Source organism: Crocuta crocuta, unplaced genomic scaffold (assembly GCF_008692635.1).
Source record: "Crocuta crocuta isolate KB4526 unplaced genomic scaffold, BGI_CrCroc_1.0 scaffold384, whole genome shotgun sequence".
NCBI lineage: Eukaryota > Metazoa > Chordata > Mammalia > Carnivora > Hyaenidae > Crocuta > Crocuta crocuta.
In genome coordinates, this window is record NW_027532182.1 from 1,445,943 (window position 1) to 1,562,102 (window position 116,160).

Sequence of the window (116,160 nt, forward strand, 5' to 3'; positions counted from 1 at the left end):
TGAGATGTAAAAGATATGCAAATCTCTTTAAAGTCTGGCACCCCGTAAAACCTCAAAAATTGCTCAGTTAAATCTAAGGGTCCCCGGAGGATAGTTTCTTGGGCTCAATATCCAAGGATGAATAGACAGGTGAGGGAAATAGCACGAAAAAGAGAAAAGAACCAAATAGAAGTTTTAAAAAAAAAAAAAAACAGTCTCTGCTCAGCTCCTCCCTTCAACCCCCCCCCCACGGTTCCCCAAATCTGAGCCCAAACATCTTCCTCCGTCCATACCTTGTTCCATCTCACTTTCCCTCTCCCCTCCTCTCTTCCCCTCTGCCTGATTACATCAACCAGATCTCTATGCTAATCAACCCAGCACCTTTTACTTAACAGCCCTTCTGATTTTGCATTTTCAAATTCTAGCTATTAACGTATTAATCTGTATTTAAATTAATGCAATCTGGCACACGCATTTAAAAATAATTTGTAGGTGAAAAACTACCTTCTTGCACCTTGGTGTTATATTTGACACTGCCTTCTCTTTAGCCCTACCAAGGGTCGATGTGTGGTTTTGTATTGGAAGTGATCAGGTTTAGAACCTTTACAGTCTCCTTTTCTCTTTACAGTTTAGGGATTTCACTTCCCTGCTGCGGTGGCAGCTGGGGAGCAAAGCCATGGGACTCTAGCCGGGGCCTACACATTAACCATCCCAGACGCACTGCAACACCCCTTGGAAGATGAGTGTGAATGAACTCCGCCATTATAAGCCCTCCGTGTCTGCACACAGGCGTGGAGGGCTGAGTGGCACCATTCATTAACACCCACTGCCCAGAGCAAGGCACCTGGTGGTACACAAACACAGAGTAAATAAAAGCAAGGAGAAAGAGGGATGGGATTGTTTTTGCTTGTTAAACCATCCAATTAAAAGCTACTCTTGAGGCATGATGCAAAGTGAGACAAGTCAGACATAGACAAATACCGTATGCTGTAATTTATATGTGGAATCTAAAAGAGCAGAACGCATAAAAACAGAGTCTAATGGTGGTTTCCAGGGCTAGTGGGTAAGGGAATCAGGAAGATGTTATTTAAGGGGACAAACCTGGAGATCTAACGCACAGCCAAGTTATTATAGACAGCAATACTGTATTATGAATTCAAAATTGCCAAGAGACTAAGTACAAATTGTTTCCACCACGAAAAAAGAAATGATAATTATGTGACATGATAGAGGTGTTAGCTAGCCTACAGTGGTAATCATTTTGCAATATAAATGTATCAGATCAACACATTGTACATCTAAACTTACAGAGTGTTATATGCCAATTATATTTCAATTAAAAAATAAATTTTGGGGGTGTCTTGGTGGCTCCGGCAGTTGGGCGTTTGACTCTTGATTTTGGCTCAGGTCATAATCTTGGAGTTTGTGGGATGGAGCCCCTCATCGGGCTCTGTGCTGACAGCATGGAGCCTGCTTGGGATTCTCTCTCTCTGCCTCTCTCTCTCTCTCTCTCTCTCTCCCTCAATAAATAAAGCATTTAAAAACCATCATAATAAAATAAACTTTAATAAATCCACTCCAGTATGTTTTCAGTGCTAAGGACCTGAGAGAATGCAGGTAAATAATCAACATGGCCAGATTAGACGGGAGGAGTTCCACCTTCCCCATAAGTGACCATGTTTGGGAACCTCACACCCCATCCTACACTTGAGAGACAAGGGTCTGAATTTGCGTTCAGCCGCTCTTGGAGACAAGGCCTATCCAATCATTGGAATAGGCCACAGATAATTCTGGATAATTCTCTTTCTCACACTGGCAAGCCCATACCAACATTCCCACCAGATTTTCATTTTATAAGCACATTGGAGCCATGCTTTTCAACACTGGCTGCCCATTAGAATACACTGAGAGAGCTCTATAGAAAACAACAACACTTGGGGCAGCTGGGTGGCTCAGTTGGTTAAGCATCTGACTTCAGCTCAGGTCGTGATCTCATGGGTTGTGGGTTCGAGCCCCACATCGGGCTCTGTGCTGACAGCTCAGAGCCTGGAGCCTGCTTCGAATTCTGTGTCTCCTTCTCTCTCTGCCCAACCGCTGTCTGCTGGTGCTCTGTCTCCCTTTCTCTCGAAAATAAACATTAAATAAATTTTTAAAAAAACCCTCAGGCTACCTGCCAGGAATTTTGGACCTCTCACCCTACCGTGGGGGCCTTAACTGATAGCACTTTTTTAAAACTTGCCCTCAGTGATCAATGCTACTGTAGGCAGCATCAGGAGATGGGCTAGAGATGGTTCAACAAAATGGCGCCCAGAAGTAGACAGAATTAATTGGTGTGTTTAGCCTTTGGAAAGACAAAAGCTAAAGAGGACATGATGCAAGGCTGACCCTCCTCTCTTCAAATACAGGGAATCAAAGAATCTATCCTGACAGGGGTGCCTGGGACCCTCAGTCGGTTAAGCATCTGACTCTTGGTTTCCACTGAGGTCATGATCTCACAGTTTATGAGTTCGAGTCCCGCATGTCTCTCTCTCTCTCTCTCTCTCTCAAAATATAAATAAATAATTTTTTTAAAAAAATCTATCCTGGCAAACATAGAGCTCTCCCTTTAGGCTGTGCACACAGGGAATATTGGGAGTGAGTCACTCTACCTACTGCCTCAATGCTAGCTGGGAACTCAGCTGTGGGTCAGGCAGACCTGCATTAAATACTGCCCTGAACCTGTATTAGACTCTCGTGTTACCTCAGGCTGGGCACTTTAGGTTCTCAGCTTTCCCATCTAGAAACTGGATAACATAATGATACCCACCTCAGGATGGTTGTGAGATAAAATGGGATAATATGTGGGAAATGCTTAGCTCTACACCTGGCACATCTTGAGTGCTCAACAAAGTGTCATCCTAGACACGTGTGGGAGCAGCGGTGTGCACCCCATTTACCACTGAGCTCGCCCGCAAGCCTAACCTCTGCTACAGTCACCGCAAGTATAGTCCATGGACCCCTCTGTCCTCACAGCAAACCGCAAGTCTCCTAGCTGCAGCATGAAGCTGACAGACTTGATAGAACAGAACACGGTCAACCCTACAAGCAGGGGCACTTCTGGATTTTCTGGCATCTGTCTCTTCCAGGGATTCCACGGTGAAGGCCAAGGTGAAGGGATGGGATGCTCTGAGCTTTGCACATAGATTTTTCGTTCTCAGATCTTGCTCAAGGGTTCCTAAACTTAGTGTGAAGAACTACTCTGCAGCACTGAATGCCAAAATTTTTCTGTACCATACTCTGATAGGTAATTTAAAAGACTGGCAGAGTTAATTTTTACCACAAGGGATCTTTTTTCTTTTCCCTTACCGATTGTTTACTTAAGGTCTAACCCGGGCTCTGAAAAGTGACTTACCGCAGTGGAATTAAGGTAGTGTCCAGGGACTGCACGGTGTTTGTGGTATCACCTAACACTACTGAGCCCTACTGTGTGTTCAAAGTATCGCGATATGTATAACCTCGTTTGATCCAGCCTTTAGATGGCCTTCTACAGAAGCTAGTATTATTATTAACTCCATTTTACAGAGGAGAAAACTGGGGCCAAGAGAGACTAAGGAATTTGCTCAACGTTACACAGATAGTGAGTGGCCGTATAAGTCAAGGTGCTAGCTAGAAAAAGATGGCATGTTCAAATTAAGTAAATTGGGCACAGTTTAGTAAAGGGACTATATGAGAAGGATGTAGGAAAATCCCAACGGATAGTGCAGACACCCCTCCCCCCCACGGGGCTGGTAATGGTAGGACACCATTACCTACCCCAGTTTTGAAGGGAGGCTGCTAGAACCTAGAGGGGAGTGCCCTAGGCAGAAAGGGACCAGAGACCTTTGTTGCCACAGCGACCTGTGGGTTGGGGGTGGGGCTGGGACTAAATAACTTGATCCTACTTCCCTCCGGTTCTTCTCTCCCCGCGGGGGCCCCCTACTGGCCAAATTTGGAGCTGGAAAGCACATTGATGCAACTCCTGTGCTGTCCTCGCAGCCCAGCCTCCCTGGGGAGCACAGCTGGAGGATGAAAGGTGGAGGATGGAGCTCTTGGGCCAAAGGATAAAGCAGGGGTGGAGCTGGGTGTGGGCAATCTTCCTGTAGAACTTTGCCTTCAACCCTTCCGCTGCGCAAACTATGGTAATAATAATGCCATCATTACTGGAACAGGCTGTCCACCTGACATGCAGGGACCTCTCTACCTGGAGAATCTTCCAGCAGAGAAGACTCAACTAGACCCTTTGCTAGCAAAAATCATCAGATGGTCCCAAAGGCTCCAGTCCCAACTTCCACAAGGTTTAACATTCCTCTCCAACCATTAGCTCATTACTGGAGCTTAGTTGGACCAAAGGAGACATAAAGACTCTCCCTTCTCCTATTATGTTCTTGTAAGGGATGCATTTCCTGTCTTGGTTCTCTTTCAGATTGCTTGAGATTGGCTACTGCATCTCAATGTAGGGTGAGGGGTGGGGGAGGCTCCTAATATAGAAAAGAAAAAAAAAGTCCTATGCCATTTTTTCCCATAAAAGGCTGTGAAATAAGCCCTTTCCCTCCCATGATGGCAACAGAGGAGAAATGTTTCCATGTTCAAAGTTTATCAGAAGAAAGTGACCTAGAGAGAGAAATAGTAGCCAAGTGACCCAAGGGGTTCTCTCTCCAAAAGGGATTGTCATTTAGTAATGTCTGAGAAATCTCAACTCGACTTTTCCCCCCTGAATATAATAACCATTTCGTCACACTTGCTCTTAAAGATTATTGATGTTGTCCAGAATTTAGGAATGGGAAAAACATCCACCATTGGCTCATTTGGTGGGACATTCATTCTTAGGATTCCTTGCAAAGTCAGAACCACCAGTGAACAAATATGTCTTTTCAGGTTCCATGCAGTTGTTCTGGTAAAGACTGTATGGGTGTTGGCGTCCAGCAGGCCTGTGTTCAAAGCCGAGCTCCTTCCCCCATGGCATCGAGTAGGCCACCTAATCCCTCGGAGACTAAACTCCCCCCTCTATTAAATGGAAGCCATTCCTGTAGCTACAAAAGTGACACGTGTAAAGCAGACATCACACACTAGATGTCTGCCCCATACCGTCCTAAGCAGCCCAGGAATCAGAAGCTGCAAGTCTGATCTGTCTTTTAAAAGTTTGGCCTCATAAAGACTATAAGACTAGATGTCGTTATGTTTTTTTTTTAATCAATGAAACAGAGGAGGATATTGAAGCCCTTTCACCCTGACAATGTGAGTATACTGTTTTCAAACATGTGAGCTACTTTTAGGATGAGTGAAAATTACTGTATAATGTTTCTATTTTAAGGGAAAGATAGTATTCTCAACAGCATTGTCCCTGAAATTAAGAGCATCAGTGAGAGAAAACAGAGAAGGCTGAAATGAAATTGAAAATGAAAAGATTTTAAGGTGCCCGGGTGGCTAGGTCAGTTAAACATCCAGCTTTGGCTTGGGTCATGATCTCAAGGTTCTTCAGGTTGAGCCCCACATCAGGCTCTGTGCCAACAGTTCGGAGCCTGGAGCCTGTTTCAGATTCTGTCTCTCTCTCTCTCTCTCTGCTCCTCCCCCACTCATGTGCTCTTGCTCTTTCTTTCTCAAAAAAAAAAAATTAAAATTAAAAAAAAGAAAAGAAAATGAAAAGGTTTTGGAAAGAGAAGGGGGCTTAGAGAGGTAACAGATAGGGGGAGAATTTTCACAGCGGCAGCCCCAGATCAGTGGATTAAGAATGCTAAGGTGGGCGGCGCCTGGGTGGCTCAGTCGGTTAAACGTCTGACTTGGCTCAGGTCATGATCTCATGGTTCACGAGTTCGAGCCCCACGTCGGGCTCCGTGCTGGCAGCTCAGAGCCTGGAGCCTGATTTGGATTCTGTATCTCCATCTCTCTCTGCCCCTCCCCTGCTCATGCTCTGTCTCTGTCTCTCAAAAATAAATAAATGTTAAAAAAAAAAAAAAAAAGAATGCTAAGGTGGGGCGCTTGGGTATCTCAGTCAGTTAAGTGTCCAAATTCAGCCTGGGTCATGATCTCAGTCTGTGAGTTCGAGCCCTGCATCAGGCTCTGTGCTGACAGCTCAGAGCCTGAAGCTTGCTTCAGATTCTGTGTCTCCTTCTCTCTCTGCCCCTCTCCTACTCACTCTCTATCTCTCTCAGAAATAAATAAACATTAAAAATTTAAAAAAAAAAAGAATACTGAGGTGGTCACAGCGGGAGCTAGAACATGGGCTTCTGAATAAGACTGACCTGGGAACCACCTCGTCTGGATTTGGACCAGCGAGTTTCCAGCTGAGTTCATCGTTTCTCTTGCCATTTTGAATGACCTTGAGTAAGTCACTTAACTCTCTGGACATCAGTGGGGTGGTAATGACCCCATCTAGTGGGCTTGGATGAGAACCCAGTGAGGCAATGTCACATAAAGCACTTAGCTCACTTCCTGGCACACGGTGATCCCTGTCATCATCTGTATTATGTCCGTCTCCTGGGTGCAGCTGCTCTCATCACTCAGAAGTGGTAATAGTGGTGACACTTGCGAGCCGGCAACACAGTACAGCTATCGACGCCCCTGCCTGTGATTCTGCTTGTCCCGGTGTGGTCACTGGATAGAGAATAAAGGACATCATCCATCTCCCTGTGTTTGGAGCCATAAGATACATGTTGCGTTCATTCACTCTTTCCTTGTTAACACACATTAGCAGGAGAGAAGGGAGTTCTATTTTTACTCACTCTCTACGCTGATGAGAAAGAGATGTTACTTCATAGAAATCTCAATTCAGACTGAGAATTTGATCTAAATATAACCCATTCTTGAGACAGAAAGCATCTCATTAAGTAGAGAGCCCAGAGAGACTAAAACGTTTGCTAGCTACACTTATTTCCTGATGAATTCTAATGGAAAGAGTGTGACTTCATTCCATTTACTCAGCAGAGATGAAAGAGGAAAGGAGACAATGGGAAGAAATGAACTGTGAGTTCTTGGTATATCATTTCCATATGTCAGCATCTTCTACTACGAGATGGCTTGAGGCTAAATGTCAGGGCTGGCACAAATTCTTTATGCCCACCGTAAAAACCATAGAAATCTGAATTAGAGTGGCTGTCTCTTTTCTAGTAGCTTGATCCTGTATAAAGTGGAAATCTTTTTTTGAGAGCGATTGCTGGTGTTTTAATTTCTACCTGCATTTTTTTTCTAATCATGGCAAAGAATGCCAGTTATGGGTCTTTCCCTTTGTTCTGCTGGGACATTACAATGTTCCCTAGTGACATCTTTCTGAAGGGCGAAGGGTGAACACTGTGTATATTTGAGATGATTTCTTTGCTTGACACCAGCTTCTGGTGGTTAAATGCTAAATGATTTGGCTAAAGGAGTGAATCGGGAACCCAAATCAGGCTCTCGTGACCTCAGAAAATCCAGTGATGTGATTTGTCCTATTTTCTCTATTCATCTCTTTCTGAAATTACATGATTATTCTGAGGGAGAGGCTTTGTATCAAATCCCAAAAGTGTTTTTTCTTATAAAGTTATTTTCCTTATTAAGAGAACGAAAGATAGCAACCAGGTAATTTGGTTCTAAATGAAGATTATAGATTCAGAGATCTTCTTCAAATCAAAGGCTGAACTATACGTTTGCATAACAATTAAAGGAGAAACATTCCAGTTCACTTGAAGGTTTCATTTATTAGCACGCGGCCGATATTTTATTTGTAACACCCTGCTCTCCTTTGCAATCAGGGATTAATAACGTCCTTTCTTTCTCTTTGGTCTGGAATTACCTTTTCCTAGAAACCATAAATTCAGGAACAGAACACTATTGTTTTTCTTCTCTGAGAATTCAATCTCTAATACCATTCTTCACTTGAGAAAGCCATTCACTAATTTTATCTACTGACTTTTTTTTCTTTGTTGACAAAACTCTCCATCAAACCTAGACCCCAAGCCTCTGGAGAAACACTCAGTGAATTGAAATACAAACGTGACGTGAGCCCTAAAAAACTCAGCCATTGAGATGCTCTTCTTAAAATGCTGGGCCTCAACAGCACATCCGGGCAGAGCCCTGCTAGGGAAAGCGGCTTCTGCTGCCAGGAAAAGCAAAGAGAAACCACAAATTGCTACCAAACCACTCCCAAATGTTCTCATCTTTCCAGCAGCCCTGAAAAGATAAATTTCCCCAAGCCCTGGGGATCCGCACCATTTCACTCAAAATTTTCACAGGATCCTGAAGAAGGAGAAAAATATATGGCAGTCCGGAGCGGAGATCTAAGTGTCTCATTCTTTGCATCTTGCATTGGCTGTCGGCCTTCTTTTAGCTCCTTTTCATTTACGACCAGGCTCCATCCAAACAATATGTGATTGTGTCAGAGCAATGATACTCAGGGTCTTCCTGCCCAGGTTAGAAGTGCAATGGAAAAACCCCGCGTCAAAGCCAAAGGTTACACGTGATTGGGTTGATCTCACTACTAATTCCTAGGGAACATGTAGGAATTCACAGGGTTTGATACATGCAGGGTAGTCCCGGCCGTGCCCACTCGCCTCATCTTACCACCTCCCTAGGTGACACGGACCATGGGACTCCATCCCCAGCTACACGCCGCACCACCGTTCTCCTCATGCTTCCCACCGTGGCCTTGCCGGTTTCTAGAAGCGCCTCACACATGCCAGAAGCCCCGCTTCTCAACACCTTGGCACATGCTCTACTCCCTATCGGGAATGTTCTTCTCCACATCCCATTCTCCACCTGCTAGCCAACTGTGGGAGGCAAGCTTTCACCGCACCCTCCAGATGAAGCCAGCCACCCTTGCTAGCGGGTCTCACAGCACCCTGTGTTTTCCTTCCTAGTACTTCTCATGATTTCTCATTTCTGGGATTATGTGACCTAGAACAAGCACCAAGTCTATAGTGTTTCGGTCCTTTGCACACAGTAAGCACTCTACTCATTTTTGTTGATGAATGAATGACAGGCAGGTAAAAAATCGATAGACACAATTCTTGATTGAATTCGGGATCGAAGAGATTTTATTGACTAATATCCTGATATAGGATGTGAATGTGGAAGGCCCATTAAGTTTTGAGTAGGTGATGAGTTTGACAGCAGAAAATTCTAAAATCCCAAAGAACTGTAAAGATTCATATTCAAACCCCATACCCATAACTTCAGAGAATGTGTATTATGCTGGAAAGGAGGGGGTAAAATAGCTGTATATTTCCTACCTGTCCAGCTGAGCCTGGTCCCTTTTAATAAATCTAGCCCCCCACTCCATCTCAGCACACACACACACACACACACACACACACACGGGAAATGTATTTAAAAATCACTGCAAGCCAAGCCTAGCACTTTGTCTCAGAAATTTATTCAGACACCTCCCACTTACACAATCCCATTGCTCCTTGCTCTCAGACTTTTTGGTTTTTCTAACCCGTGGCCCCTATGTATTTCTGCCCACCCTTTCTTGTTATCAACCCCATTGTGCAGGTTTTTGGACTTATTTCTGATGCTGGATGTCAGCAGCATTGAAAGACTTCTCTTCTCCTCTCCACTCCTTGTAAGGTTTCTCATAATTGGTTCCCAGATCTCCAAGCTCCTCCTCCTGAAGAACAACTAAACAACGGTCATAACAGCGAACATTATTGACCATGTGCAATGGGTCAGACACCGTCTTCCATGCTGAACTCACATATGTATTACCACCCCCCATTTACAGAGAAGGCAACTGCAGAATAGAGATCGCATGTCACACTCAGGTCACAGTGTGCAAATTGAAAGAGATGGAATTTGAGCTCGGGCTGGGTCTTCTAACCACTACCTCTGTCTGCACAGTCAGCTTGATAGGCCTTTCTAAAATTCCACTTTTACCCTTTCACTCCTGGAAACATCAACATGAGTTTGATATTCACCAATGGGCAATAAGAAGCCAAATTATTAACCTCAGCATTTGAAATCCACCACCAACTGGCTTCACCTTGACTGGCCTTGTCTTGGCTGGCCTTGTCTTGGCTGGCCAACCTGACCTGTCATTGCAATAAAGGACTCATGTCGGGCAACAATTGGTCCTTCTCCAGGCCCTCCCTCTCCATGCTTAATCTTACGCACTTGCCAAGTTCTTGTAATATCCTACTTCCTTCCCATCCACCACCTCAAAGACTCTAAGTACCCTGTGAATGACAAGTTAACTGGAAATGCTAGCCTGCTTAGATTGCCCCTTGATCTCAATTCCTGTTGGAGTTGATGTGAGAGAAGAGAATGTGAGTCCACTACTCAATTACTCTTGAAAAAGTCCTCTTGATATGTAAGCCTGACCACTCCGAAGGAAGGTAAGAGTCTTACCTAAATGATATAGACTTTACTTACATTTTATGTATCATATGAAATACAAAATCTAAGTAAGATCTATATGATTTAGGCAAAACTCTTACTATACACATAGAAGTTTATGTGTGCATATACATTTTTTTCAGTGACCTCTGGCCAAAGACCACCAGGAACACAACAATACTTAAGCAAGTTGGACTTAATTGCTCTTTGAAATAAAAGAGAGTGTATAACATGGGGGAACTGTGGGGTATCTCACCTAGATAGTATTAGAAAGAACTTAGAGGATTGGGGCTTCTATTAGGTGATCTAGGGGAGGTTGCAAGAGGTGGGACTTTGTTCTGGATCATTTGTGCTGGATCAGGTAGTATCAGTAAGTGGAGGTAATTCTAGAACAGCTATCTTAACAAATTTTATCTAAAAGGAAGGAAGACTAGGTAAGGCTAAAACAGCACTTGGTAGAAGCAGCCAGTCACACATATTAACTGGAGAGGGAATAGTTGGTGTTTTTGTGGTTTGTATGGTGACCTTGCTTTTGTCTGTTCATTGACAGGATAATGTGGTCTTGTTGGTGTCTTGCTCTGTCACAGTCACAGAATGATCTTGACTGCTATTGACATCCTGTGAAATTACTGACCTTCAACAAGAGAGCACCACAGCCTAGCTGCGGGTGCTAGGCCGGCTCCTCAAGGCCTCGCCAATAGAATGTTCCATGTTGGCAGCTGCACGTGCATAAAAGACAAAAAAACTACTACAAAAGGAATCAGAACCAAACTGTTCTGGATGAAGCAGGAGTCTTCCCAGGCTCTCCTCAAATGCATTCCGAATGGACAAACATTTGTTCAGCATTCATATTCCATAGTTTGCAATGGCTTTCATTCTAGGTCAACCTAGGGGAAGCTGGAACTACGCAAAATTCCCTTCCTTATATGATTGCAGATGAGAGTGGGCACAAGAGGAACTTACATGAGGTCTGAAGAAGGAAGCGGAGCAGTACCTCCATGCTCAGAAAGCTGGTAGCGCACCAGTCACGGTGATAATTCACACACAATGTCACTCATCGACCAGCTCACCTTGCTGGGGGCTGAGGGGGACGGCACCCAGGCCCACCTGCTGGAAATCTTCTTCAAGCTTCTCTGAGTGTCCTGGATCAGATGTGTGTACAGCTACATGCAAAGGGTGCCAGCTTCTCCTGCAGGTCACTCACATCACTGAGGCGGGGGACGGCAAGGGACAACATGGGCTTCCCTTCGTCCTTGGAGGTCTCAGCTTGTCCTTGCTTGGCCAGCTTCCCAGCTGGCTTTCCTTCCCAACTGCTGGCCCTGTTGATTCCAGGTTCAACACCATATGCAAAAGGCAAGAGCCTCCCACAGTCTTCCCTGCCAGTGCCCACAACTCTATGTTTTCGTTACTATCCCTTATTCTATAAAACTCTTAGAAGCTCTGATTCTTTGGGGAAAAACAAAACAAAACAAAACAAAACAAAAACAAAAAAAGCCCCCTGACTGATGGGCCACTCCAGATTCCCAGCTGAGAAAGAGATCTCTCATCCTTAGAGCCCCATCTTAGGATATGAGGGTCATGTTATAAAGATATGGATGACATTCCTATGGTGCCAGATATGGCCAAGGGACAGGATGGTGTCTGACTCTCTTGTCCAGAACTAGAGATTTAGGTCAGTGTGGCAGAGTGCTTGCAGCCCATCAGGCCATGGTTGGGATGGGAAGATCTTGGGGGTGGTGGGGGTAGTTTAGAAATGACCATGGGGCTATTAACCAAGTACCCCGAGGCAGGGTTGTCAAGATTTCAGGCCAGGTTCACCTTCTGAGGGGATCAGAGTCATAGCTGAGATGACATAAATATGAACCAAATCTGAATGGCAGGGCAAAGGTGGAAAATTACACTAAGTAGTACAGAGGATGTCAGGAAAATAGGGAACTGATGGTCCAGGTGTGGGGGGAGGGTCAGGACAGAGAGAACGAGGTATGCACATGGGCAGCCACGTGGGATGTGCCCACAGAGGCACAGATACAGGCTCTATGGAGCTGTGTTCAGCTGGACAGCCAAGTCCCCACCAGGCATTACAGGCACCGAGCCATAAGCCATGTACTATGCTCAGCACTTCACATGGTACCTGACTTAATCATCACGGTCCCCACAAAAGATGGATTTTATCAAGTCAGACTAACAGTTGGTGAAACTGAGGTCACTAGGTTAGATGACTTGCCCAAGGTCACTTAGGAATGAAGTTGAAAAGCAGGAATTTGAATTTAGATTTCTTTGCTCAGACTCCCATTATACCTCTGAAAATCCAAGTTTTCTAGGCTTAGAAAAATAAAAGAAGACATAGACAAAATCTTTGAGCAACTTGGTAGAACTATCTGTTGAACCCAATGCCACAGCCCCAGTTAAGGTTTCAGATGGCTATGACCTCATGCCAAGCTCAGCTCCCCAGTTCCTGACCCACTGAGGCTAGGAGAGAATAACTAGCTTATTTTAACCACTAAGCATTAGATGCTTGTTACTCGGAAGTTGATAACTAATACATTGCTCTTAGATTAAGCCACGAGGAAGGAGGTGGGTGTGGATTACAGAAAGCCCTAAGAAAGCCCAACAAAATGATAAAAGTACTAGAAACGGTCTCCTGGCTCAGGAAATTACGTAAAGACACAGAGACAGTGAGGCAGGTTGGGAGACAAGGGTATCCTAACCTCTTGTGTTGGAGCTAAAGAGCTGAAGGTCGAGCTTTCTCTCCAGCAGATTGAGAAACAGTAATGTTCCTGTTTGGGTCTATAGGAAATGAATACCTTCTAGAGTTCTCTGCATCAACCCTGGGGTCTCAGCCCTCATGAAGTACAGAAAAGATCGAGATGTTCTTGCAAAGGCCCCAAGGGAAGAAGGGGAGGTCACTGAGAGCCTGGCAGGGTGTCTCCCAGAGAAGGCTGTCACTGTGGCAATGAGGCCGAGTGACCCAAACCAGGGCCAAAAGGGAGTCACCCCCACATCTCAGGAGTACCACGTCAGCAGGGAGGGCTGCTGGGCCCCAGGGAAGCAGAGAAAACAGCACAAGTTTCCGTGGTTACAGCTGTAGCACCTGAGATCAATGTCAGCAGATCGGCCAGGAGTGGGAAGGATCCACCACCCCCACCCAGAATCAGCAGGCACTCTGGAGTCCTATTGTGCCCCAGTGCTTAAAGTCATGTAGCCTCCCCGGCACCATCTTGGAGGGGAGGAGACTGGCCAGGAGAGCATGGAAGAAAGGAGAAAAGAGTGAATGTTACAGAAAAGATCCCTTCAGGGACTGAATTCGTTTTTTCCCCTCCAGTATCCAGTGGGGGCCAGGGAGGGTTTGAAAGGAAAATCACATCGGTTCTAGAAAAACAGTGGAGCTTCGCTGTCTTGGCACATCATAATCTAGTGTGATAAATAGGTGATTCCAGTTCAGATGCTATGAAAATATGTCATCAAGATTTATAGAAGTTCAAAGCAGAGCTTTGAGTTAGATCTAGAACATGAGAGCCAGAAGACACACTAGAAATCATCTAATCCCTGGTATTTTCCTCTGAGCCTTTTCTGATGGCCTCCATGTTGCTCCTCCTCCAGGCCATAACCCAGCAAATTCAGGGACTCGCATCAACTTTGCCATACGCATTGTTTTGAAATTATAAGTTGAGGATCTATTTTAAAGGGCTGTCATCAAGCCATCAGCCCTGACACATGTAGCTCAGACAAGCAGCATGCAGGAATGAGAGCCATAGCACCTTCGTTCTGTAGGTCAGAAGCCAACCGTCGTTTTATTAAAATATGGACAGGGGATTGAGAAGGAAAGAGCCACACTTTACAGTGACAATGTACACAAAAGCCAGAGCCACACCCAAGTTCCACTGTCCTGGGCTATCCCACAGGCGGGCCTTTGGAACTTGGTCTGGCTAGAGTCCTGGAAGAGACCTCATGAAACCCAGACTTCTTGGCCAACGCTCTCTCCACCAGAGCTGGCCATGACATTCACACCACCGTAGGGCAGGTGGGCAAAGCCACCGGGCTGGTGGAAGGCAGACCACTCCTTCGCTATTCGCATAGTCTTTTCAGAGGCAACTCTGTTCTTGCAAAGCAGCCACAGTGTCTTCCAAATGGTCTCAGGGGCCAGGAGGGCAGCGGTCTACCAAAAAGTGAGCTCTACTCACTCTCCACTGAGTTTCGATCCTGAAGTCAGAAGCCCTGGCCCAGCCAAATTCTCAGGCGGAATCAAACCTCAGGTCCACACTGTCTCAGGCAACACACGTAGAGATGGACTCACGAAAAGCATCTCAGTGGCGCTGAGGCTCATTTCATGTTCCTCTCGATCCAGTCTTTAAAAGGCAGCACCTTGCTGAAGGCCGTGTAGAGGCTGTGGCTGCATGTTTTGTCATAGCTCCAGCTGACCAGCCCCACCAGATGCCAGCGTGGCTCAGGGGACGCCCGGCCTGGAAAGGACACAGCGGCGATGCCTCCCGTCTCCGCCGTGCAGATATCAGAAGGGGCGGCGGGGTCGCGGCTGGCACAGAACATGTTGTCCGTGATGCTCACGGGGATGCCGTGGTTTTCGTGCTGCTCCTCACACAGCAGTGAGTCCACCACCCTGACCACCCCTGAGCGCAGCGTGTCGTTCTTGAAGCCCGGGCTTCGCGCATCTGCCAGGACGTTCCAGCCGGCCACGGTGATGCGGGACTCCTGGAAAGAGGTGCCGAGGTCCCGCGGGGCGGCGAGGCAGACCGGCTGGACGCGGGTGCTGACGCGGGCTTTGTCCAGGAGCTTCAGGACGGCGATGTCCGTGTCCAGCAGGATGGGGTCGTAGTTGGGATGCAGAATGACTGCAGAAATCTGCAAATGCAGGAAACGGACAGCAGTGGTGAGCCACGAGCTGCACCGTGAACAGGAGCAGGCAAGCCCTGGGGCTAAATTATCCCGAGAAAATGTCTCAGAGACACATGCAGTTCTTTGGAGATACTTTGCTTAAGGGGTCCTGGCCAACAACAGCTCTCTTTCGGGGCTTGCAAAGTGAAAAGCCCACTGCCGCCTGGCAGGTGGTGTTCACTAATAGGGTGGAAGAGGGGGCTGCAGACGACAATGTTGCACCCCCCATCTAAAATGGGTAGAGGCCACTTTGTTCCAGCTGACCACTGCCCAGCCAAAAGGGGGCAGCAGTCTCCCCTTGCCAGAGAACAGACTCCAGATCTTCATCTGAACCTCCTGATTTTTAAATGTTGGCACATAACTGGTTTTAAAAAAAAAATGTATGTTAGCACCACCTAAACACAAACCCCTAAGGGCTACTAGTGGGCAACCTCTGGCTCACCATATACATTTATCTGTAAGCTAGTAAAACAGAGCTACACCCAGAATGTTCCACAAGCCTTTTCCACAGTCTTCGCTGATTGTCCCAACCCTTGCTGGTCATTCTCTTTGATGGGAGCTTCTAGGAGCTTATATCTTACGCTCTAACATTTTGATGTTCACGTTCTATTACTTCAACTACATGTGGGCACATTTCCTCAGGGCTTCTCTTGTGTCAAACTAATCATAATATTCTGGTCTGTCACTTCCACTAGCCTGTGGACTCTTCGGGGCAAAACATGCCTTATGTATCTATTCTTATGTATCAGCTCTGTACCTGTTCCCTGTGACTGGCGTACTGTGGGAGATCAATAATGAATGGATAGATGGATAAGATGGGTGATAGATAGATAGATAGATAGATAGATGATAGATAGATAGATAGACGGACAGAGAGGGAGGTGGGTAGGTAGACAAAACAGAGGGAGGGAGGGAAAGAGGCAGATAAAGACAGATGAATATTATAAATTGATTAGGAGTATCTTGGATAAAATCCTTCTATGTCCTCAAAGCCTACCTAGTACAATGCCCTAAACACAATAGGTGATTAACTTTTGATGACCTCCATGATAGATGATATTTGTTACACTTTTATTTTGAAAACAAAAGGAAAAAAGACTCCCTAGTCTTTCTAGATGCCCCTTTCTGGTATCTGTCTATGTGAAATATTGGGTACCTGCTACATGCCAGGCTCTGGGCTGGCTGCTACAGTGCCAAGGCGTTGGCACGGACACAGCTACTGCTCTCCCAGTGTGGAGTTTACCGAGCCCAGTTCCCAGGTGACAGCCCGCTCTCACCCGCAGGCTCTGGATGGTCTTCTCATCCCGGTCATCGTCCCGGTAGAACTTCCCCAGGACGACTCTGAGGTCTGCTGTCTTGATCATGGTGACCTTCCCCAGGTCAGTCACACAGTGGGCAGCCACCACCACGGTGCGCTCGTTCACCAGGGCGCCGCTGCAGACCAGGAACCACGCGTCCTTGTGCAGGCTGCCGCCACCGTGCACCCCGCTGGCCCTCCTGTAGATGGCCGCCTGCCACGGCCAGCGCACCCCCTGGGTCTTTGGAGCAGTGATGTTCTCAGCTTTCCCACAGACTATGGAGAAAGCACTGGCTCAGTAAGATAAACTCCGACTTTCCCATCCAAAGGGGAATGTGTAGCTCAACCAAGGAAACACAAACCCGAAAGGTAAGCACTGTGTGCGTGATGAAGCATCTAAGCTGTTTTTCTTTTCCCACTAAACAGTAATCACCCACCTTGACATGGTTGGCTATAAGGTCTAGGGTTAAGATTGAAGGCTTTTGATCCCAGGCACTTACTATCAATAGGACTTGGGGGAAATTGCTTAATCTCTTAAAGCCTCAGTCTTCTTGCCTGCAAAATGGATACAGTAACCACACTTGTCTCATCCAATTCTTGAGGAGACTGGATGATCATGTATGTAAACAGTGAGACTCAAAATATCATGACTATCATTATAAACTTGACCACAAAGAATTAAGCCATCCCCAAAGAGGATGGGGAAGGCAGTTTACTATGTGCAAGACCCTGTTCCAGATACTTCCACATATTACTTCAGTAGTCATCATCATAACCTATGGGTAATTAATAGCTCATCACCTAATTAATAACAGTTACATACTCAGTACCAATGGATGAGCATGAAAATGGGCTCAGACAGGCTATCCAAGATGACATGCTTAGAAGCCTTCTAGGATTGTTAACCCTTTCCCCACTTGGGTGTTTAATGATGGTTCTCTCCCTTTTATCCAAGTAAACATAATAGAATTATCCACAAGGAAGTATGCTCCCTCCAAAAAAATTCATCTAAGATCGTTGGGCAAGAAGTCTTTTCCAAAAAGTCTGCAAGAGGGTTAATGGCTTTTCACAGGTAGCCATGGAAGCTGTAAGGGGCTCCAGCCCAAGGACAAGCCTTGACTCACTAGGGATGCAGGACGGGGCACGTCCGCTCCACTTCCCAGTCCTCAGGCACGTGCGGCGGCTGCTGCCCAGGCGGCGGTAGAAAGGCGACACACACTCGTACTGGAGCTGGGTGTGCAGGTGTTGGAACCCGGGAGGCAGGTCGCCAAAGGGAAGGGCTGGCTTCTTGGTGGGGGCACCCTGCAGTTTTTGCTTGCTGAAGGATGCTGAGTAGAGCTGATGTAATGGCGTCTCCCTGCATTGGGACCCATGGGCCCAGAGATATCAGGGCGAGAGACGGTCACGGTGGCCCCCGTAGTATCCACGCCAGGCCCCACATAGATATTTGGTTACAGCAGGAAAGAAAAGCTGTCTCATTCTTTCTCTCCGTCCTGCTTACCTCCCCCACCCTCTCACTTACACACACACACACACACACACACACACACACACTCCCCCTCTGCCACTGAGCAAATTCTCTTGCACATCTCAACCTTCATTCTGTTCATCCATCTCCATTTCTGGCATGTCTCCAGCTGCTAGGATTTTAACCAGAGGATAATATCTGGCATAATAGCTGCGATCCAAGGGTACGCTAGACATGCACACAGAGAAAAATTAACTGTGAAATTAAACAGGAAGGGAAGTTCAATTGAATGAGAGAAATCGAGGCGTCTTTTTTCCTCCAAACATTATCATAATGGGGCAACATTAGGAATTGACTTGAACTAAACTGTGTTGATACAGTAGTTTGATTTAGCAATCAGCATATATAATTAGGACACCTCAGAGAATAGAGCTTTCTCAGGGTACAGTGATTGGCAGAAACACAGAGCACTGGGTGTAAATGCGAAAAGGCCTTTCAAATGAGCACTTGAAGCGAAAGCCCCCAGAGAGCACTCAGGGGTTCTCTGGGGAGAGGCACACACATCGGAGAGCTTGCTTTCATCGGGTATCAGTGCTAACGATCGCTAAGTTAGAATTCCATTAGGAAACAATGTTTTTGTCTCTGTTTAATGAATGGGGAAAGGAAGCGCAGAGAGGGAAATAAGGGTACAGAAGGGCACACAGGAAGCTAAGATGGTACCCAAGGCAGCACTTAGCAGTTATGGTTCCCAACCTGGTGTCTATGCTGGGCTATTTGATATCATCTGAAGAAATCTATTTCAGGTGTCTATAGGGCACTTTGCTCAGAGAAAATATTCCACCCACACTGACTTCATTCAACAAATCTTTAGCCCAAGTTTTGTACAAGGTCTGCAGGTCAAGGAGCTTCTGAATTGGCAAACAAGCTCATCTTTTGGTCCATCTGTTGAAAGACTACGCTGCCTTTGGGGGTTCATGGGTGACTGGCTGCTGGAGACACGTAGGTCCATGTTCCAACAGCCTATCTTCCAGAAAGATCCTTAAAACCAAGATTTAGGCTTGCTTTTTCATCTACATGAGCTACCTGGCACCTTGTCACCTAACCTCCCATTATAATCACTTTAAAAATGCAAAGCCCAGCGGTCTTTTTTAATAGCTCAGGGGCTGCTCTGCAAGATGTCTCCTTGGAAAGAACAGGTCTATCCCTGTTAGTGGAGAATCTTGCTCCAGGTAGGTCATAGAGATCAGGAAAGGGGATGGAATTTGTATTCCACTGCCACTGTTCCCAAGGAAATGCCTTGCCTGCAAAGGGAAAGACAGAAATAGAAGGAAATATCCAGAGGAAGGGTGAGGGATTGAGGAGTATCCTGCCTTATGAATATTTCAGGTCACTTGGCTCTGGCCAGTTCTAGTCACTGGGATGCATTGTCACCATTCCTAAAAGCACTAGCTACCAGTGACAGGGGTTCATTTGGGCAAGCATTCTGCTAAAGTCTTTCTGTAGGGCTTAGTTAGAGCTTAGTGCCTAAGGGAGTAAACCCTGAAGACCCCAAAGACTATGAAGACCCTGGATTTGCATCCTGGGTCCACATTTTGCAATGTGACTTTGAGCAAGTTTACTGATTTCTCTGAGCCTCCGTTTACCTGTCCACAATAAAATTGGTAATAAAATCTACAATAAAATGGTAATAATAAGAATACCTACCTCAGAGGCTGTAATAAGGATTAAATGAACTAATACATGGAAGGCACTCAGAAGGGTAATTGGCACCTAGCACTCAATAATTGCTGGCTATCGAGGTTGCATTGAACCCATACAGTAATACCCAGAGACATATGTTATTGTGATTGTCCTCATTTTTCAAAAGAGGCAACTAAAGTCTTGTTAGCAAGTTTAGGAGCTTGCCCAAGAATACTAAATGCAGCCCTAAAGAAAGAACGAGGTCTTGAGCCATTGTTTGTCAATCGCATTCATTCAGTCAGTGTCCAGGGTGGTTATGTTTTCTTGGGTGCCTCCTGTGGAGCAAGTATTGTTCTTGGCAGGAGAACTCGGACATAAACAAAACACAAAATGCTCCAGTACTTGTAACTTTGACTTACTTCTTTTTGTGGGCTAGGTGGAGATAGAATTTGAACAAATGAAAAAATGGATGTGAGACAACAGGTAGGGACGAAACCAAGCCGAGGATGGAGTCATAGCAAATGCCAGAGAGTAGAGAAGTCGGCTCTGCAGTCTGGATGCCGGTGGCATCACTACCTTCATTGATTGGCTGATCGATCGATCGATTAGGTTGACGAAGGCTTAATTTTATATAAAGTGTAAGAAGAGAAAAGTTAAATAGTTGTTATTTTGGGGCGGTACTATTTTCAAAAGGACAGCCAAGGAAGGTCTCTCTGCCAGGTAAAAAGCTGAGGAAGGAGCTGAAGGAAGGGAGGCATGAAGCCTCCCTGAAATCCGGTGGAAGCAGGATCCAGACGGAGGTGGAAGGCTCAGAAGCGGCATCGTGCATAGAGGGTAGAGGAAAAGCCGGGCAGCCTGTGTGGCCGGAGTGGAGAGTGAGGAGAAGAATGGTAGGAGATGAGATGAAACAGTATTTCCTACAAAATGAGGCAGGAAATAATAATGGGCCTATTCCTTCCCCACTGGTGGCCTCCACTCTGGTCCTCCCTGGAGGAAGGCCGGGCAGGCAGATCTGAAAGCCTGCATCCCTCATCGGGGCTGATCATTTATCTTCAGTTCCTGGGTGCCACTGGAGGGCCTCATCTGGTTGATTTCTACAGAGAACATCTTCCTGAGTCCGGCAGGAAGGCCATCCCCATAGACGTTACTCTAGTAAACACACAGCAATTTCAGGAAGACTCAAGTACTAAAATCCACTTCCTCACACATCATCTTCAAGCCTCACTTCCCACCAACCACCCACTTTCCCACGACCCAGTGAACTGTATACCTGTTCCAGCAGTTGCTACCTCTTGGCCAAGGGCAGCTGGCTTATTAGCCTCCCTCTAATAGGCCCTGTTCTTTCCTGAGCAGTCAGCACTGAGTGTCCCTAAGGAACCCCAGAATGTCTTTGGCCAGACACAAGGCGAGAAAAGGAGCGGAAGGGGAAACATGCATTTGCCTTTAAAGCAGAGCCCAGGTGTTTCAACCTCACCTTGACTGAACCTGCATCGGAAGAACTTTGCGTCTCACCAGGTCTGAGGTCTTTGGTTCTCGGCAGGCTAGAACGAAGGAGACAACATTGCACATTCTTTGCCCATAGTAACTGCTCATATCATTCCATTCAGATTCATCCCTGTCTGTCTGCCCTTTCTGGACACCCCCAGAGCTCTCGGAGGGGAGGCACGCCGGCCAAGCTCAGACAGCTCCTTAGCAAAAGAGCATTCTGCCCTTCATCTAAATTGACGAGCCCCTCCGAAGAACCCACATGGAGCACGCACCTCTGAAAAGCCGCCCTACCTGGGTGCTGTGGAAGTCTGGAGGTCAACACACTGGCACTATCTGTTCACACAAATAGCATTAGTGACTTTGGCGGAAAATGGAGTCAAGGTCAAAATGAAGGTTCTAATATATAGCCCAACAGAAGGAACTACAAGGCTCTCCTTTAGGACCAGACGCCAGTGTCCACCATGGGTAGGTCTTGGGTAGCTGATTCAACCATGTCCTTTCTCTGAAATTGAGGCTCCTGGCGACCAGTTAAGGACACCTCAAAGCCCCACGTAATTTTGCTGAAGTGTCTCTTTCTTCACAAGTGAAAAGCAATCCCTCGTGGTCCACTTTCCCAATCAGGCAGCCAACATTCGTCTAATTAGCAAACTAGAGGACTTTGGTTGTTATTAATTCGTAAGAGAAGAGTTGACAAAAATCTCCAAGGACATATGTAACACCGTTTCCATACTTAATGAAATCAAGAATCAGAGTCTGTGCTGGCGGGGAGGAAGGTCGCTTCTGGCTAAAGTCTAAAGTGATTTATTCCTTTCACAAACCAATTCTCTTTTATTTCTTTTCCCAGGAGTTGGGTTGTTGACAAACACCCAGAAGGGAAAGTGGAGGATTAAGGCAATTATCTGGATAATCTAGGCCAAGGACATGCTTTTCTTCCTAGGAAACAGCCAGATGATTGTGACCTGCCCCTAAAACACAGGGGCTGTTGACCTGGTTCAGTAAGAAACTACCCATCGCCACTGCCAAGGGGAAGTTTCAAGCTTCTCTATACAAGGTTCCATTTTTTTCTGATCCCAAACCAACCTTTCCCATCTTCCTCTCAGATTCCTAGTTGGCCCCACTTTGAGTTTAGCATGATCCTTTCACTCCTGCGTATACTTCCTTGCTTTCCTTTATCTTATGACGGCAATACCGTCTCGACTTCTCTTCACCTCCGCCAACCCTTCCCAAACCCCCAGATCGGCTCTGCTCTGACTTGCGGTGTGCAACGGTCTCCACTTCCAGCAATATTGTGCGTTCCCTTCTCTGAACGTACACCGCTCATCTGCTTCCTCTAACTCTGCCTTGAATGCTCAAGGACTCGACATCTTGTTACAGATGTTTTTTGCTATGTTAACATCTTTTTTTTAAATGTTTGTTTACTTAAAGACAGACGGAGACAGTGCGAGCGGTGGAGGGGCAGAAAGAGGGAGGAAGAGACAGAATCCCAAGCAGGATCTGCGCTGCCAGTGTGGAGCCCAGTGAGGGGCTCGAACTCACAAACCATGAGATCATGACCTGAGCGGAAATCAAGAGCTGGATGCTTAAGCCTCAGAGCCACCCAGGCGCCCCCACTATGTTAACATTTTAAACCTCCTGCCACATAGGCTGCAAGAGATGGTGTGTCGTCTATTTTGTGCTTTTGTTTCCTGTGCTAACTTTGTATCTCATAGAGAGTAGGATAAACATGGCTGTATCGAAGCACATCGACTGCCTCAATTTTGTTCTTGGGTCTGCATCTCTAAAACAGTCCTGTCATCTTTCCTAAAACCACTCTGGTAACTATCTTAATCACAGCGGGAAGCTGTGATTAGGATAAGCAGGTCCTCTGGAGGTCCAGAAAAGGGGCAAAAGTTTTCAGAGATGGATTTCCACCTGGGAGTTATAGATGGCTCCAGGGAGAACCTAAGAGGGAAAGGCATTTTTCCCCCAGCGGCTCACAAACACGTATCGGAACCACTAAAAGGCCCGCAACTCCATCTATTCCTGTGACTTTCGCAAATACTTGGAAGTTACCTTTTATGCAGATTGGCTGTTTCCCCGACCACTCTCCACTCTCCTGGCAAGTTCTCTTCTCATTGCCACTAAGGACGTAGGAGTTGTTACAAAAGAAGGAAGCGACAGTGCCGATTTTTGCATAGCGCCCGTTGATCAGCCCGGGGCCTCCTGTTATCTTCTTGTACCCATTGACTGGCCCCCCAGGGTCTGAGCAGTTTCTTTCTTCAAGGACTAAAAGAGGAAATAAAAGGGGTTGGGGGAAAAGTTATCAAAAGTGTGAAGGATTCCATTTTAGAACCAAATCTTTTCACGTTTCGCTGAATTAAAAATGCACTGAGTGAAGCCTGCTAACGACGGTGCCCAGAGAAATCACCCAGAGAAAACCCGTAATAGAAAAGGCATGTGTTAGACATGTCGTCCCTTGTTTTAATGATTTATTCCTAAATTGAGAAGTATTTCATTCCATATATAAATAAATTTGACACCGCCACTGGCTCTCCTGTGATCTTGTTCATTTCTTTCTCAAACTGTGGGAGCCGGGCAGGCCCGGACAAAATAAACATTGCACCTAGATTTTATGACCAGTATACAGGGGTTATTGTTTTTCAATGTTGTTGTGCTGTCTCCTTCATTCCCTAAAGCTTGGCCAATTAAGCAAGACCATTCAGTTTCCTATTTGCGTTATACGCAGAAGGTAGAACTTATTGGAGACAAAGTTGCATACGTGAAATGAATTTAGATGTTATCTTCCAGCTTCAGGAACCCAAGTGTGCTGAAAGCTGTAGTTAAAAAATACTAGAAACTATATAAATTCGGAGATACGACAAAGTTCCTCTGATCTCCAACTATATGCTTTCTATCTAGACACATAACAATACCCATTCCAAGGGCATTTCTATTCTCTAACTCCTGTTGGACAGCCGTGGGGGCCAGAAATGGCAACTCCGGCTATTGCGAGCACTGAACAGGATATTAGATGACTCCCAGAAAGACTCTATCCAGTAACATATTTTTCTCAAATGGATTACGGCACAATGGTGAATATTGCTTGCCTAGGGGCGCAGAGGGAGTCCCCTGAGGAATTCGACCTTTAATTATGGCACTTGGGTACCAATCACTCCGTCAGCCTCCCTGGTCTCTTTTTAATCATTTCTTCTAAGACACAGTCTCATCCCTATGAAACAGTCCCCGAGCGATGTGATCATGCATCTGACACGCTTTTCTTCCCATAACTGTCCCAATTACCTTTCAAGCAACCTGCTTGCCTGCCTCCAGGCAAGAAAAGAACCTCCATTCCATTCATATAACACTTCCAAAGTACTTGAGAACTAAAAATTGGTAAATTTCCCTTTGTGCAAATTTGGCGAGAATGCTAATATTAACCAAATTTCTGGTGGGTCTGCTCTAAGACTACCCATTGGCCATGTGGCAGATGATTTCAATGATGTTCTGTATGCTTTGGGGCTACATACTATGAGCAGTTTCCACAGTGGGTAACTCCAAAGCCCCACCTTAACTTAGAAAATGAACCTGGGAGAGCTCTCAAAATACCAACAAGGCATAGGGAGAGCAATGCACTTTTTGAGACTTCAAGTGGCCTTAGAAAGCCCCAGTGTTTATATCTCCAGGAATGCCTCTAGGATGGAGGAGGGAGAGGCAGAGAAAGAATTCCATATTGTCCAGTGACGGGAATCTCTTCTAATAGCAGAGATTGCTTACTGCCGAATGTGTAGCCCAGAAACAACCAGGGCCCATAATCTGCAATCATCTCAAAAACATGGTACGTCACACCCGCAAGTTTTAGAAGATGGAATTCACTGCCAACATAAAAATCAGGAGATTGCTCACAGACCTCTGTATTACCGGTTTCTGAGCAAAATTCAGATCCAGAAGCCCTGGGTCCGTGTTCCCATATGGCCACAATCAACTGGCATTGAGGGTGGCTCTCTGCTTAATGGCGGCTGCATTCTTCACTTGGTCATGGCCCCCAACTGCCTGGCCCTGGAAGGGGCTCCACTCTGTGGTTAGTTAGCCCATCAAAGGGCCATGCTTTGTACAAAGGGCCATGCTTTGTGCAATGGGCTATGCTTTGTACACAGGACCATGCTTTGTGCAAAGGGCTATGATTTGTGCAACACTAGGGCAGTTTCTCTTCCATTTTGAGTTTTGCTTCTTAGAGCTCACATCCAAGAAAAGTTCTGGTGATACTTAAGACCAGTCCTGGAATACTGAAAGAAAATGAACTGTACTTGAGCCACATCAGCTTCAGCAGAAGATAAGAAACCCCTTCTACTGCAAGCCTGAGAGTTGGGTTTTTCCCCTTTTGGGGATAAGGACTTCCGTGGTCCACCAGGCTCCTGTCGCATTCTTGTGGATCATATTTCTAAGTACGTTTAAGGTGGGTTTAATCAGCAGGAATGCACTGGAAAGTTCTCAAGCTTTTGGAGGTAACAAAGCCTTGGGACAATTCAGGTTACCTGTCTTTCTCCCTAAGGAGGATTTAAAGGGAGACTTAAAGAGAAACTGAGTCAGGATATACAAACAGGTCTGCCCAAGGCTGAGGAATTCTGCCATATTTCTAGAAATCTTAGATGCCTACTCTTTTATAATGTGACATGTCTGAAATCAGGTCACATGTGTACATTTCATGTAGTATGTCTTTACTTCCAATTCTCAGAGAAGCTATAATTAAATCAACAATGGACCTTAAACTTGATAAGATCTTATAACAGAGAACTATTATTTGATTTTAAGTTATGACAGACCTTCTTAATGCTGAATGATGCTTCAGTTAGGGTCCAATGGAACATAAGAATATATGGCTTGGGACACCAGGCTGGCTCAGTTGATGGAGCTTGTGACTCTTGATCCCAGGGTTATAAGTTTGAGTCCCAGGTTAGGTGTAGAGATTACTTAAAAATCAAATCTTAAGAAAAAAAAAAACCTCTATGGCTAAATTCAAGAGAAATACAGGCAATAGAAACAGATTTAGGAAGGATTCAGATGCTGTAGTTGTAGGATGCTACTTGAAAATAAATATGCTCAACGTGCTCAAGGAAATAAAGCAGAAAATTGAGAACTTCAGTAGAAGACTGGAAACCTGAGAAACTAACCAAAGGAGAAATGTAGAATGGAAAAGTTACAATGACAGAAATTTAAAGCTCAGCGGGTGAGTTTAATAGCAGGTCACATACAGCTTACACGTATTAATAAACTGAAAGACAACTCCCAAGAAAAAATTGAGAATGAAGCTCAGGAGACAAAAAAAAAAGGTGAAAAATGGAAAGAAAAAGGTAAGAATACAGTGAGAAGGTTAGTAAATATATGCAGCTGGCATTCTAGGAGAAAAGGAATGGGGTAAAACCAGTATATAGAGATAACAGCTGAAAAAGACTGATAAAACATATCAACCTACAAATTCACAAAGTCCCCTGACAGAGAAATATGAAGAAGACCACACACAGATCTATTACACAAAACTGTTAAAAAGCAAAATCAAAGAAAAAATTTTAAGCAGCCAAAGGGGTTAAAAAAGAAATGGACAGGAAAAACATACTTTAAAATAATTATAGTCATTATCTCTGGCTTGTAACATCAAAAATGATTTTTGCCTCTTTATACTTTCTTTTCCCATGTTTGATAATCAGAACCTGTAACTATAAAAGTCTGGTGTTTATTATTTTTCTGGTGATTCATTATTTTTATTTTTTTTAAAGTAGCAGGCAAAATGGTTTGGGTCCTCCCTGCTTAGCCTATAAACCTAGCGTGAAGTTGGCCACACATTGTTTTATACTCTCTCCCCTCCCTGTAAATCTCATTACCATCTTGCATAATCATAGAGTCATCCAACCTACTGTGAGCTCAGATTTAAATGAGCTTTGCCACTAGACTCTGGGGAAAAAAGAAGGGCCTCCAGAATCACACAGATATAGGTTCAAATAATTATTTGGTTCCCTGGTGTCCAGAATAAGTACACCATGGGTCCTCAACTAATATTTGTTAGTAGGTAGAAGGGATAAAGGGTAAAATTTATTCATTCTTCCACTTAATAAACTAGGGTGTGGGAAAATCACATCAGTCTCCAAACCTTGCTTTTTTGGTCTGGAAAAACGGGATAATAACACTTATCTGGCTGGGCTTATTTTGAGGAACAATTTATATAACACATAGTTTCCTCTTCCCCTGTTTGCCTTTATTTACAAAGTATTCAACTTTTAAAAATCAATTCCCCAAAATCATACACCTTAAAGAAAAACGCACAAGGAAATCTAAAGGCCTACTGTTGGGTCTATTTGAATATAAAACAATATTCCACTCATTGTCTAGGCTCTTGGTAATGCCTATGCGTGATGAGCTGGAGACCTGGGTCCAGGATGTTGACTCAGACTTCTGGGTATTAGCCATGGTCTCTGTCTCATCTCTTTTAATCCTGCAACATGAAGCCTTAAAATTGTATTCTTGTTTCAAACCTCTACTGGGCATCATTTCCTTTTCCCTCTCATTTATTTCCTATAGTCTCCAAAGCTGTACACTCTCCTAGGATGCTTTTGAAGAGAATTCTAAGACTTCCTCTACCCATCCTTTTCTCTCCCAGTGTAGACATCTACCTGTTGGGTCTATAGACCATCTGCATCTCATCAGAGCACCTCCCCAGGGTTACATTTCAAAAACCATCTCTTTATTTCTCGTGGGTTCTCTTTTTAGATTCCTTTGTATCTCCCCCATTGAATAGATCCATGATTCTTTTCTATTTGATTTTTCAAGGGCTTTGTGCTTCCTTCCTCCTCAGTGGGATGGATGTTTTCACACAAAGCCAAATGAGAATGTAAAACATCTGAATCCCTGGCCTGAAGGAGCGTCAAGCTCCTGCTTTGTTAAGTAATATGTTTCATGATTAATAATAAATAGCATATCTCCCTATTACGTTTGGGACTCGGCCTGGGGATATAAACACATTAAGTCTAGTACCTTAATGACTTTACCTGCCATTTCATGAGCAAAAATAGTACTTGGCTGTGCATTTCTGTTTCAGACAAACATTTAAAGAAAGACTCTCTAAACTTCTTTTCTTTTTTTCTCAGGGCGACAGTAGGAGGTGGCTCACTATGATGTCATTTTATGAAGGACAGATGATGGTTTTGCGATGGCGCTTGTAGTGAAGCCTACTGGTGTCCCTCCCACATCCCCTCATATCCTTTTACCAGCTCAACTTCCACATGTGCGCTTTACTGCTGAGAGCTGGCACCCACCACCTTCAGAGGACTGCCCTGGGCATAGGCGCCATCTTGCCCATATGAAAAGCTGAAAAATGCCTAGATTTTTATCCCCTCGTGCCCACCCCAGGGTTACCTATAGACAACGACCGCTAGGTGTATAAACACAAAAGCTCAACTCTATTCCTCAAGGCATCATTTATGCTCCCCAGCACCCCCACAGGATTGGACTGAGTCTGGGAGTTCAGATGAAAATGCTCTTGCTTGGTTTCCTCCTCTTTTCCATCTTTCCCATCTTGCTTCCCCAACTCCCTTACTGGCTGATCTGGGATCAACCAGTTGATCCCTTACCTCTTTTAATAAATCATTTGGATGCAAATGCTTAGCTCAGTGACTGGCTTGGGAAAAAACTTACCAAGGACAGGTCTGCTATTTTCTTAGCCCTGGGTCTTAGGGTCCCTCATGTCTCCTCATGGTGGCACTCCTGGGAGGTGACAAGACCCCAGAGAGGTGGTCATCTCAGCCCTGGGCGTGAAGCTCTGCAGGCCTTTCAGTTCTCCTGGGAGATCCTGGGGAGGATGACTGGCATCCAGAGAGGCCAGATCTCATCAGAGGGGCCTCCAGCCTCCACAGATCCTCTAGCGGCTGGCCAGCCACATGTCTGCAGAGGTGTTTTACCTGAAGTGATCAGGTACTCTGAGACAACAGACTTCCTCAGGCTAAACAGTGTAGACCCAGAATCCTCCATGTGAAGATTCTCCCTGATGATCTGGTGCTGTCTTTGTAAAGCCAGCAACGTTTTTACAACCCAAAGGTACAGACAAGGCCCCAACAATGCCAGAAGGAATTTCTCACAAGTCTGAATGATGAGTCTTAGACTTGGATTTAGGTTGACCTAAAGCAAATAAAGTTACATCCTTCTCTCCCTTGACTGGTACCCTAAGATTCATACTCGAAAGAAGGTAGCTGAGGTGATCAGGTCCAGGAGCTCTACAGGAAATGGACATGATGATGGAGACATCAGAGAGTATGTCAAGATAACGTGGAGACATTTTTAGGAAAAGTGGCTCTTCAGTCCACACAAATAACACCAATTTTTTGTGTGTGTCCTCTGCTCGGTCAATTATATTATACATGACAAAATTCACACTCTTCATCCCTAATGTAGGAAGTGGAACCACCTCCCCATCCCCCTAATTATCACAAAACTCTGGAGGGGGGACAGATCCCAGCTCGGGCAAACAAACAAACAAACTAAAACAACAACAACAACAACAATAAACCCAGACCTCTTCTTCCATTACATCACTATTTACCAGTATATCCTTGCTCATAAAAAATATTTTTTCATGAATAAAGCCAGAATTCCTATATGATATGCCAAACACCCATGAATATCTATCTTTTCCTTTTGCTTTGTTCTTGAAGCTACAAGTTCAAATTTGAAGACAAGATCTATCAAAAAACAAAACAAAACAAAACAAAAAACAAACAAACAAAAAAAACCCCTAGGAACCAGAGAATCCAATCACTGCTTTGCCTTCGAGAAGGCCAGCATGCCTCTCTGTAGAGAAAGACTGGGGGAGTGCTGTGCACTAATAATTTCAAGGACTAATTTTCTTGCACCATATACTGAATGGTATATTCAGTGTATATTCAATGAGTGCTTCCTCTGTGCCCAGCAGAATAAGGCACTGGAAGATGTCTTGCTACATCTTTAATATGGAAATGTTTTTATTTAAACCCAGAAATAGAAGTGATGTCAGTTAAGGCTTATTGTACTAAAGTACTTAAAGTACCTAAAGATTCTCCCTGGCCTCACTGAGTACTTGTTAGAAATGGCCTGGGGACTTCCTTCCAATCACCTATTACCCAGGTCAGATTTTTACCGAACAAGATATTCAGAGGAGCATATTACATATAGCGTTGTCATATTTTTTTTATTAGCACCAATTCATCCTAAGTGACACTGCGCTTCCTAACTTTGCTTCTAAAATTACAACAGAACACAGGAACTTGACCAAGGAATAAAGGAGGGGTAATTATGGGGGCCTTAAATGAATCTGAATGGGTTATGGGGTCTCAGCAAACACTAGCCATCCCCAGCAGCTGACTACAGCCTGAGTTGCAGCAAAGATTTCATCAGGACCAGTTGACTGAACTGGGTTGATACCACCTAGCCTGCTGTGTTATCTGAAAGAACACTTGTAAATCTAGACGGGGAATCTGGGTGAGATGGAACCAGGTTCTAATTTAGATGCTTCTGCTAAGAATAACTACTGGGGAATTGTTGGAATGTCTTATCACATTTGTGCTCTCCCTGTGGTACTAGGCAGAGCTGCTGACATAGAGATCACCATTTAACCAGGGCACATGTTGACATTAATGCAGTATGACCAGTCAATCAAGGGCACAAGAACCAAAGACCAGACAACAGTGAAGGCCCAATGATGTTTCCTGAGGGTGGCACCACTCACTTTCTAGCCCCTGTCTGAAAAATGCTAGGTGGCAAAGTGCTCACACCCTTCAGAAAATTCCAAGTCCTTTGGGAAGTACTATAGGCTACCACCACCCAATAAAGGACTGGGCTGGCTCTTATGCACAGAGAATGTGCGTGCATGCACACACACATACATGAGAGAAAGAGACAGAGAGACAGAGAGAGAGAGAGAGAGAGAGAGAGAGAGAAAGAGAGATCAATTCTTAGGTCTTACATTGGACCTTTTAAAATCAACCATACAATCATATTTTGAGCATCCTTCAGAGAGTGCGATCCTGAAATACATGTTATTCAGCACTAATCGAAGGCTTACCTAGAATTTTAAAGAAACAATCAAATGCTAATCTAGCTGACCTGGCTCCAGCCCTCTATTAAGTCAGCCTCTCAAGTAAATATTTTCAAGAGGTACCTTCAGTTGGGTTCCCCCAGAAGCAGGCTGTGAGGAAGGGATCTGAGTGCAGGTAGTTTATTTAGGTGGCAATCCTGGGAAGGACCAATAGCAGTGTGGGGGAAGTGAGACGGGGAAGTTCACACTATCAAGAAAGCTACTACTGGGGGGAATTGAGGCTCAATGCCATTGGCAAACTCTGAGAGACAGTGTGGAACTTGCCTCAGAATTGTTCTACAGAAGGAGCAAGAGGTATGAGTTATTACCTACCAGATGCAATCAATCATTTGTTGAAGGATGATGAGATAAACATTAATTCCTCAACACCTCCAGTCTGCCCATATATATGAGTCAGTGGACTTTGGAAGCCCAAGAAAACCCTTAGGCAGAGTTGCAGGTGCCCGGGATTGGAGGCCAGTGGCTCAGCGTACACAGTGATGGTGTAAACATAATAGAGCCCAGTTACCTCTTTTTTCAGGGAGGTGGATGGATCTAGCTTTTAGAAATATTTTGTATATAAAAAAGATTAGATTTCTGTTATTTACAAAACTGAAGTGGGAAACACTTCCCCAGCAGCCATCTTTAGATAAAGAGAAAAAAGGAGTAGGGGTTGTAATCCGATGGGTGATATTTGCGTCTCCAAACGAGCTTGTGTTCACTTTTACTTAATATACAGTCCGAGCCATACCATCTAAGGCATTTCCCTTTTTGCCTTTGCCACCAGAAAACTCAGAATCAGAGACACCTGAGGCTGATCCTTTTACCTGACGCAAACGTGGAAGCCGCCTTTAACTCCCTCGTCTGATCTAATGTTAATGTTCTCTTTCACTTGTTCTTGCCCTGCTTCTAAATCATAGTGATTCCTTCTAATTACTATTATTTATACCCTCCTTGCTTTCAGAAATGGTTGGATGTCATCCACAAAACTGCACATCAAAAAGCATACATTTCTTTTCTCAAATTGTATATAAATGAACTATTTATGGTAGCCAGATAGCCGTGTGAGGAAAAAAAACTAAATCAGGGTACTATTTTGTCTCTTTACATAGGAGCTGAGTTTCAGAGCTGTACGATTATCTGAGAATTTCAGCAAAGAAAACAGATACAGAGTCAGCACAATTTATGACTCTATCACCTGGCTGGTGTTGGGGGCTGGGTGGTGGAGTGGGGGCTGGGTGGTCTCAATTCTTAGCATACGCTTGGTACCCACCCATTCTCCTTTGTCACCAAAGTCAAGGAAACAGTTTGTGACAGAATTTACATTCTGTTTGGAAAAGGCATTAACTTTCCCACTGGGGCTTTGTTCATTCTGGAAACCTAAATGAACATGAGACCAACACTCAGCGATAACCACTGGATGGGCTCCGATCTCTTCTCCTCTTTTTCTGTTCAGCTTATATTTGAGTTTAGTGCCTTTGGACCAAACCAATTATCTTTTACCTCCACAAAAGTCTTCCCCAACCAGGCATAATGACACCCACCAGTGATGTAATTCCCACTACAAACCCTTTTTTATCTCTTTCCAGCCAATGGGATTCTGTCCCCCTGATGTTTTCCAGCCCTCCGCGGGTGTGAATGAGACAGTATCCATGTGAAATTATGCTTGGATTGCACACACTGCTATTTATTCATCCGGCAGCAATTTGGAGGCTGAGGCTTACAATTAGCTATTTGATCTTAATCAGTATTGTCCTTGGCCCCCGGGACACTGTGTCTTTCCGATACCACTTTTCCGGTGTTTGGATGGCCTATTTACTTAGCTGACACTGCCTGTGTCTAAGAGACAGGTCATCTTTGAAAAATGTTCAGAAAGTACTAATCATTTTACTTGTGTTTAAAATCAACCCGACACATCCTCATTTGGTAGAGCAAATGAGTAACCTACGTACCGGGTAGAAACGTAGCTGCCCTCTACCTAGTGGACCTGTTTGGTGCTAGTCTTCTCGAGGCTTCCCCAAATCTCAGGTTTCTGAGTCAGCTGCCAGGTTGTGGTGGGAGGCGGGTCATAATGTCAAACTACCAGTGAAAATGTCCCCCAGCAGTATTTATAGTCAACTTTTCAACACAGAAGAAATACCCTGAAAATGGCCCGGAGTAGGCAATTCTGTTCTGTCTAGTCGTGGGGATGGGGAGAATGAGCTTGCAGACGAATCCTAAGAGACTCTGCCCACTTAGTAATTCTCATTGCCATCATCGCCATCACCAAAGGCCTTACTAGAGGCAGCTGTGGCCAGGAACTGTGTGGCATGGGATGTTCTCTGCACGTGGGAAAGGCTAAGACTGGGGCTGTTTTATGGTTCTGCCAAATAGAAGAAAAAAAATATACTGTATAGTCCTGCCTTATCTCCCCCGTGCCTAGTACATAACAGACACTCAAAAAGGTTGGACTAGATGAATATATAAAGTGGCATGGATAATAGTACCCGCCCCATGGGGATATGGAGACAATGAAATGAGACAATGTCACATAAAGCACAGAGTCTGGCCTGAGCTGAGAAAACAGATAAGAGCAATTACTGTTGTTGTTTTTAATACTTGGAGGCCAGTGGCAAGGCCTTATGTTTTGCAGAGAGGACACTTTCATCTTCTGAAGCAGGGTGAGGGACAAGTAGTGAATGTCCCACAAGGCAGGAGCCTGTAGAGAAAACTGGGGCCCCTCCAGCCTCTGTTAAGGGGCTGGTGTCAGTCTCAGGGTCCATAAGGGCAGGGATGTTTGTTTCCACCAGAACTTCTTTCTGCTTTGTTCTCATGTTCTTCTACTCTTTGCCTCCTCCAGCCTCTTCCCTCAGTGGATACAGCCCATCCCTGATCTAATGGATTGCCTCTTCAACTCTCCAGACCCAAAATTAAACCTGCCTCCCACATTAAGTCCTGCCTCAGTGACCTCATCTGCCAAAGCAAAAGCCAAGAGGGTCCTGTCAGGAGCAGGCAAGTGGAAGCAAATTCTCAGTAAACCAGTGGTGGGTCTGGCCCCCTCCACACCGATGGGTGCTCCATCCCGAGCTCTTGGAGACAGTCAGGCTGGGAAGCTGACCATGTGGCCTCACTTACCCACTTGTTATTTGCTAGAATGCTGTCCATAATGAGAGGGATTCCTGCCTTGCAAAACACACCCCTTGTGTGCCAACCACAAAGCATCTTACCCTGAATGGGATGTAGCAACGCTTTGGTTAAGAGGCTAGGGGCCTGCAAAGCCCATCAGAGTTCATGCCAAAACGTCCTGTTGTCTATGCAGACTCAGGTTCACCCAACAAGGAATGATCCAAACAAAAAGGAAACGTTCTCCTGAATTATAAAACAAATACCTCGATAACTACATAAAGGCAGTTTCTCCTGTGTACAGTGATAGCTTTTGCTTTTCAGATCTTACTCTAAATGGGATGGCATCCCTCTAAATACACCAAGAAGGATGTCAGAGATTCATCTCCGTGTTAGGGAGGGAAGTGGATGGGAGGCACAGGTGTAAGGAGGTGTATGAGAAGTTAGCGGTCCACTAGCTGATGGTCTTCTTGGGGCTCCTGCAATCTCTGAAGGCTCTGGGTCACCAATGCTTGCTGGTAACAACTATGGATTCTCCATGGCTCTTCATGGAATTATCCTTCTACTTCTCATACCATCTCAAGCCAGACTGCTCATTCTCTTGATTGCTACGTCCCTCTAGTGAAACATATAAGGGATGCTCTGGAGTGGCAGTCTCCTACACGACCACCAGGGGACTGACACAGAGCCTGCCACGTGTGAAATGAGTGACTTCTGAAAAAGCCCATAAGAAAAAGCTTGGGCAACTTGCCCTGGAATTTCCAAATCCAGTTACTCCCTCGGCATTACTCCATTCGTCATTTCTCAGAGCCCCCTCTCTGAGCAGCCCTGGTCACAAAGGCTCCCCATCCATCAGGCCCAGTGCGGGTGTCTTCTCCTGGGATCTAGGATTCCTCTAGGATAATGATGTTGGAAGTGTCTCCTTGCCCTTATAACACCAGATCCTTCCTGCCTGTATGCAAGTGCAGCAGTAACAGTTCTTAGTATCTGGCAATGATTTACAAACAGCAGTTCACAGAGGAAACTTAGAAAGTCAAAGGGAGAATCTTCCTAAACTCTGGAGCCCTGAGAAAGGTGTGTCATAATCATCTAGTTTGTAGAAACTGGTGCTGTCCCCCCTTACCCGGAGAATTCCTTGCTTTCTGCCAAACTTTCCAATGGCCATAACAAATGAATAAACACATGGAAAGTAGAAACAGGCCTATAAATACAGAGAACAAGCTGGTGGTTGCTAGAAGGAAGGAGGTAGGGGACAGGCAAAATGGTTGAAGGGGAGTGGGAGATATAGGCTTCCAGTTATGGAAGAATTAAGTCACAGGGATTAAAGGCACAGCGTAGGGAAGATAGTCAATGATACCATAATAGCAGTGTAGGGTGGCAGATGGTAGCTAAGTTGTGGTGAGCATAGCATGACATCTGGAGAAACTGAATCACTATGTCATACACCTGAAACTAACATAACATCATGTGTCAGCTATGTGCTCAAATTTAAAAAAATTTTTAAAAATAATAATGGGTCCTATTACTGAACTCAGCACCTTCTATGGATTATTTCAGTGCATCCTCACAAACACTGAGAAATAGTTGGTATTATTTTTCTGAACTTTGTAAACAGGGAAAATGAGGCTGGAGTTAAACGACCTGCTCAAGGCCATCTGGCTGGTAAATTGCAGGCTAAGAGTCAAGCCAAGGTCCTTCTGACCACAGAGCCCAAGCTCTTCACTTTGGGATGTACCATCTCACTACGGACAAAGGTGCACCTGTCTTTCATAAATTAAGACAAGACAGGCCCTTGGAACTGTGAAAAATCCAGGGAACGATTCCATTGTAACAATGCCGCGCCTGAGTAATCTCAGGACAATCTGCACGGATTCCACCAAAGCTCCGCATCTCACGTCCTGGTCGTGACCCACTGTTGGCCTCAACACATTCTCACTGCATCGGCGTTACCGTTTCCATGAAAACCCCCAAGTTCCCAATCACTTATTCTGATGAGAAATGCGGTTGCCCCTTTGAAGCTAAAGTATAAAGTGTGCCTCTCATCTGGGGCTCTTTCTTCCCAGTCCTTGGGACAGGCTAGCGGGAAACTTTCTGACGCCCCAAACCCCAAACGAATCCAGATTCCCCTGTTTTTTTTAATTGGTGGAAGCCGATTTGTTTTGTTCAAAGCGCGTCAGAGCCCGCAGTGTGAGCATTGTGCCCCAACATTTAGCCCGTTTCATCGTCCTTCATTAGGATGCAGGGGAGAGCCCGGGCATCGGCAACTGGGCCAGAGGAACAAAGGCAACATGGAAACTGGAACGGGGCAATGAAGGCCTCACTCTCCACTTTAACAGAACAAGATTCCCACCATTTACTCAAGAACTTATTTTGTCCTTGTGTTCCATACAAAGGAACAGGAAACTTCAGAGGGAAAAATGGGGGGCGGGGACCAGTTTCTTACGCAGTAGCCCAGGGAGGTTGGGGTCACTGAGGGTACTGGCAGGAGGCTAGCTTGGCCCCAACACCGAAGAGGGGGTCACCTCGTTTTCTGCTCTCAGAGGAGGCCACCTAGGAGCAGAGGAAAGTTGCTCCTTCTTGCGGAACAGCCAGAGGAGACATGAGGGTCAAGTGCAGCATCTACAGACCGACCGCACTGGGGGCTCTCATAGCCTGTCCACAGCTGAAGGAGCCCGACCACCCACCTGCGCGGGTGTTTGTTTCTTCCTCTGTATTCACAGCCCCAGGAAGTCTGGCCACGAGATCTTCGCTCAGACCCATTTATCTTTGAGAAGAAATCCATTTTCAAGTTGACAAGAACAGACCCTCATTTCTCCAATGCGAGTTCTAATTCTCATTCTGAGGACTGGTGTTTAAAACAGCTCATCTCGTAAACTGGTGAAACCTCTTAGCGATGTGAAACCTCTTAGCGACCATTTCAGGAATAGCTCTCTAGAGTTTAAAAACATGTACCCTTTGAGTTAACAGCTCAATATCTAAGAATTTATCTTACAAAAATTCCTCTCCAAATGAATCAAAAGGTAAGTGCTAGAATATTCATTGAAGCTCTCTTGATAATAATACATTAAACACAGCATCAAGTCCATTTTAAGAAATTAGATGAATATGTGATTGTATATACATCTTTACAATGGAACACACACAAAATACCCCCCCCCCCTTTTTTTAAATGAGGTAGACAAACATGGAGTGGCCTGGAAAAAACATCCATGAAACAGGCACTGAAAATCACAACACACTGAAAACCTGCATGTATATTTTAATCCACTTTTGTTTGAAACAGGTTTTCTTAACCTTGACATGATTACCATTTGGGTCAGATAACTCTGTGGTCTGGGTCTAACCTCATGCGTCGTAGGGTATTTATTGGCATCCCTGGCCTCACCCACTAGAAGCCTGTGACATCCCCCCCACAACCCCCCTCCATGATGACAAGCAACAATGTTTCTAGATGCTGCCAAACTCCCCCGAGGGAGGGGGCAAAATCATCCCCAATTGAGAATCACTGGTTTAAAATGCCGATTTATCAACAACTTAGGCTTGTACATTACAGCAGAAAGTCCAGAAGACCCATAGGAACAGTGATTCCACTGGAAACTAGGGTGGGTCAGGGAAAGTAATGTTCTCTTTTTATTTTAAATACCTCTGGACTATTTGATTATTTTTACAAGTGCTTATTTCTTCTGTATGTCGGTAGAAAATCTACTTTTATTCCAGTCCCACTCACATTCTTAAATGTATACAAAGAAAAGAATGAGAATAGAATGGCTTCTATCAACAGACAGCGAGTCAGGATTCTCTTTAGTAAAGAGTGACAGGCAGAGCTCACCTGGGAAGGTAAGTCCTTTGAGAGGACCTCATTATGGGCCATGATGCCATGACCAGAGCTTATCAATTGTTCACCCAGAGTTCCATTGAGCCACGTGGTGAGAACCAGGTCTGGGAGACCGTGAACAGTATGGGAAATGTGGTATTTGAGCCTCTCGTTTTGAATTTCAGTGCCTTGGGCTCTCTGCTTCAAATCCTTCATCTGCTAAAAGGAGCATCTACTTTTTTACAAAGACTTCAGGAGGGCAGACCATTAGAGCAGCATCTATGAAGTGGCTGCCCCACATCAGATTTGGTACTACATAAATAAAAGATGGAATTCTCATTAATATTTGACTTGGTGCTTTTAAAGCTATTTTGTAAAGCAAATGTCTAGTCCAATTTGGGTATTTCAAAATGTACAAAGAATCCCAGAATGCTTGAGTTTCTTGTTCGTTTTGAAGGAATTTCCTCCAGGGAGACTGTTTCAGTTTAGTGGGATACTCAGGAGGAAAACAATAATGTGAATCTCTTTTCCCCCCTTCTTTGTTTTTCTAACTAATAGGCTATTCTAGAATTCTGCCACGGTTTGTTCAGAAATTACAAGGTAAACTGCCACAGCCAATTTTTGTGACGTTCCCCTCATTGAGTTAGTTGGGACTCTTGCTGAATTTCCTAGAAGGAAAAACAAACTAAATCTTATTAAAAGAATAATAAAACATTTGGTCGCCCACCACATGAATGCCAGCAAATGAAGTGTCAGATTCCCACCACCAATACCTTCACCCAGTTACAACTATAAGGTACTAAGGGAACTACCGTTTTTTAAGGACATTTTAAAAAGTGGCTAGGAAGAATTCTCTTGTCCACCTACACTGGTGTTTTGAGACCAGATGTGATTCGAGCCAGTTTGTGACTCAAGATATGAATCAGTTCATAATAACATAGTTTCCATTCTTTTTCATTATATGTATTTGTTTTGTTTTCCTTTTTCTGGATAAAATGACAGTGCTGAAAAGTCAATGTTTGACTCATAAGCAACTCATAAATATTTTAGTCACAACTTTTGATCAATTACTACCCCTCACCACCACCCCCCCCCCCTTGCCTTTCACTGTGCCCTGATTTGACCCAGCTTCTTAACGCATCTTGGCTTCTTCGGCAATACTTCCTTTCTCTCTAATTTTACCTTTTTTCAAAGCTTTAGTATTGTGCAATTAGTTCAACCAGAAATTAAGCCTTTCCCCTTTTTCTGTTTCTCATTCCAAATTTAACCCTTTAAAGCTCAGGATTGGCCATTGCCAAGATTCCAGATTCACTCTCTACACACATTTTTAAAACAAAGAGAAAGCAGCATTTCTCTTCTTGGCCTTGCACACAGTACAGAAGATTCAAACAAGGCAGGAGCCATGAAGCAGAAACGTCTTTTTCTAAGCAGCCAGCATAACCATGCTCAGTTCGGCCGCACCAACCCAAAGCAAGGGATGCTTTCAGCACAACACAATGACACACTCAAGGACACTCTACTGACACCATGGCTTCTGTCTGCCTTGTTTAGAACAACTCATGAAATCGATTGGAAAATGTCTGAACTTTATAGAATGGTATCAGACCAGGCACCTTATAGGATGACCCCAAAGTACCTGCGCATGCTAGTTCCAAGTGGTTAGAGCAGACATTGTTGGTGATCTGTCTTCAGATGCCTTTTCACTGCTTCTGTGGGCCCCTTTCCACCCCCATTCCCCAGTCTATACTGTTTTGCTTCCATTGGCCTGCACCTGAGGTCTCCTTGACTATTCAAGGGTTATTGGAACCACCCAACCCACATACACAGAAAGTCAGTCATGTTCTTCTACTCACCCAGGGTAGCCTATGGCCAATGGCTGGTTGCAGGGGGGATATGGAAGCCCAGCTCCTTGCTATAAAGCCAGCATATACTCTGAGGTGTAAATCACATTCCAGATTCCACTGAGATTGGATTTTGCCTAAAATCACACCTTTGCTTGGCTTCCCTCCCCTCGTGGTCCAGCGTCACCACTCCCTTGCCAGCTTCTCCAAGAGCATGTCCTAACATATGTCCTCGCTCATACCTACCACTCAGGATCTGCTGCGGGAAACCCCAGCCCACACCATCATCTGCCCTCCTTTGCACCCCCTCTGTAAATTTTGAGTCTTCTTATTCTTCTGCACGTTTCATTCCATGCTGACAGCTGCAGTTCATGACACCTGTTTCAGGTCTCAAACTTTGGTTGTGACACATGTCATAAACAAGTCTTGGTGGCCAGAGGCCCTTGATTAATGATCTCTGGTCATAGTGTTGAGTTCTTCTCTGCCAATGGCTTCAGACCATGTAACAACACACCGGAAGCTATGCATGCTGCCCTGGGGCCTCACTCCAAAATTCAGATCTTGCAATCGACAGGGAGTCTAGACTGAGAACCATAGGAAAATTAATGACGGTGGGTTTCTACTGTTGGCACTTCTTCCACGTTTCTGAGCTCTGAATATCATTTGAGGCCTTGAAGGCATATCTTTTTGAGAACTATATGCAGCAGGAGAGATCTAGAAATGTCACTGGAAAGACCTAAGTGGTTCCAGATATCCTGACTCAGAGGCAGCCCAGCGCTGAGAACCGCTCGATGGGAATGTCTACATTATGTGCTACCCTGGACACACCGTCCTAAACGCCAAGAAACAACATACTTCACGAGCTCCCAGGGCCCTCTCCGTGCCAGCCTCACGTGACTCCCCAACCCTCATTCCAGAGGCATACTCACGATTTTCACAGTGCCGCCCAGTGTAGCCTGCCAGGCAGGCGCACTTGTAAGATCCGGTGTTGTCAAGGAGGCAAGTACCATCATGGAAACAGGGAGAAGAGGAACATGCTGGAAGAGAAAAGGCAATTTCCCTCAGTGTCACTGTGCGGTGAGTCAACGTCTTCAAGCCTGGAGCCTCAACCAGAGTCTTTCACTTGCCTTTTGCAGTCTTCTTGCAATATTTTTACTTCTTTTACTGGATCTACATCACCAGTATTTGAGAATGCCTAAAACAGGTACTTATCTGATGTTATTTGATATTTTTGAAGGCCCCAGAAGTATGGCCCTATGGTCTGAAAAGCCTAAAGCCAATAAACAGCCACACCGCAGGGTTAAAGTGGAAGCATGCCTTTACCCCTCCCAGAAAGACCCCAGGGGAGAGCGGCAGCCTCAGATAGATTGAGATCTTTTTTTTTTCCTTCAAGAAAGTGCAGCATCCTGGGTCTTAGGGGAAAGGAACTGGAAGATCTCCATGACAAGTGTACTTGAGAATTTCCTAACATACATTCTGTAAACATTAGTTTCTTGCGATGTTGATATGTTCAACTAAGAAAGAGTTCTGAGCTCAGATATGGTAGGGAAACGCTGCTGGTATTAAATGACAATGAACCAGATTTCTTTACTGCAGAACTTCTCAGAATGTTCATGTCCTAATGTGCACTGCAAATGAAAAGGATGCATGTAATGTCTGGCCTTCCCCAAGCTTATCTGGCCTCAGAACCTGCATTTTACGGAGAACTGTTTTTCTACAGAGGATACTTTGGGAAACGGCGGTCTGCATCTGAACCACTAACCCTACATTAATTTATCCTGACACGGAACCAGATCACTGGGTCCAGTTCCACAAGCCCAAACGGAGTGCTTGCTCTCTGTGAGGCAGCTGGAGAGATGCAAAGATGAACAGGACATTCCGTTTACCGAATCAGAGCTTTTTGACAATAAATATACAACGACTATCACCTGAGGCATAATTCACCTAACGTTAGGAAAGAGGAGAAAGTGCTGTAAGAAGTTCAAAACAGGGCAAAGTCACAACCCATTGGAACAAAAGAAAAGGTTCAGCAGAGGAGGAGGAGCAGGAGACGAAGCCTGAGGGCTGGTATTTGACGCATAGGTGTGGAGAAGGTGACACTAGCCTGAGGAAAAATCCAGCGCTCGCACACAAACAGGGTGTCTGAGGAGCCACAGTGCTCCGTCTACTTGACCATGCAGACCAGCAGTTCCCAAAGTTCTCCAGTGGGGGCTGAGGAGTCCACTTCGGGGCAGGAAGGGACCCTCCTGGCCCTTCCCTCCATCACAGGGTCACAAGCTGGTGAGCCGCCACTGTTTCTACCTGGCGACCCTGATGGCCAGGCCTGCTGACTGCCACAAGGACCCACACAACTGTCTCAATGTGACTCCTCATCCCTTGGCCAGCCTCGGCCAGCCACGTACTACTGAGGGCGAGGATCAGCCAGAGGCGGACTGTACCATACCACAGAAGCACACTTCTAGAACCCCGGCCCGCACAGCTCTACCGGGGCCATCCTCTGTGAAGGCAGCAGGCACACAGGGGACCTGCAGCTGCTGAGAGCTCACATGGAGACATTCCAAGGGAAGGGCACGTGTGGGGTGGCGGGGGGGGGTGTGGACGGTATGCTGGTCTCACCCAAAGGACAAGGCTGCAGAGGGATGACCCTACTGCCACCACCACTTTTCCTAAGATGTTTATATCATGCAAAAGCCATAGTGATCAAAATGCCATGCCAATGCCTGGTTGGGTACTTTTAAAAAAACAGAACTTCAAGCCCGAGCTTAGTTTTTAAAACCTGATGCAACCCAATCTCAGAACAGTGAGGGCTCAGGGTGCTTCTTTAGGATGGAGTGTTTCGCTCATTTTGGTCAAATCCTACTTCCTGATATGAACAGGGCAGGAGTTAAAGTCAAGCTTAGAGTTACTCACAAAGTAAGGGGCCCTCACCACTGAGTGAAACGCTTTGGATGCCGGTCCTGTAGATAACAGGGAGGCTCGGGGCATGACTGGGGTTGGACAGCTCTGGAGTACGTCCTATGTACCAGACACTGCTAAATTCTTCATCCACTCCGTCTCCCAGAGCCTCCTGAATGGAGCAAGATCTATGCATATTCCCTTATGTGCTGATTAGGAAATTGAGGCCTAGAGAAGTAGAATTTACCCCAGGGCACACGGCTTAATCTGCCAGAGCTCCAAAGCTAATGCTCTTAACCACAAGATGCCCCCAAGTGTGATCTATAGGGCCAACTGCTTTGTGACCTTGGAGAAATTACCTAGCCCCTCCCGCTCCAGCATACAGGGGCATCCCTAGTTCCTAGGTATGCTTCTGGTGAACATCTGTGAAATAGAGCTTGCCATTTCTTTCTTCCTTCTCTTCCTTCTGTGTAGGTTGCTTCTGAGGATGCAGCACACTGGGTTTTAATAAGGCTGAGCAGGGAGAAGGGGATGTGCACAGAAAGGAGATGTTTGTCTGGAGCACAGCCATAAAATGCTACACTTGTCTCGATGGCCTTTACCTGTGATCTCCTCAAATACAGCATGGAAGCCATCGAAATTCTTGGAGCCATCTGAATGGAAGAGGATGTGGAGCGAAGAGTCTGTGCTCCGGATAGGAGCGGGCCGCTCATTGCCACAGAAGCGTTTGATGATCCGGCCATTGCTGCTGTCCCCATCACGGACCTCAACATAGTCATACTGGCACATGTAGTCAAACTCCAGGCTCAACATGATGAACCTGTGGGTGGAGAAGGGGAAAGCACAAAACAGGTGGGCCCTGAACCATCCTGAGACTCCTGAGACCCCTGACAAGTTCAAGGCCAGATGATGACCAGGTCTCGGAAGAGTGGTACCACTGGCCTGATCTGATAGAAAAAGGGTCCTGGACAATGTGAGGTGAAATGAATTTCCCTTAACAGAGGGGCATGTATATGTCTATTGTCCCCATGTGTGTGAGCATGCCCAGGCAGAAGGAGTGCCTATTCCATTCAGAGATGGCTGAATGCACATAGCTGGCCTCTCTTACAGGGGCACTTTTCCACCCATTCTGCCTGGCTGGTTCCTTACTGTCCTCAGGCTTCACCTTAAATATTCTCTCCTCAAAGAGGCTTCCCTGACAGCTGTCTCTAAAGGAGATCCTCTGTTCTCTTCCTAATGAAGATACTAATTTTAACTCCTCAAATTTATCTTCTTGATTTTGTGAGTGTGTGTCTCTGCATGCACAGGCATGAATGCCTACCTCCTCCGCTAGACTACAAATTTCTTGAGTGTAGGAGAGAACATTTGTCTTATCCCATCACTGTTTGCATAGTGCCTAACACAGTGCCTGGCATACAGAGATGCCAAGCGAATACTGATGAAGAGATGGTTGAATAGATACTATAGTATAATTTTACAATTGGAGAATGGAAAAAGTGCACATTGTCTTGCAGAACTCAATAAAAGAACAAAATCTCTGCACATCTTTCTGTTTGATGAAGGATAAGAAGGTAATTATCCTCTGGGTAGCAATAATTCTTGCCCCAAAGAGTAGAAAAGGTAGCACTGTATCAGAATTTCAGAATTGGGGGAGATCTGATAAACCTGTGATTGCCTAAAAGGGTGTTGGGTTTGGAAATACTGGAATACATCAGATCAAAAAAAGCAGAAGATGACCCCACGCTTCCAATTCCAAGAGACAAGACAGGAGGCAGCCACATCCTAGAGCAGGAGAGGAAAAGCCATTTCTCAAAATATTCCCAAGGCAATGTCTGGGTATCAAGTTCACAGAATGTACATCTGTATCTTCTCCTTCAAGTTTTGGAAAAGAAATAGGAAAAGACAGAAGAGCTCACAACTGTCACCTGAAACAAGGGCCTATTTCTACCACTTTGCGTGAAAAGTTCAAGGGTCAGGATTAGAGAACACTAGAATATAGTGAATCAGTATATTTTAAATGCATCTAAGAATCTTACTAAAAAGAAGCCCTCTAGCTAAGTATAGCTAGTGTTTATTTTACAAAGTTTTTATCACAAAACCTTTTGTAAGGGACTGTAAGTTCCATTAACCATGCTTTGTGAAACGTGGTCTAGTATCTAACAACCAGACTTCTTTTTATTTTCCTATGCTTATTTATTTTTGAGAGAGAGAGAGAATTTAAAGTAGCCTCCAGGCTCTCAGAGCCTGACATGAGGCTTGAACTCACGAACCATGAGATCATGACTCAAGCCGAAGTCGGACACCTAACCGACTGAGCCACCCAGGCACCCTAGGATCTGGCTTCTCATCAAGATGCCACTGCTAGCTTACAGCGAGCCTTGACAGATCAGTTCTTTCTCTGGACTTCAGTACCTCTGTCTGAAAAGGGAAGGAGCAGGGACAAGGCCACCACCCAACAGAGATTACGGCTTTTTCTGAAACCAAAATATGAGACACTGCAAGTTGTATTTATGTTCATACACTCATTTGTTCTGTTAACATCTATCTGTGGCAGGCCTTTTCTGTGGCTGGCGCTGTTCTAGGTGCTGAAAGCACAGCAGTGACCCAACTAAATCTACCCAACTAGTGCCTGCCCTAATGGAGAGTAGTTCTGATTTAGGGAATAAACAATAAACAAGGAAACTAGAATACAAGGTAATATCATAGAGTATTAGGCGCTGTGAAGAAAATAAACCAGGTAAGAGCAGGAACAGTGACTGGGGAGGGTAAGCTTTTTATAAAAGAGAGGTCAAGGAAGACCTCTCTGAACTTGATATCTGGGCAGACACTTACATGATGAAATAGATCCAGTCATGGGAAGTCATGGGGAAGAGAGATCCAGGCAGGGGGGGTCTGTAAGTGCAAAGGGCCTGAGGCAGTAATGAGTTTGGCATATTTGAGGAACTGAAAGAAGGTCAGGATGCTGCAAGGTGGAGTATAAGGAGACTGGTATGAACTAAGGAGGGGGGCAGTATCCAGATCCTGCATGATGAAGAGTCTAGATTTTATTCCAAGCCTGATAGGAAGAAACTGGAAGGTTTCAACAACAGAATAATGATTGGATTTAGAATTTTAAACGATCTCTCTTGTCACTGAGGAGGGTAAGCAGCAGAGCTGGCAAGAATGCACACGTGAGCCAGTTAGGAAGCCATGAGAGAACTGAGGAGAGATGGTGTGGGGATAAAGGCGAATGGTGGCACTAGAGTCAGATGCGGATGGAATTGAGATTATTTTACAGGTAAGAAAATAGATTTTGTGGTGGCCTGGCTGTGGTAGGTGATAGAAAGAGGGGCATCAGGGATGATCGCTCAGCTTTTGGTCTGAACACTGTACATATGCATCAGCGTTTCCTGTTATTTTTTATTATCACTGGCCAGCAGGTCCATATCTGACTAGAAGGGAAGAAATCTACCTATTTCCAGGCCTCCCTAGTGGTGTTCCCAGGCAGGTGATGTGCTTCTTCAATCCCTCCACCATTTTGGATTTTTGTTTTGGGAGAGATTTTCTTTACATCCTGGATCTTGGAGAAGCTCCTCAGACACCCTTTAAGGGGACCATCTGGCCTTGTCCCTGAGGTCCTGAAATAATATGCAGCATTGAACACATCCCCTCATCATCTCTGGCAGACCCCACCGGAGGCACCTTAAGCAGAAGGGTGTGGGCCTTCAGATGTTCCTTGTGCTAACCATTCTCTAGAAAAGTCCAATTAACGAGTCTCACTCCCAAACCCGATCCTACAGGAATGGGGAAACCAGCCACCGAGGGCCAGCTTTGATGACGAGAACTGAGAAGGGGACCTGTTTTGTTGGCTCCTTCCCAGGTAGGGCATCATGTGGTCCCTATTAGAGGACAGAGAGCCATTCGAGGAGCCAGCTGGAATGTGGAAACCTCCACTGATCCATCCGGAAAATACTTACTGAAAACCTGTGCCCTAGAAGATTAGAGATTTTCATGACTGTCAACCTCCCCACTGGTTAGAAAAAGAAGAGCTAAGTGGACAGTATTCCTAGAAATTCCAGGGGTGAGTGGGCCACTCTGCTTCCCTAGAGAGTTAAAGGAGACGTGTTTCCCAGGAGAGTGGGATACACTGGAGGCAAGGAGAAGTTCTTTCAACACTTATTTATGCAACAAGTATCTGCCAAGCACCTACGGTGTGTACCATGTACTGTCCCCAGCACTAGGATACAGCAGTGAACCGTTCTCTCTTGTGTTATTTATCTACAGTTACAACAATACTGGATCTGTACTTTGTACTATGGTATAAATTACATATTTGTGAGGACCCCAAAGCTTCATAAGAAGAAATGACTTACCTTCAATGCAAGCGAAAAAACTGGTTTATTTGTTATAGAGGTGGTTGTCATTTTCTGAGAACATCAGTGAAAGGAGCTAATGGATGTAAATTCCTTGAAGGTTAGACCTGTGCCTTTTATTTCTTCACTTTCCTCCCATAGAACCCAGCCCAGTACTGGGAGAATAGGAAGACTTGGTAAAGATTTGTGGATGGGTAGACTGCTATCAGTATTTTGCTTTGTTGGTGTTATTCTTGGGTCAAAACTGCCTAAGCACCCCCAGTTCTAGGGCAATGAATGACAAACATTTCATTGCCAGTAGCTTTGACCAGGTCTTATCCCATGGAATTGCCAAGACTTTAAAAAGAAAAAAAGTCTCCATTGTACATTTTCTGCTTTTAAGAATAAGGTGCTGATGGTTAGCCTTTGGTCACTAGGATCCAGGGCGCTCAGTCCTCTTACTGTGTTTCCTTATAACCTCAAACTCTAATTCTGATCTCAGCCCCTTACCTTAGCTGGATGATGAACCCAGGTTTGGCATGAATGGTCCATTCACAGTGAGCATTTAGAGGGTAGCTCTCCAACAAAATCTGGCCCTTTGGAGCTCGCAGAACCTGGCCACATCCTGGGAAGAGAAGATTGGGACACGGAAATTGGAATAAACTGGAAAGAGATGGTAGAAGGTCTCAAAGAGCCTTTGTGTTCATCCCACACCCCTGAGAACAGAATGGAGAAGGAAGTTACTTTCTCAAGCACCTGTCAATGTGCTAGGAAATTTGCATAGGTTAATTCGCTTAATCTACCCAAGCTTATTTCCCAAGCTTGAAAGGGGAAGTAATATCATTCCAGTTTTCCATCTGGGAAGATGTATAACAAGAGAGTTAAAGAAATAGCTTGTTGAGGGGTGTGTGGGTGGCTCAGTCAGTTAAGCATTTGACTTCGGCTCAGGTCATGATCTCATGGTTCATGGGTTTGAGCCTCACATCGGGCTCTGTGCTGACAGCTCAGAGCCTGGAGCCTGCTTCGGATTCTGTGTCTCCTTTTCTCTCTGCCCATTCCCCATCTGTGTTCTTCTCTCTCTCTCAAAAAACAAAAAAAAAAAAGAAATTAAAAAAATAAAGAAATAAATAGCTTGTCAAGCCACTAAGTGACTGAGCAGAATTCAAACTTAACCATGCCTGAATGTAAAGTCCAAGCCACTCTATCATTCTGCCTCTCCAAGACTTCCATATGCCAACCTGCTGACTCCACCCTGAAAGGCTTTTTTTTTTTTAAACTATTTATTTAGAGAGAGAGAAAGCACAAGTGGGGAAGGGGCAGAGAGAGAGAGAGAGAGAGAGAATCCTAAGCAGTCTTTGTACTGTCAGCCCAGAGCCCACGAACCCACAAACTGTGAGATCAAGACCTGTGCTGAAGTTGGATGCTTAACCAACTGAAACACCCAGAAGCCCCCGCCCTTAAAGGCTTTGAAAGTAGACACTGTGGCCTTTGTCTGAAGCCTGAATCTGCATAAGACCCTTGGTCTGTGTTCCCTGAACATACTCTACCTCACAGATATAACACCAAAGCAATTCCTACTTGACCCCTTTCCATCCAGTTAGAAAATGTATGACAATTTTTGTTCTATTTGCAATTACGTAATAAATGCCTCCCTAACCCAGGACACCAGAAGGAGGACATGATCTCCAACCAGCTGGACTGCATCACTGGTTTTCTATTTTTTTTTCTAGCCCCCAATCCCTTTTTCCCAGACAAACTCTCATGAAAACCACCAATTAGAAAAACATGGACCCGAGAGGCTCTCTTGCTTGAAGCAGGGGGTCCAAGGCCCTCCACCCTCATTATCACCCTGGTTCCTTACCTCCAAGGAATCACAAAGATTTGAAAACCACTGGGCTGAGTCCTCATTAAATTACATCATATTTTCTAGTGTTAAGATAAGCATAGGTGTGCAAGATGCACTCTAGTTTCACAAAAAGGTTTGGAGGAAAGGTCTTGAATTGGTTTATAGAAAAAAAAAAAACATCTGGGTCATGTAAATAAATGCTACTTTCTACCAGAGTTGTCAAACTATAATCCATGGGCCAAATGTGGCTCACTGCCTGTTTTTGCACATAAAGTTTTATTGGAACAGAGCCACACCTGTATTCTATGTATGGTCTATGGGTGCTTTCAAACTGTAATGGCGGAGTTGAGCAGTTCTGACAAGAGACAGCAGAGCCCACAATAATGAAAATATTTACTAGCTGCTCCTTCAAGAAAAAGTTTATCTAACCCCGCTCTATGCCGAAATCCAGTTTGACCTCATAAATTCTAGATATGCAGTTATACTCAATAGCCCCTCCCCCAAAATAAAAATTCTCATCGCTTAGAAGAAAAATATTAATGTCAGCTGATACTGCTCCATGGCAAGATGGTGGTGGCGACATTTCTACCATATCAGGAAAAGAGCTCAGATTCTGCTTTCAACAAGCTGCGAGGTGTGAGGCTTCTGCTTTTGTGACGCTTACTGCTAGGCTGGCTGCACAAGTCATGTCTTCACTCGGACTTTCTCGGCTGCTGTCCTGGTCTGTCAGGGGCAAGCATCATCCACCACTGTCCATTGGGGTCCTCATCCCGCCCAGCCTCAGCCATCCCTCTCTGCAATCCGCTTCCCCAGTATCTGATTCTCCACACAGCAGCCAAAGCCGCCCCGTAAATAAAAACAGTAGTAGATCACAGTACTCTCTTGATTCAACCCTCCAAAGGCTTCCCGCTATGCAGATACCGTTCACGGCCCGGCCTCCATGAGTGCCCAAACGCACCCTCTGCCTGGCCTCCACTCCACTCATCTGCCTCCTCACCCTGCCCGTGCCACACTGGCCTCCTCTCTGTTCCCTACTCTGGGCCTTGCACTTGCTGCTCTTAACCTGACAGGTTTGTCTTCTTCCCCATCTCTGTTCTTTGGGACTTCAGTTGAAATGCCATTTCTTCAAAGAGACTTTCATGTCTCTACAGTAACTACCCTTATCCTATTTTTGTTTTCTTCATAACACACATTGCTATTTGGAATTATCCAGCTTATCTGCTTACTCACTTTAGTAGAGCTGGGACTTTTTCTAGCTTGTACACCTAGAATGGAACCGGGGATGTAATGGGTTGAATGGATGAATGAATGATGACATTATCACAGGTCAGGCACGGGCTGAAACATTTACAAGCACCCTCTCATTTAATGCTCATGAGAAACCTAGGAGAACAACATTCAACTCTCCATTTCCCAGATGCCGAACGCGAAGGATAGAAGTTAGGTGACTTCTTCCTCAAGGCCAGACGGCCAAGAGGTCAAAGTCTGCAAGTGACTGTTCTACTCTCAAGTACCGGTTATGAATGGAGACTTCAGAGTCCCCACTGCCATTGGTTTGAGACTCAGCTTTACCTTCACTGGCTGTGTGGCTTTGGGCAAGTTACTTCTTCTCTCAGAACCTCAGGAAACTGGAATCGAATGGGAATAAAACTGGCACCTACTTCACGTGATTTTGTGAGACTTGAATCAGATTATGGGCAGAAAGCCCTTAGCAGAGACATCAGTAAATGTTAGCTGCTGCTGGTTGGCAGCTGAGCAGGGATTTGAACTTGGATCTGCCTAGTACCAACGCTGGGTCTTGGCTGGTACATTCAACTGTCTTGGGGGCTTCCTGACCTAGCCCGGTCCAGCTCCATTTGGAAGCAGTAGGATTTTTCTACCCCCTGAAACAGATACACTGAATCTTCCCCCCTGCCACCCACCTGTCGTGTTTTCTGAAGTGCACGTTCCTTCTTCCTGCACACCTCACACACCATCGCCCCCATCCACCCATCTGCTGCCTGGCTACGGAAGTGATACGCTGGGTGTGAGAGACAAAAAAAGAAATCTTCCTGCACAGCCTCCACCCTTTGGGGACTGGCAGCTTCCCAGCCTGCAAGGTGTTAAATCCCAGCTCCCACAGCAAACCTCCCGCAGGGACCCTGAGTTAGAACCAGCAGCAAGTGCTGCCTGCCTGTTTTCTTGCATACGGAAGCTGCACTCGGGCAGCAGGGAACCCGGGCCTCTCCTCAAGTCTGGGGGTGCTGGTGCCCATCCCAGTCAGGTCTTCTTGGCAGGACCATTCAGGCTTTAGCCAGACCCAGGATCTCATGCAGCCTCTAGAGAGGCTGAGGCGTCCATTCCCACCCAGGCACTGGCCCCTGGCCATGTGAAAGCTATACCACTTGTCCCTGCAGGCCCGAGGCTGTCCTTCAGAAGCAGCCAGGGTTCCAAAGCGCATGCCATGCCTCGGCTCCTCATGATGTTTTCCTTCTCCCTCTGGGGGGAAGGGAGGAGTTGACCCCAAGACGGTGGACAAGTTCCAACCAACCAGACACAAAGAGGCCACTTCTCAGAAGTGTGCTGGGGGCGGNGGGTGGGGGGGGTGGAAAGGGGATGGGGCACAGGGAAGAGGAGGAAGGAGCTCTACCCTCTCCGCACACCAAGGAGCTCCTTCAGCTCCCTTTCCACTCTCGCCTCCTCTCCGGGAACTGGCGGGCCTGGGTGCAGGGGCGGACTCAGTGCACCTCTCTGTCTAGGGCAGAACAGTGAACACAGCTGAGTGTTCCCGCCAAGGAAGCACTGTTGGCCAACCAAGCAGGTGGTCCTGAGGCTGAAAGACCAGAGCAGGCAGCGGGCCCGGAAACGTGTTCAGATTCCTGACGATGTCTTGTTGCAGGGGGGACGTGGGGCGTGTGTGTATGTGTGTAGGGGTGTTTGCCAGAGAAGCCAGACTGTCCCCTGGGCTCTCAAATCCTGGATTCCTCTCCCACCCCACCACCCCCCGACCCTCCTCTGTTGCTACAAGCCAAAACAGGAGAGTTCACTGAAGAGACTCTGCTACTGCAGAGCTGAAGGGAAATCTCCATTAACTTCTAAACTGGCAAGAGAGCTGGAAGGTTCCCAACAAAAATGAACACCCCAGCATTCAGACAAAAGTCTTGCGATCTCCAGCATGGGGTGGGGGGGGAGGGGAGGAGCAAGAGACAGACACAACAAACTTCTGAGACGTGGTTGGGTTTTGTTTTATGGGTTTTTTTGTTTGTTTGTTTGTCTTCTTAAATCTTTCCTCTTGGGAGTGGGGAGAGGGGGAAGAAATAAAGAAAGCACGCATTCAGACAGAGAGAGACATTTGCATTTTCTTCCCTCCTTCGGAGAGGACTCCGGGGCAAGGCTCACAATGATTAAGGGGCAGTCGTGAAGTCAGGCTGGGTCCGTTTCCGCTCAGTCTTTTACTAGCTGTGTGACCCCAGACAAGTTCTCCAGGTTCTCAAGGCCAAGACTTCCTCATTTGGAAATGAGAACGTTCCTTCCACCATGTCATTGTTTTCTTATTTGTTATATGGATTAAATGAGATAGATCTTTATGTAAAGCATTTAGCATAGTACCTGATAGGGAAAATGCTCAATAAATGGCAACTAATAGTGCTGTTTCTCTTGAGTCTTGTCGGGACCGGAGACACTATTTTGGCCCAAGACCCACTGAGGATGGTCCAGCTTCTAATTCCCTGCTCTGACCCTTAAGGCTCCTTAGAGTCTCCTTACAGCATTGGCTACATCCCTAAACCCATTTAGACCCAGAAGCCCCAACACTGATGGCAGAACAAATGCCTGGATGATGATATGAGGATGACCCATGTCCCAGGCCAGGAGCTGGGAGGCAGCTCACACCTTTCACGTGACTATTTCATCCTACCATGACCTGCTGGGCTCCTGGACAGGAACTTGGAGTGGGGACCTCAAGTGCCTCCCACAACAAGAAATGATTTAGGATAGAGGATGAAAGACTGGGCTCTGGCTTCTGAATTGGCATTTCTTTCTGCTACTTAACAAGCTACGTGATGGAAGGGAAGTTACTTAACCCCCCTGTGCCTCAGTGTCTCACCTATAAAGCGGCTTTGATGAGGAATAACAGCCTTGGACATGAAGGCACTTAGAACAATGCCTGGCTCATAATAAGTGCTAAAAGATGGCTTTCACCAGGGGCTCAGATCTTAATCAGGAGCTGTCAGATGTCCAGGAATAATTCCATGGCTCACCTTATGATTTGGCCTATAATCTCAACTAATTTGATACTTTAGAGTGATGTTTATTTAATTGTTTGCCTCCTTTCTACCTATGACACAGTTCTGTGAGAGAAGGGACCTCATCTGTCTTCTTCACACCTTTATATGCATGAAGTAGGCGCCCAAATAATTCTTTATTTTTAAAATTTTTTTAGCATTTATTCAGTTTTTGAGAGACAGAGAATGAGTGGGGAAGGGGCAGAGAGAGAGGGAGACACAGAATCTGAAACAGGCTGAGCTGTCAGCATAGAGCCTGATGTGGGGCTCAAACCCACAAACTGTGAGATCATGACCTGAGCTGAAGTCAGATGCTTAACCGACTGAGCCACCCAGGCACCCCGGTGCCCAAATAATTCTTAACTGAATGAATGCCTATGCCGGATAAAATCAAACATCTCCTGCCCAATCAAACCATTTTGAAAGCCCCTCATCTTTGTATCAAGTGGTCTGTCCACTTAGTTGAAACAGCTTGCCAGCAAGAACAGTTTCTGCCACTTTGTTGCAGAAAGTGTGTCTTCCCCAAAGTCACCAGGGTCTTCACAGAAATAGCAAAGAGATAACTCCACCAATCTGCCTCAAAAGAGAGGGTCTGGGCTTGGGTAGTACAGAGAACTTCAATCGCTGAATTAAAAAAAAAGGATTTCAGTCTTTTATCTCTGTGCTTCAGTTTGGTTGATTTCTATTAAATCTGTTTAAGTTCCTCGATCCTTTCTTCCATTGTGACCAATCAACCGTTAATCCCCTCCAATGAATATTTTAAGATTTCAGATATACGGTTTTCTGAAATTTATTTTTAACACTTTCCAAATATATCTTGAAATTTCTCATCTCTTTTTTTCATCACGCCTTTTCCTGTAGAACCTTTTAATATATTTAAAGTTATTTTATTTTACATTTTATTTTTTTTAATGTAAGCTCTACACCCATCATGGGGCTCAAACTCATGACCCTGAGATCAAGAGTTGCATGCTCTACTACCAACGAAGCCAGCCAGGTGCCCCTCTTATAAAGTTTCTTTTTTTTAATTCCTTATCTGAAAATGCCAGTATTTGACCATGCATGGCTCGTTTCTTTTGACTGATCTTCTTCTCTTGCCTGAAGGTTGTATTCTCTTGCTTCTTCACAATAGAAAATATATATTTTTCTTCTAATTGGTAACACCCTTTCCTCTATTAGGCAGGGAGGATGAGGAGCTGATCATTTAGAGCCAATCAGAAATTAAGCTAGTATGAAGTAGGATGGGAGATATGTTTCTTCTAGAAGGATCTTGAAATTGAAGCACCAGAAACCTAAAAAGAGTCTGTCTTTGATTTTCAACACTCCTCCTGAACCCCCACCCAACTTCCTACACCTCCATAATTGTAAGACTGGGAATCCGTGAGCTTTTGAGACTTTGAAATCGCCGAGTTTTTGAAGCTGCAAAACTCCAACATCCCTGGATCTTCTGCTTTCTGGTCCTGCCCAAGCCTCTGCTGGCTCAGCACAGCTTCATCTGAAAGAACACTAGGTGGACAGAATTGCCCTTACTGTGGGGTGTCTTCTAGATGTAAGCTCAACAGGCTGGCCCCTCCTTTCACCTGCCGTGCCCTCAGCCTCAGAGCTGGCCCTGGGATGAAGCATCCTACATCACCCACCTACCCAGGAAGAACGTATTCTTCTGGAGTTTAGATTCTTTTAGATTCTGTGTTCACAGATACTTGACTATTTTAAAGAAAACTGTGAATTTCCTTGGGTTTATCAAGTGATTTCTTGCTGTGTGAGCAGGAAGGAAGGTCTTTTTCATGTCCTCCTATACCTTAGCCAGAAACTGAGCAATGACTGATGAATCTTTGACAACCTAAGATTCTCTTCAAAGGTTCAGACATGAATTCCCTGCAGTCACAGCTTTAGCAATATAAAATATGTTATATATAAAAAGATATATGTAGTGTATATATAATGTATATAATTTTCATATTATTTCATATGAGATGTAAAATACTACTTAACCATAAGTAGTATTTTATTTACATATCTTGTATGTAAGTATTTACATATCTTGGGGAAGATTACCTCCTCATGTCCAGTATATATTTTCTTGTTCCTTGGGGAATTCTACTTCATTATTTTTCCTCTCCAGCCCTACAGTGATTTCCTTCCCAAACAATAGAAAGGAAAAGGAGGGGCTGGCTCTGGCTTAGTAATAATAAAAATAGCAGGCACCATTTATTGAGCATTTACTATGAACCAGGCTCCATCTTAAGGGACTTACAGATAGTACTTCACTTAACCCTCCCTCACAAAAATCCGCAGAGAGGCCACTATTATTATCCCATTTTGTAAATGAAGAAACAGATTTACAAAGATTGAGTAACTTTGCCCAAAGTTGCAGAGGGAGGAGAGACTCAAATCCAGGTTCTACTGTTTCCAAGCCCAGGTGGTAAGCACCACAGAGTATAGTCCCAAATTTGGATCTAAATGGGCATTGTTCCTTTCCTGGAAGTTTCAGGACACATAAATCCAGGGCAAGATGAGCCAGTTTCCAGTGACTCTTCCCTGATTTCCCTAGGAAGACAGCTCCATATATCAGTAGCACACAGATTTGTGAGTCTTCTTGTTCCCTCTCTCTCTCTCTCTCAATCTTTCTCTCTTTAAAATTTGTTCTTGATCATTCCGCATTATGGTTCAAGGACCAGGCTACACAAATCAGCCTTCTGTCTCAAATTCTAGCCCATGTTTTTAGGCAGGGCTCCTGGCCAGTCTCTCTGTTGTATCCAAAATATGGCTAAGAAGATAAAATTTATTAAGGGTCTATAATCTCTCCCCATAAATCTTCTCTCATCTGGGTTGACTTCCTAACCTTGCATCCCCTAGATTCTCCATAGCCTGAAAGCTCAGGTCACTGCAATGTGAGCTACAAGTGTGGCATCCTGGGTGGCTCTTCCGCCCTCTCATTGCTCATCTCATTTGGTGGCTAAAGAACTCAGCCTGAGGGCCACGTTAAATAAGCTCCACTCTGGGGCACCTGGGTGGCTCTGTCAGTTAAGCATCTGACTTCAGCTCAGGTCACGATCTCACAGTTCATGAGTTCAAGCCTTGTGTAGGGCTCTGTGCTGACAGTTCAGAACCTGCAGTGTGCTTCAGACTGTGTGTGTGTGTCTCTCCCTGCCCCTCCTCCACTCACACTCTGTCTCTCTCTTTCTCAAAAATAAACATTAAAAAAATTAAAACAGAATAAAAATAAGTAAATAAAATAAATAAATTAACTCTACTCTGGAGCACAATGGAGTGGTTCCACTTAAGAAGTCAACTTTCCAGTTTACAAGGCCTTGGGAGGAAACCTTAATTTTGACTTTAGCTGTCAGGGCCTTTCATAGCCAGCATCCAGATCACAGCTCGTAATAACCACTCCCTACCAAAGGAACCAGGATGCATGGAGAAATGGCTGGCTCCAGGACTTGGACATAAACAGTCAGAGTGAACTTGGAACATTTGGTTGCGGGGGGGGGGGGGTCGGGCAGGAAGAAAGCAAGGAATTGCCTCAAGAAAGATGCTGTAGAGCTGGCTCAAAGGGTCTTTGCTGGTCAGTTCTGGGACAATTTGAGCATCAGAAAGAAAAATGATAACATTACAAAATGCGGGAAAAACGTAAATTCACGAGTTCAGAGTGCTATGAAAAGAGAAAGTCAGAGGTGAGAAAATGATCATTGGTGCATCCAGGCGAAGGGGCATATGAACGTACTATTCTTTCAACTCTGTGAATATAAAACTTTTCAAAATAAAAAGTTGAGGGAAGGAAGAAAGGGTCTGAGCCTTTCTGAAGCCTGGATATTCTGAGCTTACTAAACCAACCTTTCCTGGGCAAGAGGATCTGAATAAAGTTCTCTCCTGGGCTCCCTGACCTCAGGCCCTTCTATGAGCGTGGTTAATATAACCTGTCCATGGTTATGAATGAATCAATCACATAATGGGTTTTAAGACTGTCATACTAACTATTAAGAATATTGTCAAGGACAGTGAGCAAATAAAGGAGCTATAACATCTGCTCAGTAGTAAATGCTCTATAATTTAAATTTAAAATATCTGATCCTTTCTGGCATTTGCCTGTCACTTCTCCTTCCAAAGGTCTATATGGCACTAAAGAAAAAATTCCAGGGCTCCGCAGATGGTACTCAGCAGGAAGCCCTCCTTCAGAATTAAACAGCCTGAAAGGATCGCTTGGGTGCCACCTACTGGGTAAATGCTTCCATCGCCCCAGCCAGGTTCAGCTCTCTCTATACAGGCAGGCAGCATAGCGCCAGGCACCAGGAGAGTGCTCAACAAACAGTGAAATGAATTACTTCCTCTGAATCCCCCTCACATTTCTTTAATGCCAGTATGAGGAGCAGGTGATAAGAACCTAATACCACCACACTGAGGTCTTCTCACAGTCAAGCCCTGTTTCCACAGACGGACTGTAAACTCGTTGAGGGCTCATTGTTCTCCCTGGTGACCAGCCCATAAGAAACGCTCCATAAATGCTTATGGCTGTGATCAAATAACACACAATGTGTGCAAAGAGGCTTTCCAAACAAGAATAATGAAATTGAACAAGTATAACTGAACCAGCATAGAATGAGATAGGAATGTGGCCGTTTTTCTGTCTGTTTCATAGCACTGACCACATTCCAATTTTTTTTTTTCGGTCTCTGCACTCTGAATTGCAAGACCCGAAATTACAGGGACCATATCTGTCTTGCTTATCACTGTATGTCCAGGACCTAGGAGCATCTATTCAAAAAATATTTTTGGCGGTGCTTGGGTGGCTCAGTCGGCTGAGCGACCGACCTTGGCTCAGGTCATGATCTCACGTTTTGTGAGTTCAAGTCCTGCGTTGGGCTCTGTGCTGACAGCTTAGAGCCTGGAGCCTGCTTTGGATTCTGTGTCTCCTTCTCTCTCTGTTCCTTCCCTGCTCATGCTCTCTCTCTCTCTCTCTCTCTGTCTCTGTCTCTCTCTCTGTCTCTGTCTCTCTCTCAAAAATAAATAAACATTTAAAAAAGAAATATTTTTGAATGGGTGGGTAGAGAGAGAATGACGCTCTCTGCTCTCTTTCCAGGGATCATGACCAGTTGTCCTAGCCAGTTCTGCTATCCTCTAGAAAGTCTTGATCCTACATATGGGCACCCTCACTATCCAGCCAGTCAGACTCCATATGCAGCCAGCTTTTATACTGAAGCTAAACCCAAGGCTTAACCAATGGGTGTTACTTACAAAGACTCATGTACAGGATTTCTTTGGGCAATTGCTCTCTGCCTGTCTTGTTACTACTTGCTTTAGTACTCTCTTGTATCCAAATATTCTTCTCTTTCTCTGTCCCATCCCTAAACAAAACTCCCTTATTTATACAGAGGGACTGGAGAACCGCTTAGGAAATATTGTACCCCTCCTCCCTGGGATGGCGTCTCCTTCCCTACTTGACTAATCGGGGGCTTGGCCGTGTGACTTTTTTTGGAAAGTTAGTGGATGTGATGTGAGCAGAGGCCTTAAATGTGCATGTGCATCTGGCTTAGCCGCTAGTGTTTCTGCAACCCACCTGAGCAGCGTACATCCCAAGTAGCTGCTGCTCCTTTGGGGCTGAGCTCTGAAGCCAGAGTGCAAACCAGGCCAACACAGCTGAAATCAGTGGAACCCCAGCCAACCCCCAGATGTATGAAAAAGGAAAATAAACATTTGTCCTTTTGAGATAGTTTGTTACACACACACACACACACACACACAAACTAATACAGATGAACACATTATCACCACTACTTCTGAAAGCTTCACTTGGAAGTTCTGTTCTATGATCACAGCACCCCTCCCGTCTACATGTTTCACTCCTCTGTCACCACTGCACCCGATCTCCCACCTCGCTGATGCCTCTGGTCTCTGTCCTTTCTCCAGCCTCTTTCGGGTTTCATGTGGTCCCCAGTGTGGACAATTGTGTCTTAGCCAAGGCACAGACCTACCAGATGACTGGTTTGAGTCCCCTCTGCTGCGCAGCTGCTCGAGAGCACTGCCCAACTGTGTGGGCAGTACCACCCGCACGGGGGATCCAGCTGCAACGGGTCCTCAGTCTACTCGGACAAGCGTTACTTCACCTTGAGCTGGTGCCTCTCCCTAGTCCTCCTGCGGCTGACCCAAACCTTCGGTGCTCCCCAGCCCCAAGCGCAGCCTCGTGTGCACTCTGCTCGTGGCGGGATTTCACTTCTCACTTTTCAGTGAAAACAGAGCTATCTGACAGGGGCCTCGCCAGCGGGGTAGGATGGCACCGTGCTTAAGAATGAGGGGTGTAGGGCGCCTGGGGAGCTCGGTCAGCTAAGCGTCCGACTCTTGATTTTGGCTCAGGTTATGATCTCACTGTTTGAGAGATTGAACCCAGCGTCAGGCTGTATGCTGACAGTGTGGAGCCTACTTGGGATTCTCTCTCTGTCTCTCTCTCTCTCTCTCTGCCTCCCTCTCTCTCTGCCCCTCCCCACTTGTGCTCTCACTTTCTCTCTCTCAAATAAATAAACTTAAAAAAAAAAAAAAGAACAAGGTGTCTAGGGGCACCTGGGCGGCTCAGTCACTTAAGCATCCCACTTCGGCTCAGGTCATGATCTCTCAGTTTAAGGGTTCGAACCCAGCATCCGGCTCTATGCTGACAGCTCAGAGCCTAGCCTGCTTCAGATTCTGTGTTTCCCTCTATATCTGCCCCTCCCCCACTCACACTCTGTCTCTCTCTCTCTCTAAAGAATAAATAAAACATTAAAAATTTTTTAAAGAAAACAAGGGAGTCTAGACTCACACAGACTTAGTCACCTTCCTGTTTTACCAACCGAAGAGCAAAGGCATAGGTCAATCATCACCTCCCCTGTCCCTGACTCCCTAGGGTTAACTGTTCTTCTATCTAAGTTCTCAGAGCACTTAGCCATACCCTAGTTCACAGCTTTTTTCTTGGTTTCCCATTGCTCTTAGAATAACATCTAAACTCTGGGGGCACCAGGGTGGCTCAGTCAGTTGAGCATCCAACTCCTGATGCAGCTCAGGTCATGATCCCTGGGTTGTGAGATCAAGTACCACATCAAGCTCCACACTGAGCATGGAGTCTGCTTAGGATTCTCTCTCTCTCCCTCTGCCCCTCTCCCCCACTTGTGTGTACTCTCTTTCTAAAACAGAAAATTAAATTAAATTAAATTAATAAAAACATCTAAACTCCTTACCTACTTCCCCTGCCTCTAAGGTCACATGTGAGCCGCCTCTGGCAGGTGGTTCCACCCCCATCTCATACCTCTTCTCCGTTCACTCACCAAGAAAAAAAGTGACCTCCCATATCCGAAGGGGAGAAAACCCCAAAGTTATCTCATAACCCCAAAGGTCAACGTGAAATCTAAACCTGTTCATTATACTTCTTCTTTCTTTCTTTTTTTTAATTTTTTTTATGTTTTATTTATTTCTGAGAGAGACAGACAGCATGAGCAGGGGAGGGTCAGAGAGAGAGGGAGACACAGAATCCGAAACAGGCTCCAGACTCTGAGCTGTCAGCACAGAGCCTGACACGGGGCTCGAACCCATGAACTGTGAGATCATGACCTGAGCCGAAGTCGGATGCTTAACTGACTGAGCCACCCAGGTGCCCCAATATAATTCTTCTTTCTTAAACTTTTAGCGAAAGTAGTTTTTATTTCTAGACTGCCAACCAGCTTGGCAATTAAGGAGCATACAGAATAATAATAATGTATTCATTTATTCGTTGAGCCTTTTCTATATGCCAGACAAAGCATTAAGTGCTTCACATGCATTATGAATCCTTGAACTAACCCTATGAGGAAGCATTACCCTCACTGTAAGGAAAAGGAAACTGAGCTTAGCAAGGCTAAGCGACTTGGCAAAGGCCACAGTGCTAGTGACTGGCAAAACTGCAAGTCTGTCATTCCAGAGCTTTAGTCTTATCCATTATGCTCACCATCTTCAGAGAGCAGCTGCCAAAGGCAGACCGGGGTTAAACCCCACAGCTAATCCACATAGAACCCACCCGAGATGACACTCAAGTTTGTAGACCAGCAACCAAAATCAGCACTTTTAAAATTACGGGTATTCTGGGGGTGCCTCAGTGTCTCAGTTGGTTGAGCATCTGACTTTGGCCAAGGTCTTGATCTCACAGTTCCTGAGTTCAAGCCCCACCCACATCAGGCTTTGCACTGATAGTGCACAGCCTGTTTAGGATTCTCTGTCTCCTTTTCTCTCTGCCCCTCCCCTGCTCAAGCTCACTCTCTTTCTGTCTCTCTCTAAATAAATAAATAAATAAATACACATTTAAAAGTAAATACATAAAATAAAGTTATCTGTATTGTGGATAATTTAACATCCAGGTTCATCCAAAAATACAAATACACCCATTCCCTTCTAGATAGAGCTGAGTTCCTCAGCTGCAGACCACACAGCAAATCCTTTGCCTTAGATGCTCAAAACTCATGGCATTTTGCTGCAGGTTGCATCAGGCAAAGAATACCAATCATACCCCGTTCCCATCTCTGCAAACTGAGACTATCATTCATAAGAGTAAAATTGCTCCGACTGTCAACTCATCCTGTTTCTGACTCAAATAAGGAGCATGTAGGGGCATCTGGGTGGTTCAGTCAGTTCAGCGTCCCACTTCGGCTCAGGTCATGATCTTGCAGTCTGTGAGTTCGAACCTCGGGTCTGGCTCTGTGCTGACAGCTCAGGGCCTGGAGTCTGCTTCTGATTCTGTGTTTCCTTCTCTCTCTGCCCCTCCTCCACTCATACTCTGGCTCTCTCTCTCTCTTAAAAATAAATAAACATTAAAAAAAAATAAGGAGCATATAACAGGCTTAACAAGATAACAGTCTGTACACTGCTCCTGCTCTAGACTCTCAGAGGAATAGTCACCGGCATGGCGCTGCAGAGGGGAGTTTTAAACTGAGAGGTTAGATTTCCACTCCATTTTCAAGGGATTATTGAAACTCAGAGGGGAACCCTAATAAAGATTAAGTAGTTCTTAGAGATGAAGTTGAACTCAGAAAGAATCCCTTTCCTGGGATAAGCTGCATGCCGACAATTTGATGTGGGTGTCAGGAATTTAACTCAGGATTCAAGAAATTGACCAATAGAAAGTCGTATTTAAAATGCACTGCAGAACTGGGCACAGTGAAGCCTCACTCGCTGGCTGCTGACCACTGCTAACGCACATGGGCTTCTGTGCTCACGGACAAGAGGCACACTGTGTGCAGAGGATCTTGGCTTCACTTGGGAGAAAGGAGATTTAAGAGCAGATAGAAACCCCTCATTGCCAATTTCAAGCAGATGTCCACGATCCACACCCAGCAGAAGGAAAGATGCCTTTGTTTTTTTATAGTCTTACCTAGAAAGCCCTCTGGCCGCAGCTTTCCCAGAGCTCAGATCCCAACAAGATAAACCTCAGTGTGTTGCAAGCTGCGCAGCAGACACAGTGCGCACAGAGAGGGAGCCGTGGGAGGGCTACTCACGCATGCAGTCTCCTCCGTACCAGCCCGCTCGGCATTCTGCGCAGTAGATCCCCTTCACGTAGAAGTCATCCAGGGTGCCGCCCCATGAGCCGTTCCGGCAGGCCTTGCAGTTCTCAAAGATGGTACAGCCTGGAAAATTCCCCAGCACAAGGGTGTCAGATGGAGCACTTACGGGTTCCAATGGGCGGCACGGAAGAGGCACCACACCTTCCTGGGGCCTCGTCTCAGCTGAGGGCCTCTGGGCCTAGAAAGGGGCCTGGGCTCTTGGGGAGAAGCCCCTCACTCCTAGGAAAGTGCCAGAGTCACCAGAATCCACAGTGAAGAGTCCAGGGGCGGGGTGTCTGAACCATGTTCTGAGCCAATGCCTGACATTTTGATGTAACATAAAATTACTTCTAGTAAAAGCTAAAATCTATCAATATAGTGTATTTATTTCTTTTTCTAAAAGTATTATGTCCTTATTATGGAATATTTAGAAAACTCAGACAGTCAAAGAGAATTAAATTAAAAACACCTAAAGGGCCATTGCCTAGGAACAACTATTGATAATACATTCTCTCTGTGTATATACAAAAAACACATTTTTTAAAAAATTAAGTTTATGTTATATACTGTACATTCTGTTTTTGTAACTTGACTTTTCCATTAATAATAGACAGTATCTTCTTGTTCTATTAAAAAGTCTTCTGTATCATACACTTCTATAACTCAAGTATGCCGTGGAAACAACCTTAGCACCTAATAAGGGGCTCACCCTGGAATGGGTCACACTGCCCCCACCAGCAGGCCACACCAGAGAGGGTTGAGCGGTTCCCAGTTAAGGGTCATTTTTAAAACACAGTCTCTTGAAGGGAGGGGGGCAGTGATGAAAGATGGAGATAATTCAATCCCACTTATCAAAATGGAGAGCTAAGTTCTCCAGCTGCATTTCCTTGAGCAAACTGCTTAAGTTCTCTGTGCCCTCCTGTCATCATCTGTAAAACAGGGGTTAAAAACTGTACCTGTGTCGAAGGGTTGTTTTGAAAATTAAATGAACACATATAAAGGTCTCAGCACATAGTACATACCCCCCAAATATGAACTACGATTCTTATTCTGCATTCCCATACCTGCACATGGCTTATCCCTACCATTGCATATATCCCCCTCAATTTCAACTGCCTATCTAGTTGCCTATAACAGACCGAAGTCAGGAACTATATCTTTTTCAACAATATATTCCCAGCACTCAATATATCTGGAACATAGCAAGTAGTCAACAAATACTAGCTGAATGAATGAATAAATGGACAGATGAATGGATGGATGGATGGATGGATGGATGGATGGATGGATGGACGGATGGACAGATGGATGGATGGATGGACGGACAGAAGGATGGATGGATGGATGGATGGATGGATGGATGGATGGATGGATGGGTGGATGGATGGAAGAAAGGAAGGAAGGAAGGATGGAAGGATGGATGGATGGAAGGATGGATGGATGGATGGATGGATGGATGGATGGATGCGTGGATGGATGGATGGGTGGATGGACGGACAGTAGATGAATGGATGGATGGATGGGTGGGTGGATGGATGGACAGACGGATGGATGGACAGTGAATGAATGGATGGATGGATGGATGAAAAGTGGATGGATGGATAGAAGGAAGGAAGGATGGAAGAAAGGAAGGAAGGAAGGATGGATGGATGCATGGATGGAAGGAAGGAAGGATGGATGGATGGACGGATGGATGAATTGCTAATCTAGGTTTCTCAACCATTTGAGAAGATCAGCATTTCCTTGAGCTGACAGCACACTTCTTTGATTTGGGCTGAAATTAGGTTTTCATCAGCCTGTAGTATACACTTGTAGTTGCACACCACCCTCTTTGCACACCACCCTCACGTGGCTTCCCTGACCCAGTGCTTCTTCCCACCAGAGAAGAAGAGCTGCTAATATGATTCATCAAATCCCAGTGGGTCATGTGACCCACAACCAGATCTCAGGGGAGTCACTGTGCTTTCCAAAGGCCATCTTCACCCATGTGCCACTTTCCCCGCTTTGGGGAAATCTTCTCCTTCCTCCTAAATGAAGCCCCTCTCCACTCTGCCACTGAGGAGGCAAACGGGCTCTGAGTCTGCCCCTAATTACCCTGCCAACTCTCTCTCTGGGCACAGTTACTTTAAGTCCTTTAGGTGCAAGCCACAAAAAAAAGTGATGAAGATGAACAAGGCTATGATGAAAAGACACAAAGTAGCTCATAGCATTGCCAGAAAAGCCAGAGGACTGAGTTCAGAGCTCCGTAGCCTCGGACCACATGAAAATACACAGCAAACGTGATCCAGGGAGGGCCCCAGTGCTGCGGGACACCACGGGGCATCACCACTGACATCCCCACCACTGTGTCCCTAGGTGTGGACCTGCCTGTAACCATTGTCACCAGAGAAGACGCTTGTCTATCATAATGAGAAGAAGAATAGAAATTCTAAAACCAGGCTGAGAGCCCATCTCTCACCTTGGAGACTGGCAGAAATCCAATGATTTGTGTTGCCCAGCTTTGGGTAAACAGCACCCTCATACCTGGCTCCCGTGAGTGCCCAGTGCATGCAGGACAACATACAGGCCAGCAACAGGACATACGCACCCCTCTTTGACTCAGCAATCTCTCTTCCAGGACCTACCCCAAAGAACACCGCAAAATACTAAGTGATGTATGCCTAAGGCTAGTCACTGTAGTGTTATTTACAGTAGCAAAAGGCTGGAAACAACCCAAATACTCATAAACTATAGCACTCCACACAGTGTAGTTATATGCAAGTGTAAAAAGAGATGGGAAAAAAATGGCTTTATCCTGTCAGTGAGTGATCGCCAGCATATACCACTAGGAGAAAAGAAAAAGCAAGGTAGTTAGCAGTGTTTATCACAGGCTATTTTTTGTGCAAGAAGGGGAAAGATATATAAATGTATATACAAATGTATATTTGCTCATATTGTCAAATACAGAAAATAGATGGAAACAATAAACCTACCATTATATAAAGTAGGTGGTATAACACCACAGACAAAAGAACTACATCAAGTGGCTGAAAACCATAGTATTTTGACTATACATATCTAGGGGGATATATTTTAAGGTCAATAAAAACCATAATCATCAGCAGTCTTGTTAGTAATAATAGTGCTATTGCTATTTTGTACAATGATATTATGTTATAAGATAAAGCAAATAAGTGATTAGGTTAATATTATCAGGAAGCAGGGTCTTCACCATGGCAGGAAAGACATACAAATACAAAACCAACAACGTTAATGAAACAGCCTTGGAATAGTACATTTGAACTTGAGTATCAGCATTAACTCATTTTTTTTTGCTTTCTTTAAAAATACATATTTCCTAGCATAGCCTAGTAAAACAATGACAGTCCAGGAACAAGGAACATGTTAGGAGCCCAGATTATGGCATCAGCCAAGAACCCCTTCGAGAAATGGCTAATTTCAGATCTGGGGCAGAAAATTAGGCAAGAAGAGCCTGAACTCAAGCAAGTCTTCAAACGCTAGTGTGGCCATGTCAGAAGAGCACAGAAGGACACAGAGGGGCTCCCCAGTGTCCTGAGATAGGGAATGAATGCACTAAAATGAAGCACGACTGAAATGCATTAAACCACATAAATGAAGGTAACTAAGTTCATAATTTCACACTTATACACACATCTCTCTGATCACCAATAGGAACTGTTAGGGCATCAGCTCACTCTTCTGAAAATTAGAAAAAGAAAAGAAGCCTTTAATTTTTTTTAATGTTTTATTTATTTCTGAGAGAGAGAGAGAGAGAGGCAGCATGAGCAGGGGAGGGTCAGAGAGAGAGGGAGACATAGAATCCGAAGCAGGCTCCAGGCTCTGAGCTGGCTGTCAGCACAGAGCCCGAAGTGGGGCTCGAACCCACGAACCGTGAGATCATGACCTGAGCCGAAGTCGGACGCCCAAACGACTGAGCCACCCAGGCGCCCCAGAAGAAGCATTTATGTAGCCTGCCCTTTCAGGGGAGCCAGCTCCTCACTACTTAGATTCAAGATCATTCCTAGCATTCCTCAAGGGGTGATACTGGGTGCCTCTGGAATGACGTTAACAGGAAGATGTTGGGTGCAGCTGAGACAGGTGTTGACTGCCATCTGTACAATGTAGTGGGAGGCACAAAGCACCGCCTGTGAAGCTCGCTCACTTGTCATAAAATCACAGCCCCGCCCTCACACCAATAGTGACCACCAGGCGTTTGGAAATACCAAAAACTGTTCGAAGACTTTAATACCACTACAAGGATCCCTAGTTGAGAGACCCTGGTTTAATTCTCAAAATTTTCTCAGAAACTTTGGAAGCCTTACTCCAGTATTTCCCTCTAAACCACACTCACCAACAGAAAATTGGGGCAGTTGGTTTCTTTTCTAGATCAAACGTACAAAGGCTATACTAATTGCTCTCTTCTAAGAGGGAAGATAGTTTAGAAATATCACTTGTTTACTTGAGCCCCATTTTCTTTCTACTTCTATAGCTTCCCACAAAAGAAACTTCCCGAGAGTTATGTGCATCATTCTGTATGTTGTAAAACAAGGGGAAAAGCAGAAATGAGAGAAATTTCCCAAACACACTTTTGACATCTTTTTGGTCTTCAGCCTAAGGGAAAGTGTGTCGGAAACTCTCTATGCCTTCCTTTTGATCTGGCCTACAAGGGAAAAGGGCAGACTCCCGTGGGAAAAGTCAGACAGGCCAGGCAGCACCTAGAAATTGTTCCGCGACTTGCTAATCACACTGGAAACATCTTTAGTCTGAGGCTCGGCATCCACACGGGCCTCTGGGCAGACAGGCCAGTGAAAAAGGACTATCGCTGTCCCCTCAATGATGGGGATACGGTGGTTTGGAAGAAGGCAAAGGAAAGCACACTGTGGCTTGGGAAGGTTCCGTCTCACCCCCAGATGCTCTTATATCACTGGGATCACCGCCTAAATGTCCAGCTCAGAGCCAGAGCATCATCCTTGACTTCCACTCTTCCCTTCCCTTCCCTTCCCCATCCAGCAGATCCCAAATTGTTGTCAATTCCATTATCTTGCATATCTCCAAAATCCCACCACCTCTTCCATCTACAAGGCTTGACATTCATTAAGGTCTCTGTAATTCCTCTCCTGCCTCCCGAACCAGCCCTTCCTCCAATCCTTTCTCTATACCGCAGCCAAAGAGAAATTCAGGTTTCACCTCTTTACTCAAATATCTCCAATGTTGCTACAATTTCTCCAGGATATGTATAGCCTACAGTCATAGCACAACTTGCAAAGCCTCTCAGGGCCTGGACCCTCAGACAGCTCTCTTATAATCTTGTCTCTTTGTCTATTTATCACTCTTCATGTTTCTCATCTCATACACACACACACACACACACACACACACACACACACACACACACACACACACACACACACACACACACACACACACACACACACACACACACACACACCCCACTTCTTCAGCCAGACCAAGGAACATGCAATTCCCAATCCCCATGCTTTCCCTTGCCACAGGGACTTAGCACATGCTCTCCTCTATGGCTTGATCTCTCTACCAGATCCTCTCCACCCTGTTCAGTTGGCTGCTTCCATCTTCGGCACACATATCACCTCCTCCAGCCAGCCTCCATCGCCACCCCCGTCACCACCCACGCTCCGTGGGACCGTGCGCTTCTCTATCACAGCACCCACCACAGTGCGTACTGCAGCTGCCTGTTTACTTTTCCATCCCCTACCCCTCCCATCAGGCTACGGGCTCTGGGAATGCAGGGAATGTGTCTTTCTAAAAAAAATCACTGTACTCCCAGTATCTGATATGGTCCAGAGGAGCTGCTGAGTCTTTTATTAAATGAATGAATAAGTGGATGAATTGGCAGCTTTCTCATGTTAACAGTGAAAAGGGTCCTAATTCCTCCACTTCTTTTGCCTGGAGTTAGAACGGGCAGAATCACGCCACTTTTAATATCACGGCATCCTAGCCTCCTGATATCTGTCTGCCAGAAGTTAAACATTAAGCCTCTTCCCATTCATGACCTCAGAAAACTTGAAGGCAGCCTGAGGTCTCCCATTCCATACGCACCTGGGTGAATGAGGCAGGAGTCACACTCATTCTCCTCGTTCCTGCAGCAGGGGATGGTGTAGCCCACTACTTCCTTCTTTCCAGGGCAGACGCATTCGATCTGATCGTATTCACAGCATTCCCGACACATGATGTTCCACTCGGCTCCCGGGCAGGCTTCATTAATGACTGTGTACTCTGAAATGGACACCAGCAGCTGAGGACAGTTCTGGTAGGAAGGGGTAAGACCCATAAGGACACTACTGCTCCGAAGCATCGTCCTGCCTCAATGATAGAGAAGGCCATGTGGATTCCTCCTAGGCTAGTGTCTCCAAAGTGGGGTGGGCTGACTTGAAAAGAGTTCAAAAGCATCCACTGGGACACATAGGAAATTTTGTTAAAAGTATTACTCATTTTTATTTCTTAAAAAAAAGAACTGATGTTATATTAATATATAATCTGTGCATATACACATAAATAATATAAATAAGTATATATTTCTTGAGTGTCTATGCTCATTTCTATTTTTGCTGTGGTGCAATAGCTGCTTACAGCTACATAGGTTGTACACTGCACAACTCCAGGAGGAACCATTTAACTGAACAACTGTATAGCATAGCCCAGGCATTTGGGCCCTCAAAAAAGTTGGGAGACCACTCTCTAGACTTAGGCCATTCAAGTTCAAGGCTAATTGCCAAGCAGAGACCATGTCATTTCCTCCAAACTTGGCTCCTCCATTTTGTGGCATGCCATTTTTATCGTATCTTCAAAGCTAAAACTAACAGAAAAGACAAAAAGTATCTTAATTAGTATGTCTGGGAGAATTTCAATGTTTTACCAGGGTGAACTCATTGGCAGAACTTCATTCAGTCCCCAAATACAACTGAGTGTTCTTTCCCATGAGAAAAAAAAAAAAGTATTCCTTTTTGGGTAGGACTTCTGTCTTCCTTTCTTTTTTAAAACATACCTTAAGTAAATGAAAAGGAAAAACCATCTGCTAAAATCTATAAGAGGCATCAGTCGGAGGCTGTCCAGAGGAACCCAGCCTAAGAAACAGACTGAGCTTTGATTTGCTCTTCTTTCTTCTCCACTCTCCATTTCTAAAAATTTTGCACAAAGACAATGATTGAAGAAGAAATAGGTCAGATATTTGAGGGAGAAAGTGAATCTGGCTTCTCTGTGAAGCCTTCCCTTTAAAACCCTGGGCAAGGCTCCCCCAACATGCTTTGCAGGCCCACATAAACCAACTCCAGCATCTGTGGTGGCTTCTAACCTCTCGAATTTCACAATTTAGTTTTCTGTTTTCCTCTCCTAAATTTGGAAGCCTGACACTGAGCTGATCATCCTTAATCTGCCCAGTAGAACCACCTAGAGAAACTATCGCTATCTCCTGTCAGCCTCTGGTCATAAGAACATTCTAGCATCATAGAAAGGAACCACTTGCATAATAAAGGATGCTTCCTGAAATGGAATAGATTCGGCTCTTTGAAAAATGTTCTTATTGTTTTGCCACAAACTGGCCAACCGGCCAAGGTCCTCACATTGGCATCTGGGAATGACTGCTGGAGATTACTGTGATGTCACTACCAAGGTTTTGTTCCCCCCCCCACCCCACTCCGCGGGCCCCTCCAGGACAAACACCGGGACAGACACTCAGCCTCCCACGTGTCTGATGTTGGCTGGAAGAAGCGAATGACTTCTACAGTGTAGATGAGGCACACCTGGGTGGCTCAGTCGGTTAAGCATCCGACTTCGGCTCAGGTCATGATCTCACCATTCGTGGGTTCAAGCCCTGTGTCAGGCTCTGTGCTGACAGCTGAGAGCTTGGAGCCTGCTTTGGATTCTGGGTCTCCCTCTCTCTCTACCCCTCCTCCCCACAAAAGAATAAACATTTGAAAAATTAAATGAAGTAAATAAAATAAAATGTAGATGAGAACATAATGGTTAAAAATGAGAAAGAGCAGGAGAAAACACAGGGTAAATTTCCATCGTACTTGGCAATGAGTCCTTAAATATGACACTTAATCATGAACAACAGGGGAAAAACTGATAAATGGGACTTTATCACAATTAATAAATTTTATACAACAAAGGAAATTGCCAAGAAAGTAAAAAGGCAGCTTACAAAATGGGAGAAAAGATTTGCAAATGTAATATTTGATAAGGGCTTCATATCAAAAATACATAAAGAACTCTTACAACTCAACCACAGAAAGACAAACAGGCAGGTAGCATGAAGAGAGAATTCTCCAAAGAAGATAAGTAAATGGCCAATAAACTCCTAAGAAGATGGTTGACATCAAAAGTCACTGGGGAAATGCACATTAAACCCATGAAGAGAAACCAGCTGATGGTACTAAGCTGGCCATGAAAAAGGGAAATAACAAGAGTTGGCAAAGATGTAGAGCAACTGGGACCCCCGTGTGTTGCTGGTGGGAATGTTAGGTGGGCGCAGCAGAAATCAGTGTGGCGGTTCTTGCAAAGGTAAACATGGAAATACCATATGGCCCAGCTTTCTACTCCCACCTATCTTCCCAGAAAATCAAAACTAGAGACTCAAAACAGATGCATGTATGCCAACGTTCACTGCAACATTATTCCTCAGAGTCAAAAGGTGGAAACAACCCAAGTGTCCATTGAGAGGTGAGTGAGTAAACAAAATACGATGCAGGATACAATGTTACTCAGCGTGTGGAATATTACTTAGCCAGGAAAAGGCATGAAGCACTGCTCCCTGCACGTGCTTGGTATGGACGGATCGTGAAAACATGCCAAGTGTTAGTCTAAGTGAGAGAAGCCAGTCACCAAAGGACAAAGATTGTCTTGAAAAAGTTTTGGAAACAGTGGTAACGCTACACAACACTGTGAATGTAATTCGTGCCATGGAGCTGCATTCCTTATAGGATTAATACGGCAAATTTTAGGTTACGTATATTTTGTCACAATTTTCTTAACATAAATAAAATTGAGAGAAAACAAAATGGTTACAGGCACAATCCCTGGAGTCAGACAGACCTGGGTCTAGAATACCACTTCTGCTACTTCCTGAGGGTAAGACCTTGGCCAAGTTACTTTACTCACTCAGCCTCAGTTTACCATCCAGTAAAATGAGCACATCTTCTCCAACTTAAAGGACTAAATCATATCATGTACCTGAAGAGCTTAACACAGTACCCAGTATGTAATAAGCATTCAATAACTAGTAGCTTAAAAAGGGAAAAGCACAGAACACTCATATTTCTCAAGGACCTTATTTTTTTAATGTACAGTAAAATCTTGGTTTGCAAGCGTAATTCGTTCCAGAAACATGCTTGTAATCCAAAGCACTTGTGTATCAAAGCAAATTTCCCCATAAGAAATCATGGAAATACAGATGATTCATTCCACCACCCAAAACTATTCATATAAAAATGATTACGATACTGTAATATAATACAAAGTAATAAAGAAAATATTTAAAAACTAAGCAAATTAACCTGCACTTACCTTTGAAGACCTTCATGGCTGGTGTGAGGGAGACAGAAAGAGGAGGGTTATTGTGTAGGACGACTCACTATCACTAACGGATGTTGACTACAGCGCAGTATTCATAAACTTCTGTCATGTACTGTATTTAATGTAACTGGCAATAAGGCAGCAGAGGAAAGGGTCTGTATGCGCAGGCCGCCTGACCTAGCATGAAGCAAAGCACTCCTAAGCTTATTTTTGGGTGGAAAAGTAAAGGACTGTCCATAGGTGCTTTGAAGTGACAAAAAATACACTAGTGCCAGTTGTGGGCACCTTCCAATGTTCTGAAAAGTCCCTGATTTCTGCCAAACATCGTGGCTTGAGAATAAGCATCCGAGCATGGGCGACAATCACCCACAGCGAGAGAGACAGGGAGAGAGACAGACAGACAGACAGACAGAACCATTGGCTCAGCTGTCATCATGTGAAATTTGGCATCACGTACTATTCATATTGCAAGACACTGCTCGTTTAACAAGTTAAAATTTATTAGACATGTCTGCTTGTCTTGCAGAACACTGGCAATCCAAGGTTTTACTGTACAGCATACCAGTTTCTTACTTAAAATCTTCATGTTGTCTCCTCCTGCCTTCAGAACAAAGCCCAAATGCTCTGCTGTGGCCCACAGGCCTTTGAGAACCCTCCAGCCCTTGTCCCTTCAAACCTTTTCTTTTTTTGTTTTTTTTTTTAATTTTTTTAAAAATGTTTTTATTTATTTCTAGGAGAGAGAGAGAGAGACAGCGCGAGCAGGGGAGGGTCAGAGAGGGAGGGAGTCACAGACCGAAATAGGCTCCAGGCTCTGAGTGGGCAGTCCGCACAGAGCCCGACGCGGGGCTCGAACCCACGAACCGCGAGATCATGACCTAAGCGAAAGTCGGACGCTTAACCGACTAAGCCACCCAGGTGCCCCATCTCCAAAACTTTTCTTGTCCATGGTCTCCCACCTTCTAGAAGTTTTTCAAAACCACCGCGCTCTTGTCCACCTCGAGACATGTGAAGGCTCACATGTGGTTTTCCCACTGCCTCTGTTTCACCCTTTCAGGCATTCTTGTAAATGACACCTCCTCAGGGAGGTTCTCACTGACTTCTCCTCTGATGTGCATGCTTCCGCCCACCCCTCCATGACCATCTCTGCTGAGTATTCCCTGGCATAGCCCTTACCCCAACTTACACTCATTTTCTATGTTCCCAGTTACGTGCTTGTTGTTTGTGTCCCTTATGTGACCATAAGCTAGTAGGAGCCATGTCTAACTTGTTCACGGCTACTAGGGAAGGGTCTGGCACACCACAGGCGCTCAATAAATACTTGTTGAATGAGCCCGCCTTCACACCCAAGCTACCCTCTCTTCAGTAGTCAAATTTTTCCATCCAGTAGGTCCAGCTTGGAGTTACAAGCCAGTGGGGCTGGCTTCCTCCCCTAATTTGCTCTTAGGGTGAAGGAACTTTCCATCTGCAGAGAAGTCTCCGGGACAGTTGGTCCAGGTTGCCTGCCTTGGGTCCAAATCCCCTTCCTTGTTGAGCTGTGTGTGATCTGAACCCCGGGAACAGCAAATATGCCTGAGGGGTGTGGTTCATGTCTTACCCCTACCTCTGTTCACCTTACGGTGAGCCCTACATCCTTCAGGGTTTTCCAAGAACTTATAAACACTAAGAACTCCAGAAGGGCAATGGCAAGATAAAAGTAATTTGCAACTTTTACAAGCCTTTATACTTAAGAAGGCCAAGTAAGGTCTGCTCTACTCCAACAGAGAGCGAAGCCCATTTCCCCCCTAAGCAGCAAGCTTGATCACCTCTGGCCCAGGCACAGAATGTTCTGGCCTCCTTTTTACCCAGAAATTAATTCCCTAAAATGGCTTCATTGGCATTTCTTTTACCTTCAATGAGTAAGTCCACCTCTGGCCGCCCAAGTCCATTATATTAACTTTACAGGTAACGTCCAGGGTGTGTATCACCTTAACCAAAGGGAATGATCCAGGAAGTCTATTCCATCTGCCCTGTCAGCCACCTGGCTTCTTTTTGAGGATTCTGCATGTGGCATACAGAATAATGGCCCTCCCAAAGATGTCCACATCCTAACCCCCCAAAACTATGAAAATGTTGCCTTACAAGGCAAAAGGGATTTTGCAAGTATAACTGATTTAAGGATCTTGAGGTGGAAAGAGTAGGCTGGATTGTCCAGGTGGGCCCAATGTCAGTACAAGGACCCTTATAAGAGGGGGGCAGGATGGTCAGAGTCAGAAAGGAGATGTGACAACAGAAGCAGAGACTGGACTGATGTGCTCTGAAGATGGAGGAAGGGGCCACGAGCTGAGGAACACCGGCAGCCTCTAGAAGCCGGATGAGGCAAGGAAACAGATTCTCCCCTGCAGCCCCCTGAAGGAATGCAGGCCGGCTGACACCTTGATCTTAGCCTCATGAAACTCATTTCAAACTTCTGACCTCTAGAACTGTAAGAAATAAAGGTGTGCTGTTCTAAGTTACTAATAAGTCTGTGGTAATTTGTTACAGCCGTAACATACCAACTAACAGAGCTAATGTATTGTTGTAGAACGAACATACTGTTACAGAACGAGCATAGTGTATCTTCTCAGAAAAAAATATAAAGGTTTAACCACCCTGTCCCTCTGAGCACAGTGTCAAGAGTATAGGTGAACTGACAAGTTCTTTCTTTCATTGCACAAGTATTGACTGAGCATCTGTGTGCCCTGCTAGGAGGTTGGACACTGAGATATGATGGAGAGAAAAACAGACACCATCCCCAGCCTTACGGAAGTCACTGTTTCGTAGAAGAGGAGATTTTGGGCCAATGACCTCACAAAAACATAAACACTAATTGTGATAAGGAAAATTCCGGATGCTCTGAGAACAAATGGATGGTTATGAAGGGACATTAGTACCAAATCTACAGGACTCACAGGGTTGGGGGTGGGGGTTAAATACAACCATAGGTAGAGGGGCATCGGGCTGGATTAGTCAGTGGAACATGTGACTCTTGATCTTAGGGTTATGAGTTCGAGCCCCATCTGGGGTGCAGCAATTACTTAAATAAATAAATAAACAAACCTTAAAAACAAAACAAAACAAAAAACTGGCAGAAATCTGTGTAGATGCCAGAGGAGGCAATGGTTTTAATGGTTTTGTGACACAACTCTGTTCCCCCTGGTCTGGCAAGTCCAACACCCCTCTTTCTTCCCAGCTTTAACAGAGACAAGAAGGTGCCTTCAAATTGTATGTGTAAGAAATAAATAGATAAGCAAAATAGTTAAAGTTTGGGGTGCCTGGGTGGCTCAGTTGGTTAAGCGTCCGACCTCAGCTCAGGTCATGATGTCGTGGTTCGTTGAGTTCAAGCCTCACATCGGGCTCTGTGCTAACAGTTTGGGGCCTGGAACCTGCTTCAGATTCTGTGTCTCCTTCTCTCTCTGCCCATCCCCTTCTCACGGTCTCTCTCTCTCTCTCTCAAAAATAAATAAAAACATTATAAAAAAGAAATAATTAAAGTTGACCAGCTGAAGAGATTTTAAAATGCAGTAAGCAGACAGAACAATCTCCTAGACTTTTTTCCCCTCCATTTCTTAGAATTACATTTGCAGAAAGGGCATATTGGTCATTTGGCTTGTGCTGTACGGATTTCGGGGAATTTCAATATGGCGCCAGAGGCCAGTTCCAGAAAGTAGGATTGAGAGAAACCTCTCCAATAGAAGAAGTTACTGGATGTTGTCATGTGTGAATATTAAAGCACGTTAGCATTTGTTTAGCTGAAGTGCTTTTATATGTTCATGCAATTTAATCTTCAATGTGACCCAGTGAAGTAGGTTTTTCTTTTAAGTTAAATGATGTAGCCCCACTTCTCCACTTTACCCGTGAGGAAAAGAGCTAAGGAGGAGAAGAAGTAAAGAGAAATGCTAAAGCTTTTCTCGGCAATTAATTCCAAGAGGATGGGAGCCCAAAAGGATTGTGGGCCTGGGGAGGAGGTGCATAAACCCACTGCTCAGGGGGCAACGGGCCAGGACCGCCCCCAGCGCGAGCAGCTACGGGAGGTGAGCGAGTTTTACTCTGGCATCCACATTTAAGAACAAAACCTTATATAAGCTGCAAACGCGCTTGATCCCGTCAGTGCTTCCCAGGAAGGAAGCACAAATAAAGCACAAAGAACTCACTTGGGATAAACCAAGGCACTGAGAGCACACGTCCATGACAAAATCGAGCTCTGAGAGTTCCAAACACCACTCACACTTGTTCATGCCGAGCGAGCTCTTCCACTGGATAAAATATTCATGGTTTTTCTTTATGAAACACTACACATTTTAATATAAAAGATTCCTTATGAAAGCTTCAACAATAAAATCATAAAGGAATAAAACATATTGAGGAATACCTTTAATAGTTTTGCTGTCTAGATAGGCAGCAAGTTTCAAGTTGTCTTATTTCCATGGACACATACATGCACATACATATACTGATAACATGTGTACATGCAGTCTTCTTCTCAAAATTGGTAACATAATATTTTGGGTTAGAAATTGCTTTTTCTTTTTCTTTACTTCAATCATGGATGTCTTCTCTTAATACTGAGTAGTCTTCAAAAGTGGTTTTAAATTCCTGTATAATTATCTCATGGGTGCAGGCACCCTCTCCCCTCTGTTTTATGTATTAAAAAATTTTTTTAATTAAAATTAAATGGGCAAAGAGAAAGCAGGTGCCAGGTTAAGAGCAGGAATCCCTGTGTGGGATTCGAACTCACAAACCGTAAGATCATGACCTGAATCAAAACTAAAGAGTCTGACGTTTAACTGACTGAGCCACCCAGGTGCCCCTCCTCCCCTCTTTTTTTTTTTTTAAATCAGGGCAAATGAAAGCAAGAGAGTTGCAAACTACTTTGGTATCATAAGCTCTGTCCCTTCAGCTGCCATGTTTAGAGGCAAAAGCCATCGTGGCATCTCCTATCCAGAGTGGAGAGTCCATTATTTTGGTCCAGCTTTGGTTCTTCCAGAACTCGCTTGGGAAATCGGAAGGCACGCAAGCTCTCCGTCTTGCTTTATCGGTGGGAGTACCAAGGCAATGAGGACAGGGCTGACCAGTGGGCACAAGTTCAGCTTTCATATACATGGAGGTCGAATAAAGAATGAGTGAAAGAGAGCTTGCTGACGTCATCATCACCATCGTTATTTTGCGGGGTTCCTCGCAGCCTGACAGTCTGCTTGAAGGCTATCCAGCTCTGATCTCTCCCTCCTGCTGACAAGATGGAGGGCCCGTAATCCTCAAAGGGCAGCTGCTTACCTCCATGGAANCCAAGTACTGTGTTCTCAACAAGACATTTAAATGAAATAATGTTGCAACTCAACACTACATTTAAACGAAATAATGTTGCAACTGATGGCCGTTAAGGTCCATCTGCAAAAACCCAGAGGATTCTTTGTGAAAACAAGGGTCAGCCTGTTCCCTGCAAGACTGAAACATCAATTGTCAGATGAAAGGCCCAGGCTGAGACCACCCCAGAAAGGGGCAAAGAAAGGCACTTTTATCAGGTGCTGGCTCCTCCTTGATGTTAGAGCCCTCCTTTCTGCCCACTGAAACCTCCAGCAGTCCCGTCTGACCACATGTAACTAAAATTTCTATGGAGCCTTTACCATCTGGCATTCTGGAACCCTTCTGAGACCAGAGGGAGGAAAAAAGACGCATAACTCAGAGGGAGATACAATTAGGCAGCTGGGGCCCCTCACTCCTCCCGTGAGATCTGCACTCCCCTTCCAGGCAGCACACACATTTCCTGACTGCCCCAGGGTCAGATGTCCTGCTTCCGGTATCAGGATCCATGACTTGGAGCAAACCCCAGGCAGGCAGGCCAGTGAGTCAGGGGACAGGCAATGCTTACTGGGCCCCTGGGGACTCCATGTCTCCTCCTAAGCCTTTGAGAACCATCTTATCAGTCAGAGATCCTCAGTCCCAGCCTGGCTGGGTTCCCCACCTCAGTGACCTCCGGCTGCCCCTTCTTATAGCTCCTCTTGTTAATGGTTAATGAGTTAATGACAGTCGTGGAGTCCAGGTTTTTGTCACCCCCTCTGGGTATCAGGAGTGAGAAAACTTTACAAAGATTCCATAGAAATCTGGTTTTTAGGCATGCATACAATGGGGAGAGACAGGGAGGCAAAAATCAGTTTGTCCCAAGCTGTCCCTACTCACCCTTTATTAAGCACACTGCTCTACACTGTGGCTCTTCGTTCATCATCCTCTGCGCCCTGGGCCCCGGTACCCGCAGGGGACACCCACACCAGCCCACTGAATCCTCAGAGCCACCCTTCAAAATAAGTATTAATTTCTTTACTTGACAGATGAAGAGGGTGAGGAACAGATAGGGTAAATAAACTGCCCCAGGCAGCACAGTTTTGGGGTAAAAGAAGAAAGATCAGACCCCAGCTCTTTCTAGGGCCAGAGCCTCATTCCTTCCAACACACTACCTTCATTCAAGAGAATCCACTCCTCTGACTCCACAGATTAAGAATTCGACACTGATGAAATGGACACATTTGGGAAACAGACCACCCACATTTTAATCCTGAACCTGTCCCTCTTTTATGCTGCTGGACAATCACAGACAAGACACCTTACCCCAAAGCTTCCCATGGATATATGTAGGCTGATGGTGTTGTTGATGTCACTGTGGTGGAAGAAGGCAATGAGCAGAAGGGGCTTTGAAAGAAAAATTACAGATTTGTCAAGACATTACCACTATTCTCTGCAGGATCAAGAGCCATCACATCTTTGGCTAAGACACAGATGGTTAAGGGAGTGAAGGGGGTGAGTAGTAATGGCTCCTCTGGAGGCCCACACATACATGGCATTTTTAAGCAGTAGGCTCATGTTTAAATCATGGCATTCTGAATTCCTCGCCTTGCTTCTAGATTTTTTAGTCTCTTTTTCCTAATACCCCCTCTTAAGACACCCACTGAAATAGGACATACCTCGCCTCCTGCTGCTTCTCTTCTAGAAATAGAAACTCTCCATCCATAACCAAAGGGAACAAAGCCTAAACTCTGGCATTTGGAAGAACATCCCAGTTGCCATTATCCTCAACAACTGTGGTGCTGGAAATCCTTGAAGGACAGCTGCTTCTGGGTTTATTTCCATTGTTGGAACACAAGTTGACTGGGTCTTCTTTTCTCAGTAGAATTGGCTACTCCAAAAAAAATTTTTTTTAATAATGCATCTAAAAGTACTTGGCAGGCAATCGAATTTAGCAAGTTATTACATCGACCAAAGCATTAGAATGGCTAAGTTGAAAACAATCAAATTTAAGCTACACCCTAAAAATCCAATCTGGGTTTCCCTGGATCCAAGAATTCTACAAACTGCCCCACCTGCCCCCAATCTTGCACACTTTCAAACCCTTCTTTCTGAATCAGAGCACGCCAAGGCTACACAGGAGTCTGGGTGGGCCACATCTGCCTCCTTGCCAGTAGCTTCCAGAGTTAGTGTTATTGTCTTCAGATCCAGGGTCACTGATGCCAGGCAGAAGCCAGATTTTCCTCCTACCAAAGCCAGCTGGACAACAGCACTGGCCAAGTGCGGAGGGATGTCGAGTGAGGATGATGCGTTTATGATGGCATGTCCGGTTCCCTAACCCCTAAGCTGGCAGCAGCTTCGGCTGGCCAGCCTTCCTTACAGCTACTCCCCCAGCTCTGCAGGCGAGCACAAGAGAAGGGGAACTTCTCTGTACCCAAGGATTCCTGCCTGGCTCCACCTTCACATCACAACAGGGGGTCACGAGCAACTTCTTCTGTTTGGGGTGCAACACCATGGACTCAGAATCACCTACTCTGAGAAACACGGACCTCTCAGCCCCTACAAGAAACTCCTATTTGCCCTATTTCAAACACAGAGAAACTAAGGCACTGTGTGGAAGGGCATTTCCTCTAAGGTTGTAAGGTGGATGCATGATAAAACCAAGGGAAGGAAGCAAATCTCAAAGAGAGAAACTTACAGTGAATCTTTAGGGAATTTTTTCCTGACAGAGCCACGGGTGAAGAGGATCGGACTGTGGACTGAGGCAAAGAGGGCCTTGAGAAGACCGTGTGCCTCCCACCCTGCTACGGACAGAAGCCCGGTATTTCCTCTCAATTCCTTGTGAAATGTGTGCTCGTGGGAAGTACAGTAGAAGGGTGAGAAGGAGACAGCTTTAACTTCCCGAGCACTCCTATTTTGTGAGGGGTTTCACTAAGGATTTTAAGTAGATTCTCATTTAACACCTGCAATAAACCCGTAATACACCATTATCTTCCGTCTACAGGTTAGAAGGTGGTAAGGCCACATGAAAGAGGTGAAATAACTTGCCGGAGAAAAGCGGCCATAAACAACAGAGCCAGGACTCAAACCCTGCCCCACAGTTTACACCATAATACTCTACACCCCATGTATATACATATTCATGCAAACACACATCCACATCTCTACTCTTCCATGTACGTGTGTATTCAAACTTGGACACATCCATACCAAGACGTCTATAACAAAGATGAATTCCAGAATTATGGTCAGTGAAGGCTGAATCTTTGCTGAGGTCATGGGTGACTTGAGTCTACTTTGGCAGGATACCCCTTAAAGGAACAACTGTTCTTCTTCCTCACCCATTGTCACTGGAGTTACCCAACCCGAAACAAGTCAGGGCAGAGCGAAGAGGCAGGCGATGAGAGGGCCAAGGGAGAAGCCATGTTTCATGACAACAAGAACAATATTTAGCAAAGGCAGGAACAAAGATGTTCCCAGAAGCAGCAAACAACGGGTTGATGAGCAGCTCGACCTCACATGCTGTCTCTTAGGGAGACAGTGTAAGCGGCTCAGACCACTTTCGGGTGTGCAAATCGCAGTCACGATGACTGGGCTATACCCACGCTGGCAGACGCCATGGCAAGTAACAAGGGATTGGAGACAAGCCTCCGGGTGTGCAGGGGGGAGGTGGAGTGGAGAAGAGAGGGTAACTGGTGATGAACAGTCCTGGGACTCAGCGCCTCTCGGGATTAGAAGGACCCTCAAACAGCCTCCTCATATGTGAAGGGGAGAGAGTGTGATTGTCATCAAGGATACAGGCTAGTTGGGGAGTCAAGCCACAGCTCCATCACTCCCCAGAACTGCCGCATCACTGTGGGCGCTGGTTAATCAGATTCAGTTTGTCCAATGATCCCAGACTGACCGCATTACTGTAGGCAACCTGACTACGAGAAATGAGTTCTCTCAATGAACCGTGCAGGTCAGTGCTGGTGAGGACGTTTCTCAACATGAACGGGGCCATCTCTGTGGCTCTCTCGCTCTCTTGGGGAGTGGTAAGTGACCAGGACACCAGCCTTCCTGCCCTGCCCTCAGCAGAAGGCTGACGAGCAGCCCTTATTTACAGACTTTCAAATTCCCTTCTTCCCTTACCCTCCATAATGGTGAGGTATTCATCAGCGTTGCATTCCTTACGAGCAAGAGAGTCGCTTTCCAAACTCTACTCCAAGGAGCACTGACTTCACCCGTGGTATAAGGTATTATGTGAAAAGACGTTCTGCACTTAACCTTATAAAATGCTAACTACAGCGTTCTTTATTACAGGGCTTTGCCGTGTCTGTAAATGCTTTCTGCACAGTTAATCTCCACGTCCCCCAGACGTTTTTCATCATAATGCCCTGGGTTTTGTTTGTTTATTTTTGCTGAATATCTTCCAGCATTAGAGTGCCATGAAACCCACTTTGGAAAAATACCAGACTGGACCACCAGCTCTTTCAAGAGATCCCTCAAGTGCCTTAAGGAAAAGGACTCTATCTCATTCGTCATGGCATCCCCAAGTGCCTAGGATCGTGCCTGGCCCCTGGCAGGTGCGTGATCGAGCTTCGAGCTTGCTGAATACCTGAATATGGACATGTGAAGCACGTGCGATTCCTAGGGAAAGGTTAGTTCTGACCAAGAGTGATGTTATAAATGGCTCCTCTCGCTGTGACATTGAAGTCTCGACTGCGCAGTATGAGGAATCCATTGGATCCATTACTGGCAAATAGTTTTGTGAACTCATTTCCACAAAGACCTGGGATGCTCGCTTGTTCTGTTCCAACCAGTGGGCTGGCCAAGAGGAGCCAGGCTTGCACAGAAGGGAGGCTGCGCACCATGTAGAAGCAGGCAGTTGACCACCCACTGGGAGGCAGAAAGCCACACCAGGAGGTCCTACAACAGGCATTCTTTACTGGTACCCAAAGCCTCCCCTCTGCTCACAACCAGGTGAGCCATGGGGACGCGGCAAACCATGGGAGTAGAAGTGACCAGCTCCAGGCTCAGCTTGGGCAGCTTGTCCTGGGACATCTCAGGTGCTCTCAGCCTTCACTGTTAATCTGGAGGGAAGATCCCAGCATGAGGGCCATTCCCCAATCGCAATGCAAAGGAAGCCTATGAAGGAAGTAGAGATGGGGCTCTGAAAAACACTCACCCTTCATAATATCCAGAATCTATAAGGAACTCACCAAACTACACGCCCGAAAAACAAACAACCCAGTGAAGAAATGGGCAGAAGATATGAACAGACACTTCTCCAAAGAGGACATCCAGATGGCCAACAGACACATGAAACGATGCTCAGCATCCCTCCTCATCAGGGAAATACAAATCAAAACCACACTGAGATACCACCTCACGCCAGTCAGAGTGGCTAAAATGAGCAAATCAGAGAACTCTAGATGCTGGCGAGGATGTGGAGAAACGGGCACCCTCCTACACTGTTGGTGGGAATGTAAACTGGTACAGCCCCTCTGGAAAACAGTGTGGAGGTTCCTCAGGAAACTAACAATAGAACTCCCCTATGACCCAGCAATAGCACTGCTAGGAATTTACCCAAGGGATACAGAAATGCTGAGGCATAGGAGCACATGTACCCCAATGTTCATAGCAGCACTCTCCACAATAGCTAAAACATGGAAAGAGCCTAAGTGTCCATCAACAGATGAATGGATCAAGAAGATGTGGTTTATCTATACCATGGAATACTACATGGCAATGAGAAACAATGAAATCTGGCCATGTGTAGCAACATGGATGGACCTTGAGGGTGTTATGCTGAGCGAAATAAGTCAGGCAGAGAAGGACAAATATCATATGTTTGCACGTATAGGAGGATTAGGAGGAACTTGACGGAGGAACAAGGGGGAGAAGAAGGGCGGAAATGGTGGGGGAGCGGGGGGAGGCAAACCATGAGAGACTCTTGAATGCTGACAAAAACTGAGGACTGATGGATGTGGGGGGGAGGGGGGATGGGCATGGAGGAGGGCACTTTGGGGATGAGCACTGAGTGTTATGTGGAAACTAATTTGACAATAAACTATTTGTAAAAAAAAAAACAAAAAAAAAAACAAACACTCACCCTTCAGTTCCTCAGAGTCTTCAAATGAGTCATTTGACTTGAAGCAAACTGGCCCCACATCCCCTCCATTTAGTGGTTTTCCATTAAACTGGCTGAAAAAAAATTTTTTAACCAATCGCGGATTCAGCTTATGAGGACCACTGCCGCGTCTCCCCAGGAGCTAACGGTGCCTGAACGTGTTCCTCACTCTGCTCTGGCAGCAGCCCTGGTTTTCCAATCACCAAACCAACTGACCAGACTTCCACTCACAGAGACTTGCTGCCAAATCACTAACACAGCCCCCTCTGAAGCAGCCGGAGCCTGGGGGAGGGTGGTGATACAGACACCCACGCCACAGAATAAGGGCATTTCCCCGACTCCAGAGGCAGAAGGGTGACAGAAGTAGGTGTCTTCATTTGCTGCCCAGCCGATGGGGACCACTTCTCTTAACTGCTCGACGTTAGCGTGTGGTAGACAGAAGCTCCTCATTCGTGGTCGAAATGAATTGATTAAAACCCGTCTTAATTTTACTGGAAGGGGATGGTATCTCCCTCCCCTGCTATATCCATCAACTGTTGTGCCAAAAAAGAAGGGGGAAAAAATGCTTTCCTTTATTTATTCCAGGCCTGCTTCTGCCATTCCACAGTGTAAGAGTTTACACACTGATGATCTTGACAGAATCAATCCATAAAGGAGCTGGGCTACATAGTGTCAGGGCTGGACGTGAACCATGGCTCATCCTTAATTCTGTCCCTTTGCAAACAGACATGCGATTCCAATTATAAAAGCTGACCATGACACAAAGAAAGTCTCGCTTTCTACGTTGAATAAGACACGTGACCTTGCGGACCGCTATCCCAGCAACTGGTTAGCGTTTTGCGGCTCTGCTAGGTGCCTCAATTTCCTTCAGGGAATGGCTCCTCCCAGTCCCGGGTTCCAGGGGGTCCCACTGGGGCTGCTGATGCCTCTCTGCCTTCTCCTACATCCTCTCTGCCTCCACAGTGGTGAGAACATGACCTTACTTTGGCCATTCTGAGCACTTACAGTGCCTAAGGGATAACCAGATTTCTTTGCTGACACCGTGCTCCTTGATGATTCAGCCAAAACGCAGCCAGCAGATGCACCAGGGTCAGAGCCGCTGCTTACTAGGACAGTGTCACGGAGTGCTTCAGGGTGTGTTTTCTGGAGCCAGACTGTCTGGGTTCAAAGCACAGATGTCCAGCCATGTGGCCTGGGCAAGTCCTCACTGCCTAAGCTCCTCCACGTGTCATTAAATAAATTAAACATCAGGCACATAGGATAGGGCCAGGTATTTACCACAAACGGCATAAATTATTTGGGTGGCCAAATTTAGGGTCAGGTCCCTTATATATGATAGGATGGGAGGCTATTTGGTGCTTCCATCATCAAGGGTGAAGAATTTGAGCTACAACCCCTACTCACTCTGCTATCAACCACACGGGCTCTCAGTCTGTCTCACAGAAAAATGAAAGGAGTGGAACTGAGCAGGGAGCGGTGGAAGGTCCCACTGACTAAGAAAGTAGAATATCCACTCAAATTCTCTGCCTTCCTTGGGCAGTTTTGCTTATAGGTATGAGGTTTGTTTTTCCCCACACTTTTCACTATAAATCTTATGCCTTGGCTCAGATTTTATGATGGCTGACAAACAGAATTCTTAAAACACAGACCAGGCTAGGAAGCTGATAGACTTTTTGCCACTGATCTGGTAGCTTTCAAGGCTCCAGCTGGCCCCTAGGCCCTTTACCCTGGAATTCAAGAACTAGAAAATGTAAACACTGCATTTCCCTCTCCTTTAAAAAAAGAAAGAAGGAAAAGAAAAAAGAGGGGAAGGAGCTGGGCTCTTGGGACTTTCAAATATCCCCAAGTGAGGGTGACAGGTCCTCCTACATCTGGGGGTAAGTGGGGCACAAACTTCCCTCATTTATCACTGACATGGCGCCTCCCCCAATCTGCACACACAACAAATCAATCGCAGCTTCTAGGCTGGTCTCAGGGGAGGCAGGTAGAGAAGTTTCTCTGGCATGGGGATTGGCCACCCCAGTGGGACAGGTGGAAATAATTTCTGACTTAAGGCCAGTCATTAGATCCCCCGACACCATTATCTCAGCCATTTCTGTCTCACCAGTGTAACTCAGATGTAGGTAAGTTTAAATCAGACCCTTAGTCCATGCCAGTGGTATTCCAAAGCCCTCCCTAAGACTTCTGGATACTTTGGAGAGACTCAGTGCTTTACGTCACCTCTGTGTCTGGGCTCCCAGGTCCAAAGATGCTTGGTCCCCAGCTTATTGGCCCAGATAGACTCCCCAGCCAAATCCTCTGTTTCCATCGAAATCTCACGCTCAAGGACGCTCATGGGAATAAAACACTTTACTGAAGAGTTAGTGGTCACAGAGTTCTACAAGTTCTACAAGACCCACAAGTTTATATTCACATCCCTTCTTTTAAAAGTCCTGTCAAGGGCACCTAGGTGGCTCAGTAGGTTGAGCACCCAACTTCGGTTCAGGTCATGATCTCACAGTCCATGAGTTCGAGCCCCACGTTGGGATCTGTGCTGACAGCTCAGAGCCTGAAGCCTGTGTCAGATTCTATGTCTCCCTCTCTCTCTGACCCTCCCCACCACCCCCACCCCTCGTGCTCTGTCTCTGTCTCAAGAATAAATAAAAACATCAAAAATAAAATAAGAGTCCTGTCAAGCTACTCAATCCTCTCGTGTGTTTCTCCCCATCCAGCACCCAGCCCTCTGCCTTCTGGCTTCCACTCTCCCTTTACGCCCTGCCCCTCTCAGGAACAGCAGTCAAAATCTCACTTGCCAGTAGGGAGTAGCCAGTAACATATATGTGGGTTGAACAGGTGGGGTGTCTGGCAATAGAGAGGACCAATCTACCTCAAAGCATTCAGGTTCAACACATTTTATTTTATTTTTACTTTTTTTTAAATGTTCTATTCATTTTCTGAGAGAGAGAGAGACATCGTGAGTAGGGGAGGGCCAGAGAGAGAAGGAGGCACAGAATCCAAAACAGGCCCCAGGCTCTGAGCCAGCTGTCAGCACAGAGCCCGATGCAGGGCCCAAAACCCATGAACCGTGAGACCATGACCTGAGCTGAAGTCGAACACTCAACCAACTGAGCCACCCAGGCGCCCCCAGGTTCAACACATGTTAAGCATGGTGTCCTACTAAATACTTTTGCAGGCATTCTGACCCACAGACTACCAGACCTTCAGCTCTACAGTCTCCCTCTTTGCCACAGCCACCCAGGGTCACTGAAACTGGAGCTAGCAAGGACTTTCCCTTATAAGGTGTGTCCTGAAGCCATGCCAAACAGAGACATGCATCGGCATAATTGATCCATCCATTAGATGTGTGAGTTTAAGTCGGCCAGGTACCAGGTGAGCATGAGCTCAGGAATTAGACAGTCTGGGCTCACCCCGGGCACCACTCATCGGCCTGTATATTCTTTGTCTTTTCTATCATTATTGCAGCAAAATATAAGTTAATGAAAAATTTACCATTTGAATCGCTTTTAAGTGTTCCATTCAGTAGCTCGTGCAAGCAACCCCACTATTCTTCTCCAGAATGTTTTCATGCTGCACACCCACTAAACATGAATTCGCCCAACCCTCCTCCCCCCAGCCCCTGTTGACCACTGTTCTACTTTCTTGATGGAACTCACTGTTCTGTGCACCTTATAGGAGTAAAATCACACAGTATTTATTTGTCCTTTGTGTCTGGCTTCTTTCACTTAGCATATAACATCTTCAAAGCTCATCCCTGCTATAGCCTGTATGAGCACTTCATTCCTTAAGGCTGAATAATATTCTGGTGTGTGTAGATACTACGCTTTGTCCATGGATGGACATTTGGGGTTGTTTCCACTTTTCGGTTGTTGGAGACAATGCTGGGAGGGACACTGGTGGACAAATACCTGCTCAAGTCCCCACTTTCATTTCTTTTGTGTATATACCCAGAAACGGAATTGCTAAGTCAAATGTTTAGGTGTTTTTTGAGAAACCAAAAAACAGTGTATCCTTGAACGGGTCACAGAGCCTCTCTAAACCCCCGTTGTAAAATGAGGATAATAATAGCCTCTATCTTATTATGGCAGTCTGAGAATTCATGCATGTACAGCATTTGGCTCAAAGACTGGGCACAACATAAATGTCCACAGACGTTTCCTCACACTGTCCTCTGAAATTAAGGGACTCTACGTGATCTCCAACGTCACTCCCAGCTCCAAAAATCCATGAGCCCACCATCAAATTATTTTCCCGGTGGAGAAGCCAGAGCACTCAGTTATAGATCAGGGGAGCACCGTCTTCATGGTCCCCACAAAAATCCACCCCGGCCAAGATGGCCCAATTTCCAGAGCTCTCTCCTTGGAATTTGCTAACACATCCCCTTATAAACCAACCTCTAATTTTTCTTGCCACTCCTTCCCCCTTGCTTTCTTTCCACATTCCCTTTCTCAGCTGGCTGCTCCTGCCCACTGAGTATCTGGGCTTCAAATTATCTTCCCCGGTTGCCTCTATGTTCGTTCCCCGCAAGCTAATGTCTGTTGGAAGCAACACTTGCAAAATTATCCATATTAAGGTTGCGTTCCCAAGAGTCACATATTTTACATGAGTTTTTCCTCCGAGGCAGAAGCCTGCTGGCAGAGCTACTGCTGTCTGGTGAAGTCAGTGGAGTCAGGTTTCTCCCCCACATGCTGTTTATGTTGGGTTATCACTTGGCCTAATGTTTGCATTCTCATGCTCCAGCACGTGTCCCGTGCCGATGAGCCACAACAGCCTCCTGTGCCATCCCAGGGGATGTTGACAGTTCATCAAACACTCATTTTAGAAAAGGAATTAGAGGAAGTCTGCTTCCAGGCTCTTCTAGACGGGGCCAGATTCAGCATTCCAGCCGGGAGTGGACTCGCTCACTATTTGAAGGATTATTTCCCTTCTCCACTCTATTCCTCCATCTCCCCTCTGAAAGTGGACGTTCAACAAACCGAAATAGCCTCCCTAGACACGTGAGGCTGCTGGAGGTTGCTACGGGGTTCAGTCAGCAGCCAGTCTGCCAGGACAACCACACACCCTTCCCGAAGCTTTTCCATAGCAAAAGGTAAATTAGATTCTCAGGTCAGGAGTAAATGGGGGTTCTGTGTTGTTGCTGTTTTTTTTCCCAAATCCTGGGCAAGAAGAGAGGGGCAACTGACCTTTCCTTTTGAACTTGCATAGGTTTGAGCCATCTCCCCTGCCGCAGTACAAAAAGGGAAGCGGGATTGATGTAGCCATGAGGAATGAGTCCTCGGAGCCCTGGAGCTCTGGGAAGGGACCGGCCTCCGCTGGAGCTGGGTAGGGCCACCAAAGGGCAGAGCTGAACAGGGAGGAATCCTAATGCAAAGTTGTATTACCCCTAGGCAAGCACTTGTGTTTATGGATTATCAGGCCCCTTGGGGCTCCTTCTTCCTTCCATATTTATCATCGGAGGGCTACTCCAGATGCCACTGAGGCAGAACTCAAATGAAGCACCCCCGCTGGAGAGCAGAGCACCAAGGAAGATTTCACCTGGGGCCAGTGGAGTCCCTTGTCTATACAGCAGGCTACTGACTTTATGCCCTCAGCACCCCACTTAACCTGATTTGTTCTCGGACACTCACCAGCTACCTGCAGCAGTAGGGCACCCGCCTCTTAAGTAGACCATAGGTGACAAGTAACCAGCAAGGTGACAGGTAACCAGCACAGAAGGCGTGCGCTAGAGGCTCACACACTCCCTGCTCCTACCAAAGCTGCTCTGTTTTGTCACATCTGCACATGTCAGCCTGCCCTTCCTTCAGGAGGTCTCACCTGCCTCCTGACACCTTGCCCTGCTCCAGCCAGGAAGGGACAGATGCTCACCAGAAGCCTCTGCTTCTCTGCCTGCCCCGAGCAGTTACAAGACAAGCATGCCTTTCCCTCCCTGGGCCAAGCGGCCCCCAGGAGCTCAGAGTCACATCTCAGCCTCACTTACCCTGGGAGCCCATTTGACACGGGGTTTGTGGCTCAGAAAATGATAGTGAAAAACACAGAAGCCAGAGCTCTTTCTAAACAAACACTGTGTGTCCCCAGAAACGACTCTGCACTTTTAACCTCGGGGTTTTTTTTTTTTTTCCTCTTCTTTCTCATTCTAACCGGGAAGGAAGTGTATATATGCTGAGTGGGTGAATCTCCCAGACCCGGGCTCTGTGCTGAAGGGTGTGACTGCAGGATCTCAGCAAGCCACAGTCACCCAGAGGAACACCCTTGCTGCGAGCCTTGTTCTTGATTCCTTTCTCTCCTTCCCGCTTCACCTCTGAGGGGGCTCCTTCCAGGGAAAACTTCTCCCTTTTGCTAGTCAGAGGGGGTGAATCAGACTGGATGGATTCCCAGAGGTACTTCGGCGCTTTACCAAGATAAAATGAAAACTAGAAAGTGCACTGGAGCCGCTACCCCTTCCTGATGAACTTCAGTCCCACCAGCTGGGATGAGAAAACGGTGTCACGTTCTCAAGGAGGACAGACACTCCAGCACCACCAGCCAAGCCCCCAAGATTACACTGGCACCAGCGCTGGCCACCTCCACCCCCAGCAGCACCTCCGGGGCTCCCGGGGGCCCTGGACGCTACTCACAGTACCTCTAGGCAAGGATGAGATGAGAAGGAGCTGCAGGAAAGTGAGCCCCAACTGCGTCCAGCAGCCCAGCTCCATCGTTCCTGCGCCGGTGCTTGAGCGACTGCTGGGGAGGGACGGAAGGGAGGCCCGGGGCAGGCGGCTCTTACAGGGACCTCCCTAAGCCCCAGCTGAGCGGGAGCTCGGGTTTCAGCTCGCCAGGCTCTCCCATCCTCATCCGAGGGGAACCACCTTCAGCCAGAGCGACGTCAGCCCAAACCTCTCCGCTCGCTGCTCAGCTGCCTTAACCCTTGCGGGGCCCTGGAGGTGTGGCCACGCTCAGGGACTCCGAGCGGCTGGAGGCCAGCCTGAGTCAGCTCAGCCTGGGCGCCAGGGCCGGGTTGGAGCGGGGGTGGGCGGTGCCGGGGNCCCCCTCCATCCCCAAGTTCTCCTTCCCCCTCAGCATCTGCTCCAGGTGATCACAATTTGAAGATCTCATCCTTTGCATCACAGGCATCTTCCCCTGATGCCCATCATGGTGTGTTTGGCAGCATAAACAGATCCTGTATGTGCCACGCAGGACATTAGGCTCAGGGATAAAAGAACACACAAGACCCTGCCTCCAAGAGCAGCAGTCTGTCTAGACACAGAGATGGCAAATGACATCTCGAATAAGGAGAAAGAACACTTATTAGATAATAGCTGATTTTCAAAATCAGTTTCTCTGTGCCAGGCATCTAAGTACCTTACATGGGTCAACTCATTTATTCCTCATAATAAGCCTATCATCTACACTTTACAGAGAGGGAAACTGAGTCGATGAGCATTCAATAGCTCATCCAAGGCCACACCATGAGTAAGTGGTAGAGCCAGGGTTTGAACCCAGGTCCAAAGGCAGTAGTCCTGGCCATCAGGCTCTACCACTTCTTAGTTAGGATGCTGTGAATATGGCGTTCAGGCACCGCATGATGTCACCATGTACATGTACCATAGACGGTACTGTCCACATAGGATAAATGCAGACACCCAAGCATCAGAGAGGAAGCGACTTGCTCAAGATCACTCAGCTGGAAGCCAAAGGGCAGGATTCACACCCAGCTCTGACTCAGGGGGTATTGGGGTTTCAGAGCATGCTTGGTCCCGGTCTGCACTCTCAGATGAAGAACCAAAGTTGGGAGAAGTGAGTGATCATTCAGGCCCAGGGCAGTGGGAGGTTTACCTGAACTGGGAAAGCTTCACCGGGGGCCTGAGGGACAGGTAGGCTCTCAATCCCGGGAGGGGCCTGGGGAGGCCTTTCTAGGAGGAAGGACTAAATTTGGCCAGTGGCCCTGGGAAGTAATCAGTATTTACCTATGTATAGTACAATTTCATATTTATTCTTGTCTCCAAAGGATCCATGGCAATGTACACCATTAAAATACATTTTTAAACAGTTTTGATAAAAAATATATATATATATATATATCAGTAAAGCCAACTCAAGAGGATAGACAACGTGTGTAGTTTGGATGTGGCAGAGAGCAGGGAAAGAGGAAGGTAGTGGTTAGGGTGTTTGGATTTTATCGTGGAGCGAATGAGGGGCTCTGGCAGTTTAGGAGCTGGGGGTGCTGGGCCCAAGGCAAAGTTCTATGAAGAACAGTCACCTTGGCATCCAGACAGAGGGCTGGAGGAGGCCAAGGCTGGCACCAGGAGCACATCTGAGACTGTTGACAGAGACTCAGAGTAAACAGTAAGGATTGGAGTGGAAGGAAAAAATGATGGGAGAAACTTGGGGAGGGTAGAACCCCCAGGGCTCAGGCTAGACTGGATAGGCAGGGGCCTGGCCCAGGCACTCCTCTCACAGAGAAATTCCTAAATCCCAGTCCTGCTTCTGGGGCCCACAGCAGCAAAGTGACCATGAACAAGAACTCGGCAGTCAGAGGCCTGTGTTCAAAACTTTGATTCTCCACTTTCTGACTCTATGCCAGTGAGATCATACAAAATACATGCTGGTCCCTGCCCTGAGCTCCTGGCACAGAGCTCCCGATGCCTTTGCATTTCCTGGGTGATATGAGTGTCTTTTGTCCTAAGGAGGCAACTTTGGGTGGGCTCCAGGATGAGGGCTGGTCACTAGAAAGATCAAGCCGTGATTCGAGGCTTGGAATTTTTAGTCCCACCCTCTGTTCTCTTGAGAAGGGAGAAAGGGCTGAAAATGGAATTAATGGTCCATCATGCCTACATGAGGAAGCCACCAGAAAAATCCCAATGGTATGAGCTTTGGAGAGCTTCAACCATTTGGGGAGCACAGCCATGTACCAATAGGATGATGCACCCCAACTCCTGCACTTGGGACCCTCCCAGACCTTCCCTATATCTCTTCACCTAGCTGTTCGTTTGTATCCTTCATCATATCCTTTAAAAGACTGTAAATGTAAGAGCTTCCCAGAGTTCTGTGAGCCCTTCAAGCAATTATCAAATCTAAGGAGGAGGAGGTCATGTGACCCTCCAGATTTGTAGCCAAGTGGGACAGGAGTTGTGGGTAACTTGGGGACCTAGTATTTGTGGTTGACGTCTGAAGTGGGAGACAGTCTCGTGGGACTGAGCCCTTGACCTGTGGGATGTGGCACTCCCTCCGGGCAGTGTCAGAATTGAGTAAAATTATAGAACACCCAGCTGGTGTTACAGACTTGCATGGTGGGGGAAAAACCCACATAGGCCTGGAATGAGAAGTGTCCAAAATGAGTATGGCAGAAGTCCGAGAGTAGGGGATACACCCAGAAGAAGGAAAGGCAGGGGGTTGGGTTTTTTTTTTTTCCCCCAATACAATGACCTAAACCAAGCCAACTGATTCTCTGAATCTCAGTTTTCTCATCTGTAAAATGGAAATAATCACCAAACTTTGTAGACAGGAGACTTTAAGGAGACTGTGTATATAAGGCCCTTATATAAGGCCTACCTGATACTAAATGCTCAGTAAATAGTAATCATTATCTGTTTTATGAGCCTGAATCTGATACCAAGGAAATCCTATGGTATCACCTTCTTCCTCACCCTCAGCTTCCCTGTCCAGGTAAAATATGATTAAAACAAGCACCAGGGCACCTGGGTGGCTCAAGTCAGTTAGACATCCAAATTCAGCTCAGGTCATGATCTCACAGTTCCTGGGTTCGAGCCCTGTCTCAGGCTCTATGATGACAGCTCAGAGTCTGGAGCCTGCTTTGGATTCTGTGTCTCCATCTCTCTCTGCCCCTCCCACACCCCCCAAAAATAAACATTTCAAAAAAGTACTTTTTAAAAAGCACCAAAAAAAGCCTTAAAAGTGTGGGGAAATATCAAAGGGCATCATATCTACAGGGTGGAGGGCAGATGTGAGAAGAGGGGAAGTTCACTGTGTCACTGGTCAACCAGCCCTAGTCCTTTGATGATGAGACTGGGGAGGAGGTGACTTGGTTTCCAAGTAACTGTAGGTATCAGAGCCTCTCAAGAGTCTGTTTCTACCACCAGCTGACAGTACCACTTCCTTCTTCCTTCTTCCTGCATCTCCAACCTCCCCCTCCTCCCCTACACACACATTCACCCTCCCTGAGTTGATAACCCAGCAGCCTCACCTCTTCAGTAACTGTACCCCAAGCGGGCAGGACTCCAGGTGATGAACCTAAAGGAGTCCCTAGTGCCAGGCCTTTGCTCCTCCACGCTTAGGAACCTGGAAACAGGCCCTCACTCCTCTTCCTCGAATGCCCACAGGAGTAATTGCTCCCTGCTAATTTGTTGTCTGATTTGGGTCTGCAAATTTCCCAGGGCTACGGAGTCTGGAAAGAAATTCTCAAAAAGAAGCAGGACATATTTCTCAGGGGAACTCAAAGCCATGCGTGATCCAGAATTTCCTTGTTGAACTTCACAATAAACCTGGGCTCATAGAGGGAGAGGGAAGCCATGACTATGATACAGAAAAGCTCAGTAGTTTGCCCGAGACTGCACAGCCCTACACAAGTTTTGATTTTCCTACACAAATTTAATTTCCTCTCTTCCCATTATAGTCAACTCAAGTTTTCATAGCGACAGAGTTCAGTACTGTCCTAAATCAGGGCTTCTTAACCTGGACCCCATGGGCTCTCTTAGGAGTGGGTTTTTGGGGGGGCCTTCAAACCTCCCCAAATTATATGCAAAATTTTGCATGCAGCTTTTGGAGTAGGAGGGAGACATAGCCTTCTTCAAAGTCTCACGAGGATCTGCAAACTCCCAACTTATTTCAGAATCACTGGTATTCCTAAGTTGACATTGAAAAGTTGACAAAATATTTGCTGGATTTAGGGAAAGTGGTTTTGTGTGTACAATTGTTGAGTCTAAGCTACAAGCTGCATGGTGGGTATTTGAAGGACCAGCCTTCCCTTGCTTTCTGCCTTGATTTCTGCCTTAAAAGCCCTTGCTTTGGATCACAGTGGCTACCAGTGAGTTCGGCTAGAGCACTCACTACCCATGTACACCTGGGCAGTTCTCCCACCTACAATGGTCTTAGTTTCCTCATCTGTTAAGTGGAAAGAATGATATCTGCCCCAGAGGGTTGGAGTAAAGTGCTCGGCACAGTGCCAAAAAATACACCAGGCAAGCGGTAAACGTTAGCTATTTTTATTACCGTTATCTCCTCCTGCCCTTATCTTCACACCCACTTCTGGCAGAAATAAATCACCAAAAAGGCGTGGGTGAAAAAGGCAAACTGCCATGCTGCAAGGTAGGCAATGACACCTGGAATTAAGAATTATCTACTTATAATCAGCACTCAGAAATCAACAATGGGCTGTAGTAGATGGAGTCAAGCCACCCACTTAATTACAAGTCACAACACCCACTAATTTTCACTTGAAAGGATGAAGCACTCTAGCAAAACCTGTACCTTTTTTAGTGCCTCCAGAGAGGCCGGTCACATGGGAAAAAACAGGAAGAAACCCCAGGGAAGGCTGTCCTGTGAATGCCAACAGCTCTCCAGTCTCGGAGCTGTAACTTCGGATCAGCAGCAACCCTGCGGTGAGAAAGCCGGAGGGAAGACGGCCAGTGTGGAATGGTGTGCAGACCTGAGAGAAAGATCCCAGACGAACGGGTAATTAGGTTTGATTTTCATCAGCTGCACGAAATACAAAGTTCAAGTCCATCAGGGCCCAAGACGGAGAGGGGTAGGTCTGTGGGAAAGACAAAGGGCCCTTCCACCGGAGCCTGCTAGAACCTGCCCACCAAGGAAGCCCCCAGGCCTGATGAATCCCGGCTGTTCACCTCCACGATGAGCAATAATGTTCTGCCTCCAGGTCTGGCACAGCTCCACCCCCTTCCCACTGGGAGCCAGGCTAGGGGGTAGGTGCGTGTGTGGCTCCCTCTCTGGCCACATTCTTGCTGCTCTATGTCATTCCTAATGCAAATTGCGGAAAACCAGGGAGCTTCCCTTCTTCGTAGTTGAAGTGCTCCTGAATCACTTGGGAAAACGTGTTCTTGACTTCCACATGCGTATTTATAAACCAATTTAAAAAAAATGTTTGCTATGCAACTGAACTGCAAAGCTTTATAAAGTATAGACTGGCAAGAATTCTGACCATGGTCCAGGTGGCTAGCTCCACAGTTAAATGCAGTTGAGCTATTTTGAGTGGGGAAGGGGACAAAAGTAGAACGAATAACTCCAAGGGGAGGCAACAGGGTACCCTGGCACCAAAAAGACACTGTAGTTCCCAGACCCCAGTATGGGTCAAGGCTCAACTACCTACTGGCTAGCTGAGCCTGGACTAGTTCACTGGTCCCTCTGAGCCTCAGTTTGTTCATCTCTAAAAAAGGAGGTAAGAGCTACCTTATAATTTTGGTGAGAGGCTTAAAATGAGCCTGGTGTACATAATGGTAGCTCAAGGGGTGCCTGGGTGGCTCAGTCGGTTGGGCATCTGACTTCGTCTCAGGTCATGATATCTTGGTCTATGAGTTCGAGCCCTGCGTCAGGCTCTGTGCTGACAGCTCAGAGCCTGGAGCCTGCTTCAGATTCTGTGTGCCTCTCTGCTCCTTCCCTATTCACTCTCTCTCTCAAAAATAAATAAAAACTAAACAGAATTTTTAAAAACTGGTAGCTCAATCAGTGGTGACTATTACAACTCTCTATGGACATCTGATCTTAAGAGTTTTCAAAAATTCCTCCCTGCAGAAATTTAACTGAAATTAAATAGCTACCGTTTTCCTTACGTCTAGTGATACAAGTTAGGTTATGTGCCTATATTAATTTGAAAGAAGTTCAGGTCTGAAAAATACATTGCCTTATACATTTACACTTCTTAGCTAGAGGTCTCAGGACAGGGGATGCATTTGTTTGAAGACAAGTTGAGAGGCCTGTCCTGAATGGACCCCGTCCAGGCGTTAAAGGCAAATGTATTCTGACGCTTATAAAAGACAATAAGGAAGACTTTACCCAAGAGACCACGGCCGTGGAGCTTTGCAGTAGAGAAGAGAGACCGGGCTCAACTCTGAAGAGAACAAGGAAAAGTGGGGATTTATAGCCAAGGAGCAGGGTAGGAATCAGCGAGTGGGAAATTACCAAGGGGAAACTCAGGGATAAGAGGAGGGATTCTGGCTAAACTGATTTGACAGGATTCTTGCTGAAGGCAGGCCTGGGTGATCAGATTCCAATGTTGGGAGATTCTCACTAAACTGGGATTCTTGCTCTTGAGGACAAGGCCCAAAGATGAGGTTTAGTAAAAAAAAAAAAAAAAGAAAACAAACTTAGAGAAGCCTGAGGTTTGGTTAAGGAGAGAGTTTTTGTCACAAAACCCAGAAAAACTGCTGGGAGTAGGGGTGGGGATGTCCTTGGATTGAATAATATCTGGTTCGATCTTGCTACATTTTTCATTGGGATACATAGGATTTGTATGAAAAGCAACTTGACTTCTTCCATGGAAGGAAGCAAAGGAGAAAGCACAAATACCAGTTAAAAATCATTTGCTCCCTTACTCCCCATATTCAGTTCAAATCATTGTCTGTCTGCTATGTGCCAGTCATCATTTCAAATCCTTGGAATATGGCTCTGAACAAAACCTGCGTGGTCCCTCACCTTATGGATTTACAGACCAGAAAGCAAGGAGACAAGGAGCCAATGTGAAGGGCAACACGTGTGAGGATGGAATATTCTAGAAGCATATAACTGGCAGAGGCAGAGAGGAATCTTGTCTGAGGGTCTAAAAGCCTCCCTGAGGAAGTGATATTGAGCTTCAGACCTTAAAGAAAAATAGAAGGTAGAGACAGGCGAGGACAAGGTCTGAGGAGGCCCATGTAATAAGGAGGCTAGAGATGCAGACCGGCCATGAAAACCATGAACTTTATTCTAAGGGTAATGGACAACAGTCTGAGGGCCAGTGACTAGATCAGATTTGTACTTCGGACTCGGCTCACTCTGTCTGCATGAGTGGGAGATGTGCAAGGCACTGCGGAGGTCAACCACATGGGGTCCGTGATTCTGACTTACGTGGAGGATAATGGCGAGAGGGCCATCAAGGATGACTGCCAGTGGATGAGCACATAGATGCTGGGGTGTGCAGGGGGGCTGTGCCGGAGGAGCCCCCTCATTCTCACTCTTGGACCACCTGCCCTGGGAGAAGGGCCCAGCTGCCATATTGTGTGAAAGCAGTCCTCTGGAGCGTCTCACATGGAAAGCAAGCGAAACTTCTGGCAACAGTGGTGAGAATGAGCTTGGAAGCAGACCCTCCAGCCCTCAGGATGGCTGCGGCCCCAGCCAGCAACTGGACTGCAACCTCAGGAGAACCCTCTGAGCCAGAGGCACCCGGCTAAGTGCTCCCGGACTCGTGACTCTCAGCCACTGGATGAGATAATGGACCATGTAATAGTAAGCTGCTAAATTTGTTACACGGCAATTACCAATACCAGAGGTTTTGAACTGGGCGATCTGGGTTAAAGGAGGAGCTAAAACCATCTATACCTTGGTACACCTGCGGCCAACAGGAAACTGCTGGCCAGCCCCACCTTAAGGATGCAATGGAGAGAAATGTCTGGGGAATGAGACCCCCACAGTGCAGAGGCTGTCAACAGCATGGAACAACAAACCCAGTACACATGGTGTAAACAATAAGGTATTTATAACCTTGTAGAGTAATAAGTCCACAGGTAGGGCGGCTTGAGTGTTATTTAATTCTGTGACTCAACAACAATATTGTTTTACGGCATGCAAGCAATTATATAAAATCCCAGAACACATAAAACTAGCATATAGGTTTGTGAATACAAATGCAACTCATTAAACTATTAAATCATACACAGAAGTGACATACCCTACCTCCAGGATAGCAGTTATCACTGAAAATGAAGGGTGTCACAAAACACGGGCCATGCAATTTTAGCTAAAGTATAAAGGAAGCGAAAGACAAATCTGAAGCAATTGGAGCAAAATGTAAACATCGGTTTATCATAGGTATCTGTTATTTTCTGAAAATGTTTTATATGCTTGAATCGTTGATAAGTAGATCTCTATTTTACAGTGCTATAAAGAAGGAGCAATCGGGAGATATAAAACGGCGACATAGGAAAATAGTTTCTGACAGAGAAGACAGGCACTTGGTCTTCCATCCAGGGAAACATCTGGAGTCTCTCCTATGTGTCAGGCATATTCTAGGCAACAGGGATAGCTTGGTGAGCAAGACAGAATGATTCCTGTTTTCATGGAGCTTCCACACAATGGGAGAAGACAAATAAGCAATAAAGAGGAGATATCAGAGGGTGACAGTGTCATGCTAGAAACAAAGCAGAGAAGTACACTACAGAGTGACTGCAGAAGCAATTAGGACAAGCCTTCCTGAGCAGGTGACATTTCAGCCAAGCCCGAAGGAAAGTGCCATGGGAGCATCAGAGGAAAGGACGTGCCCGGCACAGACGACAGCGAGCACAAAGGCCCCAGGTGGGAATGAGTTTAGCGTGTGTGAGGAACACAAAGAAAGTCACGGGAGTTGGAACATGAGTACATATCCAACTCTTTTAACAAGAGAGGGCATGACAGAGGCCAGGAGGAAATGCCGTATGATCAAGCGAAGCTTGATAACAATATTGCATTACCATCTGGGCATCAAAAATCCTTTGAGAATTTAGCAAAAAGCTATAGGCCCTAGCAAAATATATGCATACTGATTCTTGCTTACAATTTGGGGGTATGTGTGGACCCTCTGAAGCCTACCCTAAAATGACCTAATTCTAGCATTTGAAGTGAAGCCACACTATTCCCAGGCAGCCTCTGGTCCATGAGGGTAAAGGGATCTAGCCATTTCTACCCAAAGCTGGAGTTCTCTTTAGGCAGTACTCACACTAGGGCTCCCTACTGGGCTGGCTAAAAAGTCCTGAGAGCTGTGTCAGTCTGAGGCTCTCATCCAGGTCTTACCCAAGTAAGCTGTATCCTCCTCAATTTTCCTTTTGTTTCCCTTTGCCTTTTAGTGTCAGACCAGCAGAGCAGTCTAAGGCTCTCCCTGCCTACTCTGCTCCCTCCCTCATTATTTTTCACAGGCCTTACCACCAATAATTTGTCTTGCATTTCTAACTCTGCTTGGTGCCTGTTTCTTAGAGAACCAACCAACACAACTGGTACCAGGAATGATCAGAAAAAAAGAGGTGGTAAGGACGATGTGGTTCTGGACCACCCACCACACAGCTGGCAAAGAAGACTCCATCCCAAATGGTGTTAGGGGCACAGATCCTTCTGGCATGACAATTGGATGACAACCTGATTGCTAAAAATTTCACAGGTATTACTTAAAAAACCATCCTGGTGGAGGGAGAGTCTTGGCTGATTCAGGTCTCTGGACATCATGGAGGATTAACACATTTAAGGACAGTGGAGGTAGCTGATTATTAAACTGAATTGATGCCTATAGAGAGATAATGGGAAACTAAGGGCAATTAACAGACTTAAAAATTGTGTGTGAAAGACAGTGGTCCTCTTGGGTAGCTCCTGCAGGAGAATGGACACAGCTGAGGAGCAAATAAGGTTCTGCTATTTATTGTCACCAAGCTTCAAAGAGAGCTTAATGCTTAGTCAAAGCAGATCTATGCTAGAATGGCTGGCTGGGAAAATATGAACTCTTAAACATAAGACTGAGTCATCTAGATGGGTGCTCCCAAAGGCTGAGGTTCCACTGACTCCCCTGAATCCTCCAAGTCTATAGAGATGGATCACCTGGATGGTCCCTCTACGGGCTAGAACTGTCTTCTGTGGGAAGATACAGCATAGGCCTCACCGCTGCAAGAGAATTGGTGGCTTCGGCTTCCTCAAGACTGCCCCGAGACCTGTCCTCACTGCCAGGTCAACAGCTAGGTTTGAATCCTAGTTTAGGAAGTGATGGGTCTGATAAAGAAAGAAAAAGACAAATCCCAGTGGAGCTGTAAGAATTAGTTAGCGTGTAGTGAGAGAAGTAACCATCGGATTGGATTGTGAGGGTGCTTGATGGTGGAGTACAGAACGCAGGAAAAGAAAAGCAAAAGTTCATTTACTTGGGCGGACTCTTCAGGGCCATGGGATTTAATGCCCTGGCAAGAACCCTTGGGTATGGGTGAACCTGTTCTATTCTTCAAAACCTGGAGAAAAACTTAGCTCATGCTGACCAAAGTGGTAATGCCTGAGATGCCATGGAAGACAATGGGATTCAATGGCTCAGGGAAGGAGCCGTACTGGATCAGATACATTAACATGAGGAGAAAAGCTCCATCAGAGACTTTGTTCAGTGGAGGTCTACGAGGACACACTATTTACCAGGGCCATCAGGAATGTGCTGATGGGACAGGTCCTGGCATCACTAAGCCATTCAGTGGTGGCTTTCCTCTGCAGTTTAGGGTTGACTGTTGGAAATATGTCACAGCACCTGGTGTACTAACAGCAGTGGGAATGATGAGGACTCAAAGCAACACAGTCTGGGTGGCGGTGTTTAATTGCCAGAAATGAGGCAGCCCCCAAATTACCATCACAAGCAATAAAATTAGAAAGGAAGCCAAGGCAGCTTGACCCACAAGAAGCTGCAGAGATGGTTAGTAGAATATGGTATCCTTAGGCACAAAACAGGCAGACAGGGAGGGTGCTACTTACTATACACAAGCAAAAAAGCAAGACTGGATAAGCAGGAAGCTGAGGGTGGTCACCACAATAGGAAGTCAAGAACCTTCCTCAATTTCTGGACCTGTGCCTGTTTTCTTTTTTTTTTTTTTTTAATGTTTACTTTTGAGAGAGACAGAGAGGCAGAGACAGAGTATGAGCAAGGGAGGGGCAGAGAGAGAGGGAGACACAGAATTCAAAGCAAGCTCTAGGCTCCAAGCTGTCAGCACAGAAGCCTGATGTGGGGCTCGAACTCAAGAACTGCGAGATCATGCCCTGAGCCAAAGTCAGATGCTCAACCTACTGAGCCACTCAGGTGCCCCATGATCCAGTTTTTATACCCAGAACCTATTAGCTACAGAGGTAGATGGTTTCCTAAAAGGAAGTATATCAGTAACACCACAGCAAATAGATACTGTAATGATTCCCTTGATCATTCTCCAATAAGACATAGGATCATTTACTCAGATGGCTATGGACTGAGAAAAGGGAAATACCTATACATTTTGAGGATTATTGGACACAGTCTGAGATGACCTCAATACCTGGAGACCTAAAATGTCATAATTGCCACCTGTCTGAGGCATATGGAAACAAGTTAATAAAGTGAATCCTGGCCAAAAGCCAGCTTACAGTGTGTCCAATAGGTCTATGGACCCACCCAGTGATCATTTTCCTGATCTCCAAATATATAATTGGAATTGCCATACGCAGCCATTAAACTCCAACATGGGAGCATGCCTATCATAATAGAAGAGCAGAGTAAAAGCCCCTGAAACTACCTTCACCTCCCCAAGATAGTGAATCAAAAACAGCATCACATTCTGGGAGAGATGGTAGAGATTAGTGACAGCCCTAAAGATCTTAATGATGCAGCAGCAGCAATCTTTTTCATATCCTGATATCTCAAATTAATTCACCAGTCAGGTCCCTGCAGAAGCAGATGGATACTATAGAATGACTACAGACTATTATATATTCAGCCAAGAAGGAGTTCCAACAATGGTTGCCTTGATAGTCATGGTATCTTTCCTAGAGCAGATGAACACAGACTCGGGTAAATGGTATGCAGCCAATGAGGTCTTTTCTAGCTCGATCAGAGAAGAGAATCAGAAACAATTTACAATCATGCAAAACGGACAATAATAGGCATTTTAGTACTATTCTAGGTTTATGCTAATTTCTTGCTGTCACAGCATAGGCAGAGGAAGTCTGGACCCTCTGGACATCCTGCAAAATTGTCACACTGGTCCATCACATTAATGACAGAGCAGAGAGAGTAAGAGATGGCTAGCACAATGGAGGCAAAGTAACTCACTTCAGATGGTGGGAGATAAGCCCCACGAAAGTAAAGTTTTCAGGGGTCTAGAGATCAGGGGCAATGCTGAGTAATACTGTCCAAAGTAAAAGACAAACTGTTGCATTTTTCACCCCCTACCATCAAGAATGAAGTACAATGTCTGTCCGGCTTCTTTGGGGTTGGGTCCTGGTGGCAGCACATTCCACATCCAGCGATACTACTCCCATCGGTGTGCCAGGAAATCTGAAAGGTGGCCAGCTTTGCATGGGGCCTGGAGCAAAAAAGAGGCCATGGTGCAAGTAGCTCTGCCATTTGGAGCATATGATCTAGCAGGCCATCTGGTGTTGAAGGTGTCACTGCTGGAAGAAAACAAAATGCAGTAGAGATCTTACATCAAGCTCCAGTGGGAGAATCACAACATCAGCCCCTGGGGCTCTGGACCAAGGCCATTTCATCTACAGCATTTGCTTTTTGAGGAACAGATCCAAGGCTGTTGCCAAGGCCAGGTGGATATGAGACATTTGACTCTGGCATATCAAATGACCACGAATATGGAACTACCCATCATAAGCCGGGTTCTATCAAACCCTCCAAGTCATAAAGTTACATGGGCCCATCACTGGCCATCCTAAGATGGGAACTGCACATCCAGAACGGGTCCCAGGCAGGATCAGAGCACAATCAAGTCTCATGACCCGGAACTCCAGACTACCATGCCATCCCCATGGCTGCCAAGGACCCCTATCTCAGCTTTCACCTATAGCCAGATGGTTAAGGAGGGTTCCCAATACAACTAGCTAAAGGAGAAAATTTCCAAGCTTAGTTTAGAGATGGGACATCTTGTACTCAGAGTGTGAGTACAAGGTGAAAATGAACGGTGGGTATACCAGAGCCATGTAGAGTAGACCTGAACAATGGAACTGAGGGAAAATTTTCCCATTGCGGGGAGCTCTGAGTGCTGCACCTAGTCATCTGCTTTGCATAGGAGAAGTGGCCTGAAGTGAGAACATTTATAGACTCATGGACCCTGGCAAATGGCTTCCCTGGCTGATGAGGAGCCCGAGAGTTAAGGACTGGATCCAAGCAGGTCTGGAACAGATGCAAAAGGGTGGCCAGGCACCAGACATGACCAGAAAATCTCATCATGGTGAACAAGAAGGAATCCACCATGGAAAAGGCATGGAATATCCAAGTAGACAAAAAAATGACTCAGCCAGTTGACATTAACCAGTATTTGTCATCAGCCAGCCACGCCTAGCATGATGGGCACATCAACAGAATGACCACTGTAGCAGAGACAGAGGTTAAACAGCACAACAGCGTGGACTGCTACTTACCAAAGCCAACCTGACTACTGCCACCTCTGGGTGTCCAGAGGGGCCTGACACTATGCCCCAATATGGCACTATTCTGATCCAGTGGAGTAGGAAAGGGACCTGGGAATTTGCATTTCTAACAAGGAACAAATCATGCCAATAATCCCAATGATGCTGGTGCAGGTACTACAGTTTGAGGAGTAAGGACTTAAAGGAGAAGTTACATATGTTAAGGTCATAGGCTAGACTGCCGACAGAAAAGTTCTTCCAACAGGCTGTAAAGGAGAGTCATGAAATATTCAGCAGGCACCACTTTTCCCCTTTAAGCGGCAGCATCAGGGCACTGCTAACCCTTGAGAGCTGGCACCACGGACTTAGCCTGACCTGACAGAGATGGTTTTCAAACCACGCTTCCTAGGTACGAAGGGGCTGCTCTTTGCTAAGCAGCTTGGAGGTGCACAGCATGGAGGAATTTTAAGGAATTCAGGGCTGTAACGAGGTCTTCTCTTCCCTCTGCACCGCTGGCTGGACCACAGGTCTTACTTAAACTTTCAATCCTGAGTTTCTATCAGCTGCAACAGAATTGTGATCAGGGGAAGCATGCTGTTCTCCAAACACGTTAAGAGGTTGGGAGGGCTCCGGTGGGGGCTCACCATAAATCCAAGTCCATGCGTGCCTCCCTTGGGCTCTGCAAACCTGCTTTACCCCTTCTCCTTCAGAGTAGGCTCCCGGAGCCTCAGGACAACCATAAGTCAGACTGGACCAGGGCTGCCTTGACACCGAGCTCCTCAAGAATGTCCCCCTGGTGGACTGGGCCCATTTACCTGTGATTTGGCTCCAGATCCTTTTTTTTTTTTTTTTTTTTTTTTTTTTTTTTTTTTTTAGAAAATGCATCTTCTTTGTCACTGAGTTCTCTCAGGGCTTGAATTGTGTCTTCTACCCTAACCCTTCCTCCGCCAACTGCCAAATATGTTGAAGTCCTAACCCGAGTGTTTGGGAATTATGACAGTATTTGGAAGTAAAGCCTCTGTTGATATAATCAAGTGAAGATGAGGTCATTAGTGTGGGCCCATTTCAGCATGACTGATGGCCTTCTAAGAAGAGGGGAAATTTGAACACAGGCACACAGGGAGAGCGCCCTCTGGTGATGGGGGCATAGATGGGAGAGATGCAGCTGTGAGCCAAGGACACGGAGGACTGACGGCCCCACCAGAGGCTGGGAAGAGAAAAGGATGGGCTCTACCCAAAAGTATTGCCCTGCTGACACCTTGCTTGTGGCTTGTGGCTTTCAGAACCATGAGGGAATAAATTTCTGCTGTAAGCCACTCAATTTGTTATAGCAGCTTCAAGAACCTGATATGTTGCAGGATTCTCGCTCAGAGAGTCGTGACACTGAGAGTTTTCTTTCCAGGAAGCAACTTTATTTTGCCGGCACCGCTCAGTTGGGTTCGNTCTGATTCAGTTAAGGTTTGTGTTTCTGGGCAGGTGACCAGTGGAATGCAGCCAGGGAAATGTAAACAGTTAATGAAACCGAACAGGGTCCACACTTTCTGTGATATTTCATGCCTCCAACAGGTCTGTCTCTCATGTTTCCTGCACTGCGCTCTTCCTTCGGGGCAAGGCCAGGGTCTGGTCTCCATCACCAAGGCAGGCGCCTCAGGGAAACACAGGTGTCTGCAGTCACCAGAAATTCAAATCCACCTGCTAGACCACGTGCAACAAGAAGAACAGCTCAGAGTCAGCCAGGACGTGATGGGTGAGGGGTGGCTGTCTGGCCATGAGCCCAGAGGGACCCATAAATCATGCTGGTTTCCAGAGGCCAGGGGCCCTGATGGGAGTCAGGGGAGAGCCCCACCCATGGCCAGGCAGCTGGATGCTGTGAAACAGTGGCCCCCAAAGGTCTTGAAAGTGGGTGTCTGTGGTTCCTTACGCCCTGGAAACAATTTATGGCTCATGTCTGCTCTTTCTCTGTGTGTCTCTCGTATATCCCTCCTTCCTCTGCTTTCCTCCTTCCTCACTCTCCATATCTCTTCTCCCTTTGTCTCCTTTTGATTCCCCCCCTCCTTCCCTTCCCTCCCTCCCCTCTCCTCTCCCCTCCTGTCTCTTTATGTGCAGCAGAACAAGGCTCAGGAACCTAAGCGTGAGGCCAGACTGGGGCCTCACTTGTCCGGGCAGAGGGGCACATCAGGCCCTTTGAAACTTCAGGAGTCCTACCTGGAGGGCATGGAAATGGCATATTTTGTCACCGTCTCCCACTTCTACCCCACTGTTGCCATTTTAGCACCTGCTCACCTTTCTGGGCATCTCCACGGACCTCCCCTCCCTGGCCTCTCCCAGACCTGCCACCTCTGCGGCCGCCCCAGACCTTCCACTCCCTTCTCTGACCTTTCTCCCACGCTGCCTGCCACGGCCCACTTCCTCTAGGAAGCACAAGCCTTTAGGCCAAAGGATGACCTTGAGGGAGGGCATTCCTGAGTCCAGGACATGCCATCAGGGGAGACGTTTCAAGTGTCCTGGCTTTCTTCTGTCCCTCCAGTCACACGACATGGAGCCACCCAACCTTCCCCCCTGGCATCAGGCACCCCCCCCCCAAGTGTCAATGGTCTCGAGGAGGTAGCGGTGACAAGCTAAGCTCCCCACACTCCCTCAGGCAGCCAGACACCATGAGGCTCGAACCCAGATCCCCATCGTAGCTGTCCGCCCTTGGACAACGTGCCTGTCTCCTGGGCTCTGCTTCCTCGCTGCTTAGTGAGGGGCGGGTGGGACTATACGATCTCTAGGTCTCTTGTAACCTCTCGCTTCCGTGGTTTATTCTACACAATCCCAAGTTTCTGAAGTCTCCCTGCTCTGTGGCCAGAAACAGGTCACCTTTGATAGCCATCCCCCCCACATCCCTGGCTCTTAGTTCTGAAGGGCCCTGGAGGAAGGACATCAGCCCATGAGATCACAGCCTCTTGTACCCTGGCCCCTGGACGTACCTCCCAGGGGCTCACACAGCAAGCGGTAAGCTCAGACACTGTGCCTCCAGTTACAGCCGCTGGGCCTCTCCCTTCCCCCGCCCCCCACTCACGTATGCTGCCTGTGTCACAGGCCCCTGAGAGCACACAGCGTGTCCTCTGAGCTGCTGCTGACACTAGTTCAACGCCAATGTCCACACAAGGATGCCACCTGCCACTATTCCCACAGCTGCCGGGCCTCCAAGTGCCAGCAAGGTCTGGTCCTCTCCGAACGGAGGTGATTGGTCACCCCCCCCCGAGAACTACATGGGGTCACCTAGACCTCCAAAAGGCCCTGCGTGTGTCCCTAAGGGTCACAGGATCTATTGTACAAGCAGCTCCTCATCTTCCTTGCAAGCTTCCTTTCTACAAGACCCAGTGTCTGACTCCACAGGGGCCTCCCATCCAGCCCCTTTCCTTCCTCCCAGGAGCGGTGGGAGAGCCTTTCTGCGAATCACCTCTTGGCCATCTCCCCACCACAGCTACAGGCACGTCTGAATCCTATTTTAGGCCCAGCTGAGACACCCCCACTGTGCCCCAAAATGCACACGTACGTATATGCCTCTGATTCTGTAATTTCCATTTACAGCGTCCAGCAAATAAATCATAGGAGTGTGTGTGTGAGTGGGTAAGACTGTGTAAGAGTGAGTGGGTGAGCACGTGTGAGTGTGAGTACAACTGAGTGTGGGTGTGGGGTGCATATGTGTGGGTGGGTGTACATGGGCATGGGTGTGTACGAGTGTGTGAGTACATGAGTGTGTATGGGAGAGTGTGTGAGTCTGTGAGTTTGGTCAGTGAGTGTGAGTATGCGTGTGTATGAGTAAAAGTAGGTATGTAGGTGTGGGGTGTGCATGTGGGTATGGGTGTGTGTGAGTGTGTATGAGTATGTGAGGACATGAATGCATATGGGAGAGTGAGTTTGAGTGGTTAGTGTGAGCACGTGTGTGTGTGTGTGTATGAGTAAAAGTGAGTGTGTGGGTGTGTATGTGGGTATGGGTGTATGTGTATGAGTGGGTGAGTATATGAGTGTATATGTGTGAATGTGTGCATTTGAGTGGTCACTGAGAGTGTAAGTAGACGTGTGTGAGTGTGGCCCTGTGTGCTGAGTGTGTGTGTCCCAAGTTAAAGAGGAAAGGACTAAATGCTCTGCTCCAAGTGGCCTGTCCAGTGGGCCAAACGGCACTGGCTGAAAACAGAATTCTCTTCTCCCCTGAATGCATTCTAGAAGCAGGACTTGATGTCCAAAGGAAACCTATGACAAAGAATGGTGCTGGTGACTTTTAAAACTCTGTACTTGCCGACAAATACAAATCAAATTGATAAGGGAATAAAAGAGCAAACTGTAAAGAATGTGCTTTCTTGAGGTTAATGGAGGGGGGTCTGGAAGCGAAAATATAGGCTAGATGTTCAGTCTGGAAAATCAGCATGATCCTATTTTTAGAACTAATGAAAAGAGCCTTGTAGAAGGACGAGGCACAAAACAGCTATTTTTCTCCTGCTAGGAATAGGCATTAAAAAGTGTTTATGAAGAGTAAGGGCCCAGGATTTGGAGTGAAGACACTGGAGCGCGGGCCTGACTGTACGGTCTGTGCTCCCTGCTGGCAGCCCAGAAAGGCCCGTCAGACCACATGCTCCGGTAAAATCAATTCATTAGTGACTTGATTTATGACTCGATTATTACCAATTCAGTGCATGTGACCAGAAGACCAGACCTAGGCTGGGGCATCTGGGAGGGCTTCCTGGAGGCATGCTGGCAGAGCTGAGCTCTACAGGTCGGAGAGGAAGTGCTGACACAGAGTGACACAGCAGTGTCCTAGGTGGGAAGAGCACCACTTGCAAAGGCAGGCTGGGCAGGAGCGTGCGGTATGTGGGGAGCGGGGCCAGCGGAACCGGAGCCCAGGCAGCGACGACAAGGGGGGCTGGGGAGGTCACAGACCTCCGTGGACCACGCGAGGGACTTTTGTCCTTGTCGTGTAGACAGCCAGTGGTAGGTGGTAGCCAGTTTCCAACATGGAGTCCACCGGCCTCCACCCCCTGGAGGTCGCGTCCATGCACAGAGTCCCCTGTTACGTACACCTGCGCTGGTCTGTGTGACAACAGCACACCAGAGGAGTGGTGTTACATCACCTCCGAGATTAGGTTACAAAAGACTCCGTGCTTCCATCTGCATTCTCTGGGGGTGGGGGGGAGGGGGATCACGAGCGGCCCTGGGGAACCTCACAGGGCAAGGGACTAAGAGGCCTCTGGTCAACAGCCATGTAAGTGAGTTGCCAGCAGATTCCCCAGGCCAACCAAGCCTTTGGTTGACTGCACGCCTGGTCGATACCATGACTGTGACCCCAGGCGAGGCCCTGAGCCAAACCATACACCTAAGCTGCTCCCAGATCCCTAATCCTGACAGTGTATCAGACACTACATGCTTATTGCTTTCAGAGGCCATATTTGCGGGTAATTTGCTGTGCAGCAACAGATAACCAGTAACAATAGAGTTAGATTTACGAATTGTGTGACTTTGAACAAGTCACTCGACCTTTCTGGACATCAGTTTCTTTCTCCACCTATAAAATGGAGACAATGGCCTTGGGCAACAGAGTATTGGCACAGGAGGAGACATGGAGGTGATCCTAGCCCCCGAAGGCAGACCAGCGGCCTTACGTGAGAAAACGGAGTGATTCAGCTCAAAAGCAGCTGGGAGGGGGTAGCGGTAAGAGCCTATCATTTACTGGACACTTACCCTATGCCAGGCGCTATGCATGCATTGTTACCTCACAAAAGCCTCCCATCTAGCCTGAGTTAGGTGCTTGATTACCCCCATCTTACAGAAAAGAGAGTGAGGCACCCAGACAGTAAGCCAATGGCAATTCCATCCTTCCGTGCTTGTGAAAAGTTGTGTGGGCCTAGAAATAACTGCCACAAAAGGCCAGACAGAAATTGCTTGTCCTTCCGCAGTCACCTTGCGTACCCCCCACACTGCCCCCTGTCGGCATCCCCTCGAAAATCATCCCAGCCAGATAATCCTCTCAAAATAACCCTATCTACCTCCTGGGTGGCTACAAATTTCAAACTGCCAACCCCACTTGCCCTAGGAGTTCGGGGTGAGCGCCCAAAATGCCAGTGGGATCTGATGTTGGCGGCGAAGGCCAAGCAGCAGCCACTCAACTGCTTTCCACATCATTCACTCCCCTGGAAATACAGCCGCTGAAAGTTTCCCCAGACTCCGTGGAATTTGGGGTCTTTGTTCCCACGTCTGGAAGCACATCAACCTGCCAATTCTGGTAACAGGCTCTGTGAAGACGCTCTTGGCTTTTGCCATTGTTTTTGGCTCAAGCACTGCTAAGGGCTTCTTTATTTTTCAGTTTTAAATCTCATTTTTTCAGAGGAGATAAATCAACTGTAAAAGTATGTTACGAAAACCAACTTGGCAAGCAAGGTCTCCTGGAGAGGAATGGGGTTGCTTTATTTTCCATTATCTCAGTGTAAAACAAATAGATTTATCCTTTTAAGATGTTCTTGTAAGGTCATCAGGATCACAGTGATTGAAACCATGGCCCTTGGCTGACTCAGTCCAGAGCATGATCTAATCAGGTCTGGAATTCTCAAAGAAGAAAGGAGACAGAAAAAAAATAAAATAAAAAGAATGAAAAAAAAAACTGGCCTAGAAATGAGGGTTTCAAAGTTATCTCAGTACAAGGAAGTTTTCCCTTTCCGCTGAAACCTCCCGGGACTCCCAAAGGCAGCCCCGTTCTCCGCATTTTTAAAGGTTCTTTTGTTCTGCTGATGGTGAGTGAGGTTAAGCCTGGGTAGACCTGGTCCTTTTCTTCATCCTTCTCCAACAGGCTCAGACCTTTCCCCTCACTTTGCTCTGGAATGTGAGTAGCTGAGTGACCTTGCACAAAGCACTTAACCCCTCTGAGCCCCTGTTTCCTCACCTGTAGACCTGCACACAGAACTCATACTGAGCCATGATTGTTTCTGTGAAAATTCAAGAGGTGATTGATACAAATAAAGGGATTAGCAGGTTGCCAGGCACTTGTCTGAGTCATTTCATAGCAAAGCAGCCTAGGGATCAAGGGTGTCAGTGCCTGAGCTGGAGATGCCACACTTGCTAGTTATGGGCAAACTGCTAGACCTCTTCAAACCAGTTCCCCTGTCTGCAAAAGGGGGTGACAATGGTGTGTATCTGCTACGCCCCAGGGTTGCCATCAGGGTACAACGGAATACTGCTTAGAATAGTGCCCAGGGGCGCCTGGGTGGCTCAGTGGGTTAAGTGTCCAACTTCAGCTCAGGTTATGATCTTGTGATTTGTGAGTTCAAGCCCTGCAACAGACTCTGTGATGACAGATCAGAGCCCGGAGCCTGCTTCAGATTCTGTGTCTCCTCCTCTCTCTGTCACCCACTCACACTCTGTCTCTTTCTGTCTCTCAAAACTGAATAAATGTTTAAAAAATTAAATAAAAATAGTGCCTGAAACACAGTACATAGTAAGTAATGGTAGTTATTGCTACTATGAGTTTAAAAATGATGACAGTGACAATCAGAGCTGCTTTTTCAGAGCTGCTTTTATTAATAATACTTCCCATCTATTATGTAGAGTTGATTACCAAGCAAAACAAATCATCTCTGGGGAAAAAGAACAGAAAATGTAATGAGTGGCACTGAGATAGTAGATGGAGTCAGTGACAAGTTGAATGGTCAACCTTTGGAAGGAACCAGGAAGCAGGAAGCAGGAGAGCACCCTGGTAAGTCCCAGGAACTAATGACGGGATCTTCAAAGTGTTGCTGTCAGGATGAATCAGCTCCATTAATATTGAGTCACCTTCCAAAGGAGGGTTTATACCTTCACATCCTACCCAAGACCACATCCAATGACGAGGGGTAATTATCCAAAGGAAGATCCGGATATTATCAAGACCATGAGGCTGGGATCCTGGGCAAGCAGAAATCAATGATGTCAACTACAACTGTGACCACCATCACTACCAGAATTAACACTTCCAATAATATTGTAGTAGCTGCTGCTAATAGTATTGATCATTCAAGAATGGCAAAGCCGGGTGCCTGGGTGGTTCAGTCGGTTAGGCATCCAACTTCAGCTCAGGTCATGATCTCATTTTGTGAGTTTGAGCCTCACATTGTACTCTTTGCTGTCAGTACAGAGCCTGCTTCAGATCCTCTGTCTCCCTCTCTCTCTCTGCCCCTCCCCTGCTCGTGGCTCTCTCTCTCTCTCTCTCAAAATAAATACATACACATTAAAAAAGAAAGAAAGAAAGAAATGGCAAAACCCAGTGCATATCTAGACTCGAAGTCATGAATAATGTGATTCCTAGACTATCAGACTAGCCATTAGATTAGTATCATTATTTATTCTTTTTTGAAAAAATTAAGTTTTCCCAAAATGCTTTCTTTATCTTTTGGAAAAATAATAATTTTCCCATGATAAAATGAAAACCATCATTTCTTGTCTATATATTTATTTATTCATTTACTTTTTGGAAGTTTATTATTATTGCTTTGTTTTTTCAGTAATCTCTATACCCAGTACAGAGCTTGAACCCATGACCCCGAGATCAAGAGTCGCGGCGTGCTCTTCTGACTGAGCCAAGCCAGACGCCCCACTGGTCTACGTATTTAAATGTCTGACACTGTGCACTCAACATATTTTATTTCACTAACTGTATTGCCAGGTTGGCTCAGCAGAAATAATTAACCATTGTTAAATAAAGTTTAATGGAAACAATTAAAATTAATGTCTAAGTCATAATAATTTTTTATAATTGTTCATGATTAATACCAAGCTACGATAGTTTTTAATTTTACATTAGAGCTTTTTTATGTGGTGATTGGTCATTCAGTTCTCCGGGACACACAATTAAATCCATGCCTGCTGTTGGAAGGTCTGCCCCCGTGATGTGTTTGTGGTAAAACAGAAGACACAGACACTCACTGGGACAACTCATATTTGTTGAATGATGAAGTGATTCAATACATAGGACATCCAGGCGCTGTCTATAGCATTTGAAAAGTCTTCAGGATAATGCACTGCTTCTTAAAATAGCTTAACTTTCAGAAACTGAAATGCTGGTAGACTCCTTAGCTGAATCCACTGAGGGCTCATATTTGAAAGCATTGTTTTCTGCCTTCATGGAGAGCCCGGTCTCTATGGAAAAGCAATCCAATACCCTCTGGGTAAGAACTCTATCAGAGGTGGGGCGCCTGGGTGGCTCAGTCGGTTAAGCCTCTGACTCTTGACTTTGGCTCAGGTCATGAGCTCACAGTTCCATGAGTTTGCGCCTCGAGTCCGGCTCTGTGCTGACAGTGAGGAGCCTGCTTGGGATTCTCTCTCCTCAGTCTCTGTCCCTCTCCCGCTCATGCTCTCTCTCTCTCTCAAAATAAATAAATAAACTTAAAAAAATAATAAAGAAAGCTAGAATCCCATCACAACAGCTGTCCGCATGGGTGTCTCCCATTAGCTGTCACTTGGCTCTCTGAGTCTCTCTCTGGAACTCAATTTCAGCTGCTCTGAAGCACCACTGCTTGTCTCTGTGTCTCGAATATTTTGAGAGAGACACATTGCTCTTTTCATCATTGAAAAGTGTGTTGTGAGCTTTTTCTCCTGGAGTGGTGATGAGTTTTCACTGACCTTTCTCTCCTCTGTGGACATTTCTGCTGTGCCCAGCGAAACACATTTGTGATACTGGAGGCAGGGGATGGAGCTCTTTGCAGAGATACCCTGCCTGTGGGAGCTCATCCCTCCCCCACCATGCTACCCAGCACAAGCCCCTGAATCACACCGTAAGTAAGATGGCGGTGGGAGGGGACTCAGCGTCCACCCAGAAGAAAAGCCCACACAGGTGTAGGGACTACAATCATCGAGGGACCGATGGAACATACTTTGGCAGGAAAGCTGTGGAAAGTCTTATCTAACAGCATTGAAGCCACTTATTAAAGGACGAGTTTCCAGAAGAATTCCTTCTCCATCCTCCTTGGAGATGCATGCTCGGTCCTTCAGTACTGAAGTCCTTTGTACTTGGTACGTGGACCTCCCCTGCCCTCAACTCCTGTCTCAAACCTGAGGGCACAAGGAGAGGACACAGGGGTGGGGGCCCTGGAGACAAACTTTTCTATTGAGTCATTTTGTAAGAAGTTTAACCCTGCACTTTTCTCCTTTAGTACATCTCATCTCACGAACGAGTGTTAGAAATCTGATCATCTCACACGAAAGTGGCTGGACGTGAAAAATGAACAGGAGGGAGGGCTAGAGCAGTGCATAACTAGAAGCACAATGATAACAAAAAGAAGCAGTCAGAGCTCACGGTTGGGCACTAACTATGTGCTGAGCTTTGCAAATGCTTGGCTTGGGCCCATTCCTGACCATCTGCAGGGGAGGTCCTATTAATGTCCCCATCCAGAGGTGAAAACTCATGCGGTTCGGAGAGGCTATGATGTGGCCAAGCCAAGCTCAGCCAGAAAGCTGCCAGGGCTCTCACTCTGCCTACTAATCTCTGAAATACACTGGTGGTGGGGTGGGGGGGGGGGNACCTGGACAGTTTTAAACGACGGGTGTCTGGATTCTTCCCAAGACAGTACAATCAGACTCTCTGAGGTGGGAAATCAGGCCTTTTTTAAAAGAAAGGAGCCAGGAGGTGATTCTGTCTTACAGCCAGACTGGAGAACCACTGAGACAGGCCACACCACTACTCACGGAGAGACCAGACTTGGGTCTTCTTTCCTTCTTCAAAGTCCATACGCAAGACCTTCCAGCAGCCGGAGCTCCTTCACCGCCCCTCCGCCCAGTCCCAGGCCAGACAGAAGCCGCTGCCTCAGCCCTGCTGAGCTAAGGCAAAGTGTCAGGCCAGATCTGGAAAGGAACTGGGCTCCCCCGGCCAAGAAGCCAACAGATTTATCTCGGTGTCGGCCCTGGAGGTCAAGAGAAGATTGGAGGAGAGTCAGAAGGAAAACTAAAGGGCACAGAAAGAAATATGCAGGATGGGTCTGGAGGCCATGGGGACGTGGGAAGAAGGAAAGATCAGCTGCAGTAGGGAAGGCCTGGTTCTTGGAAGGGAAGGGGGTGGGAGAAGCTTTGGAGCAGAGCATCCATCCGGAGCCAGGAGAACTGTGGACTCTCCCAGCCTCGGGGGCTCCTGAGAATCCAGAGGTAACACCCTGGGCGGGAAGGCTTCTCTCCTCATGGGCAGTGAGACTTGTGTTTCTAGGTTTTCTTAAGTCATTCCACATCTGGCAGCCTCCTACGGGCCCTCCCTGCCCCACCCCGATTCTCTGCTCCATGGGGCCAAAGTGGTCTTTCTCAACTTCAGAGCAGGTTAATTCTTGTTCAAATTCCTTCCAGCCCCCTGCTGCCCCAGAACAAGTCCAAATGCATGAATGTAGCTAAAAATGGGGCACCTGGGTGGCTCAGTCGGTTAAGCATCCAGCTTCGGCTCAGGTCATGATCTCACAGTTCATGGGTTCAAGCCCCATGTCAGGATCTGTGCTGACAGCTCAGAGCCTGGAGCCTGCTTCAGATTCTGTGTCTCCCTCTCTCTCTGACCCTTCCCTGTTCACGCTGTCTCTCTCTCTCTCTCTCAGAAATAAGTAAAACGTTAAAAAAAAAAAGTTAAAAAAAACAAATGCATGAATATAGCTTAAAAAATAATAAAAAAAGCAAGAAACAAAAAACACTGAAGGGTCTTTTGTTTCCCAACCTTCCCGCCCCTCAAACATGTTTGCTTTGACTTATTCTGGGCCTTTGCACAGGCTGCACCTTCTCCCTGAAGCTCTCTTCCTGTTCCACGTTTTACTCACCTTAAGGACTCAGGTTAGATATTGCCTCCTCCAGGAAGCCTTCTCTGATTCTCCCAGTATTGTGCCTACTTTAGCTCTTATATGGGATTATAAACTCTTGCTTATTAAACTGCTTTCCTTTAGATGTAAACTCCAACCAAAGCAGGAAAGATTATTATGGTATTTCCAGTACCTGGCACAGGTTTTTGAGGGGAAAAAGTCCCAGCATTGGAGGGAAGAAATTCTCCAAAGAATAACTTGAGAATGCACTCCCCCCCCCACCGCAAAAAAAATATATCTCTTTCTCTGGCAGAAAAATCTGTGTT

General features: G+C 46.1%; 1 protein-coding gene across 1 annotated transcript; it reads right to left on the reverse strand.

The window, feature by feature from the left end:
• Window positions 1-14,061: 14,061 nt before the first annotated feature.
• PAMR1 (peptidase domain containing associated with muscle regeneration 1) lies at window positions 14,062-90,646 on the reverse strand. Its single transcript, XM_077777494.1, has 11 exons — window positions 90,391-90,646; window positions 68,897-69,073; window positions 62,774-62,902; window positions 47,691-47,805; window positions 43,452-43,669; window positions 40,884-40,991; window positions 23,178-23,390; window positions 21,112-21,178; window positions 17,614-17,846; window positions 16,470-16,765; window positions 14,062-15,159 (listed from the first exon to the last, which is right to left on the reverse strand). The coding sequence occupies exons 1-11, from the start codon at window positions 90,461-90,463 to the stop codon at window positions 14,623-14,625; spliced, it is 2,166 nt and encodes a 721-aa protein (XP_077633620.1). The 5' UTR covers window positions 90,464-90,646; the 3' UTR covers window positions 14,062-14,622.
• Window positions 90,647-116,160: the final 25,514 nt, after the last annotated feature.

Excerpts from the sequence above, each read along its gene's own strand:
- PAMR1 (XM_077777494.1), bottom strand. The coding sequence starts at position 90,463 with ATGGAGCTGGGCTGCTGGACGCAGTTGGGGCTCACTTTCCTGCAGCTC. Across the intron at positions 40,992-43,451 it reads TGTATTTGAGGAGATCACAG|CATGTTCCTCTTCTCCCTGT; the intron begins GTAAAGGCCATC and ends TTTCTCTTCCAG. Across the intron at positions 21,179-23,177 it reads ACAGCCAATCTGCATAAAAG|CCTGCCGAGAACCAAAGACC; the intron begins GTAACTTCCAAG and ends CCTTCGTTCTAG.